We start from the raw sequence: 130,000 nt of genomic DNA, 5'->3' as shown, positions 1-130,000 counted from the left end.
ATAGTGAAGTGATGCAAGAAATTCTGCAAAATATGTCTATCATAAAGATGTTCAGGAAAATATATGCCATTAATCCTTGCAAAACAATTTCACAAAGACTTCATCCAAGGAACAGCTGAGATTGCAGAAGATATTACATGGTCTACAGAAATGTAATCTGAAAGTGTAGTACAGATTATACAAGGAACAACACATCACTGGTATGTCGAGTATTGTGTATGTACCAGGGAATTATTATGAACCAGTCAAATACCTAGGGATTCCTTGGGTATTTTCTTTGACTCCATGGTCATGACATAAGGAAAAAATGTAATAACTTCAGAGGTGTACAAGCACTAAATGCAGTCATTCAATAACATTACAAGGAAAGGATAACTTGAGCAAATATTAACAGAAAGGAAAGGGATTCAGTCTTATTATTATTTAATAGAAGAAACATGTTTTGTTCCAAGGCTTAATGCTCAGAGATAATACAATAACAGTTCCCAAATCAAATGAAAAAGCAGATGCCTGAGAAGATACATGAATCACATCTAGAAATAGTGGTGTTAAAGGAAAAACAAGAGATATAGTGCGTATAATATAATCATGTTTGTTGTGCACAGTTTGTCTTTCCCTTCCCAAAATACATTTTTTCACAAGTGATTTACTCTCTCTCTCTTTCTCTGCTCAAACCTCTTCTTTTCAAAAGTACACACGTGCCTAGTTCTTGTTACAGTCATCTGCTGGGTCTCAGCTTTGCTCCTCATCAAAACAAGTGCGCATAATAAAGTAAAAGCAGTTTGTTGAAGCCAAGCACGACTTAAATGACCAAACAAGCATTAAGTAAAGATAAACCCACACATCTATTGCTGGTATAAATTATTCAAAAAGCAAATATACCTGTCACACATTACCATTCTGGGAGGGGAATACACTCCAACCCTGACTCTCCACCACAGATATTTACACTCTCAGATCCATCCAGTGATTGCTAGAACATAACCAATTACAGATGTTTATGGTTAACGGTCTCGTAAAGAGTACAAGCCACTTTTTGGTTTGAGAGACAACAGTATAAAGTGGAAAGTGACATACGTGTACACGTATAGCGAGCACTGACGTAGCTGGGTAAGAGGGAATAGGGGAGGCCAGGTTAGGGTACTTCTTGGAGTGTCACAATTGATTATAAAAATTTTCCCACATGCACTTTCACATTCAGTCATGCTGTTTGATTTGGCACACTATAATTATGCTACCAACCAGAACAGATAAAATCTGCTGCAGTAAAAGCATACTTGGTGTATCCTTTACTTTACACTTATTAGTATCTGAGCAGATAAACAGCAACATACAAAAAAACACAAGTGGGCAAACAGGGATTTTAAAAACTTCAATTGAATAGTAGCATCCTAGCTACAAAGTGCAAAACTGCATACTCATCCAAGTCAACCTTCTGAGACTTATTTACATTCCAAATCGAGGAGAGAGGAAGGGAAAATGACTAGACTGTGCCGTACAGGCCTCCCACCCTCTATAACCGGCAATGCGCCCTCCCACAACCAGCCACCAAGAAGTACCCTCACCTGGCCTCCCCTACTCCCTCTTACCCAACTATGTGAGTGCTGCCACTGCTGCCCAACTTGCACCCAATAGCTTACCTGGGAAAAAAAAAAAGCTGTTCGCGGGCCAAGCTTGTAAGATCTGACAGATTGGTGTGGCTCACAGTGATCTGTGCCCAGATAAAATAGACGGATCCAGAAGTAGGTAAAAGTCAAATTATCAGCAAAAAGAAAGGAAATACCTGCTGCTGGACACTCTATTTATCTGGGGAAAACAAAAGAAAATTAGGTTGGGGGTGGATGTGTTATGGAAGGGGTGGCATGGATTGCAAGAATCCAATAGGCTGCCACCAGTTGTTTTATCAACAACTTAAAACCAGATTTTCTACTGTAAAAACATGCTGAATCGTAACTATATATGGTAAATTACAAGTTAAGTTACAATTTCAGCATGTTTTTGCATGTAGTTACAAGTCTGCACTAAAGTTTCTCTCGCCTGTTGAAGGCACTCAGGGATAAAAGCTTGCAATTCCAATCTTCTCATGGCACACTCAGAGTTAAGCACAGAGGTGCCATGAGAAGGTACTCAGGGTTAATGAGTTAAATGCAACCAGTGGGGACATGTAGCATATAGATGTCCACGGAGGCAAGGTGGGGAACAAAGATGGGAGAGTCAGTAAGTGGGAATGACAAAATGCCAACAGTAGGTTGTCTCGAGACAACAAGGGTACCAAACTACCACAAGAGGTTATATCCTATCTTAGTGAATGAGAAAGAGGCCATGGCTAAGAGAGACAAAGCCCCTGACCTAACCATTGTGAAGCCTGCAGTGGGTACAGAGAAGCACTACTTGCTTGGGCAGTCTACTCCAGTCAGAGCTTTAAGCGGAACCCCATTCTAAATACCTTTGGCTAGGGTTCACCTTGACTGGGAGGGTGGAAAATGAAGCCAGCATGTAGATGTGCTTGAGGATATCCCTGCATATGTCCTGATAGGGAATGATTTTGATAATGCAATATCGTGTGTGCATGCAGCTACACTCAGTCAGGCTTGGAGACAAGCATGTGGGTCTGGTAGCCTGGGTGAGACCCAGACAGACCACACACTTGCAGCCAGGACTGGTGAGGTGGTTACTTCAGAGAGGGGCTACCCTCTAGCAGTGAGACTGAAGGCAAGCCACAGCTGCTTGTGGGTGCTGATGTTCCCTTGGGCAGTCTGACTGCAAAGGCAGAGGTGAGTAGCAGTACCCAGGCTGACAGTGAGGCACTGCTATCACAGAATACCAGACTTCCTGTGGAAGGGGAGCTGGGAAGGGCTACTAAAAGAGAGTTGAGACAGGCTTAGACCTCAGACACTACATTACAAGGCCTGAGGAAGGTAGCTAGTGATTCTCAAGGGAAGGGGGGATCTGTATACTGGGACAAAGGGTTATGGTTAGAGAGTTGGACCCCTGAGGGAGGGCTAGAAGGTGAGAGAATACAGCAGTTGGTAGTGCCCAGAGCTTACCATCTGGCACTTCTAGCCATAGCCCATGATATTCCCTTTGCAGGTTATATGGGCATAAAATGTAAAAAGAGACATATTATGCAGAACTTCTATTGGCCTCGGAGTTCCAGATATGTAGCAGGGTACTGCAGGACATGTGAGCAGTGCCAAAAGGTAGGCAAGGCAGGAGACAAGAGGAAAGATTCTTTGATGCCTTTACCTGTGATTGAGGAGCCATTTCAGTGGGTAGCTATGGATATTGTGGGGCTTCTGAGTACCCCAAATTCCACAGGGAAAAAGTATATCCTAGTGGTAGTAGATTATGCTAGCAGATACCCTGAGGCAGTGGCTCTGTCCTCCATTGAGGTAGAAAAGGTGGAAAATGCTTGTTAGAATTTTTCAGCAGGGTAGGTTACCCAAAAGATATATTGACTGACAGAGGTGCCAATTTCATGTCAGACCTGCTGGCTTGTCTATGGGGTGAAGTACCTAAAGGCCACCCCCTACCATCCCCAGACTTATGGTCTTGTTGAGAGGTTAAACTCTACACTCAACACGATGCTATGGGCATTTGCAAACCAGTTTAATTGAGACTGGGACAAATATTTGCCCAGCTGTTGTTTGCTTACAGAGAGGTTGTCCAGGAATTCACAGGGTTTTCACCCTTTGAGTTGCTGTGTGAGCTTAGGGTGAGGGGACCTTTAGATTTGATTCAAGATGAGTAGGAGGGTGAGTGTGTATCCCACAAGGAGTCTGTTGTGGCATATGTCCTAAACCTCAGGACAAGGCTCATGGGGTTGGTCCAGGAGAACCTGGTAGAAGCCCAACAGCAGAAAAAGGTCTGGTATGACAGGAATGCTCTAGCTAGAGAGTATGCTCTATGGCAACAGGTAATGGTTCTCATTCCTGTCAGACACAACAAGCTGCAGGCAGCTTGGGTGGGACCCTACAAGGTAGTAAGGAAGGTCAGTGATGTTAACTACATGGTAGAACTGCTGGGCAGGAGGCAGGGGCACAAATTGTGCCATGTTAACATGATGAAATCCTTACCATGACAGGGAGGCCCTTGTGCTAAGTATTTGCAGTACAAGGCAGGAAGAGTCTTGAGAGGGATCTACAGCTACAGGGAGCCAGCCAGGAAAATCCCAAATTACTATGGTGGAGCCTAGGGTTGCAGGCATATTATGGGACAGTGCAGCATGGTACTGGGGTCATTAATGTCAAGGCAGCTGAAATCTCAAGACAGGGCATGAGGTAAGGTATTCCCAGATAGGCTCAACCCTCTCAAGCAATGTTTCTCAAGGGTCACTTGAAAATCTAGCTTGAGTTTTAGGGGAGGGGAGAAATGCGATACCAGGGAAATACTGCCAGTCCAGCTATCTGGAATTTTGTAAATAATTATATGTCACTTTAAAATATTAATATGATTTATATGGAAATGTGACACTGCCAGCCCAGCTATCAGAATTTTGTAAATAATCATATGTCATTTGTGAAAAGTAATATGGTTCATATGCATGTCTTACAAATGTAAGATAACTGTAGGTTATGTTCTGAGCTTCAAGAATGTAACCACGGTGCACCCTACTGGAAAAGAACAGAAATGTATATAAACTATATACCTGTGCAAATGTATGTTTTAATAGTAGAAGCTGGAACATACAGTTAACTTACAAAACTTCAAGAAAATAAGCTGGAATCAAAGTGTTTTACGATTGTGTTTCAGTGCCTCAAGCAGGCACAATGTCTGGAGCTAGAAGTTTTTCTATCGTCTTGAAAGTCATTTTAATTACTAGGTTTAAAATGTAAAGTGCTTTTTTTGCTTCCTAGCAGCTGCACATCTGAGTACTTATGTACTTCTCACACAGAGATGATAAAACTGTGTTGGTATCTGTCAGCCTGGGAACTGAAGGCAGGTGACAATGAGTGATGACATCCAGGCTAACCCAGCAGTAATATGTGATATTAATTTAAGAACTCTCTCAGAAAAAGACTGGGCACTTTGTGTTTTGTCTTGGAATTAGCAAGAACATCAACTCATCTGCATGTGCCTTGCTCTGTAAGTAAGCTATTTAGGGCATAGTATTTTTTAGATATAGATAGGACTATAGTAAAGATTAGTTTAGATGTTTTCTGTATTTATTTGAGACTGTCCTGCAATGTTTTTAAAATATTTATTGTGATTCTGAACTCTGTGTTGATTGAGTATTGTCTTGTTCTTTTATTATTTATTATTAAACATATTTAAACCTATCTTTGTGGCTGATATTTGTGAGGCATATTTAAGCTCTTAGTGTACTTGCATATATATTTGGTGACACTGTACAGGCCACTCCTAAATAGCCCTGAAAATCTTGGTCACACTTACCATTTGGCAGTGATGACTACCTTACAGTCTGGGCAGAAGGGGGCATAGCTAGTAAACTGGTGCCAGTCTTCCCCAGGAGTGTCTGTGTGTTTGCAAATGAATCAAATCTCAAAGTGTGTGTGTGTGCGTGTGTGTGTGTGTGTGTGTGTGTGTGTGTGTGTGTGTGTGAGCTACTGAGCTACTTGGGCATGGAAATGAAGCAGTGGTTGGACAAAGAGGGTGCTGGAGGTTTTGGCTTGACCATTCAGCTGAGATTTTAACCCTATAGCTCTGCTAGTGGGTAGTCTTATTGGGGATCTGGAGAAAGAGGGAGAAACCAGCCCCAGACTGACTGTGATCTCTGTGTGCTCTTAAGGGAAATTGTACTTTACTGTATGTGTACTTATCCTCCCAATGTGTAAGTCCCTCACTGGTGCTAGTGGTGAGGATTGAGGTTCCTTGATTACTGCACCATTGCAGGGTCGTCACATAGTCTTCCAGTTGAAAGCATTTAACATTCTCTATTCCTTTTATCTTTTCTTTGCCTATCCCATGCCATTTTGAATTCCACCATAGATATGTTTTCCATCATTGCTGGTAGTTCATTCAATGGATTCAGAACACTCTTCTTGAAATAAACTCAGCTGATCTTTCATTCATACAGAGTGAAGTACACCCATAAACTCTGCATAACCCCCTTTCTTTGTAGTGCATGAAAACATGTTTCTCTTTCATCTGCTCTAGTGACAAAAACTCCATCTAGTCTAGTCAGTGGTCATATCCTTTATCTTGCATCCCATGTAGCCTTGTGATAGCTTTTCACCAGACTCCATTCAGCAGTCTGATGCCCTTCTGTATTATATGCCCTGCAAACCTATACACAGTACTTTATGACTGATCTATGTAGATCCAAGTCAAGTGAAAACATCACTCCTGTTTCTGGGCTAGAACCCTCTCACCCTGCTGCCCTGTGAACAACCTTAGATACTTCTCCATCTCTATTCTTGTCAGTTCCACTCTCCCAACTAATGCTTTTCACCAGGGCAATCAGGGCCAAAATGGAGTTTTTCATTTTTTGTCTTTCGTTAACCTCAGCTGCCACCTTTTTGCTTGCATGGATATCATTATCAAGTCCCTCTTTATAGTATTCTATCCATTTCACCCTTCTCTGCTGCACCTGTGTATCAGTTAAGGGGTTAATCTGGTTCTCTTCCCTAAAACATATCTGAAGCACAGTGCAGGGTACTATAATCAGGATAAACTCCTGCAGTACTCCAGTAATAATTTTCCTTATTCACCAAGTCATGCCTCCTACCCTTGAGTCATGCAGCATTCCAGTTACTTCCACTTACAGCCTTGGCAGTACTCTAATAAATACATGTTAAGGACCAAGCCCAAAAGGCCTTCCAGGTCAACCACTCTGCTGGCACGTCCTTGTCAGTACATGCTATACCTCAATTAAAGCCAGAATTGGATTTGACTGTTAACTCTGGCTGTGGATCCATGCTGGATTGGCCTGGAGATTACTCTCCATTAGGATCGAACTTGCCTTTGCCCTCTCTTCTCTTAATGACTTTTCATACAACTCTTTGTTATGCTAATAGATCTGTGGTTTTCATAGATTCATAAATTGTTACTAGGCTAATGACCTGGGGGGCCTTTCTAAGCCTAGCCAAGTTTTTTGAAAAGAGTAATGATGTCCTGTTTCCGAAGAGGACATTGAGAGACAGGCATTTATAAGCTACCATTGTCCATAATGGACATAAGTGCTAGGCCCGGTATAAATTTCCTATTCCCCATCCACTGGTCTAGGTTGGACATAAAAGGGGTAGTAGATGAACTCAGCTTCACATGGATGGGAAGCCTGATGCATAGGAGGGGCAGTCTCTAGGACACACATGTTTCTCCAGCATGTTCTGTTTAAGTCACAGACGAAATTCAGGTCCCTAGACCTTGTATTTCTGGTACTTTACTTATGAATATGTATGAGATTCATAAATGAGTGGTTTTCAGATACCTTGTAAGCCAGGCACAGATCACCCCTCAGCAATCTATAGGAGACTGAGTAGAGAGAAGGGGCTTTAAGGAGATCTGCATAAGTCAGGTTTGTTATGCCTTGTATTCTTTTTGTAAGGAACCTCTGAGGTCACTCTAGTTGCTGCATATGCCTGGTCACCATAGGGGGAATTTTACTCTGTGGTCTGATAAGGGCAGAGTACAGTTGGATAATGACCTCTCTGTACTTAAATGCCATGCCCTTACTTATAAGTTGCGCAACATAAAAGGATTTCCTCACCACTGTGGCCACGTGGTGGTTGAAGATAAGGCTATGGTCTACATACGTACCCAGACCCCTGACCACTGGGACAACTCTTAGGGGTGCATTATCAACATGGTAATTATCTAGGATGGTTGACTTCCCAAAGGTACAATTATGCATTTCTTAGCATTTGGTTTTGGCACCATTTATTAGTCAGATAGACCTTCTTGAAAAATGCTAGTTGTCTGCAAGGGAGTCGATAATAATCCCCAGCTTGCAATCATCTGCAAACTTAGCCAGTCATAAACTTTCAGCATTTGCTTCTATTTTACAGAAACAGATGCCAAAAAGGAGTGGGCACAGTACAGAGCTCTGGGGACTCCTCTAGTAACTGACCTCTTGGTGGAGGTGGCCTCACCTATTTTGACTTCCTGGGTCCTATCAGTGAGCTAGTTGGCTATTCAGTGGGTGATAAAAGGGTTTATATCTAAATTAGTGAGCTTGTCTATAATGCCTGAGTGGGGTATTAGATCAAAAGCCTTGGCCAGGTTGAGGTAAGCTGTGTGCACAGTCTTACCTTCATCCAGTGCTTTGGTGACCCTCTCAAACGAGTCCACCAGATTTAATAGGCATGGCCTTCCCTTAAAGAAAAGCTCTGATGGTTCCATAGTTTGAAAATTACCTATGTCCTATTTCATCATGTACATGATGATTCTTTCCATGGCCTTACATATGAGGCTGGTAAGACCTATGGGTCTGTACTTACCCAGATCAATGTTTGGACCTCCTTTGTGCAGGGGAATGACTGTAGCCATCTTCTATTCCTTGGGCACAAAGCCTGACTGAAGGAGTCAGTTGAAAAGTGATTCAAGTGGCCCAGAGAGGTCATATTTCATGTTATTTATTAAACATCCTGGGATGTTATTGGAGCCCATTGATGCAGTGTTTTTGGCCTTAGAAAGTGCATTGATGACCTGTTCCCTAGCAAGGTTGGGAGATTTGTGATATGCAGTATTAACTTTGAACTATCAGGGGGAGTGGAGGGAGAAATTTGAGCTGAACCTGTTAACCAAAATGTTGGCAATGGCCTCCAGTTCAGTGTGTGATGCCATTTAGAGTAAGTTCTGTGTACTGTTCTGTATTGCCCCTAAGGTTACAGACATAGCTGTAGAAAGCTTTGTGGTTGCCCTTTGCTTGAGAAGCTATTTTTTCCCTTCAAATTTAGCCTTTTAAGTATTAATTAACCCCCTTAGCTGCCTGTTTAGATTGGTCAGGGAGCTTTTAGTATGTATGGCTTTGTTCCTCCTACACATGGCCAAAAATTTGTTTGTTGTTGTATAACCAATTGATATTGTGATTCCACCAGGGTGGCTTACCTTTTGAGTTTGTCTTATTCTTAATATGACTGGGCACAGCTTGCTCCATACAGCTATCAGTATGGCTGTACAGAGGTTTTGTAAATAGGTCAGCATGTGCTATGGTGTTTACTGGTTTTGGGGGTGCTTGGAATTTAGCCAAGGTGTTGCTTAGTAGGGGGAGGTTAGCCTTGGGTTTTTGGTTTTGCAGGATCCCCAGATTTAATTTTTATTTCAAGTAATACTGCCTTATGGTCAGATCTCATGACTGAAGACATTACATTAGTTGAGGAACATTAGCCCCCATGTTCATGAGTACAAGGTCAAGGATGTTTGTACCTCTGGTAGGAGGATGGATCAACTGTTCCATGATGTTGGTATTAAAATTTAGGAATTGCTGAGCTTGTGCATTAGAAATGGTGTAGGATTGCCAGTCTATAGAGGGAGAGTTGAAAATCCCCCATGAATATCATAGTGGGTTGAATAGTGAGAGACTTTAGTATATTTAGATAGGCAGTATGGGTTTCTTGGGACATGGAGGGGGACCTATACATTGTATGGATATGGTACAAGACCCTGTTTATGGTGAGTTGCACATATATGGGTTCCAGAAGGTTCATACACTTTAACTGGTCTGGATGGAAGGTTGCTTTTAATATCGACTGATACTCTTCCCCCTTTTCGTTCCCTCCTGTGCAGTAGCTGGTGTGAAAGGCATTATAACCTTGCATTGCTAGAGTACTGTCCATGAATTTAAGCAATGTCTGCATTGCTACACAGATGTCTACACTCCCCAGGGAGAGGAAGGATTACAGGGAGTGGAGTTTCTTCTTAAGACTTCTAGCATTGAGAAGTACCACCTTCATATATTCCTTCATAGGTTCAGTTAAGTCAGTAGATTTATCAGTTTGGCATTGCCTAAAAAAGGCACTATGGGATGGAAAAGGTATTTTTCAATATCCAAACGTTGAGAGGAGATCAGTGCAGACCATCCCTGGGAAAGCAGCATGGTCTGTCAATCATGTCCTCCCAGGCTGTCAAATATTGTACCCCCCCTTGGATTGACACCAGAAGCTAAGCTAATTGTTAAAATCCATAATTTTCTGTTGGCAATATGGCATTGTCCTTGGAAGCAGTAGTATGTGGCTCATTACCTACCTGAGACACAGACATATCACCAAACTTGATCATGTCACACTTCATATAGCCAGGGGAAGTACATCTCAAGTCATTAACAACCATATGGACTATGATAGAATCATACAGGTACCTGTGGTTCATTGATCTGAGTGCCTGTGTGACTTGGAGCCTAGCCCCAGAAAGGCAGCAAAACATGACTCTCTCCTTACTCAGTCTGGTGAAGGGTACATTGATGTGCCTCACTATAGAATCACCAATGACCAGGAAATTTGGCTGTGCACTGGTTTGCCTTAAGGGCTTAGCAGTTGAAGCATTGGATACAGTATTACTATGTGTAGCTGTGGTTGGCATTTTAACACAGTGTTTACGTGATGACTGGGGATACTTTTTTAAATTGTACTGTACAAGAGAAAGAGATCTTACTGTTTTAGGAAGGTTACCTGTGACTCAGCATAAGTAGGTTTATGTGTAAAGTCTTTACCCTGTACAGCGACAACCTCAGTAGGACTAGTTTTGGCAGTATGAGTGAGTTTTGCCTCCAGCATTAAAGTGTATTTACACCTCTTACATAATTTATCTGTTTAATTAAGAATAAGTGGGTTGTCAGTGTACATGAGGCAATGAGGCAATTACTACAGTGCCTTGGAATACCAATCTCAATCAGATTAGCCACAGAGTGAGTCAGGAAGTGCATATCTGTGGCTACTGATCTACTAGGGAGGAGTAAGGGAAATTTAAATATTGAATAGGTCATTAAGACAAGGAACCTAATGAGCAACGGTCAGCTATTTGCAAACTAGATGCTGTAGTAAAAAAAAATCTGTCTAGACAGTAATGCCATAAGAGTGTAGACCACAATCCTTCCTAATGTAATATAACTGGTCTGGAGTCCGAGTGCTTAAATCATGGTAAAGGCATTTAAAATAACAGGCACAATAAGCCTTCATCAGCAATTCCCAGCTCAGAAGGGTGAAGGCTATCCTTTTCTCTCACAAAAGTGTAGACCACAAACCTTCTTAATGTAAAATAACTGGCCTGGAGCCCAAGCACTTAAACTCGAACTAAGACAGTTTTATAGACACAATAAGCCTTCAACCAGTAATTCCTTACTCAGAAGGGTATAAGTTACCTCTCCTGCCACAAGTGTGTAGACCAAAATCCTTCCTTATGTAAGATAAATAGTTTGAAGCCCAAGTAGTTACATAAAAACTAAGAGGCTTACAATAACAGTTACAATGTAATTACACTACTAACAAACAGTAATAAATGCAGCAGATTAAATGCAACTTAACACTAAGAACATGCAGCAAAAAGATAAATAAAGTAGGAAGAATCACAAATACAGTAAAATCAGCTGGATAAAGTGTGATTTTTATTAAGTGGGAAGTGAAAAAACAGAAGACGATCCAAATTTGAGACTAAGGGGGAGGGCCTTCCCAGATGATTTCTCAGTGCTCAGTAGAATGAGCTGATGAGATAGGACTAGGAGTTGTTCCAAAATTAGATTTATAGTGAGGTGGGCAACTCAAAAGCTGCCAAGTTCAAATGTATAACAGAAGGCCAGGTGGGTAGGAAGAATCAAATGCGGTCAGAGATCAGCAATAGTCAGGCAGAGAACAGCAAGTCAAACAACTACTACAGCTAAAGATATCGCTATGTATTTGCAGTTAAAAAAGGGATGCTATTTCTCATCTCCTCCCACTAATTAGCTGGATGTTGCAGTCTAGAAAACAAATTATTTTCTAACCGACCCTAGCCAACAAAAACAAAATGCAATATAAGGAAAAAGATAAAAAATAGAATCAACCAAACCTTAAATGAATAACTTCAATCTAAAATCAAACGCAGAGATTAGCAATATTCAGGTAGAGAACATAAAGTCAAACAAGCACTACAGCGAATACAAGGGTACTGCTCTGTGCTCTGGCACATCTTAATTTGCATAATATATCCACTGGTATGGGGAGTGGTAGTTCCCATATGCATAGGTCAGATTTCTGAGGACTCTAGAGTGTAGAGCATCTGATCCCAGGCAAAAAGAATAGTAAACAAGTTATATATATATTATATATATAAGCAAAAAGTTATGGCAGAGAAATATATAACAAACAATAAGCAAAATGATAGCAGAAACTGCAATGTCATTTCATCTTTTTCTGACCTAAAAATAAACATTACTGCTCTTCTCAGTCATGGGTAAAATAGCACCCTGTACAAAAAATAGTATTATACACTCATTTACAAAATCCACTCCTACCAGTAGGTTTAAAATTACTCCCCAAAACTGCTACCTAACTCCCTTATGGAATCCTGATTTTGGACAGACCTCCCACCAACTTAGTCAACACCTTCTCTATGTTAGGCCCTAAATCACAGGAGCTGCCCTCCTTCCAAATGCACACAGATAAAAAAACTCTATTACCAACTAGGCAAGCTGCAGCTTCTCCTCCCACCCTATCTAAGACTCTTTCAAACGTCTCCCATCCCACCCTGTTTACCTGTGTTCCTTCCAGCTATTATATCTCTTGAAGGAAGAATACGGGAAGCCTCAATATTTTTCAAAGCATTATATTTAATGTACTACTTGTAAAACTCTGTATTCTAATGCATCTGTCTTCAGCTACCAAAACATATTTGTGTTTGAGTTCTAATAATCTCCACATACCTATATAGTCAGTGCATCTTTTATATTCAAATGAGTCACTGTTGTATTTACATACCTGTATTTCTTGCTCTTTATCACAAAAATTTAACTCTGCTGCAGCATTAACAAGCCAACACGAAACTGATGAATAGCTCAGGTAGCAAATGAATATTTATATGAATACTTTATAAGAAAAATGTTTAAATATCCTGTCAGTAATACAAGTCTATATTAATAAACATCCTAATACTACTGTCCAGCACAAATGTATTATTTATAGACTCGTATCTGTGTTGTATAGAGTTTGCTGTTTTCTACAGTAACTGTGCTAACTGTAATACATTTTAGTTTGTTAGCTACATATATGTTTTTGCATCATTACTAGAATTGGAATTTATATCGACATTGATTGATCTGCCTTTTACTTTTTGAAGTCTTTGTAGACAACTTCTCATCTATCCTGGCATCTATCCACTGTTTTCCTAAACTTTATCATGCCACCCTCCCTTCCAGCATGACACCTTGCCCTTGCTTTCATTCAAAAGGAATTTATATCTCTGCTTTTCTCAGTCTTCTGTGATTTCTCTCATATCTGTCTGAGCAGATAGGTCATTGATCCCTACATGCACCACGGCATTTATTTTCTTTGCTTCCTCCTTTCCACGGCATTTATTTTCTTTGCTTCCTCCTTTCCACTATAGTCCTTTGATTTCCCTCTTGACCCCTTCTAACAATTTCCTTTCAACTTGTTTTATTCATCTGTCTTGTACACAAATGCCTTTGACACAAATGCTGGCCTTAAAGTTTAGTGTTCAATCATTCTCCATTCCTCAGTCTCTTGTCAATAGTTTTAAGTACTCCTCAGCAACCCACTTTTGAAGCTGGTTTATCACTCCCTTAATTCACCTTTAGATCTCCAACTCCTCTTTCACTCGCTCTAGCAGGTGAACATACTCCACTAGAATCCCATTTCATTATCCATCTTCTTAATGTCACTCACATACAAAAACTCCCATAAACCACTACTGCTGGCTAACACTGCCTTTACCTTGACATTCCAGGTCACCTTCTTTGGTATGAGCACACATAAAATTCTTTCCTCCTTGGTACAGTCCTATAGCAGTTGGTAGACCTCTCCTGGTCCGAGATATCAGTCAGTCCCTCCTCCCTCTCTAATGTGGCTGTTATTTTCTACACCTCCTGCGCTATGGCACTGTCCCTCCTGTGCAACCTTCTTTAGCATCTGTACTGCTTGTCTTCTTCTTCTTTTCTGCACATGGTCCCTTTCCTAGCCCTCCTTTTCCACTTCTCACTCCATCTCCCCCTTATCACTTCTCACTCCATCTCCCCCTTATCACTTCTCATTGTTAACTCCACATGTCCCTTCCACCTTCACTTCCTTCACCTTGTCTTCTCATTCATGGCTGCTTCAGCCACATTAATCCTTTACTTTACACTGTGCCGCCAATACGCTTATTTGCATTCCTGATAAACTCTGTCCATGACCTCATGACCTCACCAGCATGTTTTCAATCCATCTGTGGCATTTCTTGCCCGGTGAACCATTCCATCACCACCTCTACCGCCTATGTTCTTCCCCTAAAGCTTTGGTGTCCTGTCATGCTCATATCTTCTGTCCTTGAATGCTGGCCAACCTAAATTACTGTCTCAAATCCTATGAGTAACTCACCCATTTCTTTTAACCCATTGAAGTCTAGCCAGTAGTGCTCCATTCATCCTTTTTCTATTTTATAAATTTGTTTAATTAGCACCTGACCATGTTTTGCTACCTCAGACATGATGTGGATAGCAGTGCATGTTAGAGGTCTAAATGTATACTTTATCTGAAAGCAAGAAATAAGCTCTTGGGAGTGATACAGCAAGCAGGAAAATGCGCAGTGGTGAAGATCCTATTCTACAATATCACAAATTAAAAAGTTTTTTAGGCATTTTATTGTCATGACTTTGGAAGCTTTCTATAGTGATTACTGGGGGAAAAAAATCACCTGTCCCTAGATACTTTGCCTTACATTTCAACGATACATACATGTGCTTGCAAATATGAGTTCAGTGTGGCAAACAGATGAATAACAGAACACAACCTTTTTGTGGCAGAATTGGTTCACAGAAACAGCTGTCATTGGAACTTTGATTTCAACACTGGCACAGGATAGTATTAACTCAGACATAACTTTAACATGAGGCTGAAGAATGGCAAGTTACAACATCAGCTGTAACATATGTGCCTTTCATTTAACATTACAGAAAGTGAGGATTTAAAATATATGTGAATGTTGGAGAAAACAAATATAAAAATAATTGTGTAATTTTGCAGACTACAACTGATGCCAGAAGGCAAACACAACTTGCACTTAAGATTTGCAGAGGAATTTAACCATTTGACACAAGATTTCCTAACATCCTGATTTCTTTATGGATTTTCATATTGAGTACTTGGGAAATCATGCATTTACACTGTTTGCTGGTACTTGCCTCTGCAGTCACTACCTGCCCCTTCCACCTTGGCTTCCTTCTCCTTATGTCATTCATCACATTGAAAGTGGAGTTTAATACTGCCATTTCTTCTTTCACACCAGTGAGAGATGACTTTCTTTGTCTAACAACATGCAAGCTTTCATTTCCAACTTACTGTTTCAATTAATGTTTTAATATTTAAAGGGAAAAAAACTAGACGTGAAGGGTACAGTATCTATGCTCTTTTAAGAAGCTGTTTTGTTTATACTGATCTGCTGTAAATATGTTATTAAAATGTTATAAAATTAAATATGTCCTTTCTGCATAGCTCTCTCTCCAATTTATATATATATATATATATATATATATATATATATATATATATATATATATATAATATTAATTTCTCCTATGTAAATTAATGTCCAGAACAAGTGTTCATTTTGTAATGGTTTAATCCTACTTGGAACTAAAGCTCAACAGCAGACGTTCTGAAACTGTTGCATTTCCAATCTGAACTGTTTTTTTTTTCAGTGCCTAACTTGTGTCCTCCCCAACATGCACAGATATCTGCAAAGGAAATAATATGCAAGCTAATTGCACAGATGCCTGTGCCTCTCAAAAGTTGCCTTCTGTAGGCTCTCCAGTCTGCACTTGGGAGGGAGGCTATCAGGCCACTTGGCCATCATCCATTTGAGTCCCCTTCCCACTGCCCAGCCATCTCTCCAGGAGTTTGGTTAGTAACTGAACCAGAAACACACATCACAGTATCTGACTTTCCTGTGTACCATTGCATCAGCAGTTTTTTTACACTTACTTTAGACTGCATAAGGTATTTTTTAAATATTCTGTACTCCATATCTTGAAATTAAATGAATTGCATATCAGGAAGAAAAACAAGACTTATTGAAACCAAGTGTGCAGCACACAGCAGAAGCATCCAAGAAACTCATCAGCATTCTGTGAACAAGTCTGTTACCATAGCAGCAAGCTAACTTTGCAAAAGAACTTATTTCATTGCAGTCCTGTCTGAAACTTATGTCCATTTTCTGCAGCTTCAATTACATGTTAAGAGTTGGGTCAGCAAATTAGAATAAATAATGTGAGGACCAACTTTTCCAGCTAAGCTGTCTCTTCAGCTTGTAACTTTGAACATTTACCATGTGAAGCAAAACCATAATGACATTTTGTTTCTATGACACTTCATGTCTATGCCAGGTGATACCTGTCAGTCACTGTCTAGTTACATAGCTTTAGCTCTGACAGTTGCAAGACTGTAAGCTGTTCTTCTGGAAACATATACCTGCTTCTTTCATGCTTCTAATGCATTAGTTGCCTTGCTTAGGGGTCACTTTGTCTTGGACAGGTCAAGAAATAAATTATAATCTGCAATTCCTTAATAGAAATCTTTGTGAAAAGTACCCAGGGTAGCAGGCTAGTCTGTCACCAGGATGAAAAATAAGGAGCTTAGTTCAGCCGACAGGCTAGAGAATTACATGCAAATGAAGCAAAGTGTGATGATACTGTAACCAGTTCACCAAAAGTGATCATATACTAATTCCACTGTTACACAGACACGAGAAAAGGAGAAATCTTAAAAAAAAAAAAAAAAAAAAAAAAAAAGCAGTGATTTCTTACTGAAAACAGTAATTAAGGCATGCAGCTTCTCTGGGTTATGCTCAACCAGTTGGTTCCTTATCCAGTTTGCACTTAATGAGCATTTGAGAACTTTGTATATTAGATTAAAACTACAGCACTGGGAATATAACAGTTGTTATCCACTTCTGGAAGACAAATAGGAACTCTTCACTGCACATAATTGTATGTGAAGGGAGACAGAAACAAAGAAATGAATCCCTTATTTACCATAAGTGTGGTTACCATGTGATAATTGAATGGTTCAAGGCATATTATGCATGCTATGATACCCTTAAGAGGGTCACATTATGTAAATTCCTGGAAGAACTTAGGTTATACCCATAGTAGAATGCTGTGGACCTTTTCCCCAAAGTAGAATGCTGTGGCATTACCAGCATCCTAGTGCAATCCAGCAAATGGAAGGATGACAGAATTTACCTGTAGCCTGCATTTTTGCAAGACTCTGTTATGTATCCAACATTGCAAACATCACTGTACACATTAAGTCATTTACTTTGTTCTCCTTTCATAAACATGAAATACCCTTTTCTGTGCGTGATGGTGGGCTACGACAAACATTGTCATTGTTGCTACCTCTTGTACACAAGCATGCAAGTAATATGATTAAAAACAATTCTTTGGTGGAATTTAAGCATGCAGTGTTGCAAACTACAAGATGAATTATCCTAATATTTTAAAGTTATGCATTTTATCTGGTAAGCATTTTGGTGTCCCTGTTAAATAAAAATAACTCCAGACACTATAGATCATGAAAACCATTTATGTTTTCAGCCAGTAATAAGCAGAAATGAACTTTTGGCATTTCAATAATGTAAGACGTGTTGCACAATTTGGGTTACGTTTACATTTTAGTGTTAGAAAAACTGAATACTGAAGTATAAAAATGTGAACAAACAATCTGTGTAGCTTGACTGGCATGGAATATATTAAAAAAAATAAGATGGCAACAGTGAAGATGTCTGGAAACTCATGAGTGAGATTACGGCTCTTCTTCACCTTCCTCCTCTTCAAACTCGCCCTGTTCATCAGCAGTGGCATCTTGGTACTGTTGGTACTCAGATACAAGATCATTCATGTTGCTCTCTGCTTCAGTAAATTCCATTTCATCCATGCCTTCACCAGTGTACCAGTGCAAGAAAGCTTTGCGTCGAAACATAGCAGTGAACTGCTCAGAGATTCTTTTGAATAGCTCTTGAATGGCTGTGCTGTTACCAATAAAGGTGGCAGACATTTTGAGGCCCCTTGGTGGAATGTCACAAACAGCTGTTTTCACATTGTTGGGGATCCATTCAACAAAGTAACTACTGTTCTTATTCTGAACATTGAGCATCTGCTCATCCACTTCTTTCATAGACATTCTACCACGGAATATGGCTGCTACTGTAAGGTAACGGCCATGGCGTGGATCACAGGCAGCCATCATGTTTTTGGCATCAAACATCTGTTGTGTTAACTCTGGCACAGTCAGAGCACGGTACTGCTGACTGCCACGACTGGTTAAGGGTGCAAAACCTGGCATAAAGAAATGCAGACGAGGGAAAGGCACCATGTTAACTGCCAACTTCCGAAGATCTGCATTCAGCTGGCCAGGGAAGCGAAGACAGGTTGTTACACCACTCATGGTAGCAGACACTAAGTGGTTGAGGTCCCCATAGGTTGGTGTTGTAAGTTTCAGTGTACGGAAGCAGATATCATACAGTGCTTCATTGTCAATGCAGTAAGTTTCATCTGTATTCTCTACCAGCTGATGAACAGAAAGGGTTGCATTGTATGGTTCTACTACTGTATCAGAGACCTTAGGAGATGGCATAACACTGAAGGTATTCATAATACGATCGGGATACTCCTCTCTGATTTTGCTGATGAGGAGCGTTCCCATTCCAGAGCCAGTGCCACCTCCAAGAGAATGGGTTAGCTGGAAGCCCTGCAGGCAATCACAGCTTTCAGATTCTTTCCTTACTACATCCAGCACCGAGTCCACTAATTCTGCTCCCTCAGTGTAGTGACCTTTTGCCCAGTTGTTTCCTGCACCACTTTGGCCTACAGAAAAATAAAAAAGAAACAGGAAACAATAAAACATTATTGTGCTTGGTTGTGTTCTGTGGTACTTTGTAAAATCCTTACCAAATGCTATATTACTTTGAGAATATAATGTAACCATGTTTGGATCATAACAACTACATTACAATCAATGTACAGAATGGAATTGGCAGCAATTAATGTCCACTTCCTAGACTGCTGGAAGTTCAGCCACTACAGGAGTCACAGGCAAAAACTCAGAATTAGTATCCAGTTGCCATTACTGGAGGGGATATTTCAGGGGAATCCCGTGTTAAAATCTGCTTCTATCTCTCGTGGCCCTGGGGTGCCTGTTTTATCAGTGTTCCGTCTTCTAAGCAGCATTTATCTGCCACTAAAGGAATTTCTACTTGAAGAGGAATTGAGTACTTGTCATCTTTATATCTGAACTTAAGGACCACTGAATTCCCTCCTACAGGTACCTCGATCTGACAGAATGCTGATAAAAGAGGCACCTTGGGACCATGAGAGATAGAACCAGATTTTAACAAAGGGGATTCCCCTGAAGCAACCCCTCCAATAATGGCAACTGGATACCATTTCTGAGATTGCTGGAAGTTGGCAATGATCATTATTGTGGCCTAACAGACAATATGAATCTATGAAATACAAGGACAGGGGTTGTTTCCATGCTACTGTGTAGAAAAATTAACTTCTTTCATTTTCTTGCTCCTGTCCACATACAGCACACCACTGCCATGATCATGATAACACCAGTCAGTACAGAACAATCCTGTTCATTTTTCTCTAACTAACCAAAGGGAAAATTAAATGGCTAAAGAGAGAGCTGCAGTAACCACGCTTTCACCTGGGAAAAATGGAGGCTTGTGTTGGGTGTGAAAGACAATGCATCTCACAATACCAATTACATCAGAAGAATGTACAGATGTCCTTCTAAATCACTGTTGTAGTATGCTACATAGAAGGGATCCCCTGCCCAGGGCAGCCTGATGCTTGGCCAGTATGCAAAAGCCTAAAACATCTTGTATGTGCTGTACATCGCATTTATGCTTCCCATGCAGAACGTGGGGTATAAAAGGGATGAAAGGATGCAACTACCCAGAAGTTCTTTGCCGCCAGTTTGAATGCCATTTTTGTCAGTTGGTCTGAACATCTTGTAGCTGTACTGAATATTTAGTACTAGATAAGTGCCTTATTTTCTTTTTTTCCCTTGGTCTTGTATTTTATTTTACTACCTAGAATTTATATCATCTAAGAAAGGAAAATGTCAATGTGGGAGGCAGATTCCCCACACGTATCATCACACACAGTGTCTTTTTTGTTTGGGTGCTTCTCACAATCACACATCTTGTGGTATCTGTAAGGCATTTGTGCCCAAGACACTCAGAAGTCATTTGTCTTCCCTGACCATTTATCTTGAAAACCAATGGCTTAACTCATTACATCTGACACCTCCAGGTGAATCTGCAGTTAACTCCTACTGGCACCTCTAGGCATCAAATATTGCTTGTACATATCTTCATCAATAATTCCAAAATCATGCTATGTACAAGGTTTTAAAAGATTTCATCTTCAAGCTTAAACAATAGCAAACTAAACTGCATTAATATTGGACCTCTGTCTTCTGCAGGTAAATAGATATTAACTGTTGTGTTTATGATAGATTCATATAGCTATAATTTTCACATTTTTCTAAATATCTCAACAACAAGGTAACACAGACAGATCTCCTTAGCCTTAAATGAAAGCTCTTAGGTACATGAATAAAATGCTGCTGACACTGTGTGTAACTTGAGTGGTTGCTGAGATACTGGAAGTTGTTTACAAAACATTACAAATGTAATAGTTCCTGTATTTACTGCGACTTATAAAATTTAAGACCTAGAACCTAAAGAATACTACCAGTATAAGAATAGTTTGTTCTGAAGAGTTTGACATTTACACTTCTTTCGTAATCCCTTTTGTTCCAGATATATGAACATCTGTTTAAAATGTGAGGACAAAATTTGATTCTGTCAAAAGGCTTAGGCTCTGCCCATTGGAAGATACAGTGCAAACATCCTGAGCACCACTGGAGTGAATGAGTTAAACAGTTAGCCCATAGTGCCATGACACAATCCTTTAACCCTGAGATACTCCCGCTAAGTAAGAAGAAGGCCAAGAAGTCTCTGCCAGATTCTTTAGCTGTCCACCCTCCACCAGGTGTTCCTCTAGAAGCAGGTAATAGCTCCGTATGTCATTTGGTCTCTACATCAGACTCCTCAGCTGGGACCCTGTCAAAGGCTGGCATGGATCTGTCTTTTTACATGTCCTCTGAGGCTTTGCAGGCATCTGCTCTGGATGTCAAGTTGGAACCTCAGTTAATTACCTTGTAGGGTCTAGAGGGATTCTGCAGATATTGGTCAGGGAAGACGTTCCGGGTTCTGTTATCAAATCTCACCAAGGGTTGGAACCGCCAGTATGTTCGGACCGATGTCCCTTCTAAGAAAAGACAAAAACTGAAGCATGTTTTGGTCCATCCTAAGGACTACTCTAGTCTCTGCATTATCAAATACATATGACCAGATATATTTTAGCTTCCCTTTCTCAGGCCATTCAGGCTATTTTAGATCTGGATTTTGAGGGGAAGGATTCTTTTCCTTCCTTGCTAGAGATGTTTTCCCAAGTTGCTTGCCATTCCATTAAATGCAGCTATGATGCAGCTGATACTTCATCTAGGGCTGCTGCTTTTGGTTCTGTTTTGAGGAGATATTCCTAGCTCAGGCTTCAACCGTAGGGATGCTCCTCTGAATAATCAGCATTTGTTTGGAGCTACTGCTGTAGAGTTGTTTAAGTTCCTACAGGAAAATGGTATGACCTTACAGAATTTAAAGCATATTTTTGTTTTGCCTGTTCACAAATTTCAAAGGAATTACCTCTACAAGCCTGCCCTTGTTTGTAGACAGTCTCACCCTCCCCCAAAGGTAAAAAAAGGTTGCAGAAGGGCTCCTCCTATGGCTACCAAAACACCTTCTACTTAGAAGCCTCATTTTTCTGACCAACTAGGTACTGTCTGACTATCCTTGCCCTGTTTTTCACAGTCATGTTCCTCTTTCTCTGTCTTTCCCTGTCCCTTACTATTTGGTTAAAGACTCCTGGGCTCTTTCATTAATTTGCCAGAGTTATTACAAGGTTTGGAAATCTATTCCCCCATTTTTGGGTATTCCACAGCCTCCTCAGGAACAATTGCCCTTTTTTCCAGTGCTTTAGGGCCTTTTGGCTCAAGAAAGAATTCAAGAAGTTCCAAATGCTCAGTGGTGAGAATGTTTTACTCCAGAATGTTCTTGGTCCCCAGGAAAGAAGGCACCTGGAGACCCATTCTGGATCTAAACACCTTACTGAAAGTCCATTCCTTTCAGATAACATCCCTTCAAACCTTGTTTCTTCTTCTACTTCCTCAGGCTTTTCTAGTGTCCCTTGCTTTCAAGGATGCTTATCTACGCATTCCATTCAATTTCTTTTCAGGAAGTTTTTATGTTTCTCTGTTGCTTCCTCGCATTTTCATTTCTCTGCTTTGCCCTTTGGCCTCTCTACTGCCCCAAGAGTCTTCACCAAATGCCTTGCTCCTATGATTGCTTTCTGCAGGTTGACAGGGATATAGTCTTTCCTTACCTCGATGACCCGCTTGTTCAGGCTTGTTCTCTGGAGATTCTACTTCAGCATCTAGACTTTGCTATTTCTCTCCTGTGCAAATCTTGAGGTTTACTGTAAATTTCCAAAAATCATTACTAACTCCTTCTCAGGATCATGTTTTTCTGGGGTGCAGGCACCAGACTGCTCCAATCATGGCATTCCTGCCTCCTCCCTGACTGCTTTCTTTCAATCCTTCTTCCTCTGGCTTCAATTATAGCCAGGGAACCTTGGAGGCTCAGGGTTACATTGCTTCCACCATTCCTATGCTTCCTCTGGCCAAGCTCCATGAGAAAGCTCCAGTGGTTTCTAAAATCAGTTTGGCTTCAAAAGTCTCATCATTTAGATTTTCTAGTCCTTCTTCCATGCCTGAAGCTGGAACTTCAGTGGTAGGGCCATCAATTGTTCCTCAACCCAGAGCTTCCTTTTCAACTTCCAATCCCATCGGGAACTCTTCTAAAAGTGTAGGGCCTTTGGTCTCTTTGACAAAATGTTAGAGAGATGAGAGCTCTTCTTTTGGCTCTTCAGACCTTTCATTCCCTTTTCCTTCCAGGGCTCCTCAAAATTCTCACAGACAATACTACAGTGATGTGGTATATCAACAAGCAAGGGGGGCCAAGGTCTTATCTCCTGTCCATATTATCTCTTTAGGTTTGGGATCTAGCTATCCAGTATCATGTGACCCTTCAGGCATTTATATTCCCTCGGATCAGAATATAGTGGCAGATTCTCCGAGCAGGTCCATAACACAATCCCAAGAGTGTATGCTTCACAGGAATGTGTTTTTGGACATTGTTCATCAGTGAGGTACTTATATCTATTTGCCTCCCCTCTGAACAACAACTTCCTCTCTATTGCACCAGAATCCCATGTCCGCTGGCCTGGAAGGTGGACAACCTCTTTTCCTTGGAAGGGGATGTTTCTTTATGCCGTCCCTCCCCTTCCAAAGGTCCTGTTTAAAATAAAACAGGATGTTCCCAAAATCTTGCTGGTGACTCCCTTTTGGCCCATACATCACTGGTTCTCTCTTCTGCAATTAGCCAAGGGCAATCATCACAACTTACCTCACAGGGTGGACCTTCTCACACAAGACAAGAAGTATCTCACCCATCCCCACCTGTCCACTCTTCAACTGACATTGTGGGTGATAGGGTTTTGATCCCTTTCAGACACCTTTCTTCTGAGGACTTGCTTTGGGTACTGCAGGAGGCCAGAAAACTCACTATTAGAAAATCTTATTTGTCCAAATGAAAGAGATTTTCTGTTTGGCGTCTTTCTTGTAACCTTTATCCACTTACTGTTGATGTTCCTTTGGTTCTCTCATCTGTGTGATTTGTTCACTGCTAGCTGGCATATTCTGTTAAGGCTTATCTGTCAGCTATTGCTGCTTGTCTGCCTTTGATTCCCCCTTTGGCCTCTAGCTTTGAGCAAAGGTTTCTTAAATGCATTCTTGACATTAGGCCTCCCAGGAAGCCTATTCCACCTTCCTAGGACCTCAATTTTTTTGCTTGAAAAATGGACTCATGAGTCTACAGCTTCAGCTTCCTTGCAACATTGTACTTAGAGGACTGTTCTTCTTCTGGCCCTTACATCTGCTAAAAAAAAGTCTCTGAACTCCATCCTCTTTTCTCAGATTTTCATAGGGACAAGCTATTTATTCATACTAATCCTTGTATACCCAAAGTGGTTAATGAGTTGTTTCTTAATCAGTCTATCAATTTGCTCTCCTTTTTTCCTTCTCCGCTGTGTGCTAGTAAGGAGGTTCTTCTCACTCTGGATTTGCATAGACAGCTCAGATATTATTTGGATAAGACTAGAGCCATTTACAAATCTGAATAACTTTGTTACCTTTCATCCCAGATCTCATGGTTTGGCTGTTTCTAATCAAACCATAACCTCTTGAACCACTAAGGCCATTTCTTTTTTGTTATTCCTTCCATGGTAAATGCCTTTCTACCTCTGTAAAGGCTTATTTCACTAGAGCTGTTGCTTGCTATTGTGCTTTTATTTCCAAAGGAATGGATACTGATTCCATCCTTAAGGCTGCTACATGGACTTCTTTCCATACCTTCACCTTCACTAAGCATTACAATTTGGATGTTGTTTCCAGAGCAACAGCTAGCTTTGCCAGAGCTATCCTGCATGGTGCCCTAGAGGGCTCCTGTGGGCCTTCTTCCTCCCAAGTTTCCTCTTGAGCTTTTGTACGCTCCCTTATGTAAAGGATACAGCAACAGTGATATGGAAGGACATAGTACACTTGTTTAAAATCTTATAACAGTAGTTGTCCTCTTCAGTGTTGCAGTATTCACGCCCTTCCTCCCTCCTCCCCCTTCTGCTCAGCCCTATTCCTTCTTTATTCCTGGCCTGAAAATTCCTTTACTTTTTCTCCTTCTGGATGCACATGTTCCTCGTAGTTCTTAGGAATATTTATTCCTCCTGGGGCTTTTCAGTTCTGAGGTATGTATGTCCATGTGTCATCTTTATGCCCTAAGCCTTGGGTGGGGAGCATGCATGTGACATACAAAACCTATATGTTCCTAAGGCTTTGTTATACTGGCTGGACATTGGGCTACCTTTGGAAGAGAACCCCTTATGTAAAGAATACAGCAACAGTGAAGAGAAGGGCATCTACTATTATGGCAAGATTTTACACAACTGTACTTTTTTTTTAAACACCTTTACTCAATTATCACTTGTAACAGAGGCAAACTTACATTTATTTTAAAGTAATCAAATCATATTAACAAGTTCACATTTACAAACATTATGCATCACATATATTGTTGTATATCATATATATTCGTAAAACAAAGTCAATAGAGCAAGTGACTAGGAAGTAAGTGCTCCGCTGCTAAAAAAACAAAGATAAACCCAAACAGAAAGATCAGAGACACTCCAAGGTTGTAGATGTAACTATAATACATACTATATACTTATTAAAAGTCTGAGGAAGCCCAACAGGGTGAAAGCGCTAACCTAACTCTGCACAATAAATCTATCTTTATTTCAAACTTCGTCCATTGGATTTGTCGGAGTTTACTACTTGGAATTGTTTTTATCTGAGAACTTTATTTACATTTACAGCCTTGGAGTGTCTCTGAGCTTTCTGTTTGGGTATATCATATATACTGATGTCATAAAATCAAAGTAACATTAAATTGATCAATTCCTAACTTCTCTTAAATGTTCCTACTCCAAAACATTTTTCTGCATGTATTACTCCCACAATTTCTATGTTTTTCTATGTAATTTACACCTACCCTTTTCTAAAGATCTCACTTCATGTTTTCTCTTACAATATTCACTACAAGTGTAGCTGGTTTAGATTTTGATTTCCATTTTCTAGTAATTGATTTTGGCAGCCACCAGAATTAAACCTAACAAGACCTTGCTATGTATAAGCAATTCCAATATTGTATCCCAACTCAAAAACATCATTTCCTTAGTTACACTCATTTGTTTGCCCAGTATTCCTAACACACTGTATCCTGTGGGGAGCTTTTAGTCTACCAACTAATTACACTCTTGAGAACATATGCTTCCAGGTACCTCTCTCTTTCCCATTACACCTCTATCGTTTTCCATCTGCCTGAAGAAAAATATCTATGTGAACACTTCCAGGCAAAAATCCATAATCTTCTAGATTTTGCTGTGTATTTGGGAGCCACACATGTTTTCCCACTGTTTCTTTGTGAACTGAAAATCTACTCTCTCTTCCCAATTTTGTCTGACCTCTTCTCATATAGTTATCATGCAGTATTTTATATGCCCTACTAATCATCCCTTTTTTAACAGTAGCTTCTGTTCTAAGTTCAACTTAAAACTCAACCAGTGCAGGTCTTTCGTTAGGATACCCCTATCCCTTTCTCTTTGTGTATACTTTGATATCAATCCCTGATAGGCAGTCACTAGCCTGCAGTCCAAATGTCTTCTTGGCCTCTTCCCATTATTTTCCTTCCCAATTTAATTATTTGTCCCAATACTTTGGTTCATTTGCCAGCTTCCTTCACTAAATTCCAGTCTCCTCTTGCTTGTTCTCTGTACCCCTAATTGCAGTCATCTCTGTTGGTAGAATCTCATTTCTCCATCCCTTTGTTAGAATAGTTTGTAGTAGACTTTCTGCTACTTTATGAATATAATATTCTGTAAGACTTATTTTCCTTAAGGATCTGCATCTAAAATCCAATTCTTTATTTTTTCAATCCCCACCCCACTTTATCTCTTTCCACTTTGAATTGCAGCTTTCTGCTAGTGTTATAGTTTTAACTGTGTAGCTCTAAAATAGTCCTTCAAATCAGGCAATCCTGAACCTCCTTTTTCTATTGGGAGGATCAACGTGACACTTTTCCTCTTTCCCTCCCAAATAAAATCATCCAGTTCTTTATTTATTATCCACAACCTCTTCTCTAGTTGGTAAAATATGCCTGACCTTTGTATAAAACTAAAGAGACTCAAAAACATGTTTATTGATTGTATCTTGCTATTCATATCTATATCCACCTGGTAGCAAGAGGTCCCACTTCCTCAGTTTTTGTATATTTTTGGTTAGTCTCTTCCCACATATTCTTAGCTGCATAACAGAAACCTTTTTAATCCTAATCCTAAATGCTTCGTTTTGTCATGTCCCCATTAATATGCATTATTGAACCAATTCATGTGTGGGTTTATAATTATAGCCTTTATCTTTGTTAATTTTATATCCAGATTTACAAAAAAAAAAAAAAAAAATAGAACTGACTCAATGTGCCACATCACCGAGATGTTCTTTTGTCTTTTTCTGGTTCCGTGGTAGAACCAGTGATTTAGACTTATTCACCCTGTATTTCATAGAAACCTGAAATCCAAAACCACTTATACCTTGGATTGCCTATAATGTAATTATGATCCAACCTAATGTGTTTTAGATTAAATGCTTTTTTCAGTTATTTTTTTTCAGTGACTTATGACTGGATGAAAAGGCAACCCACTGTTTGTATATCCAGACACTAAATAATTATAAATTTAAGGTGAAGGCAGATTGCTCGACCAAGAATTTAGTTTATCTTGCACAGTGTGAATGCTGTAGCAAATTTTATGTGGGAAAGACCAACCAAATGCTGAGAGAGTGAGTATGGGAACATATGTACAGTATAAGAATGAAAAGTACAACTAATGCATTAGCAAAATATACAGTGAGTAGTGATAGATCTCATATATTTAAGTTCAGAGTAATAGAAACGGTGGAAGAAAGTGTGAGAATGGGGGATATTGAAAATCTAACTGAAAGTGCAGAGCTGAGGTGGATCCTGAAACTTAGAGCAGATAAAAGCTCTGGACTCAATGGAGTTATTTCCATAAAACCAGCTTTAAGAAATACAAGTCTGCGTAGATAGCATGGTCTATTATATATATATATATATATATATATATATATATATATATATATATATTATATGTTTTTTAGACCTATTAGTTTTATTTAGTAGTTATTTTCATTGTTGAGTATGTATTTTGTTAGGTATGTAAATTTTACGATTTATAAATTCATATGTGCATGGTTTTTATGTACGTGGTGCTTTAAGAGTTCTTTTAGGGCTACGGATGACGTCAGTAGCATCATTACATGTGCTAATGGAGAAGTTGGAATTGAAAATGTGAGTAGAGCCTTTTATTGGTCTATAGTAATTTTAAATTGACAATTTAATAATGTTTTTGATTTTTGTGTCATTAATGGTCTGAGGAAGCCATTGTTAAGATGATGAAAGCACTTGCCAATTTTTATATGTATTAAAGTTTCATTATTTTATGACTGCTGTGCGTCATGTCTTCACTTACATTTGTTGGCTATTCATTGCTATATTTCTGTTCCAATCACCATTCTTCTCACTCCCTGTATTTCTCCCAATTTTCACACTCTCATGACTTGATAACTTTCAGTTTCTTCATCTTCGTTGTCCTAACTCTGCCTGGATATTTTCTTTTTATTCTAGTATTCCTGACAATCTCTTAAGATCCTCCACTAAATTCCATCTCTCAGACTTGCCTGCCATTTTCTGCTTGTGACTGTCATTCCTTGCTTATCTCTGCTTTGCATCATCCCTCCTCAGTGGTAAAAGGCACTGGATCAGAAAACTTTATTTCTTTCTTTCCCCAAGAATTCAACTGCTGTTCCACATTTGGTTTATAGATTATAAGTGTTTTTTAGGGGTAAAATATATGACCCACTAGCCTTCAAGAAACTTGACTGCCATAACCACATGATAGCAGTTTATTAGATGTGCATTGGTCACTAATGGCTGTTAGCAAGGAACTTTTTCAGGTGCCTGTCAGAAATTCTGAGGACTGCATTTATAACTGTTGGAACAGACAGAGAGAAAGTGTAAACACTGTAAATATTGCTGCACCTCAGAATATTCCGGTTTTACCAGGGATCAGTGATGTCAAGAGTTGGTGTATTTAAGCATTAGAATGCGGGGTGTTCTGCCATTGCATGTCAGATGGTGCAGGGGGAAAAGTTCCTCCTTCACGCAACACACATGGTATTATAGTGAGTGTGCTCACCACAGTTCTTAATCTAAATTTTATTTTATTTTACATTTGTTTACCAGGACAGTTAGTTGGCCAGTTGCAGGTACTGACTAATTTTATAGGTGGAGGGATGAATGATTATGAGGGGTCCCAGCACACAGTCTGAAGGATCTCCACTTGATATTTCACAGCTGGTTTGGAAGTGAACCTGCTGCATTTTTCATCAGTAACATTTCAATTAATGTCTTTTCATGGGACTGTGCTGAACACAGTAATACCAGTTACAGGTATACTAAATATGTGCTTGGTCCTTTATGAAGTGCATCAGTCCTTGAAGAATACCATTAGAAGATGGGATTTTCTGTACTGCTCTGAATCTACAAGTGTAAGGTGGTCATTGTCATAGGTTAAACTACTGTTCTCTCCACTAAATGCTTGAGGACCATCTGAGAATATTAGGATCTGATACAGTACCTGCATGTTAATATGTGCAGCTATAGCCTGGCACCCAACTTCCACAACATGGTCTATTGCAAGAAGCATGTTTAAAGACTGTAGGATACCTTACATTAATTAGGACACTGCCTGGATTATTATCTGCTCCCTTAAACTAGTGTTCTTTGCCTTTTTGCTGCTGTAGTTATATCTTATGAAGTGTATGGGAATCATCCATAATGAACAAAGGTATTGTATGCTTAGGTTCCATAAAAATGACAAAGAAATTATTTTCAGTTAAAAGAGGCTGCAATGCTAGGTTATTTATTGAAAGTCCAGAACACTCTACAACATTCACATTTTTATCTTACGGTACTTTGCTGACAAAAACAACTTCTTGCACCTTCGGCGTTTGGATCTACTTTAGTTTTGCAACTGGATTTGACTAATTTAATCAACTGGATAACATCGTATGTCAACTGCACAAGCATGCTAATCCTCTTTCCTGTGGGTTCTCTTTTTCCCAAAGATGAGAGAGCTGCGAATCAAACTTTGTATCTTGTGGCTGTGAGTAAACACTTTAACCATTATGCCAGCCTCCAAGTCAATAACTTAAGTTCAAGGAACACAGATTCATAGGTAAATACTAGGCTAACAGCAATGAAAGCCATTTTAACCCTAGACAATAACCTGTGGTCAGAATCAAACCCTTTGTTTACAAGGGGAAGACATTACCCATTATGGCAAACCCATCCTAGCAGAAGGAAGTTCTCAGTGGGACTGGAAGGAATGTCCCCCTCACTGCCCAGCAGATAAAACAGAATTTCTGCACCTGAATGTTCATAGTTAAGACTAGGTGGTGCCTTCTCCTCTCAGATGCAAGTCTTTACACAATCTTCTGGGATTCAACTGGGCAAGGATAACCCTGAAATCATTGAGGTTTGATTTTACTCCACTCATTCGGTGGAGAATTTGTGACCTGGGGGAGTTGCACCACTGTATCCCCCTTTTTTTTTGGGGGGGGGTGAATGCTCCAGTAGCGTTTGTGCTAACTTTTCCTCCAGCTGATTAGCTAAGCACTATGTCCATATAGCCTGTTAAGAAACAGTCATTCATTCAAAGTCACCCGATTGTGGATTGATGGGTAATCAGGTCTAAGGCTTTATTTTCTAGGAGTCCCACACCCCATCTTGGCCAGCTGTGCTAGTCATCCCTGGTTAAGGAGGAGGAGTCAGTACGAATCCTGTGCCATGGTCAAGGAATAAAGGATCAGGTAGCTCATTCATGGTGAGAACTAAATTCACAGGTGTGTGAATGCTGCTTTAAGGAAGTTGGCTTGTTGCCAGCTCAGCTTCTGTACCTCATTCATGTAGGCCAAGCAAAACCTTGACTGATCCCTTGCATCAGTCTTAAAATTTGAAAGGGTCAGTGGATGTGGGGCTTTCCTTATCAGCTCCCATGTGGTGATCCTCATGGAGGAGAATGAGACCCATGAGTCCCTGGGCTCTTTCAGATTTTGATGGCCCTTCTTGTCATGATGCCCTACTGCATACAAGATTTATGGGGTTCCGAGTCTGAGAATCTCCAGTTATTCCTCTGTTGGTTCCAACATTCTGAAGATATTACCTTGGGTGGCCCCCTGGCACCCTCTTCCTGCTGCTTTGGCCTCCAGTAGGGCAAATGCTTTGTATCAGCACCTAAAAATGTAAAGCAGGGTATTGTCAAAGCACACCAAGGCTTACTTTTGCATGATCTCGGTGAGCCAGTTGTGGTCCCACAGGCTCCCAACTAACTGATTTAGCCCAAAAGTTCCTGGAATTCATAAACTCAAATGCCATGGAACAACTAGTCACCATCCCCACAAGAGGAGAAAACATACTTGATCTCATCACGAACATGGGAGCACAATGTTCAACACCGGAAGTATACCCCTCACTGGTGAGATCAGATCACAAACTAATCTTGCTGGAGGTCCTCATCCCACCCCCACCTGAAATAAAAAAGACCACAGTAAAAAACTTCTCGAAAGCCGACTTCACACTTCTAAAGACTAGTGTGGTCTCCTTTAAGGCCCCCGAGCCAGCGGAAAACAGTACTCAAGCCACTGAATCACTTACAAATGTCTTCTACCAGCACCTGCAGGACTGCATGGATAAGGCAATCCCAAGCAAAACAAAGACTCTTTGTACCAAGGGCAAGCGTCCAGTCTGGTGGACCCCAGCCATAAACAAACTCTACAACAAAAGGAGGAAGCTACTACAAGATAGAGCAAAATCCTTAAAAGGTAAGACACCTTTGATCACTATAAGTAAAAGCTAAGAGCTCTCATAAAATCATCCAAAGCAAATTTTGAGAGAAAAATAGCTAAAGACTCAAAAGACAATCATAAGGCCTTCTTTAGCTATGTTAGAAACCTGGGAGGAAACTCCCAGATATGCTCAGAACTAGTTCAAAATGATGTGAAGATTACTGATCCTACAGACATTGCCAACATACTGGCTGACAGGTTCAGTGCAAACTTCTCTCCCTCCCCAAAGGAGAGATATCTATACCAAATGGTTGCAGCCCCCAAACATCTCAAATGCCCAAGTGAGAACTGCTCTCTCCAAAGCAAAAACACAGCATCCATGGGACCTGATGGTGTCCCAGGCTGTGTGCTCCACGAACTCAACGAGGAATTAAACCCACAGCTAGGACAGCTGTTTAATCATAGTCTCATCTCTGGATACGTGCCAGGAGTGGCGCACTGCGACTGTGGTCCCACTTCACAAAGGCGGTGCCTCCACAGACCCTGGAAATTACCGGCCCATTAGCTTGACAAGCCTTATCTGCAAAGCTATGGAGAGGATCATAATGGACCTCATAAATAAACACATAGGGAATTTGCAGACTTTGGATCCAACCCAGTTTGGCTTTGTCAAAGGCAGATCATGCCTTTTAAACTTGGTTGACTTCTTCGAAACAGTCACCAAAGCCATTGAGGAGGGAAAGGCAGTCCATACAGCCTACCTCGATCTGGCGAAGGCCTTCAACACAATACCCCACTCGGGTATCATTGAAAAACTCATCAGCTTAAATGTTAACCCATATATCACAAGATGGGTTGCAAACTGGCTGAGCGACAGAACCCACAGGGTCAGAGTTGCTGGCGCCATGTCAGACTCAAAGCCTGTCACAAGTGGTGTCCCACAGGGCTCAGTCCTGGGCCCACTCTTGTTTGGCATCTACTTTTCTGAAGTACAAGCAAACACAGGAGGGTTATGGCTGACAAAGTTTGCAGATGACTGCAAACTGGGCGCCGTAGTCGAAAACACATCTGACACAGATATCCTTCAGAAGGGTCTCACAGAAGCGGATGACTGGTGCCAGAGCCATGGCCTAAAGTTAAATGCCAAAAAATGCATAGTCATACCCTACGGGAAAAACAAGGTTACCCCTAGCTACCATATAGGTGGTAATCCTCTGAGCACAGAAGAAGTTATCAGGGACCTGGGGACCCAGGTTGACAGTAGCCTGTCATTCGACACCCATGTAGCTAAAGTAGTTAGGAAGACCTTCTACATTGCCCACCTTATCATGAAGGGATTCACATCTAGATCAAGGGAGGTCATAGTCTCCCTATACTCATCACTCAGACCAATGATAGAGTACAATGCCCCATTCGGAATGTATCTGACCCGACACTTGCAGCAGCTGGAGAGGCCACAAAAGTTCCTCACCAAAAGGATAAAGGGTCTCAAAAATCTGTCCTATGCTGCCCGACTGAAAGAACTCCAGCTCTATTCAGTCGCTTACCGCTTGCTCAGAGGTGACCTTTGCCTGACATACAAGGCCATGTCTAACCCAGATTTGATGAATATGCTTCACCTCAAAAAATCTAGATCCGTCAGAGCCACAAGGGCGGGAGACTTAAACCTCGACACGGCTATTAATAGGACATGCTGGAGGGATAGATTCATCACCCAAAGACTCCTTATGCTGTGGAACAAAATCCCAGTATATGTGAGGCAGAGCACCTCGCTGGCCTTGTTCAAGAGAAATCTTGACCAATGGATGGGAGATCACAGATATACTCCAGGGATTACCTCAGTGTCACTGCTAGACAGAGGCACAGCAAAATAATGGGTATAGTTCCCCATACTAAAGGGGTGGTGTAAGCCACAAAACTATGGGCTAGGCTTATAAATGCCCTCGGGCAGATAGCCTAGTATGAACCTATGAACCTATTTGAGCATGGAGCAGAATTGGTGAGAAGGTGGCATACTGCAGCTCAAGATCAACCGTGTTCCTCATCTGTCCAGATTCTACTGCCTCCTGCTGAAGTCTACATTAAGAGAGGTGGAAGTCATCCCAAAGTCAGTGATCAGGGAGGAACTCTCCTCTTCCTTGTCTGTCAGTGCTTTGTTGGATTCTCACATAGGCTGATGTACCTTAAACTCTGGATCCTATGATGATGGTAACAGGCTCTGATGTGTGCCTATGCAGAATAACATAGTTAAAGTCACAGTCACCCTCTTGGAGATGGGCTGAGCTGTTTTCAGCATCTCATTTTTTTGGATGAATACTCTTTAGGCAGGAATTGCTGTCTTTACTCTGTATTTTCATAGATTGGCACTAGGCTATCTGCCCTAAGGCCTATGCAAGGCTAGCCATAACAATTGCCTGGAAATTTTTTTCTCACAATATTTACTTCTCTGGGCCCCTGTCTAGCAGGGTGACTGACATGATCCCAGGGGTGAATTTCCTATCTCCCATCCAATCATCAAGGTTCCTTTTGAAGAGGTCCAATGAGGTGCTCTGCTTGACATGTATGGGCAGTCTATTCCAGAGTATGGGGAGTCTCTGGGTCAGGAACCTATCCCTCCAGCATGTTTTGTTCAATGTGATAAGGTTTAGATCCCTGGAGCGTGTGGCTCTGAGAGATTGGGATTTCTTTAAGTGGAGCATGTCCAACAACTCAGGGTTTGACATGGCCTTGTATGTTAAGCAGAGATCGCCTCTGAGTAGACGATATGCCACAGAGTATAGCTGGAGTTTTTTTAGACGGTCAGCATATGGCATCTGCTTTAGGCCTGTGATTCTTTTAGTGAGGTATTTCTGTGGCCTTTCCAGCTGTTGCAGATGTCTTGTAAGGTACATACCAAATGGGGCATTATACTTTATAATGGGTCTAATGAGGGAAGAATACAGTGGGACAATGACCTCCTTTTTTCTGGATGAAAAGCCCTTAGTGATGAGGTGTGCCACGTAGAAGGATTTCCTGACTGTTGTGGTGATGTGGTTATCGAAAGTGAGACCACTGTCCACTTGTGTCCCTAAGTCTCTCATCACACTTTCAATGTTTAGTGTCCTGCCACCTATGTCGTAGTTCATAGATACATGTTTTTTTTCCAAAGGGGATGACTATACATTTCTTGGCATTAAGCTTGAGCCCATGGCTCTGGCACCAGGCATCTGTTTTTGTAAGGCCCTTTTGTAGAATATCCATATCATTTGGGGATTCAATAATGGCTCCCAGTTTGCAGTCATCTGCAAACGTTGTTAGCCAGAGTCCCTTAATGTTGGCCTGTACTTCAGAGAAGTAGATGCCAAACAAGAGTGGTCCCAGGACTGAACCCTGAGGTACTCCACTTGTCTGGAGTTGGATTTGGAGTCGGCTACTTTTACAGTCTGGGTTCTGTCAGTAAGCCAGCTGGCAACCCATCGAGTGACGTAGGGATTTATGCCCAGCTTAGTATGTTTATCTAGGATTCCAGAGTGGCCTTTGTAATAGACAAGGCCCCTACATGTCAAGGGATCTTGTTGCTTACCATCTGCTATCCTATTATGCTGGCAAAGAAGAGTCTCCCAGGCAGTGCATATACAAGGACAGATTGTCTACTACTAAGGCCTTGCAGTGGCCAAGTACACTAAATTCTTTTCAGTTTGTCTTCCATTTTGGCCCATCTTCAGGTCTTTGTGACAAGGGTTCTCTTGGTGCATCTCATTGTGACAACTATCCATGGAGATCAACATAATTGGGAATGTTCCTGTTTACCTGTCACCTCACTGTCTGGCTGTTTTCTACCTCTCGTTTCCTGTGCAGGCTTTTTGCCACAACAAAACTGTTGAGACAAGCTTAAACTCAGTCAGCCTGAAATGAGAACAGCTGCACTTCCTGGGGAAATGAAGCTCCTCCCTCCTTGGAAAGAGGCAGCTGTTGTGCTCACTTCTTCCTTTAGCATCCTGTCTTAAGGGGCTTGGGTCCTGTTCATCCTTGTTTTGCAAGACAGGGAAGGGAAGGTAGGTTTTTCGAGGAAATATTGCACCCTTGACCATCAGAACCTTCACTGTAGATCATTTTAGGTGGATGGACATTGCCCTGGTGATCAGAGGTTACCTTTCAGGTCTCCATCTCCATAGTCTTTCCAGGAGTGGAAGTAGAAGCCTATAGCCTCGAAGGACTGAACCCTTCTGTGCTCCCTAGGGAACAGGTGTGCCCGACGTTTCCTAGAGGGGACACCATCTTTTTCCATATTTTCCATCTGGTTACAATCTGAATTGCCATGTTTGGTAGCAGTTGCCCATCAGGCTACTGTACAAGGGCAATCCTTTCTAGGCCAAGAGCTAGTGTTCCTCTTGGCTGTTGCGCCTCTCTCAGAAGAACAAAAGTAGGGATGGATGCTGAGATTTATCTTAAGGCTAACAGCTCCTTTTGGTATGAATGATACTTCCTTTCCTCAGAATGCCATGTGCAAATGTGTCTCTCAGTTGTTTTGGACCTTTGAAGTGGCTGGGGTGGTCCTTTTTCATTTTAGAGGTGGTCATGCCACTTATTTGAGAGCTTTGATTCATTGGCCTTCTCTCTCTCTCTGAAATGTGGGTGAGTCTTCCCTTCCCAATCCTGCAGTCCTTGGCAGATGGTATGAGATGGGATAGTTTCCTTGGGATATCCCTAAATTCCCTGAATCCAAGGGCTAGTCTCCTGGTCTTAAAGTTGTACAGACTGTTTTGCCTGCCCTGTCCTGGTTTAGTACTTGTCTGCTATGTGATTCCTTTCAGGGGTAAAGGGGCACATGGCCATTCTCTCTTTCTCTCTCTGCAGGGCATTTTGGCTTGTTTAGATTGCTGTTTACTGTCAGACTTTGCTTCATCAGCCCTTTTTACTCCTGTGGCTGGGAACATGTTAACAGACATTCGGGGTTATCCTTTTTCAGTCACATGGGGGAGGAGGACTATGAACAATATCAAGACTGAAGCTCCAGTGTTGGGGCATTTCAGAAAACAGTCTGTCTCTGAGGGACCATAGCCTCCCTTTCCTGTTGGGTCATCAAATTGCCAGGTTTGTGATAATGGTGGTGGGGGCATCCTCTCTCAGCCTGGGGGAGTCTTATCCTCTTTCTGCCTACAGTTTATTATTCCAAAATTCTGGGACCCAGTTTTTGCTCTTGGCTTTCCCTTATTGTTTGACTGCAGCATTAAGTCTCATACCATTGTGTGGCTCTAACATTTTTTTTTTAAGTGTAGCCCTCCAGCACCTTATCAGCTGGCTTACTGTTGTTTTTAAGATGCATCTAAGCCACAGGACTTGTGAAACAACATCCTTAATGTTGGATACAATAGATGCATTCGTACTGCATCAACTGATCTACCCTACCAAGGTGGGTTCTCTTCATAGGGGTACTTGCTCACTGCCCTCCTGAAGGTGAGCAGTCCTTCAAGCCAGCCTTTGCTTTCTGGAGTTCCCTGTAAGCTGGGCAAGTAAATACTTGTTTACACTGTATCATCATTAGGAATGTCAAATCTTTCTTGCTTCTTGATTTGCAGGGGCATACTTGCTAGTAGCTGGTGACAGACTGGTGAGTTTGAGGCATAAGCATGCTTGTGCAGTGAATGTACAATACCACAGTGTAACCCATTAGGGGCATTCATTCACCTTAGTCATGGGAATTTCAGGAAATATAGTTAATTGCAACAGAGAACAAATTCCAGTATAAGACAGAAATGTAGTTTGTTCTTCTATCAAGGACCATAGCCACTCTCCACTGGTGCGCAAGCATGTGTGCATCAGATGGACCAGTCATCTTCAAAATAATTTGTTAACATGACTTTATCATGTTATATGTGATGACATTCTGACTGCAGACTGTTCTACTGTAACTGGCATGCTGCCATCTATCAATAGGTTCCATGGGGATGAGTTTTTAGCATGTTTTGAAGAAACAATAAATGTTACCAGCCAGCCCTCAACTCTCTGTGTAGAGCTGTTGACAAGCCATCTCCTCTGATGTCTCTTCAGTCACCACCAATTAGTTCTTTTAAAATGTTATCCCCATTTAAAACTTTTGCTCCACTAAAGCAGAATATGTTGTGAGCCAGCTGACTGGCTCAATAAGGCCCACTTATCTAGGCTAAATCAGAGGGACTTTGTTAAAAAGTAACCATAAGTCATTAGTATCTCTGACTTAATCATTTTTTGATAATACAGATAATAACACTGGGGTTTTTGAGAAAAGAAAGCCAGAACAATTAATGAAAGTGCAACTTCAAATGCCAGCCTCTAGTCCTGCCAATAAGCAATAATCCATTTCAACCTAGCAACTTTATTACTGAATCTACCTTTACTGATACTTCTCCTCTTGCCTTTCCCATGCCTGCTTGTCCCAGTTGCCATGGCTGCAGGTGTGGTTCCTCTCCTTTTTCTTTGATGGTGCATTACCATGTAAAGTACTGAAAGTGTTTGGCTCACTACTCATTTAATTGGAATTACATTACTTCCCTCTCTGTCAGAGCTGGATCCAGTACTAGATGACCCAGGGAGCTGCCTAGGGCCCCTGCTGGCTGGGGGATTCCAGCTTCACTATAAGTAAAATCCCATGGGGATCCTTCCTTTCCATAAACATAGGGTTCCACAGGAGAACTTCCTTACCTCGTGACATTGTTCTAATGTCATCTAACCCACATGGGGGAGGTTAGATGAAAGATATTGCCAGCTATCATGCAAAGCTGTGGATGCATACATCATGTTCTATTGAGTGCTCAGCTGCTCTTTCCTTGAGAGGTGTGTGCGAGTGAAATGCTCCAATTAGAGACACTGCCTATTTAAGTGACACTGCTCAGAGTAAAACCCTGAACCTTGTTAATTATGAACAGGCAAGTGCCTTAGACCTCCACACCAACTGCCAAGTCTCCATTGATTTTATTTATTTATTTTGTTAATCACTGAGGATTACAGTCTGTCAGTTTCATGCATAGTGTTTCAAAGCTGAGATGTTCAGTGTCAGTAGTACAACAGGTAGCACACTTGCTTTTGGTGCAGAAGGCTGTGGGTTCTCTATCCACAACTGATTGCTGACACTACTATGCAGCATTTTGAGTGATAGGGGTGCTGCACTCCTCAGTGTTTCCTCCTTTGAATGAGATGTCTAGTAGCTATTAGCCTGTTAGTTTGCCAGACACTCCCTATAGCAATATTACCAGTGCATCATTTCTTCGTTTTAATGTAGGGAATTTAGTCTTCAAGGGCAGCAGGCACTGAATTCGTAGATGAAAGACTAAATGCATTTTTTTGCCAACAGCAACCCCTTCAATAGTTACAATTATCCTTAAAATGGAACTATTCAGATGACTTTTACTTCTGCAAAGACCGTGCATATTGACTGATACTGGTGGACTGTAATGACAGAAGTTTGAGTGGCCTTTTCTGGTTGAAATGCTCTGAAATTGGTAGCTTTGTCATTATTGTTTCACGTTTTGTTTCATGACTTCCTGGAAAAAATATTTAAAACTACAAATTTAAAACACTCTAACAAGTGGAGCTGTATTACACAAAGAATATAATTTAATACAATCAGGTAGGTGAATCAAAGAACACATGCATGTATGTGGGCGTGGTTCTAAAATATGTAAAAGGGGCCCATGCTTTGAAAAAGTAAACCTTTTCTATGAATGTGGGTTTCAATGCAGTTTTGATGAATATGAGTTTCAAGGACAGAGAATTTTATTGTTCATGCTAAGTTTGTTTATAATGAGACTGTATTGTTTTGATTAGCAAATGACTATCGATGTTTATACTATAAAAATTGAAATAAAAGTTATGTTAAATCCAAATATCTGTAATCACAATATTATCCAATTATTGTCAGTACATGAGTAGAAAGGATTACTTCTACTGCCCAAATAGCAAAAAAATGCTACCATCTAAAAAATTACAGTAACTGCAGCACATAAGTGGTGGTCTATCATGCACAATGCCTAAAGTGCCAATCATTTTATACAGGAAAAAACATCAACAAACTGAAAACATGGATAACCAGACATTACATGGATATACATCAACACTCAACCTCCAGCACACTCAGAAAAAACAATAAGGAGAAGCTTGGGCAAAACAAGTTCAACTTTTCCATCACTGAACACCGGATTACTGGTCCATTGGAGGGCAACACCAATGAGAGACTCAAAAGAACATGAATGGCAAATCAGACTTTATGCCAACAAATAGCAAGGTCTTAACATCTCTCTCCATTAAATGCATTCTGAAGTTAAGAAAACAGGACCACCAACTATACTATAAGGCAATACAATATGGACCGTAAACCCTTTTTTCTGTTCACATTGGACTCTTGGAACTTAAGTAATTTACCCATTTAATTTTTTCAGTTGCTTTTTTCCCCATCCACTAAGTGAGCGATAAACTATTTTAACTTAACCTTTTTTTTCCACTGTTATGCATGCTTATAATAATTTTCTGACACTAGACAGATATACATCCTTCCCTCCCCCTTTTTTTATTTTTGTGTTTGTATCATTTTAAAAGCTTTGGTATAACTCATAACCTCATGCTGGCCCTCGCCTCTCATGATGGATTTTCATATGCTATTTTATCCATTTAGACTTATTACTCATTATACTTCATTAAAAACGCTAGATTTTTTCTTTTTGGGGGGGGGGGTCATTGCAATTAATGGCATCCAGTTGGTTTATGGCTTAAATAATGCTCTAACAGATCTGGGCTATTCCAACCCTTCAATTTGATCGTCTTAACACAGTCTCCCAATCCTATAACTGCTTAGTGAACAAAAACAGAGTTACACACAACAAATAATTTCCCTGACAACTCCATAGAAGCCATTAGATCAATGCCATTGATATGAATAGAGAATGCGGACTTTAAAGATGCATCCACTCCTACTTCCAAAAACTGCTATGTAATAATTGCTTTACCATGTCAATAATTATTAAAGTCTGACACAGAAAACTACAACTAAGGACATTTGTTCTACGATTTTAGACAACTAAGGCCACAATCTTCTTAGATCAGATTACACATCTGGCACTGCTCATACCACTTAACATTTGTTATCTAACTTATAAAGGTACCCCCACCCTTCAATAACCAAGGATGAGCCCATAAAATGCCGAAAGCAATTATAATGCAGTCCTCTATCTGGGTTTAGGCATCTTAATTTTAAAAGTTTTTAAGGTCATGATTGACCAAAGGGACAATGTTTAAATCATTGAACATTGTAGATTATAACTCTCTCTACCATACTAAGTGTGATTCCCAATGCTGGATAGCTATTTTGGTTTAAATTAATGTTTTAAATAGTGCGGTGGAGCAAAGGGATAAGTCGGCATATTAACGACCATGTAAAAATACTTACATGTTAAACATCCATCCACCTTTGTAAATGCAAGCCTAAAAAATGTGATGTACCCTTACAAGGATAACAAAAACAAGTACTATTAAATAATAACTAAATAACTATTTTCTTCCCTGGTTAGTGAAACCACAGGTTCCAGGACCTGTATACATTTACAAGTTTCTTTTCTCTTTTCCTAGCTCTCTGCTGCACAATACACCAGTTCTATACCTTTAACGAACATAAGCACACACACAATACTTTTATAGACTTAGTATTTTTTCTATTAAAAGTGACTTAGAACACAACCTACGGTAAATAAACTCAGCTATTCTTAATACATTTGATACGATGCCCAGGACCCTCAGACATCATACATACCTGCCACCTCTAAACAAGATGACCAATATGCATTTCAGGATGCTGCTTTTACATTTATTTGCAGGCTTAAATTAATACAAGAGAAAAACCCATTTTCAATTTGGTGGTACAGGGGACTATTACAGCAAGCCCACATAGATGTTAGGGCGCCTACCTTAAACTTGCAACATGCTATTTTTTTTCTTCCAACCTTAACTTTAGGCTGTAGATAATAAATACACACTCTACATAACAAGTCCTTTTTTTCTCCTTACCACATCCTCAAATACTTGGTTTCTCTATATACTCAGTTCCTCTGAAGCAGACAGGCAGTAATTTAAATGGAAAACAAAACTCTACCAGTTTCATTGCTTGTCAAGTGCCTTATTTTTTTCCAAGGGAAAACTGTTTTTTTGTTTTAACAAATGATCCTCATCATTTCTGCTACATAATCTAATATAAAAAAATTAAATTTAAATACAAATAATTGTACCATTAACAATTTCACTCTGTCGCTGTGTATTGTACTTCAGTGTGTTGCTTTGATGTTCATCCTACTGACCACTGCTGCAGTAGCCTTTGCTATATGGATTATATATTGCCAAGGATATACCTGCCAGCTTCCGAAGCTTCAGGGCGCCTTTCACGCTCCCAAACTGTCAGGCAGCTCAAGCTGAGCTGACTAAAAGGCAAATCTGGGAGCAAAGCCCTTCAGAGCTTTACTGCTGCTGAAGAGTACCACCTCTGAGGCTTTTGAGAATTGATGGTTGCCTTTTGCTTTTCTTTGGTGGGCAGGTAAGTTCCCTTTGGGGAAAAACTTCCATTTTCTTAATTTTATTATTTTCCTCTTTACTAAACTGATTTTAAAGACAGGAGTATTGTGTTTTAATGGACTGTCTTGAGCCGTAATGTACTTTTAATTGGAGCTTTTGCTTTCTTCTGTCAGTTTGAAAGTGATATAAAGTAACTGAAAACATTTTTTCTGTAGAAAAGTTGTGTTTATTTTACTTTTGTGAGGCTCGCATAGAATTTTAAAGGGTGTTTTGCTGTCTTTGTCCAAAAAGTAACTTTTGTAGACTGGCAGTGTTTACTGGCAATGACTGTTTGCCTTCCATAGGAAAGAGGCACCATTTTCAGCTTGACTATGGAACAGGCCATCACTCCTATGGTTGGTCCTTTTTTCAATCACAAAAAGAAAAAAAAATTAAGCAAACATCCTTTATCACCCCATCAGTTCAGCAATTTGCCTCAGCTGCAGGTGGGTGACAGGCCATGGCCATTTGTTGTACCTTAGACCACTCTGGTGTAGCATCTACAGCCACTATGGACTGGGGGGTTAGCCATGTCCTCTGTGGCTGTTGGGGTCCCTTCAGTGGGCACTTTTCCCAAACTTGACCCAGCAGCTATAGCTTTAATTGAACTGCTTAGTTACTGATACTGTAGTTAATTCCAATCCTACTCTTTCTGATAAGGATGGGAAACTATTGATCAGTACAGGAAAAGTGTGTACTTCTGTAACTTTAATTTTCAGAATTTGGAATTGTTCTGACAAACATTGAGAATGTGAGGAATGTTCTCTACAGTTTCTTCTTGTGGGGAAAAAATCTGATTTAAATAATGGTTTATTTTACTGTACTGGTCATACTCACTGATTGCAATCTGTGTAGGACTCTAATACTTCTTCCAGGACTATAGCCACTGCCACTGTTTGAAAAGGTTTGCATGGCTGCATTCTCAGAACCTTCCATTTGATGAGAAAAAATTAGATTTTAAAATTCTCTTGGCTAGAGAATGAGGTTGGTCCCTCTGCTGTGGAAGTGATCAAAATGTATGATGAAAAGGACAAGCTAATGAGGGACTATTTTCTGCTCTTCTTTTCCAAATTTTCCAGGGAATTTTCTATCTCCACATCCAGTTTAGCAAAAAAACCCCCCAAAAAAACCAAAAAAACCCCAAAACAAAACAAACAAAAAAACCCCAGTATAAACGGTTTACCAGGAAAGTCCAACTGGGCCAGAAGCCCGTTTTCAGCGGTGGCCCTGGGAGAAAAGCGAGAAATATAAGCAAAAATACAATAATTAGACAGATACATTAGTATACATATAGAAAGATGCAGAATACACATCATCTAGTCTATACGAAGTATTCAATACTGTTTTCTAGTAGATGCAAATTCAAAAAAGAAAATCATACTAGCATTTCAGTAAAGATCACTGCTAGAATAATAAAATTAGTACTGTGTGCATATTAAATAATAATTATGAACAAATTAAATTTCCTATATATATATATTTTTTTTCAATTAGCAGTAGTAACATTGGAGGACACAGAGAAAATGAGGTAAGGAGTAGACTGTATGGTGACAGAATTATGGATATCTTGTCAGTCAAGTTTGGCGCAGGAGCAATGCCAGTTCTGGATAGATGTTCAAATAGAAGTTGCTTGAATTTAATAGATTCAGGTGTGTTTTGGAGGGTGTGGGGTAGAGAGTTCCATAATTTGGCTGTTTGATTTGAGAATAGGGCTTTACTGTGACTGTTGTCAGCTTTGTTTACTGCGAGAAAGTTTATGCCTCCAGATCTTAGACTTCGTGGGCATGAGTGGGGAACAACAAGTTCCTTCAGGGATGGGCAGTTGTCAGGATGGAAGATATTGTGTGTGAGTTTATGTTGGTAGAGATGGAGAAGGTTAGGTAGCTCAAGCCAATTTAATTTATGTAGAGCAATACAATGGTGGGATTGGTGGGGAAGGTTGGCTGTGAAACGGGCTATTTTGTTGTATCAAGTTTCTAGTTTGGTTAAATCTGATTTTTTTTTTAAGTTGGTAAAGAGTCGAAAAGCATAAAGGAGTATAGAGAGGATGAAGGTTCTGGATATGGCTAGTCTGGTATTGTCAGTGAGGAATGGCTTGGTTCTATACAGTGAGCCAACTTTGACGTGAACTTAACAGTGATGATTGTGTGTTGGTCAAATCTGAGTTTGTTGTCGATAGTCACAGCAAGGAGTTTTGTATGCTCAACTGATTGGATGACTGCATTGTTTGCTGAGAGAACGGTGAAAGGAGGGGTGGTAGGTGATTGTTTGCTACTGGTAAATAGCATTAACTTTAACTGTGTCTTTTTGGGGTTGAGGATTAGTTGTGATTTACTTAGATATGTTTCAATATCATTATAAGCTTGTTAACCTTATGAGGTCTGGTAAGGTATCTGCTGAGCAGACTAAAGTTGAATTGTCTACATACTTAACTACTTTAGCATGTGCTGTGGATGTGGCTAGATTAGAGAAGATGGTGAAAAGAAGGGGTCCTAGTATGGATCCTTGGGGGGGCTCAGACTGAGTAGAAGTGGTGAGAGTTTGGATTTCCATGTACTGCTTGTTGTCATTCAGAAAGACAGCTTAGGAACCAGGAGAGGGAAGTCTGATAGGTTTAGTGAGGCAAGAGCATTAGGAGTTTCTGATGGGAGATAGTGTCAAATGCAACTTGCAACTTGCTAGTTTGAATTTCTGAGTTGATTGATGGTGTTACAGAAATTAATTAGGGTTATGGTGGTGCTGTGTTTCGATCTGAAACCATGTTAGGAAGGAGAGAGAAGGTTGTGAGACAGCAGGTATTGTAGTCACTGAGCACGTATACATTTTTTTCACAGTTTTGACACAGGGGGAAAGGATGGCTGTGTCTGTAATTGTTGAATTCTGTTGATGTTTCTCCTTTATGCAGAGGGGTGATACACAAAATTTTCCATAAGTTTGGGACATTGTTCTGCTACATACCTATTTACCAGAATGGAGATAGGAAGAGCTATAGCATCAGCAGAAAGTTTAAGGTACTTATTGGAGTGTTGCTCAGCTGCCAAGGACGAAAGTTTTATTTTTTTCAGCATTGTTCTTATGGTGTTAATTGGGACAAGTCTGAGGTCAAAAGAGTTTTTAGTTTACACATTAGGGGGAAGAGACGGTGAGGTGGAATTGTTTCCTGTAACTAAGGAGAGGATGGTGTTTATAAAGTAGGTATTGATTTGTCAGGCAATACTCTCTTTGGTCATTGGTTGTTGGGGTTGTGGCTTTACCTGGGTGGAGGAGCGAGTTAATTGCCTGCCAGAACTTTTTGGGATTTTCATATTTGTTTTGCATAGATGTATAATATGTTTGTCTAGTTTGGGGGGGGGGGTTGTTTGTGGAGCTGCTGGTATGCTAACAGTTTTATTGTCTTTTGTTTTCTGGTAGTGAAACCAGGTTTTGTCCCTGGGGGGACAAAAATACGGGCAAGCAGATGTTTAAGAAGAAATGGCAAGGGGGTTCCAAAAAGAAATCTCAAACCTCCCATAACCAAGGACAGTCCAACAAGTTGTCTGAATAAAGAAGAGTCCTCATAATGATCTTGAGGGATTCCTTCTGAATCTTCAGAAGTACCCTGGATCTTAGTGGAAAGGATGGAAGGCATACAGGAACATTCCAATGTCCAAGGGAAAGAAAAGGTATCTGTCTTCTAGGACTTCTTTCATGGAGTCCTGGAACAGAATATTGCCAACTGATTGCTGAGAGGAGGCAAGGAACTCTTCACAGATCAAATCTTGGAATCCCCCAGACCTAATTTCTATTTGTGAAGGTCTGCCCTGGTCCTGCTCGGCTTGTCTGCCACAGTTTTGCTCTGATGGAATGTAGGATGCCTGTAGAGCTTTTGCTGTGAAGCTGTATCCCAAGCTAATATGGATAATCTGCAAAGGGGTACAACCTGGATTCTTCTTGCTCGATGTACAAACATGACTGTGATTTTGTCTATAACCACTTGAAGAGGTACTAGGGGATGAGGTACTGGGGATCAAAGTCGGTTCAGAGTGTTGAGTGACTTGATCAAGGCAAAAATGTCCTTAATATTTATATGCTTGCATCTGTTGGTGTCCCATGCCCTCTGCACTTTTATCCCTCATGAAGCGGCTCCCCAAGCAAAGTCTGAAGCATTTATGGTGACTGCTTTGGAGTAGGTATGGAGAAATGGACACCTATGTTTAAGGATATCTGTCTCCACCAAAAGATTTCTCTACTGACAAAACCCCAAGACTGGGATTTAAAAAAAATAAAGGGTGTTGATACTGGAACCAAAGAGATTTCAGATATCACTGTGTCTTGCTCATGTGGAATCTTGTAAGAATAAAACCACACAAGGCAGCTGAATAGAACCACCACGGTAAAAAAAAAAGAATAAAATGAAAAAAAAACAGAGGTCCAATTGTCTCAACCTTAAAAAAACATGCTTTAATGTAAAATCAATATAAAAACAAAGCTTTTAAGCTGCACAGCCTCTTTCTCAATATATTTAATTAATATAATAGTTAGTATCTAATTATATCATAGGTCAGCTTATCAAAAGTAGCTACTTCATCACGTTATCATAGTTGATTAATCCAATCATGAAATTTCAAGTGCTAGATACCAGTATAGAGATGTATTCTATTCATGTAACATCCCACAATGCATAGATTTATTAAAAACCTATATTGAAAAATGTAATTTTACGTAATGCTACATTATAATATATAACAGGCAAAAAGGCATAAAATCATAAACGTATTATAAAATTATAACATGCAGAGTCTTGCAGGGGTGTTATAAGAACCATGGATGTCATGAGACCCAAAATCCTGAGGTATTCCCTCAGTGATTGAAATCTGAGTAGAAAAACCTTAGAAACAGATCCAGATAAAGATATTTTTTCTTTTTTTTTTTTTTTCCCTGTGGAAGAAAAGCTTTTTGAACTGACGTGTCTAGATGACATCCCAGGGACACAATCCTATGTGAAGGAGTCAATAAAGACTTTAATTTTTTCTTGGAATCCTAGCTTATGTAAAAGATCTCACCCATTAGAGAGATTCCTAACACTTTGAAAAAGACTCTGCAAAGACAAGCAAGTCATCTCAATATGGAAAAATGTTGCTACCCTGTCACCTGCAATAAGCTATAACTGGAGCGAGACACTTTGTGAACACTCTTGGTGTAGTGGACAGTCCACAGGGTAAGGCAGAGAACTGATAATGTGATCCAGACACACACACAACATTTTAAGAAATATCTGAAGTCTGGATGAATAGGGATGTGATGATAAGTATCCTTTAAGTCTAGTGTTGCCAGGGAACTTGAAAGAGGAAGAAGAAGTAACAAAAGTTGTGATGTGACATAATTTTGAATTTGAGTACTATCACAGACAGGTTTAGGTAAGAAAGATCCGGAACTGGTCACCGAGAATACAGCCCTTCCTCTCTTGGGAAAGAGGAACTGGTTCTTTCATTCCTTGCAACATCACGTGATGATGTACTGGTGGAAATAAGGGTGTGAGCTGGAGGATGAAGAATGACCCCCTGGAAAGGAGTAATACTGATGATTTTCAAAACCTATTTGTCTCCCTTCTTTCGAAAATGGCCAGAGGCAATTACTACAAGCTTTCTCAAAGACTGGATTTACTTAAACAACCATAGGGATGTTTGATGCACTCCAACATCAACATCAATCAACTTTAGTTGACTGCCTGGATGAAAGGGTCACAATTCCTTTTAAGCACCTGTTTACTGAGGACACACAGCGGGTACTAATAGAGGTGAGAAAGCCTGCTACTAGACAATTTTATATTAGCAAATTTAAAGGTTTTCTAGTTGGTGCCACCAACATAGCCTGCAACCATTCAGGGCTAGTTGTCTTCTGGTTCTGCAATATTTGTGTGAGTTACTATCCTATGACCTTTGTTATTCTTCTGTCAAGGTTCATTTATTGGCCATTTCAGTATGTCTGTCCATGGACCCTTCTCTTTCAACATAGTTTCATGTCAAAATGTTCTTGAATGGGGGTTTTGCATAACAGGCCTCCAAGAAAACTGTGGTCCCTCCTTGGGATCTTAATTTTGTACATACCAATAAATCCACATACGATAGCAGCATAAAGGAGTCATTAAAGAAAATCCACTCATATAACAGCAAATGCAGCCAGAAGGGAAATCCGCTCAATTTATTGAAAATATAAAAACAAAACAAATAACATAAGCACTTTCATCCCAGTATCCCCAGAACTTCATTAGATACAGTACTAGTTAAATCATTTTTAAATCCCCCACTTCACATCACAGGACCCCTCCTAAATTTCATTATCTAGTTAAAGAAACAGCATGCACCAACTGCTATTATACAAATTACAAACACCCAATAAACATTAATTCACTGCCAAATATATAATCATAAAATTTCATTAAGCCCCTATCTAAAATATAAATAATTGGGATATTTTTGAAGGTGAATGGGAGGTTTGGAATAGGTTAGATGAAAAACAGATTATGGTTTATAAAAAAGGAACTAGCCTGAAGTATATGCTGGAAGGACGCACTAAAAAGGTAAAGGGACTAACTGGAATGAAGTGTAGTTATTACCAATATTGTAAGTATATTCACGTAGGGAAGAGCTAGATGAATGTTGCTGCTATCTTGCTATTGCCAATATATGTTTTATGATAACGACATTTTCCTGGCTGGTAAATCCCTTGAAATTAGAGAGTCTAGTTTTTTACAGCATCTGTAACTGGCTAAGCTTTAGTAACCTCATATAAACTTTATGTGGCATCATACATCCAGCAAAACCAATGCTATTGTCTGTAAAGAACCACAGGCATATCATTCTTAGTAAGAAATTGCATCTATGTTAGTGGATTTTAGTAGTTACAGACCATAGTCTGAAGCCTTATCCCACATTTAACTGTATGACCAGACTCTGCCTGGGTGTCTGTTGATATTTCAAGGACAATGGCTCCCAAGTTCCAGAATTATGACAAATAACAGTGAAAACTAAGGAACAGAGAATGTCAAGGCTTGCTGCTCTCCTTTAAAGGTTAGTTTGTTTATTTTTTGCAGAGGTGGTAAGCTCCATTGTACCCCCACTTCATGTATATACATATATGTACACACACACACTAAAAGATGGCGCTGTACTCGAGAACCTGGACTTGCACTTTCCATTTTCACATGTTCAGTCTCATCCTATTCCTAGGGCTTCTCTCCATTTACTAGGGTCAAAATGTAATAAAGTTACAATGACCAGAATTACAATCCTCACAGAAACAAGACTACACAAGCAAATAGGAGAAATATATACCAACTCCACAGCTTAGTATATTTGTGGATTCCTGTACATCTTGAAATTTGTTTTAGCTGGTGCACGTAGGCAAAGCCCCCCCCCCCCAGAAAAAATATTTAAAATATTCTACAGTGAGCTGGTATTTTCTGTATTTCACTCAAGTTGTACTTTCTCAGTTTTGTGGTGCTCACATTTACGTGATTCACAATTTTGTCAGGCAGCCAGCCTGCCTATATGTCTATGAGTGCCACTCAGTCAGCAAGTATTCTATTGTTGCTGAAGTTCTCACAAAGGCTTTCACTAATAACACATCTAACAAATCTAAAATATACTGTGTGGCATACCGCTTTCTTAAAGTTTTTTTTCTTTAATATGCAAGGCTACTTCCCTACCAACCCAGTATGCCCATTTAGATTCACAGGTGTGCCTACAACATTCTTACCACAGCACTGCCACATTACTTAAAATGTGTCAGCTCATCCCTTGCAGAAGATTACTATGGTTTAAGTTATTTTCTCTCCAGAAGTGTTGGTTTCCTTTTATGAATATACATGCAAGAAAGAGTGTGCTTTACTTTGTCTAATCCCTCCCTTGCTGCCTTTCACAATTGTATTGTGGCAAAATTCTGAAAGCATTTGGTATTGTAGCTGTGTTTGTATTTGGCACTACACAGGCACAACTGCTGCAACATTCCAAACCCACCTCTCCTGTTACTCCTTAAATGCCATTTGTCTTCATTGTTTAGAATATGCACACCACACCCACTCAGGCCAGAAACCAGTTACATTTTTTAAATGCTAACATGACTAAATGTATTTTGTAGCCTTATACAAAAAAACCCTGTCATATTAATGGAAATGACTATAAACAGAATAACTAATGGTGGCAAACTTAATTTAAAAGGCTTTAAATAAATGTGACATGCTAAATGTTAAACTGAATAAATAGTGTGTTCTGGAGCAAAGCAGCATGACAGAAACACTACATTATGGGGAGTCATATACAGCAGACAAGGCATTCTGGGGGAAAATAGTTGCTTGTCCTCTTTGGCTGCATAAGTTTTAAACCAAGAAATGGCCCTTTGATTGATATACTAGTCTAACTGTCCTTGTGACGAAAGTTATGGCTGAAAAGTCTTTACAGGGCCAAGTTTGCTCAGCCAGTTAAACAAAATGCACAAGAGCGCCATAAACAGATAGTATCAAAATATAAAAATTTACACTGAAACAATTTACACTGAAACAACTGAAATTTTGGACTTGCAACCCAGTGTCTTCAAGAGTGCATCGAAATTTAATCTCACAGCAGAAGTGCAACTGATTAAACAAAATGAGCTAGGATGAGTCAATGACATCAAAGTAACTTACTGCTCATCTATTTTATATGCAGCACAGCATTATATGGATTCCTTTTTAAAAAGCTATGGAGAACAGACAGTTTTGGCTTTATGCTTGATTTGACATTATGAAAGCCCTGTTTGCTTGCACGACATGAACTTGTTTTCCTTCCCGCAATGAAATTCTGATCTGCATGCATGTATAAAAAAATAAGGGATCTCAAGCAGGTGTAATACTAAATAGTTTATCAGCAGAATGGGAAATTAATCTTTGTGCATTACAGTTTAAGACGTATATTTTTTCTACAAAAAGTTTATACAAGTAATCAAATGGTAAGTCGGCTTATCCTGCAGACCCTTTTGAGCCACAACACAAGCAGGTCTTAGGGAGTTAGGAAGAGAGAACATGAAAACCTCAAGGAATTTAATGAAGAGTACAACATCCCAAGTCCCTGCAGTGCATTCATGGCAGTAACACAAGGCTCTTTTAGGAACTCAGTGAGCCTGGGAAACATTTGTCATAGGTTTTTCAGAAACAGATTTAAATTAAAAAATGTCATGAATTCTGAAGTGTGATAAGTAATTTGTGATTTTATAACTCCGACTTTATGTAATATTTTGCATAAAGAGCATTGCATCATTACTTGCTACAGTCACATGTGATATCAGGAAAACCAGTCTTTTATTCTCTCCTCTTTAATTATTTCAGTGGTTCAGAAAATTTTGACGGAGATCCATGACTGGCAATAATCACTCCAAAAATCAATTTATTGTGAGGATACTAGAGATTTAAAGATGCAGATGTTAATCTGAGAGACAAAATTAGAATGAAAGTGCAAATGAAAAATAATAAAAGAAATAAAAGCTCTTATGTTACAGAATAGTAAGAGATGTAAAAGGAAGAGGCAAAAGTCCAAAATGGAATAAAGAAGAAGTGATCTGTCAAGCCAACTAAAGGCAAGAACAAATGTTATTACAGATAGTGATCTGTCAAGCCAACTAAAGGCAAGAACAAATGTTATTACAGATTGCAGTCATGTGCTTGTATGCCTGATAACACAATTTTCCAGGTACTCAAGGCGTTGGGGAGTTGGAGTCCTTCCATACACAGGTAGAAGGAAGAGAAGCTAGTCTTGGACAGGGCCCCAGCCCATCTCAAGATGCATATACACATACAATATAAGCACACTGGATATGGCAATCTATGGGCCCACCAATTCATCTACTGCACATTTTTGGGATGTGAAAGGAAACCAGAAATCCCGGTGGAAAGGCACGGATGTGAATACAGACTGCGCACAGAAGGCACCCCAGTCATGCAGAGAACCTGCAAAGGCTGTGGACAGCAACATTAACAGGTTTGTCAATATAGCCTCCCATGCTCCAGTTTTACTTATAGTCTAATCATGATAGACTGTACACTGTTATCATAGCAAGGTGAAGGAGGCTGTTTTCACAATGGACAGGTACAGATATGCAGAATACATCCTCTAGACTAGATATGATAGATCCATCCCATTTGGGCATGTATGCCTCCTAACTATGCACCCAGAAATCTTATCTAGGCACTGTATAACCAACTGATTCCCCCTTGCAACTCCCATAATTTCTCCTGCATCTGTCTCCTACCTGTTTTCCACAGTACAAATGTGCTGCATGTCACCATGTCAAGGGTTCTATGAACACCAATAATGTATTTGATCATGTGCGGTTGTCAGATTTTCAAATATTTACATTTAAATGTAGTTATGTCTTACTGTGACTATGTTGGAGCTTACTTTGTCACAGGTACTGTGCTTTTACTGCATGGTCAAACTCTGAGAAGAGGAAAAAAGCTTCATGTTTTTCCAGTGCCCCTTTCACCTGAATTTGTCCAAACCTGGAATGGTGGCAGAGCACCCACATCAAGGGGTGCAGGGGACACATTCCCCTGCAAACCACTACAACTGTTAGCTACCTGCTATAGCAGGACATACCCCCCCCCCGTGATCCTAGAGAAGGACACCTTGCAATTCTGTTAAGTGACCTTTCAACACACAGGCATAATGTACCACCATACATATTTGCGCAGTAATGACATGCACAGTGCATGACATTGCTGTCAAATCACTAGAGCTGCAGTTGTAACATCACAGGTGCACAATGTTCTATCATGCATGCATGGGCTGTAATGACATTAGTGAAGCTTAATATATGCCCTTACTGTAGCAACAGCCCTAACTGCACTTATGAGTACAAAGCTCAGGTAGTTTACATGAATGTTTACAGAGCACATTACATTCCAGTACGCTAACCTAGCAGCAGTGGCCACATGTTGATGCCAGGTTTATACAAAGCAGTCCACATGCACTCACTCCCCCACCCATCCCAAGCACAGCCTTCATCTAACAGCATATTGTGCACTGAGGAAATCAGTGGCACACAGTGCACCATTCTCTCATATTAGGCAATAGCACCTGTTACACGAATATAAATATAACAGTACAAATTAATTTCTGCACAATGTTTAAACGGTGCATGTGTAGTTTGCATCTTAACGTAATTTAAATTGCAATTATAATGCTAATTCAATTATCTCAACTTAAAAATTTGAACATTTGCATTTAACAACAAATACTATACTACGTGTATTATGGTCAGCATAAAAACCTCTCAGTCTCTTAGTTCAATAATTCTGGACAAAGTCAATAATAATAGGGGGCAAAGGCACACAATCCAGGATAAATTATAAATATTGCTCATATAACTTAAGTTGATAGAATAGTAGGTTTTGCAATTGCATGCGTTTTCTGAAGGGCATGAAATATGAAACTCAAATGACTGTCATTGTTTAGCATATTGAATCCTCAAAATGATTAACCAGAAAACAATACATTTTTTGTGGAACAAACCAAAAACATAAGGCAAGACTCTTGACCTTCTCTGAAATTATGGACAGCTGAAAAGTATGTGGATATTTTAATTTTTAATATAATCTTGATATATATATATATATATATATATATACATATATATATATACATATATATATATATATACATATATATATATATATACATATATATATATACATATATATATATATACATATATATATATATATATACATATATATATATATATATACATATATATATATATATATATACATACATACACATACACACACACACACATATACACATATACACATATACACACACACACACACACACACACACACACACACACACACCATTTGCACCTAAAAGTACTGTCATGTATCTCTTTGTATTTACCTACACCTGAGCAATTATTTAACATTAAACATTTTGTAAGTAAAACTTGGGTCTATCAGACAGAAAACTGCTTGCTCGTTTGGTAGTATTTAAAATTCTCCCATATATTTTAATAACTTTACATTTTTCTAGCATTTTTTTTTTTTTTTACAACCTAGAAGCATAAAAGCTTGGGTCATTCAGTTGTGTTTAAGTTTCAGGTGTTGCAGATGGTACTGCCTACTATGAAAACAGTGTGAGATGAGGGGTTCATCCCTGCTTTTGACAAAAGAAAAAATGGGTGATAAGGACTTAAAAGCAACACTGGGTTATGTTTAAATTCATTTCTTTGAAACCACATTTAAAAAAGTAGAAGTGTTGTAAAGTGCAACAACAAACACCATATGTGTGCTCCATTGTGGCATTTAATTAGCTTTGGCCACAGTCAGTGGTTATTTCCTAATTTGTGTGTACAATTATAGCTTTTATGTAGTACAAACACTGCTGCTTTATAGCAATTCTTATAAGCCCAATGAAGTGGGATCCTTATAGCCACTTGAGCTCCAGGTGCTCAAATTCTACTAACTTGTAGCTAGGGGCTTCATCAGCTGTAAGCCTGACCATGCAGCTCCTGAACAGATGCTCAAACTCAAACCTGAGTTCAGAGACACAGTTGCTGCTGCAACGGATAGATGCAATCGAATGCTCACTGTGGAACAGGTAAGTGGGGAAGGGAAACAGGGACAGGAATTTGAGGTTTAGGGAGTGATCAGAAGGAAGTTGAAGGTTGAAGTTGGGAGCAGAGGGGGATTTTAGATTTATGGAGTGATAGGAGATTTGGGTTAGGGAGGGGAGGAAGGTTTTAGGTTTATGGAGTGACTGGTACATTGGGGTTAGGGGCAGAAGGAGGATTTTAGGCTTATGGAGTGATTGGGACATTGGGATTACGTACGGGTGAGAGCTTTTAGGTTAGGGTCAGGGTGCTGGGAGGGATAGTTAGCCTTTGCTAACTTTAGAGGAATTGAGTCAGTGGAAGTTAGGGTACTTGCCAATGAGCGAGTTGCAGCAGGGAAGTGTGTCACAGGCTAGTGGTACGTGAGCACTTGTAGTAGGCCTAATGAAGCCATGACTTGGACTTGTTTTAGTTTGAAAGCTAGCTGCTGTTTATATATTTTGGTTGTGTGCCATTCTATCAGTTCAAGCACATAACTGAAATATTTACTCAATTATTTATTACAATAGATAGGTATTTGTCACACATGTTGCTGTGCAGTTTTCTAGGTCTTCCAGAAGTAATTTGTTCCTGTTTTGGGTTGTGATATCACTGGACTCTACTGCAGCTCACAAGTTACATTTTGATTTCCTTTGTCCCTTTAGGCTTTGATGACTTTCTTTTAGCTCTCCTGTTAATTTGTTTCCTATCTCTGAATTCTTACACATTACTTGCTATTCTTTTGTGTTGTCTTGCAGTTTCTGAATTCTGCTTACTGGTAGCCATTTGAAGATGGGGTGAATCGCTTATTTTTCTAACTAATAGTAAAGTGTGTGCTGATGTTACAATCTTGAGGTTAAAAAGTCTTTATTTTCATTAAAAAACACATCCTATCATGGCTGCTAAACTAACCTTTCAGCATCACATTTCCTACTCTACCCTATGCCCCACTGATAAGTACTTAGAAGCACCTCTGGATAGTACACTCACTTGCTGCTTAAAGCCCATTGTAATGAAGTTATTCATGTGATCTTTCTGAAGCTCCTGTTGAGATGGCCAAGTTTACCATTCTGTGACAACTTCAGACATTTTCTAGTTGCTGTTTTTAGACTTCCTGACCCTAAGTCAGCAGTCGTTAAATTCACAGTGCTATTATCTCAACATTGTTAGTACTTTATTAAACAAAACCGATATTTGGGAGTCTTAATTTCAAAAAGAAAATAAAAAAGTGGCGATAACCCTACAGTAGGATGGCATTACAACTAATCTTGGGAACTGAATACCAGACACGTGGGTATTCCTTGTAAAGTAATTATGAAACCTCAAATATTGGCACCCTACAATTTCTCAATTTGAACCAATATGGCTATGTGAAAGAAAGAGCCAGCCTGCTAAATCTGATGGAATTTTTTTGTAAAGGTAACTGGGGCACTAGATGATGGTCAGTCAGTGCATACTGCCTGCTTGGATCTCATTAAGGCCATTGATAATGTTACTCACGCTGGCATTACTGATAGGATATTTTAAGTGGGTGAGTCTATGTAACCCACTGGGCTCAGACAATAATACGCCTAGTCAGCGTTAGGGGCATACTTAAGTTCTGTCCTACAGGATTCTGTATTGGGCCCACTCATCCTCAGCATATACTTTGTTGATGCTCAAGTGGACACCAAGAATAGCTGGTTGATGGAGTTTGCCAATAACTGCAAACTTGGTGCTGTCATTAACTCCCCATTTGATAACCATATCCTTCAAGTGAAAAAATGTCACGAGAAACCCACAGTACAACACTGAGATTACTCAGCTTTATCTCTCTAATCTGTTGGTTATAAACGTAAAAGGCTACCAAAATGGTATTTTAGTTGCATTTAAAAAAGTACAACATCAGAAGTAAAGTTATACAAATAAAAATGAAAGCACGGTGATGTAGTTCTTCTTGTCCAAATAATTTTTTTATTTGAAGTAATGGCAATTTTGCCCTATAAGAGGGCATGTTTTTCTTTTATCTTATACTTTTTAAATATTATTAAAATACCATTTTAGAAGGCTTTTACCCTTACTAACAAAAAGGTTGGGGGAAAGTTGAGGATTCTGACTTCAGGTTTCGGCTGGAACTTTTTCACTGGTTAATCTCTGATCTAATAGTTCTTAACTTTGGATCAGAGCTGGAAATCCAGTATACCTGGGCAATCAGATCTTGACTTGGCATATGCTACAAGATCTAATGCATAATAGTTCCTGGTGTTATGACCATGGACTCAAGAGCAACACAAAATATGTAGTATTGTACCACGCTGGAAGTTACTACCATCATTAGACACCTAGGCATGTGGGTAATGTAATGAGCTCTGCCTTGACCATTGTATATCAACTGTTAGGAAATCTTTATACCTAACCAGGCTGATTATTAAAGACATACCCTCCAGATCCTAGACGTTATTGTCTTCCTCTACTGCTCCCTTATCCGGTCCATAGTAGAATATAATGCTTCCTTTGGCATATAACTGCCCAAATATGTTGCCAATCCTGAAAAACTACAACAATTCCTAAACCGGGAACATCTCATTCCTCACATTTCACACAGTGTTTACAGACCCCCCATCATTTTACTCCATCTTAAACTTTTACATGGTAGTCTCTCCTTGGCTTACAAGGTTATGAAGGATCCAGTCCTGCTTGGCCTCTTACAGGTTTCAAAACTCAATAATACCACCAATACCTGCTCTAAGGACCAGGATCATAGGACGTTACTAGGCTAATGGCCCTGGGTCCCTAACATGCTTATCCAAGAGTTTGCAGCACCTGTCATCCCTCATTGAGGGACACAGGTGGAATTCCTCATACAAATCTGTGGTTTCCCATCCACTCATTAAGGCTGCAAATTAAGAGGGTCAGCGAGGTACTCTGACATGCATGGGAAGTCTATTCCAGAGATGGGGCAGCCTCTGGGAGACAAACCTGTCTCTCCAGCAGATTTTGTTCATGTTGCATATTAATTTTAGGCCTTTCAAGCGGGTAATGCGTGAGGAGTTAAACTTATAGATATGGAGCATCTCTAGTAGGGCAGGGTTCAATATTGCCTTGTAGATGAGACACAGATCACCTCTGAGCAATCTATATGATACTGAGTAGAGTGATAGTGATTTGAGCCTGTCTGTATTGGACAGGTTTTGGAGGCCATGTATTCTCTTTGAGAGACATCTGTGGCCTTTCTAGTTGGTGCAGGTGTTTGGAGAGGTACCTACCAAAAGGGGCATTATACTCAATTACTGGCTTAATGAGGGAGGAGTTGAGAGAAAATAACTTTTCCTCTCCCAAAAGTCTCTTTGCCTGTGGAATAAGCTCACAGTCCATATCAAAGTACCTACCTAAAATATTTTAAAGACAATTTTTAATAGCTGATCAGTATCCGTAAATTCACTTCCGGGCTGTCTTCTCTACACATAGAGAGGGCAAGTAACAGGAGTTTTAAGTGGTAAAGCTCCAAATTGTTCACTGGACTAATTGCCCAAGTACAAATTCACAAACCATTCAATTCAAAATAGAGTATAAAGGATTAGTCCAGAAAAAATCACTTTAGCTAGAAGATCTTGCTCTCTTTCTCGGACACCCACCCTTTGGGAAGAATAAAGACATCTTATTGAGGTTTCAAGTAGTTTATTCAGTTAAGTGTGTAAAATAGATGAGTGTTCTTGTTCTAATACATTACATTCAATAGATCAGTTATTTAAAGCTGGTTACAGATAATGGTGGGAGAGTCCAGGGCAGATAAGAAGAAAATCTGGGAAATGGAAAAACAAGGAGCAAATCCCAAAGCTTAGAGTTTAGTCCCTTATTTGAATATTCCTGAAAGACCCATGAGGGTTTAACAGCTCAGCAGCCTGTGGAACGTCATTCTTAGTTGAGGGTTTTAGTTTTAGTTTCAAAGAAAACATGAAAACACACCATCAACTATTACTACAGAACTTTAAGAAAATACTCACTTGAGCTTCATCAGGTCCCTCTAAAAGGGTGGTTTACACGGATTCACTAGACAATCTCGAAATACTGAAATGTCAAATTTCAGTATTTGAGACTGAATAGTCGAAATCTCACATACCCGAAAACCCACAACCTCAAAAACCACAATCGCGACCATACACACACAAGCACACAAACACATACACCTACCTAACTACACTACAAACAAAACACACACAAACACACCTACCCTGCCTATAAGCAGGGTGACAAGCCCCCCTGCACCCCCCTACTTACATATACTAACTCTGAGGTTGCACTAAACACACAAAAACCACCAGTACACACACAATAAAATCCCTACCCAATACCCTTACATAACCACTTACCTGAATCCCCAGCTAAATCCACAAACTGCACTGTACATCACGACACCACAACAGCAGATTTTAAATTTCCGCATTCGACAAAGTGCAGTTTCGCATAACTGCACTTTCTACTATTCAGTCTCGAAATACTGAAATTCGACATTTCAGTTTGAGATTGTCTAGTGTACCAGGTTTATACTATGATCATTGAAAATGCCTGCTTTTACTAGGCTATCGCCAGACTTTACCCTGTTTTTTTTTTGTATGGATTTGTTTTGTGAACTATATTACCTTTCAAAAACATAAGTTTTAAAACAAATAGAGAACAGGAGAGAGAGGGATGAAAACAGTAAGATATTGGTGGTTAATACAACAGATGTGCTTCCAGCAGCAGCTTAAGGCACTGGGATGAAATTAAGGAAAGAGAAAAGTTGTACCTTTGGGCCAAAAAGATAATACAGGAAGATCAGAATTAGGTACCATATTCTAGCAAAATACTGCATTTCTTGGGCAGTTAGAAAAGAATACAGGGCCACAGCAGCAGAATAAACTGGTTTTGTCAGTAAAGATGAGGCAATTTCTACATTGTCTCAGGATGCCCATATCCAAATGCCTCAGGATGCCCATATCCATGGCAGCACACCCTTTTTATTGATTAGACAGTTGAAGTGAGAATATAAAGTAATGCCAAAGTATCCAGTTTGCAACTCTGGGGCAGTGCCTGTCACTGCAAACTAGCTGTCTTGTGCGCATCTAGGTATTGGTGAAATTTCAACTCAAGGTATTCGTGGCTATGCAGGGCATCGTTAAACACTTGAGGGGAACTAATAAGTAGAGTCTGATGATTTATGAAGCAAGTATTTAGGAACACATCCTGGAATTGGAAACAAATTAAGCAATACTTACTGAAAATAAAGAATTAGCTTGTCAAGAATGATGAAAAGAGGGGAGTCACCTGAATAGCTACTGCCTGACTACTACTAATATTGGTCTCACCACAGCTTCACTCTGCTGGGTTACAATGCTCCTTTGCATCTTCTCTCACCAGTAGCATCAATCCCAAGATCAGAAGCAGGCCACAGCCTGATTGAGGATCCAATGTCTTGTTCCAGATGATGTAAGGATCTGTTGGCTGGTAGTAGCATTTTCCAGTAGGCGCCTTGAATAGCAACTAGACAAATCAGGAAGGTCAAGCACAGATACCCTCATACCAGCTAGAAAAAAAGTCAGGAATCTATGTACTCTGCTCCTTCTCTCACCAGACTGGAACCTATGAAGCAGTTATTACACTTTCCGGTAATCAGCAGTACCCAGGAAATGTTATGCTCTTCTCTCACCAGCAGCAAATCAGAAGCACTAATCCCACGTTAATGACTGTGGGCACACCAGTAACTGGTGGTCTTTGTTTAGGTGTTGCAGATTTTAAAGGTAAGATGGAAAAATGGCTTAATATCCCAAGAGCTACAGTGTGCTCTAAGCAGTTAGATATGAAACAGGGGGTTACTTAAGTTTTAGCTATCTAAATATGGAGCCACTGATTTTAAAAGAACAAGATAGATTGGAAGGGGCAGGCACTTTGTATTCTAGTTCTATGGAACAGGGAGATGGCCAATAAGTTTAAATAGTTGGAGAGTGATTTCACAAAATGATAATTGTGTTTATTCACAATAGCCAATGAAAGAGGGCAGGGAAGGAGATATGTGGTCAAATTAATATAACATAAGAGGCATGTAACTAGAAAGACAGTTGAGTTTAAAAACACTATTGTACCAGGGTGAGAGAGTGGCGAAAAACTTTGTGTGACTCACAAGAGAGCTGTATCCTGTTTTAAATATGCAGTTAAAAGTAGAATACAAGTAAAAGACAGTGTAAAGAAAATAAATTACAATATACAAATAGAAGACAATAAAGTAACACAAAATGCAAAAAAGCAAAAACAAACTATCCTTTAACTCACAGCAAGTTGTGGCAGAGAAAGTATCTGGGTAAATAAACTATCACAGGATTAAGATTTAGAGAGGAGATGAAGAAAGGTCTTGAAGTGTGGCTGATGGTTACACAGCTTCAGTGGAGTTAAAGGAATGGAGGAAGACAAGATCAAGCAGAAAGGAGGACCTTTATACAGCTTCAGCACGGGTATAGAGTTTAGAGGTTTTACAAAGACCACTGGTTTAGACAGCAGTAGTTGTAAAAGGAGGAGTGTGATGAACGGGGTAATGGGCATAACTTTCCTCCATAGCAGTGGGACTGAACTTGGGAGTGAACAGATGTGGGCAAAACAGTGAAGCTCCTGTCAAATAACATTGGCTCAAACATAGTAAATAGTCAAGTTTAGGTAGCAGGGAGTTATGGATAAATGCATGCAGCTTTTTACTTTGTAGTGCTTACAGTTGAACATAACCATAGCATGTGACACAGAGGGTCTGAATGAGTTAACTCTCTCTCATTTACAGCGGGCCATTCTCAGAAGGTTGGCAACACAGGCAGCATGCTACCCTAAACTAAGCAGTTGTAGGATATAATGACAACCAAGAAGAAACCGTTAGGCAGTTCACAGGCATACAAAATGAAGACTTTATACAAAGCATGATTATGACATTTTAGCATTAAGCATGAGCAGTGATGGGATGCTTGGGACTTAGGACATATGTTATATTCAAAATGGGGGTAAGTCAAGGGAGGGTAGCCACTAACCTGGCTGCCATTAGTTATTTCACTACAAAATCATTCCAGGTGAACAGAATGCTGAAGTGAAGGGGTGGACAAAGCAGTGCCACAGGTGGTTAATGAATGGTGCCCATATGATCCAACAGCTTTTAAATGATTATAGGACATATTGCCACAGGCATGAAAAACATCAACATGACACTGTTTTTAGGGCATGTTTCCTCATGGGTTTTTGTGGGGCATTTACAGTTTTGGAGCTGGTGCAACTAGGCCAAGAAGGGAATTCAGTGGTGCTACCATACTCTGATGTTAAAGTCTCCAGATTTGGGGTAGAGTTACACATTGTGAGAGGAGAAACAAACCCTCTACAGGGAGCCATTGTTGTATGACTGAATTAATTAATGAGCACAGGGGAATGATAAAGGGTATTTTTCCACCACAGACAAGATAATACAGTGATCTGATATAATTTCAGGGTACTGTTGCAGAAAGCGGTCAAACTCTTGGAGTAAAGCACTATGTATCACATTCATTTAAAGTAGGTGCTGCACTGCATGTCCAAGGGAAAGGTGCTTTAATATAAATTAAAACATGAGGGCATCGGAAATCAGCTGCATGTAAAACATATTTGCATGGCCAACTAATTTGATGATATTTTCATTACAGCTTTCTCACTGCATATAGCAAGTATATAATTGTCCGGATATTCATACATTAAGAAAATATTAAGATGCTTTGTACAAGGAGCATGGATGCCTCGCTGGGTAAGTAAGGATTTAGTAGATAGGGTTCATCAGAAAAATATGGCAACAGTTGATGATGGAAATAGAACATGAGAAGCTCTGGGGACCTCCTAGATGGCTGCACACTGAGTAACAGCTTAATTGTAGCTCTCCTAGTGTGAAAACAGAAACTCAGAAAAGAGAGCCAGTGAATTTGCCTTTTTGGGTAAATTTTCATTACTGGCTATTAAGTGCACTGCCTGGATGCCAGCAAAGAAGAAATTTAGAGAACTTGAAAGAAAATCAGTCACAAAAGGTGAGAAAACACTGCTGGGAAGAATCCTTTTAGCAATTCAGCAAAAAGCAGTGTATGCCCCAGCTTTGGTGTAAGACATGACTTCTAGTAATTTAGAGGACCAAATAAATGTGCTCAGAGCTGATTAAAATAAATGAAACACTGACGAAGTGTATCAACTCAAATAAGAAAAGGCTGGGAAAAAAATAGAAGCTTTAAACTGATCTTCAGATGAGCTGATTTATTAGATCAAAATGAAGAAAAACTTGAGATGTTTCAAAAAATGGAAGAATTACAGGACAGGGCACATAGGGAAAACCTGAGATTTTCTGCTGTACAAGAGAAATTAAAGGAAGCAAACTATATTATTTTTATGAAAGCACAAATAAGCAACTGGACTGGTATTCCACAGCAAGAGTTGAAAATTGATAAAAGGCACATTGTTTGTATGTTCCAAACCTGGCCATGCAAAAGCAGCCAAAACATCTAATAGTAAAGATACAATACTACCAGTAAAAAGAGTTGTCTGTGGCAGAAGGACAAAGTACTAATAGTCTGTGACAGTAGAGCGTTTGTGGAAAAGGACTACTCACTGCAGACCAGACAGAGGAGTAAATTTATTCCAGCAATCATGGAATGTTGAGAAACAGGTGTGACATTCAAGCTGCTGTATCCAGCTATCTTTGGAATACTTTTTTCTCGGAGGATTAAAGTCATTTTTGGTGAAGAACATGCTAAGGAGGAAATACAAAAGTTTGTCAATAAAAAGTGAGCTATCAAACATAAGGGAACCCTGCTTCTTATTCTTCTGATAATAAAACTTAGAGAGACTATGCCAGTGAAACCTTTCCCAGTGTTCCAAAGGAAAATGTTTGAGAGACAGGAAAAAAAGCACATGGGTTAACTGGAAGAACCAGGAGTACATGGCAAATGAACTAGAGACTGCAATTGTGAGATGCAGAGCAATGGAAAGAAAAACAGCAACCCAGACATTAATGAATAAATGTGGAATTGCACAGCATCAAATCACAGTTGTGAACTAGGGTGGAAGAAGGAAATCTGGAAATACTGGACTTTGAGGATGTGCTCTACCTCATATCATCAGTGTCTGAAAGAAGATTAAGAAGGGGGAGGGGGAAGAGGAAGGAAAGAAGTAACTGAGTAAAACAGTATTTGTTCTTAACACTATTTTTTTCTAAAATATTACATATTGTATACACAGGATGCACTATGCGTCTTAGCATAGATAACCTTCACTATAGGTCAATTTAAGCCTGTGAGTGTAGTTGTCAGTCTGGAACAATTGTGCTATTAGGAGGGTTAAACTTTATTTGAAGAGGACAAAAGCTTTTAGCAGCAAATGAAAAATAAAATAAAATATTGTAATGTATATTTACATTTTATAAAGTAAAGTTTTTTCAGTTATCTTTGTATGCAATGGGGGATACTAAAGTACACAGGTGCCTTTTATTTCCTCTTCTTTCCTCATATTTTAGGTTTAAGAAATGTAGGCACTGCAATGTAAAAAGATAAGAAAGCCTAGACAAAAGAGCCTGATATAAGTAAAATGTATCTGCTTTTTCGTACTTTTGCATACAGGAATGACTGAATTAGCGACTCTGGCTTGAAATAACAGGTTTTAAGGAGAAGCAAGTAAATAAAAGAACACTGAATATAATGAAAAGTTCATTAAAAAAATAAATGTTCACAGTTCATCATGAGAAGCCTGTAGCTGAAAGGAACTGTGTGTCTGATTCTCATGTTTCTATGGACACAATCTGAGAAGGGCATTAAAAACAGAATATTCTTTTCTGTAATGGCTAAAATATAATGTTTTCTGAAATCATTCAAGCTGTTTTCTACATCTGGGAGAGGAATAAAGATAAGATAAAAACAGGCAGCACATAGTGGCAGCAGAAGCACAGGATGCACTATGCGTCTTAGCATGGATAACCTTCACTATAGGTCACTTTAAGCCTGTGAGTGTAGTTGTCAAGTCTGGGACAATTGTGCTATTAGGAGGGTTAAACTTCTTTATTTGAAGAGGACAAAAGCTTTTAGCACAATGGCTCAGGCAACAGAAAGAAGAAAGGGTTGCTGCCAAGCTTAAAGAACCTATAACAAGGAAAACAACCAAAGATCCTGTAGAGATATTAGAATATTTTGGAAGTTTTATGAAAATCTATATAAAGGCAGGGAAATGTGTAAATCAAGAAAAAGTACAAATGGAAATGTTGATGGAAGAATTAAATATGCCAATGTTAGAGGTAGATGAGGCTCGATTACTAACAGTTAGGATAGGAGGAGATAGGATAAAACTGTGATGTATAAACAATCTACAGGAAAGTCTCCATGAATAGATGGTATTCCTGTGGACGTTTGGGAGATGCAGAGGGAAGAAACTGATTAAGGTCTGGAAGGTTTTGCTTAACAGTATTTAAAGGGAGGAGAAGCACTAACATCCTGGAAGAAAGCTGTGCTGGTTGTAATACCTAAAGACGGTAAAGACTAATCAGTTCCAGCTTTATAAAGGCTCATTCTGATCTCTAAACCATAATTATAAAGTGTTTAGGTCTATAATGCCTAAAATAATGGCAAAGATTATGCTTATATTGATAGATATGGATCAGTGTGGTCTTGTGAAGGAGAGGTAAACATTTGACAAGATTAATAGAACAATGATGATCCAAAGGGATGCAGAATGTAAGAAAATACCACTGCTATTGGTAGGTCTTGATGCAGGGAAAGCATTCAGCAGAGTAAGCTGGGATTTTATGAGTAGGGCAATGGAAGCATTTGCATTCCCTGATAAAATAATAATGTTTACTACAAGATAAGAGATCAGAGGCAAAAAGTGTGTGTGTGTATGGGGGGGGGGGTCATTTATGTTTTGTTTGAGCAGAGGAACCAGGCAAGGGTGTCCTCTTTCCCCTTTGTTATTTGCTTTATACTTAGAAGTACTGGCAAAAAAAATAAGGGACTCATAAATTCATGGATAAATTTAAGGATATAGTCAGTATGGTAATCAAGAAATGTTGGCTTTATTTGTACCTGATAAAACTAGAAAAGGTGTTGTGGAACATAACGAGACAGGTTTAATGAAGAAACAATAAAGGCAATAGCTATGAACAATGTACCCCCACACAAATTGGTCCAGCAATACCTCTATTTATGTGGACATGATAAAATGAAGTACTTAAGAATATGGATTAAAAATGATTCTGTTTTGGCAGCTAAGGATATGTGGGAAGTGACTAAACAAAAGAGAATACAAAAAACGAGAAACTAGAAACTGTTTTATGGACATGAAGAGCAAGATACAAACAGTGAAAATGTTTTAGTCCCTTTAGTTTTACACACAGGTCAGGTATATTTTTTATCAACCAGAGAAAAAGTGTGCATAGCAATTAATACAGAGTTGAAGGATTTTATCTGAGAGAGGAACAGGGCAAGATTCAAGAAGGATAAGCTGATCCTTCTAACTGAACAAGGTGGTTTAGGATTACTTGATTTAAAGGGGGATTTTAGAGCTACATAGTTAAGGCTCCTTTACATGGCACAAGCAGAAAGCTATAATTCAAAGTGGAAAGGGATGATGAGGATGATGAAATGGGAAGCTCAAGAAATAAGGAGAGAATGGATTTTGGATGCAGTAACTATGCAAAACATTATATTCATAAAGAAGCAGAAAGTATTCTAAAAACTAAGCCAACACGAAAATGGAGATTCTGCTGATAAGGATGCAATTGGGGGTACAGAGAATAGGTAAGGGGGCTGGAATTTACTGGAGCAAACTGGCAAAGGAGCCAAGGTATTGGGAACAAATAATTAGAGAGGGAAAGGTAATGGAATGGGAAGAGGCCAATAATTTATTTGGACTGCAAACTTGAGATTGTCTTCCTATCACCTAATGACATCAGTGTAGGCAAACAGAAAGAAATAGGGGAATCCTAAGTGAAAGACCAGCACTGGTAGAGGTTTTAGTAAAATCTAGACCAGAAGCTATTAACAAAAAAAAAAAGGATAATCAGAGGAGGTTAGAAAAGATTGGGAAGAGAAACTGGATAAGCAATTGACAAAGAAACAATGGGAGGATATATGTAGGACTCCAAAATATGCAACAAAGTCTGGAAGATTTAGGATCTTTCATTGGAAGTGGTTTGCATACATAGTTTTATACCCCATGCCACCTTCAAACAATTTTTCCTCAGGTAGATTGCAAATGTTGGATGTATGTTGGGGAAGAAAGCGGTAACTGGGAACATATTTTTGGGAGGGTAATGAGTAGGCAAACGTTATAAATTCCCTGTAGCCTACTCTTGTCACACATGCTGGGTGAGCAAAATTGGTGTAACTAAGGATTGTTTTTGAGCTGTGAGACAGAATCAGAATTTTCTGGGCATAGCCTTGCTGAGTTTAATTCTGGTGGCTGCCAAAAATGCAATTTCTAGAAAATGGAAATCAAAGTCTAAACCAACCATCCTAAAAGCAGTGAACATAGCAACAAAGATAAAAAAATCTGTGAACATAGCAACAAAGAAAATAATTTGAAGCAGGATTTTTAGAAAAGGGTAGGAGCAAATTACCTAGACAAATAGAAATTGTGGGAACAATACATGCAGAATGTTTTGGAGGAGGAATGAGGTTTAAGGGATGGCAGGAATTGAATCTGCTATGTAATGTTTTACTGTGAATGACTGTATAGAAGATACGTGATTTTATAATATCTGCAACTCAAAATATGTCAATATGTGAAAATAGATGTATTGATTCAAGTGCAGGAGGGAAAAAGTTAGTGATAGGTAAGAAGAAGTTTGTGCTTTCATTACAGGTCTCAATCTGATGATTAATAGGAGCATAATTAGGATTTATGCATGATCGCCTGTGTAATAAGTGATAATTTAATAAAGATGTTTACAGTTTAAAAAAAAGAGATGGCAGTTATACCGCTCTATGTTAAGTGCCATTAAATGATTTGGAGGCATGAGCAGAGATTAAAAAGCCATTTAAACAGTGGCTAGGGATGAAACTAATAGAGGCAGTGCAAAGGATGAGAGGTTATACATGCCACCTCAGTTAGGGCAGTGGAGAAGATAAGATGAAGGTTCAATAACTTTATGGATAAAGCAATGACTGAATATACAGACATACATGACGAACGCAAAAATAAAGATAAAAACTGAAAAAAACTGTATGATGGACTTTGTCTGTGCAGCTGAGATGGGAGAGTGTATACAGAGGTCTTAAGGACTGCATTATGCTAAGCTCACCTATATATGCTTGGTGAAAGGGTTGATCACCTCTTTGGTGACATTGGACGGGGGATGCAAAAGGACAGTTAATTTGGAGGAGCATACAGAAGGTTCCTGTCCAAAGTGGGCGCTTGCCTTGGGAAAGGTCATTGGACTTCTTAACCAGCCTCCATTAGAAACTGTAAAACAGTTTACAATGCTTTGTTTGTGCTAAAGAGTTAAAGGAATAGCAGTGTCACCTCACCAATGTAATTTACCTTAGATAGACATAATTTAGGTAATCCTCTTTGGCAACTAACCTTACTTACATATTTATTTATCGACCTACCTTTGTTGACCAGGAAAGTTTGACTGCACAGAGTAAAAGCTCCATCACAGTATATCTATACTGAGTGAGTTTCAGTCAATTCTCATAACAGTTACACTTCTAACCAGCTCTAAATTCCTGCAGGAAGTAAATGGATTTACACTGTAGAAGGGAAAATGTTGTAAAGAAGTTTAGCTTTCTTACATTTCAGTTCAGAAAGTTTTTTTTACAGGAGTTCAAAAGATATAATTAAGCATATAGCTGACAGCTTTTAAGAAATTATGTAGAAGGGGAGATACTAGTAATGTAAAGGAGGGTAGTAATAACAGTTTATATGAGTGAGAGAGCAGTGTATAAAATTAGTTCTGACTAGGCTGTCTATTCCGAACTGTTCTATCTAGAAGGTTTATAAGTTAGATATACAGGGAATGCAAAACATGAGTAGAGAGGTGGCTGGGGGGCAGTTAGAGAATACAGAGTGCTTACAAAGGGTGTGAAAATGGATGTAATCGAATCAAGTGCAGGAGGGAAAAAGTGATAAGCAATAAGAAGTTTGTGTTGTCATTACAGGTCTCAATCTGGTGATTAATATGAGCATGACTAGGATTGGATAAGGTGTTGGAGCAAGATTTTACAGCTTGGGACTTTGTCATTTTTACTTGTGTGGGAATGGCTTCTCAGAGGTTAGAGAAGCAACAGGAGTATTGAGTTCCTGATGAATTACTAGCCTTACTGCTGCGAAGTAGAAATTACCAGAAGAGCGGTCTCGTGAAGTGAAGGGCAATAGTGTATTTTAAACGCAGGACATTTTTCAGGATAAAATATCAGTTTGTATGCTGCAACAGAGTATTTTGGGTAGCTGAGAAGCTAGCCAATTCAGCTGTTTCAAACCTTGACAGCGATAGGTCTGGTGTGCAGTGTTGGCAGCAAGTTTAGCTAATTTGTTGTAACAGGAGGCTAGTTTCAATTTTAATGCACAGTTTAGGTTTGCAAAGATAGATGAGGCATATAAGAAGGTTGGAACCAAACATGAGACTTTTTTTTTTCCTTGCCAGGTCTGTAATGTACTGTTTGGCCCTGTACTGGGAACCAAGTTTCTGGTGTCTCTTAATTGTTTGAAAAACACGTAAATCAAATTTAAGACGGTCATCTGTTATGATGCCCAGCAATTTAGTATGTGGTACTAATGCAATTTTAATATTATTTGCAAATGTAACAAAAAGGGTTGTTTTTGATTTAAATAATGTTATATGGTGAAGAATATTAGTTTCATTTTATTGGGATTGAGGGTCAGGTTTAAAATTTTCAGCCAGGTTTCAAATGAAAAGAAAGAAATTTGGATATTGTGGGGGGCTGCACATATTAAATCGGAGTCATCTGTGTATTGTACTGTTTTTACTTGGTCTGTGCCAGTGTAAAGCCTGTTTATAAATATATTAACTAGAAGGGTCTTAGTATAGAGCCCCGAGGGACACCTACTGCTTGTTGCCTTCCATCCAGATAGATAACTAAGGAACCATGCAAGGGAGGATGGAGAAAGACCTCTAGAATAGAGTTCAGTGAGTAAATGTTGATGTGATACAGTGACACAAGTTTTGGATAAGTCTAGGAACACAGTTGACACTAGTGTATTATTGTTCCTATGCTGGTTTATAGTTTTGGTGAAGTGAAGGAGGGTGGGGGTTGTACTATGGTGGAATCGAAAATTATGTGTTTCGGAGAGAAGATGAATTCAATTTAGATGTAGAAGCTGAGCATCAATACATTTTTGCTAGTATGTTGATAGGGGAGAGGACTGTGATGGACCTGTAGTTAAACTCTGCAGATGTGCTGCCTTTGCATAAAAGCATAAATGATTTTTCCAGATGGAAGGAACATTATTTTATTTTTTTACATTTGTTGACTGGGAGTGTCCGACTGGACGTAGGTCCATTTTCAGCAGAGGCCCAGGGAGAAAAGCTCCACAGTTAAAATAAACAGACAGTAGTTACATTGGATTACATAGCGATTAACAATTTAACATAGCAATTTCTTACAACATATTTACAGACGAAGAACATAGTACATCAGTAGACAACTAGAATCTTTATCTGTGAAGTACATAACAGACATTAACAAATGTTACAATAAGAAGTTCCTGCTGTATAATAAGTACTAGGCTTAACAGCATCTGAGCTTGCTATAATCAAGGTAGTTAGTGGAGTGGAAAGGTAGTGGCTGGATGGGGTGGGTGATATTAAAGTGGGGGTTGCAAGGGCATAGCCAGCATGTTTTTAGGTGTGCTTTTAGTAAAGTTTTGAAGTGGGTGCATGATGGTACGGAGGTAATTGTGGGTGGATGGGAGTTCCATAATTTGGCTATGGTGCAAGAGAATAGTGCTTCACCAGCAGAGTTATTGGCTTTAGTGATGTGCAAGTGATTTTTGTTGATGGATCTTAGTGGTCTGGTGGTGTGATAGGGTTGGAGTAGATTCTGGAGGGATGGGACATTTAGAGGATGGTTTACTAGTTTGTGTGTGAGTGAGAGTTGATACCACTGAAGGAGGTGAGGGAGTTCAAGCCAGTCTAGTTCAGCAAGTGAGAGACAGTGGTGACTACGGTAGGATGCCCCTGTGGCGAATTTGGCGATTTTGTTGTAGCAGGTCTCTAGCTTGTTTAGATCGCATTGCCTTAAGGTTGGTATATATTGGAGAGGCATAAAGCAGGGTGGAGATAAGGTGGGAATTTGCTATTGAAATCTTTGCTGCTTTGGTGAGAAGTTGCTTATTTCTGTATAACACTCCTAGTTTTTTGTGGACTTTATGGTCATGGATACGTGAATGTCAAATTTTAGTTTGCTTATTTCCACTCCTAGTAATTTGGTGTGTTCAGTTGGGTATATAGTGGTGGTGTCTTTTGCTGTGATGTTAAAGTGAAAGTTGTTTTGAGTATGCTTGTTGGGTTGGAAGAGGAGTAGTTTAGTTTTGTTTGGGTTGAGTATTAATTGGGCATCGGATAACCAAGTTTCAACAGAGGAAAAGGCTTCCTGTGTGACTCTGCAGTTTGGGTAGGGACTGGGCTGAGCAGATGATGGTTGAGTCATCTGCGTATTGTACGAGTGTGCCATGTTTGGTGGCAAAGGCTAGATTATTGGTGTAAACAGAAGAGTAGGGGTCCAAGGATGGATCCTTGGGGAACCCCTATGGAGACAGGTAGTTGGGGAGATATGTCATTCTGCCATACAACAGATTGTTGGCGGTCAGACAGGTAACTCTGAAACCAGTTGGTGACTGATTGAGAGAAGGATAGGTTATTGAGGACAGTTTGTGTGGGACCATGTCAAATGCTTTAGATAGGTCTAGGAAAGTAGCAGAGGAGAGATAGCCATTGTTTTTATGCTGAAGGATACTGTTAGTAAAGGAGTGTGAGGCAGTGGTGGTGCTATGGTTTGGTCGGAAACCATGCTGAGTACTGGAAAGGAGGTAGTCTGAGACCTGAGAGTGTATGCATCTCTCTAGTATTTTGGAGTGGAGAATAGCTATGGGGCGGTAATTGGTTAGTTCTGTGGAGGGTCCGCCTTTGTGGAGGGGAATTATATGTGATACTTTCCACAGTGTGGGAACATAATTTTCCGACATATCAGTTAATCAAGATGGATACTGGGTAGGCCAGAGCATCAGCTGCAATTTGTAGGTATTCACTTGGGAGCTTGTCTGCTGCTAATTTGGTGGGTTAAAGTTTAGTTAAGAGTTTATGTTGGAGGTAGGTACAGGAGAAAAAGAGAAGGCAGTTGGGAGATTACTAGTTGAAGGTGTGGGTTGGAGGGGAGGGGGGTTGTGTTGTTTAGCTAGTGATAGTATGGTCTGGGTGAAGTGTCTGTTGAATGAGGTAGCAATATTTTCTGAGGAGTGAGGGATGTTAGAGGAGGGGTACTGACTTTACCTGGGTGTAGGATGGAGTTTATGGAGGACCAGAATTGTTTGGGACTGTGTTGTGAGGAGTCTAGGGCGGACTGGTAGTATTGGAATTTGTCCTGTTTTATTAGCTTTTTGACTCTATTGCGTAGTTCTAGGAATTTGTCTAGTTGAGGGGGTTTTAGTTTTGTGCCAGTGCTCCCAGACTTTATCCCTGTTTTTCATTTCTGACTTAGTGGTTTTCTGTAGCCATGGGGAGGGTTGTGCTTTGGTTCTGGAAAGTCTTATGGGGGCATGGTAATTAAGGATGCTCAGGAAGGTAGTATTAAAACACTCAACTGCGTCATCAAGACAGAGGTACTTTAGAGGATGCCAAGTTACATTCTTTGACAGATGAGATAAATGTGAGTGGGTTAAAGTTTAGTTTATGTATTTGACGGTAGATGACAGGTTTAGCTTGGTATAGGTATTTTTTGAGTAGGAATGTTGGAGAGTGAGTAGGAATGTTGGGGAGTGATCACTGAGGCTATCTGATAAGCAGCCTGTTATATATGACTGGGGGCTCTTACTGACTAGTATCCAATGCAGGGTAGTGTGCTTGCTGGAGTTTTTATTTATCCTGGCTGGCGACTGGACTAATTGGGTGAAGCCATGAAGGTTTACATGATGGGTTGGATGGTTGCCAGAACAGGATTGCCAGTCAATATTGAAATCACCTAAAATGATAGTTTCTTGGGGAGATGGTGGGTAGACCAGCTGAGGAGGCTTTCTAGTGGAGGGATGTTTTGGCCAGGTGGGAAGTAGCATCCAATTATGTTGATGGTTTTGTTTTATTTTGAGGTCGGTATATATTATTTCTTCATTGCCTATTTGTGGAGCTGAAGATTTTAAGATCTGGATGTTTAGATGCTGTTTAAACATTATAGCTACACCGCCTCCTTTGTTTAGCCGGTTTACTCTTAGTATGCCGTAACCTGTAGGGAGTATTTGCTCACTGGTAATGTGAGGTTTTAGCCATGTTTCTGTCAGGATGACTATATCTGGGGAGTACAAGTCTACGGTGGCATGGAGTTCATGGACTTTGCTGGATACACTTCTATATTTAGGCTTAGTAGAAGGAAGTCACTTGGCTTTCTATTGGCTGTAATATGGGAGAAGTTGTGGTTTCTAGTCTGATTATGATGACTGGGGTTGGAGATGGTAGGGCCAGGGTTGGGGTGGATGTCTCCACTTAGGGCTAGTTTTGATATGCATGAGGTTATTAGTTCTCAGTTTTTAATGTGTTTGTTTATAAACATTTTGGATGTCCATCTATATCAGATATCATTATGTCATTTAATATTACTACTGTGATTAGCTGATATGAAAAAGCAACTAATTCAAAATTTGTTCAACTGAGCTTGCAGCCATTTAAACTGCACCCTTGGAGTGTTGTGCTAGTTGATTCTGAGTCATGTATGGCAGTCCTTAAATGTTGCATGCCTATTTTAGTGAAGCAGTCTAGATTTCTGCACTGGCATACAAAATGAAGCAGATCTATGGCAGACCATATGGTCTGATAAGCTAGCTACAGTAACACAATATTGGTCTGTGGAAGACTGCTGAGCTAGCTGATATTGGAGGACAGTGGTAAGACAAGGGACAGACAGATAACACAGGAAACGGGCATCCTATCTTGGCAATGTTGCATGGAGCATAACTATTTTATTGGCGAGCATGCACCAAGTTATTGACCCTGGCCCACCTCCTCATTAAAGCACGAGTTAAAAGGTAACGGGTAGCAAGCTGAAAGAATGCGACAGGTTCAGTACAGATCAAGGATAGGTGAGGTTTGCATGAGGAGTTGCAAAACAATTTCTTGCTTTTTCACAGTGTTTTTTTTCCCCAAGTTTCCACCTTCTTCAATGGGAGTTAAACCTAAAGGAGGGAGGAGAAGGGGGGGCTAGGTTTATGTGGTCACAGTCATGTGGACATGATGTGGGAATGCAACAGGCGGCCAGTTAATGGGGGGGGGGGCTGTAGAATGATCCAGTCCTCACCAAAGTGAAGGACTACCCTGAGGTGTTATAATCAGAGCCATAGCTGGTTCATCAAGCATCTGGTGCCTCTTCCCAGTAGAGCACCCCCACACCAACAACTCTTCCAAATGAAGAGTAAAACTAAATACATAAAATATGCTACAGAAAAATGAAGGAACTGCATTTCTGTACTTGTCAGTCACACTCCCTAACACTGTACCTGGGCAGTTGTCCCCTTCATTCCACCCTTGCTATATTACTGGTCATATGAGGCCTTAGCCAGCCTCCTTTGAATACTGAGAGTCTAGGATATGCCATTTGTAAAAGACAAGTGTTTAAATTAGAAGTATAGGGATAGATATAACCATGTTTTGGATACAGGTTTGTCTGAATTTGCTTACTGGAAAAGTCCAATTGGGAATTTAACCCCATTTCAGTGGAGGCCCAGAGAGAAAAGTTCTATTGATATTACAAATTAACTACATTTATAAGCAACATAAAATACAACATTAGAAATAGTTCAAGTAACCCTCCTTAAAATCCTGCCTTTTATGCATTTCATGTAACCATTAACATTCAGATTTAAATATTGAATAAGAATAAACAGACACAGAATCTGGTTACTTCTAAACTCATGACTGTGGCTATTTAAACTCCTTGGTTTGTTTTGTGAGATCATTCTTTGTCATGTGTTGTGCGTCAACAAATATGTCTACTTCAGGCGGAGGGAATCTAAGCGCCCATACACAGTGAAGCATGTAGCAGAGCTATGCTCTCTCCCTTATAAAAATAAGATCATCCTTGCTGGCCAGACAGACCGAGCAGTGCAGTTATCACTATGCCATGCAGGTTCAGATGTACACTATATTTCACATATTTAACTGAAAATTCTGTTATGAAGGCTAACAGGTCCTTCCTTCGCTATCATCCTTGGACAGTACTTTCAAAAAGGTAGTCAGTTCTACGATTCTGGATCTTCACTTTAATTTATTGTGATTTGATCAGGTCATCAATAACCTGCTCAGGACAAAAGCACACTTCTTAGGACAGACTGAGGATGATCCATTACTGCAAAGATCAGCTTACTCCCAGAAATATTCTATTACCTTGCGACCGCTGCATCAAAGTGAAGCCTACAGCAAGGCTATTCAACATTTTAAGACCGCCAATGTTTCTTTGAACTTCTTTTGTAAGGCATCTTTGCTCTGCAACTAATTTAATTTCCCATTATATTCCTCATTTTATAGTTGTGAGTTTGCAAAATGAGAATTATAGGTAAGCAGAAGCAATTTATCTATTTAGAAGAGTGGATACTTAATTACATTATGCTTTGATTACATAATCATGTGCTAATTTTCAATCCGAGGTGTTCCACCTGAAAGAACTAGTTGACATCTTGTCTTTGTAATAGGCAATAATTGCACTACTGATATATTTAGCTTCTAAATACAATAACCAACCATAGGTAGGAGAGTGGCCTAATGGTTAAGGTGTTTGCCTTACAAACATAAGGTGCAGGGTTTGAGCCTCACAAGGGGTAACTGGCTAGGCTTAAAATGGCTTGCAAGGGCAGTTAGCTTAGTACTAACCTATACATTATCGTATGAAGTGAGGCATTGTGGGTTTGGTCCTTCATGATGTCTTGGCAAATGTTTTCATCTGAGTAAAAAAAAAAAAAAAAAAAAAAAACAAGTCGCCATACTTATTAGCAAAATAAAATGCAAAAACACACTTTCTGCACCAAAAACTGTATAACTTTGTATCTTCTACGGCAAGAAGTTACAGCCATCTCCAGGTGTTTGTTACTTACATTTGCTTCTGACCATGATCAATACATTTTAAACAGGATATAATGAAGACATTTATACATTTAATCCATTTTATTTAAAATGTAAAACTCCGCCCCTACAACGGTGTAACAAAGTATCTTAGATGCTTGAATGCAGGCTGGCATGCCTAAACATAACCAGTGTATATATGTCAGCCACTTCCATATGGGGCTATATTAAAACATCAAACGCTTAAAACAGCAAACAATATTTCATCGACCCTATTTCAGCGAAAGCTGAAAATGTCAACACCTCAGAACAGCGATTTCTTTCCATGGGAAAGAAATCGCTGTTCCAACAAGAAAAAAACAGTAAAAATTCCAAACACATACACGTACCTTAACCCTAATTCTACTCCCCGAAAAAGTACACAGCTGAAAACACATACGCACATAACTCAACCATACATCTAACGCAAAAAAAGTAAACATTTTAAATCATATGCACTTACCTTAACCCGCACCCCAACCCTAAAGTCAGTAACTGTTGCACATTTAAGTAAACAGTTCCAAACACATACACACTTACCTTAACCCTAATTCTGTCCCCCCAAAACAAAAGTAAACAGCTTAAAACACATATGCACTTAACTCAACCGTACATCTAATGCAAAAAAAAAAAAAAAAGTGAACAGTTTCATATATATGTACTTATAACCTACACCCTAACCCTAAGGTCAGTAACATTTACGCTCGGGAGCTATACTGGATAAGGGAATCTGAGACCACACTACAGTGCAGAACACGGCAAAGCAACAAAGCGGTCAAGCGACTTCTTTCCCAGGGAAAGAATTCACTGAACAGCTGCTTCGCTGTTTTGCCTGTTCGCTCTTTAGGTGTCGATGAAAACGCATTCGGCAAAATGCATTTTCGTTGTTCTAATAGGAACCCCTTCCATACACACCCCAAGTTATAGGACATACTCCAACAAATGGTGACAAACCCATTTTTCAAGTTGGTCTCTTTTGGTGGCCCACTGATCTCCAAGTATGGTAAAATTTAACCATGCATAACAATCCTTAACATAGATTTTCTTTGTCTCTTTTGTTATAGTCATAATTCAATATCAAAATATCCATACATTCTCCAACATGCACCACTGTAATCTCACATTACTAAAATTTGATTTAAAAATAAGTTAAATTGCATTTCAAATACACAAAATTGCTATCAAAAGATAGTGAAGGAGTAAGTCTGAAAAATAGTATTTCCATAATCCCACTCTTATCACCCGATAGGTCACGGTTACATACAGAAGAGGTCACTATTAGAGAAGTGGAGCTTTGACCATAGTAGCATCTGACTTTCTCCTTCTCTGAATATGACATGAGACAAAATCACTGCATTCAAGACACAATGGTCACATTAACAATATATGAGCATTTGTGTTTTTAGAAGAGGGAATATACCCACTTTCATCTCAATAATTAAAAGTATAGCTCCTTCTACTTTAATTCTTTCTGAAGTGCCTATAAACCTACTCAGCCTTGCCTGGTTTATCACTTTGTCTCAGGTTTATATGCATCTCCTAGTCTTCTTACTAAAGTGTCCTTTTCCCTCACTTCACTTTTATTGCTGTTTTGTGCTATTAACATAACTGTTCTGGTAGGAAAAGCATATGCAAGTCCATGTTTGATGATCCCCTTGTCATAGATTGTCATTTCTGTGCCTGCATTCATACTACTGTATATTTTAGTATCTTTCAGTATCGTTTGATGTTTTATTACAAAATATGGTTTATAATGATATCCCTTGTTTGATGTTTTATTACAAAATATGGTTTATAATGCTATCCCATGTTGCTGTTATCTTCCTAGATCAATGTTACAAATTATAAGACTCCCTAGCTGAAATGTAAATGAATGTAGCACACTGGAGACCACAATTTTCAATATGCCTGCAACAGTTAACTATGTATCCTAAATCTGGTATTCAACGTGAAATTCAATCTGTCATTTCAGGCCAAAGCACGTGTTCAAAATATGCATTCCTTTCCTATATACTACATATTACACTGACAGATTGCATATTGAATGAAGTTTACTTAGAACCCATGCTGATTTTTCTATGTAAAGATAACTGAATCATGGTAATTAATGAAAATCTCACTTAAGTGCATCATTTTTCCCCAGTTTCTTCTCATGAAAACTGGGTTTTATTTTTTCAAAATTCACCTCTTGAAAAATGAAACTTTATTTTTTATAAAGAACCATAAATTAAATTTCAGTCTATACCACTTGCAGATTATTTGAAGTGTGTGCATTGTACTGCTACTTCTGTGATAGGCAAAGGCAAAATATTTGTCATTAAGCCACCAAATTATAATTTGCAATGTCGATTTCATATACATTAATAGAAAAGAAATCAAGCCATAAGAGTTTCCATTATTGTCAAGCAGTTGTTGCGTCTTTTGGCTTTTCCCGGTTAGGGGTCTCCACAGCGGAACTCCGGTCCGCTAATGATTGGCAGTAGATTTTTATGTGCCGAGTTGCCAGCCCTGATGCACAACCTTCAACGAAGGTATGCCCATTCACGCATGTCACCACGCAGAATACGGTCTAGCTGAGAATCGAACAGGACGTCTTACTGTGAGGCAACAATGCTACCGCAGCACCACCACCGCAGTTATCCCCATTATTGTCAAGCAGTATACATCTTAAATTTTATTCACTCCAATATGCATCGTTCTCAATTCCTGCCTTCCATTAAACCTTATTACTTCTCTTGAACATTATTATGTGAGTATTGTTCCCACAAATTCTACTTCTATGAAATTTTCTCCTTCAGTTTTCTAAAGTTCTCATTCCCAGTTATTTTACCTTTTACAATATTCAAAACTTCCATTAATGTCAGTTTAGATTTTGACTTCCATTTTCTAATAACTGCTTCTTGGCAACCAACAGCTTTAAACCCTTTGCTGCCTTACCATTCTAGACGATTCAGAAGCTTTAACCTAGCTCAAAAGATATATTCCTTACAACCATTCGTTCCCTCAACATTTCTGTAAAAGTACTCTAGAAGGAACATTTAAGATCTGTTAAATCATTAAATTTCTAAAATTCATATTCTCATTTTCTTCTCTTCCCAGGTACAGTTTCCACTTTTGCTGTGTACCTGAGGAAAAATCCTTTGAAGTCAGTTTGGGTATAAGATACCTCTACAAACAATTTTATATAGAAATCGCAAACCTTCTGGATTCTGTCACATACTTGTGAGCCAAACAGATTTTTTTACCATTGTTCTTTTATAATATGTCTTTCTATTTTCCCAGTCTTTTCTAACCTCCTCTGACCAATTCATATAGTTATATGCGTTATTTTATACTCCCTACTAATTATCCTTTAAGTGCATGTTCTGTTCTAGACTTTGAAAGCTCAACCACACTTGTTTTTTTCCCCTTACCACCTTGTTTTTGCCTATGCAGTGATATCAATCTCCGATAAAAAAGACCACCTCTAACCTGCAGTCCAAACTCTTGCTTTTCCACGGTTACTCTATGGAAAAATTATCTGAATACCTTGGCTTTACTAATTTCCTGTAATAAATTCCAGCCTTGCCTACTTCCTATAACCCCACTTGCAGACCACCTTATTGTTAAACTCTCCTTTCTCCATTCCTGTATTGGCTTAGTTATGGCAATCTTATCTGCTACTTTGAATATTCTGTACAATTGTTACTATTCTTTTTAAAGACTTGCATTCAAAATCCTAGCCCTCTTTACCTCTCGACAACCCCCACCATTTCATCCTCACCCTTTTCTACTTTCCTCCTCTGTTTGATAAAAATATGCCTAAAACATCTTGACTGCTTTTACCTTACATTTCATATGTATAATCAAGAGCTTCCATGGTAAAGACAAATATTGCAGGGACAGTGGAGAACATCAAAGGTGCCACTTATCACTAAATGCCAGCTTTGTCTTTTATAGTACAGCAGCAAACAATCTTTTCATTGCAAAGTTTCTAAAACTAGATTTGACATTAGGTGATATGCCAATTAGCTTACCACGTCACTGTTTGAAAAAAAAGTAATGTGATGTGATGCTAAACAATATTACAATCTACTTACAGAAAATACAAATCAAGTGGCATTTAAAATTATTCATCATTTTTTTTTTTTATTTTAGAAAAAAACAAGAGTAAAAAAACATACCAAATACATAATTGTCTGGTCTGAAAATCTGCCCAAATGGACCTGATCTAACAGAATCCATGGTTCCAGGCTCCAAGTCAACAAGGATGGCTCTGGGTACATATTTACCACCTGTGACAGAGGAAATAAGCAAACATATTAGTTAGGAAGTGCAGAAAGTGGTTACAAATTCACACTACTGGGATCAATTTGTTTCCTCTTCATTTAACTTGAATTTCTTTACCTATTGGACTTTTTGGCAAATGGATGAGGTGTGCAGCACACCTACTTCTCTATAAAAAATTAACCCAGGTTTAGCTCTAGGTTTCACCTGTGCACAAAAATCGGTATGTGATTATAAAGAGATACAAAAGGAGTTCGAATTTTTTAACTCTAGATTGTGTCAAAGGAAATGGATTCCGGAAAATTTTCTTGAGACGTGCCCCACTATAGCTCTCAATTTCTTTGCTCAATAACCAGGGAGATATCAAAAAATAATGAGAGAGAACGGTCTAAAATCAGGGACAGTCTTTAAATGTTACTTAGGTTAATGGAACATAAATTACCAGAGGCTTCGTTGTAGTACACATTTATTCTTTCCAGCTGTAAATCGCTGTCGCCATGATAACTGCCTGTTGGATCGATGCCGTGTTCGTCACTAATCACTTCCCAAAACTGAAATGCAGAAGAAAGGGGGTGGAATGAAATTAGCATTCAGGAGAATGCAGACTTTTAGGAATATTCAACAACATTTGACAAAAATCAGCTAGCAGCAAGGGCTGGATGTCGTTTAAACTAACCTTCAAGTCCCCATTGTCTGAGTTCAGCACTTGAAATGCCTGTCGTGGTTGGTGGCTAACTAACTGAGCAAGAGACACACCCTTAGCACCACTTCATTACATTGCACTGCAGAACGACTCAGCTGCTGAAGATGACACATACCCACACACCACTGAGAAGCAGAAATGACCCTACTATATGATGGCTCCCTCTAAGTTCCGTATTGATGCCTATCAAACTAGTGTGCACAAGTAACATCCATCATGGATGATCCATGTAACAACATGCTCTCTAGTACATGCTAGCTTCATCCAATATTACCTTGCTGCTGGAGAAGCGTTTGCAGTAGCATCTTTCAAACAGTGCATTTCTTTATTAGCTAAGCCTAAGAAAATTACCCTTCAATTTGAGAATTATATCAGTCTACTTTCTAACAGTCGGGATTCTTGTTAAAATATAGCAGAAGAGAATAAAGTCCTTATTAAATGCAGAGCGAAGTGAGACTCGTTTATACATCTCGCATTCTTCCGCAGTCCACTCCCATTCAGCTGTTGAGAATGTGCCCTTCTCGACATCTTCAAGAAGAGGAATGCATCGGCAGTGCCCTAGTTTCACATTATCTGCACCTGTCACCCATAGCACACTGCACAAGAAACATGCTCATTTACATTACACGTTCTCTCAGGCTTGTATAATATGGACAGCACCCAGCTGCACAATTTAAACATAAGAGCATGGCATTTTTACATTAGTTAAATACGAAGCTAAAAGCAGCCAAATTCGCTGTTTACACCGTCATGATGAACTGTAACCTAAGGATACTGTGGGCCACAGTATATAAAGCAATGTATTAACAACCATTGTCACTGGTATTCTTTAGACTATGGTTACCTTGGCTCCAATCTGATTGCCACATTGACCTGCTTGGATGTGCACGATCTCTCGCATGATGCTTAGGACGCGTCTAGCTGGCTCCGGGTGCCTGGCTACGTCTATGGAAAGTTATAACTACCCCGATTCTTGTCAGCTCTCCAGCTAGCAGCTTACGAGCGCATTTCTTATATGAAGCTGCGCGGTCCGCGCCCCATCAGCCGCCGAGGAGCTGCACCCGATTGGATGATGTCACGCTCACTCCCTCCCCCTTACTTAATCTTCGCCGACACCTTGCAGACTCTAAATGAGGGACTTAATGACCACACCTTGATCTACTGTATTTTAATAAGGACACTGTAATGATTTATACAGAGATGAAGAGAGAACGTTTTTATTCAGAGAGAGAGAGAGCACCCTTTCAGTTTCGCCATTTATTTACATAAAGTTAAGAAAGGGAAGGCGAATTAGGATACCTTAGCCTACATCGTTTTACTCATCCTATCAATAGGTTGCATTTATAATCTAGTGTGTGTCAAATAAGTGCTATTTTTCTCCGATAGCTTTGTTTGACCCACGCCACACTATCTTCGTAGACGTTATGAGATTTCGTTTTTCCTAATATGTAATTATTACGGGAGGAATCAAAAATGAGCGTATCCCATCCCCCATGAAACATATTACAACAAGTAATGCATTTATAGTTACTCAGACTGAGATCACCATTTACCAGGTTACCAAATGTGCATAGAATACAGGGTCCAGAAGAATGTAAGGACAACACATCTTTTGCACCAGGAATTGCAAGTCCTCCCCAGTTTAAGCAATCCAGTCAACACAATGACTAGACCAGTCAACAAGAATTACTTGGGATATATCATGCTTGTTTTGCCTCCCTGTGAGCTCAAGCACCTCTATTTGTCTACCTTCTCTATGTTCAGGGGTCCACCTGTTTGTCCTGAAGCCTCACTGCATAAACAAGAGATGGCAGAAGCCAGCCTAAAACAAATGGGTCTGTCTGCCAGCCTTTCTGAGCCTATTCCTTCTTCCACTGAACTCTGTTAAAATCTAGCCTTCGTAGACTAAAATTCTGCTACAAGGTGTGACCTTTCAACTTATCTTTCCAAGCACATTGTCATAATGTTTCTTCTACATTTTTATTCATTTAACTAGATAACCCCACTGGAGACAAATGTTCCTTTTTAGAGGTGACCCAGGAACACTCTCTGGTTAGAGTTTACATGGTAGACAAATGGAGGTGGAAGGAATCAAACCCTATATCCTGGCCTATAGTAAATAGCCCAGTAACAGCTCAGAGCAACTCTGTGTGCTAACTGCAAGACTAGAACTTCAACCTTGTGTTCAATAAAAACAATGATAAGTTCTGTTCTTTTAGGCATATCCCATGCTCTCTGCCATAAGCCTTTCTATGCCTAGCTCAGTGAACAGTAGCCCCATGTTCTCTATATCATTTAGTAACAAATAACTTTATTAAGGGGCTGTCATTAACTCGTTCATTAGTTGGGAGTGACAGTAAAGATTCTAGACAGTGGACACTATTCCACTGTAATGTCTGTTTTTTTATATGGTGTCAGAAATAACAATTCTGTGATGTGCTAAATGTATTGTTTCACCAGAGAGGTGCATAGAAGTGCTGTTTTCTTCTGTTGTGAGATTTTACAGGATCAGTGACATACAATTTAGGAAGATTCAGTTATAGCTATCAAAGTCTGCATTACTTACCCATTCTTAAAAATGTATTATACATTTTACTAATCAGTTTTTGCAACACTGCTGTACAACTAATTACTTTATTTTTTCAATCTATTGCGTTTAATTTTTAGATGGAGCAATCACAAATGCTTATTTCCGTCAAGCTATACTGTAACTTGCCAGAAAATTGGAAGCTTTGGATCCAGAAGTTTGAGCTATTTCTTACAGTAAATGGACATGCAAACAAGCCAGAAAAAAAGTTCAATGCGCAACATTCTTACATGTTGCAGGTGGTAAAGTTTGATGTGCAGCATTGCTACATGGCACAGGAGAGGAAACCAACAAGCCATTTAGTACATTTAACCTCAGAGAAGTGAATGAGAATAATTACCAAGTGAAAGTGAGAAATCGAAAACATACTGTAAGGCGAAGAAGCTCTGCCATTTGCTATTTTTATTCTTTATAAGGACCCAAGGAGTTGATGTGTTGATGGCTGCATGACTCCTCTAAAATAGAATTAAGAACTGAATTTGATGAGTTGCCTGATTTACTGATCAGAGATAGAACTGTCTGTGGCATTAGAAATGGTCAAGTAAGGGGAAGACTGCTTAAAAGTTTTAAAAATTAGACAAAACACTGAATGTATACAGAGTGAATAAAATTTAAGAGTATGCAGATGAAAGGACATAAACAATAAATGGAAAGAATATTAAAGCTATGGCTGTAAATTGTGTAAAAATTGGAATAAAGGCAAAACGTATGTTTATAACAGAAACAGCAACATGGAAAAATTATCTAAGGTGTCTGGAAAGTGCTGCTTAATTAAAATTAAAACCCTGTATACTGGGTGTGGTCACAAGTAGGAGAAGAGAAAATGCAAAGTGTTTAAAATCATAATTGCAGGCTATCTACAAAGAAAGAAGAGTTTTGCAAGAATAAGAGAAAATATGAGAAAAATAAAGCAAGCCTGTTACACCAAATGTAAATATTACTGGAGCCAAGTATGAAGACAAAATGCTTCAGCGCATTGAGGCAATGCAGAAAATGGTGAGTCAAGAACATTGCATAGAGAGCATTGAGAGTAATAGCTGAACTGAAACAATGGCAAAACTGTGAACTCAGTTGTTGTTAGGGGAGTAGACTATAATACTTATGTCAGTGTCTACATTTAAGGCACTCAGGTTTTTGAGGTATTGTGTCTAAATCAGTATGCACTCTACTGACATATTCAGGCAAAAACAAATCTACTGGGTTAGTTGCTATTAACATGTGGTTACAAAAATGAGAAGTGCTTTTTCAAGTTGATGGAAAATTAAATAAAAAGACTAACCCTGGGATTCAGGAAGCCAATTTTTCCATGCAGGAACAGTGTAGCCATTCCTGAACAGAATATGGCCACGGAGCGATCCAGCAAACAGCTGACCTGACGTGCATGAGCGTGCCTATACTGTTCCTGCATGGATATGGTTGCAGAATGCTAATTACCTCATTTGCTGGTGAAAACCATGCAAATGAGGTGAATTAGCGATATACCAAGTAGCCAGGTGTCCGTGCAGGAACAGTGCTATTTGCAGAAATGTATTCGGTTAATAACTGAATACATTTCTGCAAATAACAAAATGGAGACGTGGCAGCTGTCATAAAAGCATGTATTACAGTGGTTATACATGGAAAACTGTTTATTTTTTATAAAAATCAAACTTTTTTTGGCCGATCTCAGCTGTTTAAGCATAGGGCAGTGGCGCGCAAACGGGATCAGGTGGAAAAAAAAATGGTGAAAACTCAATTTTAAGGGAAATCTGCATTTTGCCTTTATAGTCTGTGGCTGGCATGCAGAATGGAAACAATACCAGGGAACAGTGGTTGTCAAAGGGAAAGGCTTTGTGTAAGTGCAGTAACTGTGGACTAAGACAGTGGGGTATATACAAATGAGGGGACATTTACTGAATCACAAAAATCTTCTAAGTTCCAAACTGTAGCAAACTGTGTAGGTGTTCTAGCATGATGGTGTAACTAGGAGGAGCAACAGACATGAAAAGGGGGTGTGTAAGGCAGGTTGTAAGCACATTGGAGCCCTAAGGTGCAGAGATAAGCTTAGCTAAGCACAGCTAAGCAAGAAGGTGTGCCTGAGGCTGTATTGTCTTATTCCATGAACTGAGGAGTGTGTTCGCACCCAGGGGAGGGCCATTTCTTACTGTTTACATAAGCTAAATAGGTTTGCATGGCATGTGCCTGGTCTAAAACAAACAAACAAAAAAATGAAAATAGCGGGGCTATTTATATTTGGGCACTGGGTTTGCGCTGCGCTTAAAAGGGCAGGAAATGGGAAGGGGAAAAATTAAGGAAAAATAGCAGAATTAAAGCAATCAAGTACAAATAACATAGCTGGCAGGCGGAATGCATCATAGTCAGGCAATCATACAGGCAGCATCTGCAGCACAAAGTATGTATACAGCAGTATAAAGTATGGAAACACCTTACAGTCTGGTTTCTCCCACAGACTCCCATCGGTGTATACATGCAGTGGAATTTTAACTGGAAAAATGTTAGGGACTGCCATTGCTTTGATCCATCAGTATGTGCTAGAGGCTGATGGTGGAGAGGAGGATAATGCTGACAACCACCACAGACCAAGGAGAAGGAGAAGAGTGTTCAGACCCAGGGTAACTTACCAGGGGCTACATGATCTGGAGATAGTAGAGCGCTACAGGGTGGACAGAGACATACTTCAGCAAATCACTGAGCTGTGCTGGAACCAACATAGAGGAACCCATCCCAGTGGATACCAAGGTATGTGTAGCCTTAAGAATTCTAGCTACAGGTACTTTCCTTAGACTTACTGGGGACATTATGGGGTCCCACAGGCATCTGCATCCAGGGTACTCCACCAGTTCCTGGATGCCATGCTACCACATGCCGGTGAGCACATTTACTTCCCCAACACCCGTGAGGAGAGGACCAGCAATATGCATCTCTTCCACCATGTAGAAGAACACCCGGAGGTACTGAGTGCCATAGACTGCATGCACATCCACATCAAAGCACCACCTGTTGAACAGGGTAGGGTCTACATAAGCTGCAAGGGTTCCCCTCCATCAACTGCCAGGTCATGAGCAATGCCCAGGGCATTATCATGAATGTGTGTGCTGGCAGTCCTAGAAGCTATCACGACTCCCACATCTGGCATTCGTCACAACTGTACCAGGCATTTGCCAGTGGGGGCATCCTGTATGGCCATCTGGTGGGGGATGCTGGCTATGCACTGGAGCCGTGGATGATGACACCCATCAGAAATGCACACACCCACACAGAAATGCCATAACGAGGCACATGCACAAACCATGCTCATTATAGAGTGTGTGTTTGGGATGCTCAAGTCATGGTTCCACTGCCTTGACATATCTGGTGGAGTCTTTCAGTACTCTCCAGCCACATGTGCACATATGTGCATAATATGTGCCATGGTGCACAATATGATCCTGCAGAAACAGCTGCAGCAGGAACAGCACGGGGAAGGGCCACATACCCCACCACCATTGCCAAGATCCCCACAGACACAGAGGGACTCACAGGAAGAGGCCCCTGAGCCTGGTCCTGTAGGCAGACAGAGGCATGCCCAGTATGCTCAGGCCTTGGCAAAGAAGCAATGCATAGTGCGCACACTGACACTGTAGGGGCCCCAGGGACTGACACCTCTCTCTCTGACTCACACACAGTAAAATGGATGACACACACATCACATTACCTGTAACTTACCATGTACAGGCAGTGTACTGTGTGCATCCAACATAGGTGGCCCTCAAGCACTGTCCTCACAACTGCTGCAAGCACAAGGTAAGTCAGTCTTCTTAACAATAAATTAATCGATTAGTATGTTCTGCTAGCATATCTATGGTAATGCTGCATGCATGCAAGGGAATGGGTTGGCCTACTGGGATAGTAGCACACAACTGCCAGCTATGTGGAACACCAGGAAATGTCTGGTCAAAACTGGCTTCCACACACTACCCAAGGTGGCAAATCCCACTGCAGTATATGTGTGGGGACAACTAACTGGGGTGGGGGTCATAGGTCACAAGCATGGATGTCAGGGTGGGGGTCCCATAACCACCCTCACACCCACACAGCAAGTCAGCTGTAGAAAACCACAGAGAAATGTCTGGTAAAGGCATACAAATGGCAGCAATGTTGAATTAACCCCATATAGACTCACACAGTGATGGCACAGCAGGACCCGCAGTTGCAGTAAGGCTATAAAGCTAAGTCTGAAACCAAATGTATGCCAGTACAATCAGACCTGGGCTCTTTACTGATATGCCTCTAGTCCCCAAGACAGGGCCCAATAGAATGGTAAATGGAACCAAAATGTAAAGCAAGTATCAGCACAGTCTGTGCAAATGTGTACAGTTGACAGGTGTGCCCCCCATATACTCACACAAATGCAGTAACATGTATGCTTGCAGGGAAATAGCAGCATAGAACACATTGGCAGGGCTGTACCAATACATATGAAAACATGTTGCCTGTCCACAATATGCAGGGGTCAATGAGATATGCGTATGTGTGGTTAATACTGTCTGGTTCTGGCCAGCACGTTCTCCTGGCAGTCATATTGTAGTGCCCTAGTTACAGTGCTGCCTTTGACAGGGCCATGTGCAGATAACTGCAGTGCCAGCTGTTATGCATATCAGTGACACACACCTGGAAGTCACAGTGCTATGTGGAATATACTACACATATTACTGACATCTTGAAGGATGTGTAGCAGAGGTGCCAAGGCTTTTGTGAATATAAATGCTTTGTGGTACTGTTGCCAGTGGTCATTCTCAATAATCCTTTTTTTCTTATGTTTGCTTTTACATATAATGGATATGCCTGCACAGCTGAATGCACTTTGTACCACACCCATAACTCCCAACCTCTGACAGCAAGATGTCTGGATAAGGGCAGAAATAAAAATGGAACAAAGGCACAATGATAGGCATGTTTTGTAAATGTCGCCCTTACATACTGAGAAAGTTGGTAGGGTGAGGGGTTTGCAGTAGTGGGAATTGTCTGAAGGTTATGTATTTTGAAAGAGTAATGTCTGTATTATTTTGTAACATCACACTTCAATTATATGTAACTAACTTGCCATAAAAACACAAGTTTACATAGAAAGGATGAAACCTGTAGCCAAACACCTGGACAACCTGCCAAAAAATGTACAGATGAGAGGTATGCCCACACAAGGATATGGCGTCTCAGGTTAGAAAGATACCACACAAGCAGGAGATCCCTAGCCGGTATATCACCAGGTTGCTGGACTGTTTACACAGACGTGTGTCATTACTAAACTGGCTGTAGCCACACCTCACAAATGGCCTTGTTAGGCAAGAATTTACATAGCTGCCCTCATAATATCGGTCTATGCATCATACAACTAGTATTCCTCTGGTAAAGCACTGTGATGATCTGAGGATGTCTGACACTAGGTAATGACAAAATGCATTGCAGTTTCAGACTACAGATGTGTCAGAAAATGTCTGCTAAACAAAAAAAAAGTACCCTGAGGAAAGTCCTGTGTACTCCTGATAGGTATGGCTGTAGCACTCAAAACCCTGGACTGGAGTACACCTGTCTCTGGAATGGAGTCCCACTCTAACTATAGAAGGTCACACTGGGCATGCTCCTACACTTAGAGAATCACAGGACATGTTGGAACCTACATCGGAATATATGACTGTATTGTTTATAGATGTCCGTGCATACAGACAGCTATGTACATCTCAACTGTCCCCACACACACATCAGACGGGATTACTCTCAGCTAGCTATAGGTGACCCATATGTGATATATCTGCATCTGTTGCGTGAGATACACACACACACACACACACACACACACACACACACACACACACACACACACACATATATGGGCAACAGATAACATATGTCAAGCATGCACACACATAGATCTGGGGAACTAAGAGACAGACAGTGATACAGAGAGAGACACAGGGGGACACAGTGAGTCTCACACACACGTATACCCTGAATGGCATGCAGTGATGTCCTGCTGTGGACAGTAGCATACCAGCTGTAAACCGTTGCACATGCCAGCAAAAAAGGTGAGCCCCATTGTGTATCAGTACTGAGGTTGTGGTTATAATATTACATCACCTGCCTGTGTGTATGTGTCCATAGGTCTAAGTATTAGGAGACTCTTCCCACTCAGTACACTTCACATTGCCCTACTTCACAATATCTGCTGCTTTCATTCACCTTAGAAGTATCATTGGACACCAATCACCCCTATAAGCTCTGTAGCATGTGTGATAACTGGGTAACACTATAGTACAAATAACTAAATAGGTAGGCGTTCTAATCTCAATATGGGCCACTGTGTGTGTGTGTGTGTGTGACAGTTGTGTATGTGGGAGTGAGAGAGTCTGTGTTTGTTTGTTTATAGGTGAAACAGTTTTAGGCCCTTCCCACCCACAACACTTCCCAGTGCCCCACTTTATCAGTCCTGGTGATGTCATTCCCCTTATCGGCACCTTTGGCCAATTGTCTGCCCAGTAAACTCCATAGCATGTTGCATAACACTATAGTACAAATCCCTAGCTAGACAGGGATTCTAATCTCAGATCTGGCAAATGAGTGTCTATGTATGTTTGTAAGAAGAAGTATTTTGATAAGTCTCTCACCCACTGCCCTACATTACACACACATATACATTTTTTTTTGTCAAGATGTTTTAGGTGGACACTTTCTCTTCACCTTTTCTTTGACACACACAGTCTTTTAGGCAGTTACAGTTGTTTGGTAATTTTTGCCTTGTTTTGCACAGGAACACAATGTTCATTTTAAAGTGTTTACTTATTTATTTATTCATTATTGTTATATACAGTAGTATATATGAGTACTTTTAATAAGATTGCTGCTTTAATAAGATTGCTGCTTTAGTAAGAAAAATACAATTTTGGTTTAAAATTTTCTATTCAGAATTTTTGTTGAGTGTCAAGTCTGCAACAGGATTTTTATGTTTTCTAATTGATTGATTCTTTGAGTAATTAGGGTAATGAGTTGATTGTTAATGTTGTCGCCCTTTTAGTTTTAAAAGGAGTGCTTTGTTTTACCTTGTTGTCTGAAGAAGTTTTCCATTAGTGTTGATGAAAAGCACTTTACAATAAACTGCAATGAGTGGTTCAAGTTATATCGGAGCCTGTGTTTTGTTTCATTTTCTCAAGTTTCTTTGTCGTTTTTCTGGGTTTACAGGTTTTTGGCATCATGGCTACCGATAACAGCTTGGACACTTCCATGGAGTTTCCGGTCCAGTCATCAACAAATTCAGTTGCTGGTACAAATGACATTGGTAACCTGACCCAACTACTGCACCTTATGAATGAAAGGCTTGACACTCTATCTTTGTGCATGGACAATTTATCTCAACCAGGCACTGTAGTAAGACCGAAAGTCCCTGCAGCTTTGAACACTACAAGAGGGCTTTCAAATGGTTCGAATTCTCAAAACAACGTACGTTGTGGAGTGGGATTAAACAGATCTAACACATCGTCTAGCAACATTCCTGCTGGGATTAATAGCACTGGTGAACTTGTTGGATGTTTTAAAACTACAACCGAGTCCTCCTTGGGGCTTATTGGGCTTCCTAATATTTCTGAGTGGTTAAAAGCACAGCTGGTTTTTGGAGGTAACAGTACTGATGTGCTTGGTGAACGCCCGGCTGAAGGAGGTGAGTCATTGGCAGTTAAATTATAAGAAATTGATCAAAAAATGTTTAAGCTAAAGAAATTACAACTGGAAATCAAGTATTTTGATGAATGTAAAAACTAAGGTGCAGTTCTGAAGGATTTACAGTCTTGGCAATACCCTTCAGGTTTGGAAGCGGGGACTCACTTTTACAATGAGTTGATAGACCTTTTTGACAAACACGGTACTGAGCTAATGGATACTATGTGCAAGCACTATTCTATTACCATAGACTGCTTATGTAAAGATATTACAGAGTTGAACCAGGCCATAAAAACACACCCTGATTTTATAAGGTACTACGACGACTATAAGAGGGTGTTTCCTCAATTGAACAACAGTTGAGTAAAAATGCTGAAGTGAAATTAAAAAAGTTAAGGAGAGACATACATGACTATAAGAATGGGGTGGCTTACCCGAAACACCACCTTCTCAGGGTAAAAATATTTTTGGTCACCCAATTACCCAGAATGTTAACCATAACAGCATGGACACCGATTCTGTTGTTAAGCTGCCCGTAGGGGTAGGTCCAGGGGTTAACGATCTTGATTTCTTTGAAGGTAATTGGAGTGACAATATCACGGAAAGCCACCCAGTCTATAATAGAGCCAGTAACAGCCAATTTAATGGTAATGAACTGAATAATTCTTTTTCCAACCGAGGCCAAAACCACCAATGGAGGTACAACATGAGGGGCAGAAAAGAGAACCACAAATTCAACAGGTAACCATGATCCAGTTGTGTTGTTGAACCGAAGTGATGACTTTAAAGTGTACAATTTTTCTAGTTTTACCTTCCACCTTGAACTTGACTTCCACCTTGACTTTTGTACCCGCTGACCATTTTCATTTGGCAGGGGTTCTGATAGACTTAAAACTTTACATTCAGAAGCTGAACATGGCTCTAACATTTGGTGACAAAGTTGTCGATGTTGGTCCTTTAAGGGTGGCTAGTACTTACAACTCACCTATTTGTCCTTTCTTATCTTTGTTTGAATATATGTGCAAGTTTGATTTAAGAAACTTACACAAGGGTGTTAAGAAACATGACACGGTGAACATTACCAAAAATTAGGCTGAATCCCTCAGCTCCATTAAATCTTTACCAGTCCGAATTTTGAAACCAGACAAAGGCGGTGGACTGGTGATTATGAACAATGATGACTATGAGACTAGAATGTTGGGATTGTTTGACAATGAGATTTATGTAAAATTTAGTTTCAATGAAATGAACACTGCACACAACAGAGTTTTTTTTCCTTTTTTAGAGACTTACTGATTGAAGGTTTGATCAGTGTTGAGGTGTACAATTATTTAGTGATTTTGAAACCAAGAATACCAAATCTGTTTGGATTATCTAAGCTCCATAAAAATGTCAATGATCCCTCAATGAGAGCTTTAGTGAATGCAAGATCGTCCATCACTTATGCATGTTCTAAATATGTAGACCACTTGTTAAAAAGTATGTAGTCAGAGAAAAACAAATTTGCAAAGACTCCTGGGCCTTTTTGAAAAGTTTAGAGAATTTTGTTTATCATAAGAAAATTTTTTTCTTAACAATAGATGTTGTTGATCTTTACTTTTCTATCCCTCATGAGGTAGAAATTGAATACATTACCAAGAAATTGTTATTTTATGAGGCTGAGAGTAATGAGATAAGGTTAATCCAGGAGTTACTAGATATTATCTTAAACAACAACTTTGTTAGTTTTAATGACAACATATACAAACAAGTGGTAGGTGTAGCTATGGGTTCACCATGTGGGGAGAGCTACGCCAACCTGCTCCTAGCTCAATGAGAAAGTGAGTTTATTTTCAAGAAGAACATTTACGAGAAGGTAAAACTTTTCAACAGGTTTCTGGATGATATTTTTATCATGTTTGAGGGGAGTGTAGATGACGCATGACTATTTGTGGAAACTTTGAACAATAGTACACCTTTTTTGAAATTCACCTTCACCTATGGAGAGAAAATCATTAACTATTTAAATGTAGAATTAAAACGGGATCCTGTAGGTGACGGGTACTTGGCTAAAATATACAGAAAGCCTACGTACTCAAACACATTGTTGCACTATTCCAGTTTTCACCTGTTCCATCAGAAAAGGTCTGTCCTCAAAGGACAGCTGGTAAGAGCTGCCAGGATGACAACTGAGGATACTTCCTTTGAAGATGAATGTACCTTGTTGAAACATATGTTCATAATTCGAGGTTACCCAGGGAAGATGATTGATGAGCTAGTAAGTAAAGTCCACTTCAAAAGGTTGGCAGGTTCTTTCAGTCCAATTCTCCCTAAGAGGGAACGTATTACTGAGGTAACAGATTTGAGCATGGGAGAAAGGTCAGATGGTTTGGCCCAAACTAAGACTAGCGTTACTCCACCAGAGAAATGTTCCACGGTTAAGTGAGTTTTAAGAGGAGTTTCATTACAACCTTTTGTTTGGAGGCAAACTTAATTAAGAGCATTTTCAAAAGGAATTGGTTTTTATTGACCTTTGAGAGAGATAGACAATACAGAAATTAGGTGACTACCCGGTCATTATTTTTAAGAAGGGTAGAAACCTGAAAAACATTATATAAAACAATAGTCCGAAGCCTCTTAGGACCAAAGGAACCTATAAATGTGAAGTGTGTAACTATTGTAGGTACATTGTTACAGGGTTTAGTTTCAAAGTAAACCGGCATGAATATAAAGCCAGAGGTAGGTACAATTGCAGTTTCAAATCTATGGTGTACTTAGCTCTATGGTGTACTTAGCTTCCTGTCAGATGTGTTCAGCATTTTACGTAGGAAAAATGGACAGGAAGCTAAAGGATAGGATTTACAAACATGTTTACCACATTTAGAAAAAAAGCACCACTAACGCTCTGGCTAGACACTGTAGTGAGCACCCCTCTCCTTCATTTCTATTCAAAGTTATAGACCATGTAGTTTTAGATGGAAAGGGTGGACATTACCAATTGATATTGGAGAAACATGAATTGATTTGGCAACTTAGGTTAAATTCATATACTTTACCTGGCTTAAATGAAGTCACCTCTTTAGCATGCATCCTTAAGTTAAGAAGTTTACTTAGGTGACTTGTTTTTTATAAGAAAATCAATTTTAACAACACTGTTTTAATTGTTCTTAACAATACTGTTTATCTTATTAGTCATCTACATTAGTTGAAATGTGTATCGTAATGTATTATACTTACTAACAGTTTCTTGTACATTTAACATACACATACACACATATACATTTTTTTGTCAAGATGTTTTAGGTGGACACTTTCTCTTCACCTTTTCTTTGACACAATTAGTCTTTTAGGCAGTTACAGTTGTTTGGTAATTTTTGCCTTGTTTTGTCTAGGAACATAATGTCCATTTTAAAGTGTTTACTTATTTACTTATTTATTTATTTATTCATTATTGTTATATACAGCAGTATATATGAGTAGTTTTAATAAGATTGCTGCTTTAATAAGATTGCTGCTTTAGTAAGAAAAGTACAATTTTGGTTTAAAATTTTCTATTCAAAATTTTTGTTGAGTGTCAAGTCTGCAACAGGATTTTTATGTTTTCTAATTGATTGATTCTTTGAGTAATTAGGGTAATGAGTTGTTTGATAATGTTGCCGCCCTTTTAGTTTTAAAAGGAGTGCTTTTTTACCTTATTGTCTGAAGAAGTTTTCCATTAGTGTTGACGAAAAGCGCTTTACAATAAACTGCAGTGAGTGGTTCAGGTTAGATCGGAGCCTGTGTTTTGTTTCATTTTCTCAAGTTTCTTTGTCATTTTTCTGGGTGTGTTATGTGTTGGATTCTGGCACCTGATAGACAGCTGACTGCTACCTTCTCCATGTTCAACCTAGTGAGTGAGACAACTGTGTGCCTCACTATTGAGTCACCTATGATTACTGTATTATTCAAGGTGGTTAGCCTTAGGGACTTAGGTTGAGGGGCACACTTTGTAGGTGAGATATGTGTCCTGTGGTTTGTGCTGTGTTGTGGTGGTCGAGAGGGTGTCTGTCTTGGTGGTCTTTGCTGTTTGGGTAAATGTCTGAGTGCCTCTCGTTTTTATTTGTATGTCAGAGCTGTGATAGTGGATTTTCTGGAGTGGTATGTGTTCCATGTAGTGTGGTGCAGGTGTTGACTCTTCTCCTCTTGACCAGCTAGTCCACTCTTCGCTGGAGAGTGCATATCTTCCAAGTCAGTGATATAGGGGTATCTCTCACAAGTCTGAGTGTTGTGAGTTTAGTGGAGAGGGTTATCTGTGTAGATGAGGCAGTTACAACAGTGCCTCAGAATGCTCAAATGCACCAGGTTAATGGGAAAAAGCACAGAGAACTGCACTTTAATCATGCCAGGAGGGGTGGTCATAACGACTACGTACTGGAGTTAATTCTGTGAGGAATGACTACTGCTGATGGCTCTCAGGTGTGCTAGAATAATGTATACAAAAAACTGTTGAAGTGCAAAGTTATTAGGCTATTTGAAGTGCAGGAGAGAAAGAACTAGCAAGATCTAAGGAAAAAAACTGAAGGTATACTTTCTGGCACCTGTAATAGTTTATCTCAGCTGTGCAGTTATCAGCACCTTTGGCCAATTGTCAGCCCAGTAAGCTCTGTAGCACATGTGATAACTGCATAACACTATAGTACAAATAACTAGGTAGCCAGGGGTTGTAGTGTGTGTGTGTGTGTGTGTGTGTGTGTGTGTGTGTGTGTGTGTGTGTGTGTGTGTGTGTGTGTCTGTGTAAGAATCATATAGTGTGTGGGTTATACCATTTTGAGTTGTGTACCACCATGTAATCTTCCCATCACCCTACTTTACTAAGCCTGCTGATGTCATTCACCTTAGAAGTACGTTGGGACTAGGTGAAATCATATAAGCTCCATGGCATGTTTGATAACTGTGTAACACTATAGTAGAAATAACTAGATAGATAGGGGTTCTAATCTCAATTCTGGCAAATGTGCGAGAATCATATACTGTGTGGGTTATACCATTTTGAGTTGTGTCCCACCCTGTAAACTTTTCATCACCCTACTTTACTAGGCCTGCTGATGTCATTCACCTTAGAAGTATGTTAGGACTAGGTAAAACCATGCAAGTTCCGTGGCCCACCTGATAACTGTGTAACACTGTTGTTTTAATAACTAGATAGGTAGAGGTTCTAATCTCAGTGCTGGCAAGTGTGTGTGTGGGCGAAGATCATATCCTGTTTGGCTGATACCATTTTGATGTGTGTACCATCCATGCCTGTTTATCACCTCTAAATAGCATTACTTTATATAGCGTGGTAAAGGCATCTGCCTCACATCCAGCATGTTAAACCATTGTTGAGGCCATACCAGTCCTCTGTACAGATGTATATGGAATATCTAGATGTTTGCAATGTATATGTGATCTGTGTCCCTTAACAATGCCCATGTATGTGATATTGTTGCCAAATCAGCCACAGTGAGTGTAGTGACACACATTCCAGCATCAGGTATCATACCTGACTGAATCATCATGCTGATACAACATCTGCTCCACTATAACTTGTCCAGGCTTGTAGGAGCAATACATGACTCCACATGCTGTTTCTGGTGGGTTATCTCACCATCCATGAAGGCATTCAGAACATTACATGTTGTAAGAGGTAGTGTGTTATGTCCCATGCATATAATCTATGTGGGGCATGTCATGTGTATGTAGTACATCAAAGTGGAAATGTAGATTTATTAATCTGTCTATTGCCAGCTGTGTTTGGGTTACTGTGTGCACATCCCCTGTGTCAGTCCTTACTGAGTGTATGCAAAGAATATACCATTTTGTCTCCTTGTTCCACCCAGTTAACTCAGGAATGCATACAACAAACTTGTCATACACAGTATCATGCATGCCCTCATCAACTGCATCAGGGTTGAGTGTATGGGAAAGAAATGGCAGAGCTAACAGGTGTTGACAGGTGATTCTGTTGTAGTTAATGTAATGGCTACGCTTGTGAAGGACCTGCTAACAGTACTGCAGTAACCTGTTCTGTATGTATGAGTCTGTGGTACTACACAACACTGAGCTGACATGTCTGAAGGCTACCTGTCTGTGACAAGGGCTATGTATGCAAGGTCACACTATCTGACAACAGTGTCCCTCACATACTGTTGCATGCATACACACCTGGTACATGTACATATAAGGCTGTACCTTGCCTATGACATGGTTGGTGTGTTCCCACTCTGCCATACTCCCTCTTGGGAATGTCTGCAGGGCCACAGCCTACAGACACACAGACACCTGGAACACAAACAGAGTACAGCATGTCAGACTACATTCAGTCAGTGGTACTTACAGCAATAATGCATCCTGGCTAATAAGGTACATACACCTGTATGTGTACCCATAACAAATGCAAGTAGACAGCAACTTACATAGTATTACATAGCTACACTGTACTATATTCACCCTGTGCATCAGACCCATATTAGCATGTTCCTGCATCGATGTTATGGATGACAGGGATGTGGCACAGATATTATCATATGCACAGGGTGTGGTGTGGGTTATCCAGAGGCCTAGGCTGGGCCATACAGTTGACATCATGTGTGTGTTTGGAGGGGTATCCAATAGTTGGGCTGTGCAGAGGTGCTGTGTGTGTCTGGAGGTGACCTGCCTGTGATACAAAGGTGTGTGTGCAGTCACGCCATGTGGCTGCTGTGCACAGGGATATGTTGGTCAGCTGTGGACAGCACATGGCAGGGTGTCTGGTTCACCATCTCCGGCCACAGAACAGGAACTGGTCTTGCCAGGGGTATCACTGGCACCACCAGGCCCAAGGCCAGATGCAGTACTGCTTCCTGATGGTGACTGCTGTCTGCTGGATCAATGCCCTTGATGGGACCGGCCAGGACCATGTGCTCATGGCCTGCTCTGGTGTGATGTGGACAGCAACTCCCCTTCTGTAGTGCTGGTGTCACTGCCACAATGGGAGTGTGATGGTGCATGACATGTAGACTCTCAGCTGTTGTTGGTGCTGACCTACATCCATGTGGCTGACGCCCATCTCCCACCACATGCTCTAGCTCAGACATGCTACGGTCGAGGATTGCCAAGGTGTCAACCCACCATCTATTCATGACCTCAGTATTTTGATGTGTGGCCTCAGCAAGGTCATATATGTCGCCACGTAAATCAGGAAGAGTTGCATCCACCACCCTGATTATTTGTCTGGTGTGGCATTCACTATGAGCCTGTGCATCCATGATAGCCAAAAACATGTGGCTGGTGACAACTGCTGTGGCACTTGTGACAGCGGCTTGACAAGCAGCAGTCCTTCTGCGAGCATCCCTGTCCATCCATCTGTGTGGCATCTTGCCTCTAGTCTGGCTATGGCCAGTGTCTACACTCACACCTGCCATAGTCAAGACACCAGCCTGTTCCATGCCACCACCTGCCAACTATCCATCATCTGTGGCCACTGGTGATGGGGTATGTGTATGGGGATGGTGTGGACAAGAGTGGGATGCCAACCAATGGCACATATTCAGCCCCTCACAACACCACCTGTACCTCACTATTCCTATTATCATTGTCAGAGTCTGCAAAGACAAACAGGTTGCAAGTAGGAGGGACCCCAAACCACATAGCCACCTGTGAGGGGAAGACAACATATGTACATTAATACCTGCACTTTGAGGTTGGTTAGTATACACACACACACACGCACATGCACACACACGTGCACACACACTCACACACTCACACACACACACACACACACACACACACACACACACACACACACACACACACACACACACACACACACACACACACACACACACACACACACACACACACACACACACACACACACACACACATGGCACAAATCTGTTACACAGACCTCACATTAACCAAATGGTGACATGCGTGACACACGACCCTCAATATCATGCATTGTGGCCAGTTTTACTACATGTAACTAACAATACAGAGCACTGGGATACCTGAGTAGTGTTATTAGGTGATGGCCCTTCCCCGGCACAGACTGCACCCATGTATACATCATTGCTGTTCACCTGTATAACACAGTGGCGAGTACTACAGAACATACCTCACAACTGTACAGATCCTCGCAGGATGTGTAGATGTCTGGCTCATATGTTTGCTCTGTTTCTCATAACCCCTGTGTTTGTCTGATACATAACTGGGATGATCTGAGGAGTGACATCACTGATTAATGACATACATTTGAGTTTCAGACCTCCAAACCAGCAGTGACTGTATGGTCACACAATTCCTGTAAAACCACAAACCTTCTAAGCTTACAGTGGATATGATAAGTGTACACAACCCTGTTAACATGCAATGTTCTTGTAATATATAAGATGAGACTATAATAATGCTTTCAAATATATTACTCACCTTTCATGTGACATATGACCTGTGCAATCCAATCAATGAACAAACAAATGTGTTACGTGTAAAATATAATGACTGAAATATATACAATATGGTGGTTGCATAAGTGTGCACACCCTTAAAATGATACTTTGTTGAAGCACCTTGTAAGTGACTTACAGCATTCACTCTTCTTGGGAAGGTGTCTATCAACATGGCACAACTTGACTTGGCATTATTTGGCCACTCTTCATTGCAAAGGTCCCTCAAGTCTGTCAGATTACAAGGGCAGCTCACATACACAGCTCTTGTCATGTCACACTGGGGTTTTGCTATTGGGTTTAGGTCTAGGCTGTGGCTGGGCCAATCGATAACCATGAGAGTGTTCAGGTGGAGCCATTCTTAGGTAGCTTTGGATGTATGCCTTGGGTCTTTGTCATGTTGAAGGTTGACACCCCTACCCATCCTCAGTGTACATGCAGATGCCTGATGGATGTGGGCCAGATGCGAGTGTTATTTTGAACTGTTCAGAATTCCCACCACCATGATTACAGGCCCAGTTCTGGCTTTAGAACAGCATCCCCACAGCAGGCCAATACTACCAGCGTGATTCACCATGGGGATGGTGGTCTTCAGGTGAAGAGAGGTGTTGCTTGTGCATCACATGTACCTTTTAGTATTGTGGCTGTGAGGTCGATCAATAGTCTCATTACACCATAACACATTTTCAAACATGCCTTTGGGAGACTTGATGTGCTGCATTGCAAGTTGTATCCACCCCTGGATTTTTTTTGGTGTGGGGAAATGCTTCCATCTTCTGACCCTACCCCATAGGCCTGACTAATGCAGAATATGGGAGATTGTTCTCACATGTAGTATACAACACCAGTACTTGCAAGAGATTTCTGCAACACCCTCAGTGTTGCTATATGTCTCCTGGTAAACTCCCTGACCAGGTTTGGACATGTCTTTTCATCAGTTTTGGAGGAACGTCAGGTTCTTTTCAACAGCACTGTTGTCCCATATTCAATCCACCTTTTGATGACTGTCTCCGCTGTGTTCTGGGTCTATATTAAATTCTTAAAAGCCGACAATGCCGAATCTGACATTGTTGGCACAAGAATAGCGAAACTGCAGAACATCAGGTAAACAGAAATCTCCGTAAGGGGAGATTTCCATTTACTTCAATGTAGTGCGGTCTCTGAGTTGGTATATTTAAGTAGCAGGGGGGTGTGGGGGTGCAGGAGGGCTTGCCCCCCTGCCTACACTGTTTAGTTTTTTATTTTGTTGTTTTATTTTTTTTAAGAACATTCAATGTTTTAACATTTTGATCACTAAAGGTCAACCTTTAGTGATTTGAACTGTTAAATATTCGATGTTCTAATATAGACCCTGTGTTCCATGGTGTATGCAGTGCTGTGGTAATGTTGTTGAACCCTACTCCTGAGTGATACCTTTCAAATATCAGATCCCTTTGCTGCTTTGTAAGCTGCCTGCAAGCCATGGCTGTTGCAGTCAGCTGAGCAAATGTCATGAATATCCTACTTGGACAGCAGACTGTTATTTGGTGTTACTCAGAGTGCCTTTACTTGATGGCAGGTGTGTACCCAAGCAGACTGGATGCTGTCAGTAAATCACAAGCTGCTGCAATACAATATTATCTGTAGACACCGCACACACATGCATCCAGCTCATTGTAAGGTTTGTATACTCCATATTTGATGCCCAACAGATTGGTTGGTTTTACAAGTGAATTGTTCATGTTATGAGTCACATTAAAGGTTGGAAAAGGTGTGGACTGCCATATTGTGGTCTCAATTTGTATATATCACAAACACCTGACATCTTAACAGGGGTGTGTACACATTTTATATCCACTGTATAAGAGTAATATTTCACACATGTTCCTACCTTAGGCAGTTTGTCCCCCCATTTTGCTGGTCTCTGTCCAGAAGTCTTGCACTGACAGGTTGTGAGGTATGCTACAGGAATGTTACATTCTCTTCAGATAGGCCCCTGTGGTGACCACTGTGATGCAATGCAGTTAACCCCACCACAAGTGAACATGCACATAAAGCAATATGGCTATGAGTGACAGTTGTGTGCATAGTAAATTGCATGCCCTTCACATGCCTAGGGTATTGGCAAACCACAACAGAACAATTCCATACTCACCAGCTTCAGGCTGCTGTCCCATATGCAGACCAGAGGGACCTAGGTAGTTGTGGGACAGAGGTATTGTCAGCAGACTCACATGTGGTATTGGTACAGGATGGATGCAGCATGTTTGCACATTTACAGTACAACCCCCAGTACTACACAATTTGCTGTCCATCACCATAGATATGCACTTCTGTGCATTAGAAAACCCCATCCACAACTGCAATCTGATCTGACACATACATGTAGATATTTAACAGATACAAGTATGTCTGCTACACTAGTCTACTAATCTCCAGTGGGGACTTATCTGCACGATCCTCATCCATTGTCTGGGTGCCACCCACCTCCAGCACGTGGGGGTCTGTACCCTGATGCTGTACTGGGATGGGTGCCATAAGGTTGGCAAGGAGCTCCTCAGTGGGTGTCAGTGGGGGCTACATGGCTGGGCCCCCACCTGTAGCTGTACAGTCCTTGGCTATGGCAGCAGCCCTTTGCCAGGCATGGCGTATGAAGTCGGTTGCACGATGCTGAACCTGCTTGTATGTATGTGCGTGCAGGTCGACATTGGTTACACTGTGGATAAGGTTGTCCCACAGGGTGGTACTCTCCCACAGATGTTGCTGGCTTCGGCCAAATAGTATTGCATGGTGTTGTAGTTTGGCTTTGATGATAATGGTTGTTTCAACCGCTGAAAATGTTGCCCTTCTCTGATGTGACATTGCACTTGGAAGACATAAACAGGGAAACACATCACAGGACCTCATACATTTGGCAACAGTATGTACAGAACCTGCACATGTACATGGAATACCAGTAGCCACCACTCACAACCACACCATACCCCTGTAATCTATCAGCACAGTATCAGCTTGCATTGCACTCCTGGTCCTGATATGTCATATTTCCCCCAATGAGGGCCAGTTAATTGCATAATCCTCTATTCCTCATTCAGATCTGTGTAGATGGATGACATTGGCCATCTTCCATGCGGATGGTGCCGAGGCTTAGTGTGACTACAGTGTGTAATGCAACTGGGAGCACATGCCTGAGTTCATGTAGGATGTGGACAGGGATGTTATCATGTCCCATGGATACTTACATTTGTTGCCTTTCACTAGGCAATATGTACCTTCTCACTGGTCATGAGGGGAGGGGTGCAGGTTCTGTGTATATCCACCTATAGTAATGCTGAGCCAGAAGGGTGATGTTTTCCCTAACCCTATCTTCAGCAGGTTGACTATAGCTATGTTGTGTGTTTATGTGGTCTGATTGACCACCATTACAGGTTGGGTTGGTTTGTTGCCTCTGAGACTGCAGACATATGGGAAGATGGCCTTGTGATTGGCCTTGGTGGATGTGTCCAATTTGTACTCATAGTTAGCCTTACAGTAATCCACCTGTGACCTTATATGCTTGTTCAGACAATGGCTGACTTGATGCCAGGTTGGTGCCTGCTCCTACTTTGCCCTGTACAGCTGATATAGGGACCAAGTCTGTGGTTTGTGTATTGCTGCTGTCCAGCAAAGGGGATTTCTCTACTTTGTTGGAGGCAGATTTTACAAGTAAGGTATTGCTGAGTCCATGCAGCTATGCAGATGTTCATATAGCTGTTTGTAGTAGCCATGGACACAAAGTCATAACACAGTTGAACACCTCTCCATTTTCAAACTGATAATCATGCTTACTGTAGTACCAATGGCTGTATCAGGGCAATGCAACAAACAGTAGCTGTAGAAATGTCACTCTGTTGGATGCACAGTAACTAAGATTACACACGAGTACAACATGTACAGCTTAATTAACTGACATTTTGCATCTAATGTCTGTTGTTACGAGGAGGACAGATATACCTAATCATACTGACATATGCACAGGGAATACCTGATATACATTTCTGTTCTATGTCAGTATGGCACACTGGATTCACACTCTTTCTGCCCAGTCATCCCTCTCAACCCGTTAGAGCAGGACATCTGTAGAACGCCACGCATACATGGAGGGCAATGGGAAAAAATTAGTGATACTGTCTTAATATTGCTGTAACACACTTGAGTCATTCGATAGCACAGTAGCCTTTACATTGACAGGCATATCCTGGAAGATGTACAACACTCATATGGCAGGAAGAGAGGAGAAAGGCTAGCAGTGTGGTATTGAGGGTAAGAACTTTCAATGTTGGCAGTATGACTGATATAGGGACAAAGCTTGCTGATATGATGGCCAGGGGAAGGTTGATATATTGTGTGTGCAAGAGACCAGATGGAAGGGGAGTATGGTTAGGTGCATGGGAGGCAGGTCACAATTGTGCTATCATGGTGTGGATGGGATAAGAAAGGGGGTAGGGGTTATCCTGAAGGAACAGTATGTCAAGTGTGTATTTGGAGGATGGAATGAGTGCCTGTTAGAGTGATGTTTATGACGCTGGAAACTGATGGTGTAATGATGACTGTTGTAAGTGCACATGCTACACAAGTTGTTTGAGCGATGGATGAGAAAGAGAAATGTGAAGTCAGTTGGATGACATGGTGGTTACTGTACCCAATGGTGACAGAGTGGTGATTGCAGCAGATTTCAATGGGCATGTTGGTGAAGGGAACAGAGGAGATAAGGAAGTGATGAGTATGTATGGTGTCAAACAAAGGAATGCAGATGGTGAGATGGTAGTGGATTTTGCAAAAATGATGGACATGGCTGTGGTGAATACGTACTATAACATGAGGGAGGAGCATAGGGTGACATACAAAAGTGGAGGAAGATGTGCACAGATGGAATATGTTCAATTTAGGAGGGCCAGTTTGAAGGAGATTGGAGACTGTAAAGTGTTGGCAGGGGAAAGTGTATTTAGGCAGCATAGAATTTTGGTCTGTAAAATGACATTGGTGATCAAGAAGAGGAGGAGTGTGAGGGCAGCACCAAGGATCAAATGGTGGGACCTGGAAAAGGGTGATTGTGAGATGGAGTTCAGGGAAGAGTTAAGACAGGCATTGGGTGGCACTGACGATTTACCAAATATCTGGGTAAGTACAGCAGAGCTAGCAAGGAAGACAGCTAGAAAGGTGCTTGGTGTGACATGTGGATGGAGGAAAGAGTACAAGGAGACCTGGTGGTGGACTGAGGAAGTACAGGACAGTATACAGAGAAAGAGGTTGGGGAAGAAGGAGTGGGATTGTCAGAGAGATGAGGACAGTAGAAAGAAGTATAAGGAGATGAGGTGCATGGCAAAGAGAGAGATGGCAAAGATGAAGGATGAGGCATATGAAGAGTTGTATGACAGGTTGGACACTAAGGAGGGATGAAGGACTTGTACCGATTGGCTAGACAGAGGGACTGAGCTAGGAAAGATATGCAGCAGATAAGGATGATAAAGGATAATGAGGGAAATGTACTCACAAGTGAGGGGAGTGTGTTGAGCAGATGGACAGAGTGCTTTGAGAGGCTGATGACTGAAGAGCATGAGACAGAGAAGGTTGGATGATGTGGGTATGGTGAATCAGAAAGTGCAGCTGCTTACCAAGGATGAAGTAAGGATAGCCATGAAAAGAATGAATACTGGAAAGCCTGTTGGTCCACATGACATACCTGTGGAAGCCTGAAGGTGTTTAGGGGAAATGGCAGTGGTGTTTTTAACCAGATTGTTTAATAATATCTTGGAAAGTGAGAGGTTGCATGAGAAGTTGAGAGAAAGTGTTTGGGTACCGTTTTAAGTATAGGGTTAATGTGCAGAGGTGTAGGAAATACAGAGGGATAACATTGATCAATCACAACATAAAGTTATGGGAAAGAGTAGTGGCAGCTAGGTTAAGCAGGGAGGTGATGAGTAGTGGTCAGCAGTATGGTGTTATGCCAGGAAAGAGCACTACAGATGTGATATATGCTCTGAGAGTGTTGATGGAGAAGTACAGAGAAGGTCAGGAGTTGATTTGTGTCTTTCTGGACTTAGAGAAAGCATATGATAGGGTCCCTAGAGAGGAGTTGTGGTACTGTATGAAGAATTCATGAGTGGCAGAGATATATGTAAGAGTGGTACAGGATATGTACAAGGGTGGTGTTACAGCAGTGAAGTCTGCAGTGGGAGTGATGGATGCATTTAAGATGGAGGTGGGATGACATCAGGGGTCATCTGTGGACCCTTTCTTATTTGCAATGGTGATGGACAGGTTGACAGACAAGATCATACAGGAGTCCCTGTTGAGTATGATGATTGCAGATGACATTGTGAACTGTATTGAGAGTAGGGAACAGATTTAGGAGAACCTGGAGAGGTGGGATATGCTCTACAGAGGAGAGGGATGAAGGTCAGCAGGACTATGACAGAATATCTGTGTGTGAATGAGAGGGAGGGTAGTGGAATGTTGAGGATGCAGGGAGTACAGCTGGCAAAGGTGGATGTGTTGAAATGATTGGGATCAACATTTCAGAGTAATGACGACTGTGGAGGACGGGTAAAGAAGATAGTACAGGCAGGATGGAGAGGATGGGGAAGAGTGCCAGGAGTGATTTGTGACAGATGAGAACCAGTAAAAGTGAAAGGGAAGGTCTACAAGAGGGTAATGAGACCAGCTATGTTATATGGGTTGGAGACAGTGGCATTGACAAAAATGCAGGAGTCAAAGCTGGATGTGGCAGAGTTACAGATGTTAGGATTTGCACTGGTTGTGATGAGGGTGCACAGGATTAGCAATGTGTATTTGACAGGGTCAGCCCATGTTGAATGGTTTTGAGACAAAGCCGGAGAGGCAAGATAGCATCAGTTTGGTCATGTGCTGAGGAAGGATGCTGAGTATATTGGGAAAAGGATGGTAAGGATGTAGCTGCCAGGTAAGAGGAAAAGAGGAAGGCCTCAGATAAGGTTCTGGAAGTAGTGAGAGAGGACATGCAGGTGGTTGGTGTGACAGAGCAAGATGCAGAGGACTGGCAGAAATGGCAAGATGATCCACTGTGGTGACCCCTAATGGGAACAGCCAGAGGAAAAAGAATGAGATGTTGTAATGTCACTCTTCACAGATTTGCCAAGGCTTTGCCAGACATAACACAACTCTATGAGTAAATGACTACAAATATGAGGCACACATATGGTCAGTGTGCATAACACTGGGCAGTTAAATGGTATGAGTTCAATACATCACATGCAGTTCAACGCACACATCTGCAACAGTACTTTACTATGCAAATATCATGTATAGGTCTCTCACATGTTTGTGACAAACAAGTATGTCATAGTTGTATTCACAAGTAAGATATGGATATGTATGACATCCCAGTAGCTGGCCTAGGATTGTCACAGTCAGTATTGTTCAACACACACTCCAGTAGTAGTTAGTAGTCATATATGAGCCATCTTTTCCTGGGGTGACTCAGGGGTCTGACCTATGATCTATGTCTCTGCAGACAGACCCAGATGCTATGGCCATCAGTTCTGATCAACAATATATCAGTACAGCAAGTCTTGTTGAGACATATAAGTTAAACTTCCTATTTGTCATTCTTACATGCTCCCTACTGCAGTCCATTACATGCTTACTTGTTTGACATACCTTTTTTTCCCAAGTGTAGGTGGTTATATCCTGCTGTTTTTTTTCTCAATGTTTTTCTCTCTCTATCTCTCTCTCTCTCTGTCTCTCTCTCTCTCTCATGGATGTAGGGAGTACATCTGTTTTACATAGGTAGCAGCTTGCCTTTTGTAGGTAATGCTAATGAGCAGCTGATGGCCTGTGCATCATTTGGTGTCCCCCACTTGCTAATTGCATGTAGAACAGCTGTGTTGTTATTCATATAGCCAATGGCATGGAAACACACTCCTATAATTGAGTACTTCATGTGGGTGTTGTTCCTTTTCCTTGCCTGTAAGGGGAACTTCATGGAGGTGTGTGAACAACAGCATTACAGAGGGCATTTGGAAATACCTCTTACAACCAAAAGTGTGGAGACAGGCCAACAAAATAGGCAAGAATGTTCCAGACATAGGGACAGAATGTAAGTATTGCTGTTATACATTTGGATTAATGCTAGTCTAACAGGGTTTGTGTGGACATGGAATTTCTGCATGATTTTAACTCTGACAGTGTTATGTATTTGACATAACTCGCAACTGTAGGGCTTTCCACAGAATGGCCAGAGATTGGACTCCTATGTTTGGTGTGTTCCTCAGACAGTTTTTGTCTTTGGAAAATCAATAGCATACTCTGGGGATTGCAGTCAGTAACTGCTAACATCCAATTGTGTTTCTGCCCTCATATCCCTCAGAAAAGAAATGTTACAACTAACCCTGTTACACCAGCAACTTTCTCAATTTATAACAGGAATATTTCAAATATGCCCCTGTTTTTGGGCCTCTGTCCCACAATTGTCAGGCTTTATCCAGATGTCATGCAGTAAGAGATTGATAGCTATGGTGTATGATTATTTAGTGCCTACATTCCTGATATCATCCCAGTGATGTAGCAGACTGCCAGACATGTTATGTGGAAGAGGCCTCATATATGAGGGGAAAGCCTGTACATTCTGTGGGACTCTGTACAGTTGATAGGGCTGTGTATTTCTCGCAATTGTTGACAGACTGTCAGGATTGTATAGCAGTGTAGTGTGTGAATATTATTTGGCCTGTGTAGGGAGGGGGTGGATGTACGTGTTGTGGCTCCTTTTCTATCTGCCTCTGCATGCTGCTCCTGTTTCTGGTGGTCTATTGGCTGTATATGTTTGTAGGAGCAGACTGAGACATGTTCCATACCACAGTCAGGCATCATACTACACTGTGAATTGAGCCAGTGTATGTAGGGGGAGAGTGTGAGTGGCAAACATGTTGAGATGTTTTTGTTCACACAGTCCTTATACTGTACTATTCCTTTGGCTTACCAGCATGTCACTGTGACTGTGGTGGAATTGGTTGTGGGTATGCACTTTCACACTGGTGTCTGTTTTTCAGTGCTTTTACATCCCTGTAGTACCTGATATATTTGCCATTACATGTGTAATTCCCCCTAACAGATTTGAGTTATTGTTGTGTAAGTCTGACTGTAGTTTGGACAGTGCTTGGTTACATGCTTAGCAGCTGAGTGTGGTTTCCCTAATGTGGTGCTATGGCCAGATATTTGTAGGATGTGCTGTTGCCTGACCCCCATAAGTGTTGTGTATTTCTGACACATCAGTGGGATGATGTGAGGATTTCATTCACTAACTAATGAGAAGTAATTGAGTATTGGACTTGTGCTATTTCAGTCATATGTTAGGACAGACATGAGGGTGTTACTGCAGCAACTGTGTCAGCTTATCTACTCCAGTATTTTAGCTATGTCCCTTTTTCATACCTTTCTCCCCTCACTTTGTCAGGCTTGGTCCTGATTTGTTGCACTAAGGGGTTCTGAGCCTCCCTCTCAACTGTCTGGATTGTTGCAGTATGTCCAGGTTTATTGTTCTCATATTTCTGGTCTGTTCCACACATTCATTATTATTATATCCCTGGTAAATTACTGTGATTATCTGTGGATTTCTGACAGTAAATGATGACATACATTTCAGTTTCAGAACTCACATCCTTCCAAAAATGTATGCTGAAACAAACCCTGTCACTCTGGCAAAATTTTACATTTATAACAGCAATATTTAAAATATGCCCCTAATTTGGGCCCTCTGGACAGCCTTTGACCAGATTTCTTGCACTAAGAGGTTGAGAGGTATAGTTGTGATGTATGACTCCACTACATGTTATGAGCACACACACACACACACACACACACACACATATCTATCTATCTATCTATCTATATATATATATATATATATATATATATATATATATCTATATATATATATATATATATATATATATATATATATATATATATATATATATGGGTCCACTTTGTAATTTCAAAATACTGAAATCCTGAATTTCAGTATTTCAAAATCATAGCAGAAAACTCAAAGTTCGGAAACTGGCAGAACCGTGAAATTCAAAATCCCGAAGCACGGAGATATTGAATTTCCACTACTGCTGATGTGGTATGTGGCTGTATCTGTTGAATTTAGGTAAGTTTGTGTGTGTAAGTGTGTTGGTTAGGGGCTTTAGTGTGTGTAAGTGTGTGTTGTGACTGTGATGTGTGTGTGTGAGGGTGTGAGTTTCATTTGTGTTTCTGTTTGTGCAATCTCGGAGTTCAAATATATAAGTAGGGAGATGTGGGGGCACAGTATAGTGTAGATGCATTTATTTGATTGTGGGGGGAGTTTTGTGTTTCTTTATGTGTGTACTGTATGTGTAGTGTAGTTTTGGGATTTTGAATTTCGCAGTTATGTGTTTTCAGATTTGTGAGTTGTTTGGTTTTTGCGATATGGATTTGAAAAATGATGAAAGATTTTTTCATTTCAAAATTACATAGTGGACCCATATATATATATATATATATATATATATATATATGTATATGTATATATATATATATATATATATATATATATATATATTTAACATATATTTAGTTTTATATATGTATATGTATATATTTTATCGTTATATCTCTATTTATATTATGTATATATTTTTCCATATATATGCATCTCCATACATATATACATGTGTATATGTATAAATACAAAACCTGACTGATTTTACAGAATCTTTTCCCTACTGTTGAATGACTCTACTGCATGATATGTTTGAAAAAGTATCAGCAATCCTTACAACTTAAATGGTGTAGTGGTACATTGCTCTGACTATAGTGTACAGGGCCCTTGCTTCGAGCCTTGGCAGGGCTGATTAGGCTGATTATGTTGTTGCTAGGGAGAACAGTGGCTGATGGAAACAGAGTGATTAAAGCAGTTTTAAGCAGTTGTCAGTGGGTTTGCGTGGGTTTGCATAATGCTAAGCGATGCCAACACATGGTTGAATGTATAGATGCTTAATTTGTGTTGGCTTCACTTAGCGACGTTTACCAGTGAGCAGATCCACTTAGCTGAACTACCTGCTGCTTAACATTCACATTTGAGCAATGCTTAAGCCTGCCAAGCATGGCTGAGCATTGCTAACCATTGCTCATAGCTCATTCTTATAAAATATCTTTAATATATATATATATATATATATATATATATATAATATATATATATATATATATATATATATATATATATATATATATATATATATATATATATATATATATATATATATATATATATATAATATCATATTATATCCTTATACGATTATTATAATATCATATTATATTATATTATATTTTGATATATATTTTTTATATATCTATGTTATAAAATGTGTTTCCATTGCAGTAGCAAGGGGTGTAACTATACTGTATGGGACACATGTATACATGAGTGGTTTCACATGTTATATGCACTCACACTTCCATTTTACACCAGCTACACTATCCTGGGTGACAATAATAACTTACCGCATATTTTAATACGAATATATTACTTTTAACACTGCTTTCCCTTATAAAATTGGATTGCCTGTTGTAGTACTCAAACCGTGTATGCCTGCATGCCCAGCTGGGACTCTGACCACTACACTACCTTGGTTTGAGGATTTGAGCTGTATATTTTTATTTATCTCCTATTGCATATTAATATTATGTTATTATATTAAATGGAGAGTATTGAGGTTTTTGGCCATGTCATTGAGGACTGCTGTCATGATATAATGGCATACATTTCAGTTTCAGACTTGTATACTTCAGAACATTCATGTTAATGCATAACCTGTTTTCTATCAACTTTCTGTCTGTCCTCTGTGCAGATGGGATGACACTGGTGGCCGGGCTTTGATTACACTGTAGAATGGGTCTGAGAGTCCATGCCTGTGTTTATGTAGGATTCAGCCAGGAATGGTATCAGGCCTATGGAGACCTCTGTGTGTTGCCTTTGAGTGGGCATTACAGACCTGCTTCCTGATCATGAGGGAGGGTGAAGTTTACACTTCACCTCTCTGCAGCCGGTTGCCTATATCTATAGCATATGTGCATGTGGTGTTATTGACCACCACTACAGAGAAGATATGTGTTGCCTCTGGAATTATGGACACATGTCTGGAAGGCCTACTGATTGGCCTTGGTGGATGTATCCAGTTTGCCCTCAAAGACAGCCTTAGTGTACATCACCTGTGACCTTATTTGCTTGTGGAGAACAAGGTGACATGGCTGTCAATATGAGGCACCTATTCCTTCTTGGCCCATTCTGCGATTATTTCCACCTATGATGGTAGTTGTGTATTGCTGCTGTCCGCCACAGGTTTTTAGCCTACCTTGAGGGGATTGATGTCATCCTGTCAGCTATTGCTGTGGCCATACAGCTATGTTGGTGCCCACATAGTATTGTGGTGTGGGTCTGGACACTGCTGCTAGTTCCAACATATGGGACATCCTTCATGTGGGCCTTGCACCTTTTTCTTGCCTGTGCAGGGGACATTACAGAGGTGTGGGGGCTAGAGCTTCACAGGCAGTAGGTGGGAATACCTCACAGGACAAGACATGTGGAGACAGCCCAATAACATGTGGGACAAAGGTCCAGCTTTCGGTACAGATTGTATGTCATTAGTACTGTTATACTCATGAAGGGTTGCTAGATTGACAGGGTTCATCTGGACATGCATTTACTGAGTGACCTGACATCTGACAGTGATATTCCTCTGACATACCTCTCAACTGTCATGTTGTCCACAGAGTGGCCGGAGGTTTGCCTGTTATGTTTGGTCAGTTCCTCAAACAATGTCTTTTTTTCTGGTGTCAGTAGGATAATGTGAGGATTGTAGTCACTAACTGTTGACATCCATTGGTGTACAAGACATCATATCCTTCAGAGATGTTATGTTACAACAACACATGTAACACCAGCTACTGTTTAAGTTTGTAACACCATTATATGTGATATGTCCCTCTTTCCAACCCCCTGTTCCCCAAGTACATCATGCGTTGTCCAGATGTCCCGCACTACAAGGTGCAGAGGTATGGTATATCACTAATTACTGACTACACTCCAGTTATCATCCCAGTGACCTAGCAGACTCCTGGCCATGGTATGCGGCAGTGGCCAGGATTATGGTTCCGCGACCTGGAAATTCTGTGGAAATCTGTACATATGACAGTTATGTATGTCTGGCCATTGTGAACAGACTGCCAGGATTGTATAGCAGTGTTGTGTGTAGATGTTTGTTGGACTGGGTAGGGAGAGTAGCAGATGTGAGTGTCATACATTCTTTATCTATCTGACTGTGCATGCTGCTATGGCTGCTGGGGGTCTATCAGGTCTGTATGCTTGTAGGGGCAGACTGTGAAATGTCCTGTAACACCTCAGGATTCCCAGTACACTGTGATTATAGCCAGTATATGCCAGTGCAGTGTATGACTGGCAATCAGGATATGTTTGTTCAGACAGTCGTTGTACTTTGGAGTTCATTTTGGGTACTGGTATGTTGCTGTGACTGTGCTGCAAATGGTTTTGGGTGGACATTTTTGCACCACTATCTGCTTTTCACTACAGTTACATCTCTGTAGTGGATGCTATATTTGAATATACATGTGTATTTGCCCAGAGCTGATGTGGGGGAGTGTGGTGTTGGTCTTACTGTGCTTCCCAATCTGTTACATGACTGCGGTCATACCTCTACACTGTCCAGAGCCCTAGTGTCTGGATGCGTGACTCATATGTTTGGTCTGTTCCCCACAAAGTCATTGTCCATGGCTAATCAGTAGGATACTCTGGGGAATGCAGTCAGCACATGCTAACATTATTTGGTGTTACTGACTTAATATCCCTCAGAAACGATATGTGACAACAAACCCAGTAACACCAGCAACTGTCTAAATTTATAATAGCAATATGTCCAATATACCCCTATATTTGAGCCTCTGTCCCCCAATTATGTCAGGCTTTGTCTAGATGTCATGCACTAAGAGGTTCAGAGGTATGTATTATCATTATTTATTGCCTTCATTCCTGCTACCATCCCGGGGATGTCATAGACTCACATACATGTAACAAGGAAGTGGCCATAGATATGAGTCCTGTGCCTATACATTCTGTGGGAAACTGTACATTTGAGAAGTCTGTGTATGTCTGGCCATTGTTAACAGACTGTCAGGATTGTGTAGCAGTGTAGTGTGTCAATGTTATTTGGGCTGTGTAGGGAGGGGGGTACATGTGAGTGTCATAGGCCCTTTCTATCTGACTGTGCATGCTGCTCCAGTTTCTGGTTCTCTATCACCTTTATATTTTTGTATGGGCAGACCATGACATGTCCCATAACACCTCAAGATTCCCACTACACTGGGGCTTGGGGCAGTATATGTAGGGGTAATGTGTTTGTGGCAAATGGGATATTGTTGCTCACGCAGTCATTATACTGTAGTGTTCAGTTTGCTTACTGGTATGTCACTGTGACTGTGGTGCAATTGGTTGTGGGTATGCTTTCACACCAGTGTCTGTTTTCCACTAGTGTTACATCCCTGTAGTGCCTGTTATATTTGCAAATGCATGTATACCACCCCAGAGCTGGATTTGGGTAGTGTTATGTCAGTCTGATTGTAGTTTGGATGTAACTTGCTAGCTGAGTGTAGTTTCCCTAATGTTGTGTTATGTCACATATTCGTAGGATGTCCTGTTGTTTGGCTGATATCATTAGTCTGGTCCCCATAACTGTTATGTATTTCTGACACATCAGTGGGATGATAGCAATTGAGTCTCAGACGTGATATTTCAGTGAATATATGTTAGGACATGTATTACTACATCAACTTTGTCAGCTTATCTATTCACATATTTTGGATATTGCCCTAATTTCATGCCTTTGTCCCCCCACTTTGTCAGGCTTTGTCCAGATTCATTGCACTAAGAGGTTCTGAGCATACCTCTTCACTGCCAGGATTTTCATAGAATGTCCAGATATTTGGCCCATATTTTTGTTCTGTTCCACAATTTATTTGTATTTGTCTGGTAAAACATTGTGACGATCCAAGGATTTATGTCAGTAAATAATGACATAACATTTCAGTTTCCATCCTCATATCCTTCAGAAATTGTATGCTGAAATGCACCCTGTTGCTGTAGCAAATGGCTTCATTCTTAACTGCAATAGTTGAAATATGTCCCTATACCTGCCCCCCACTTTTACAGCCTTTGTGCAGGTCTCTTGTACTAAGAAGTTGAGCAGGATGGTTCTGAGGACTGACTGCACTGCATGTTATGTACGTACATTTATGTATGCGTGTGTGTGTGTGTGTGTGTGTGTGTGTGTGTGTGTGTGTGTGTGTGTGTGTGTATATATATATATATATATATATATATATATATATATATATATATATATGAATACATGCATTTGGTCACACGGCCAACTGCAGAACGTCGTTTTTCCTGAACCAAAATGTCCACTTTCTATGTGTCGAACGGTCAGAATGTCATAAAAAATTCTGAATTTGACATTCACGACCACTCTACCACCTAAACAAGTGCTACCATGGGTCAAAAAGGGGGGGATGTTTTGCGGGTCGACATAATTGCATTTGCAATTATGCAAAGTCATTGCACTGCTTTCGGACATTTTCCGGTCGGCCATCCACTGGCCGACCAAATGCGTGCATACCATATATATATATATATATATATATATATATATATATATATATATATATATATATCCCTTCCTTTATATATTTATCAACAGACATATATATATGGGTCTACCTGAAAACACCCAACGCTGACAACGCAGACAACAAGATGACCGACACTGGAAGATCAACAACAGAGATGACTGATGATTGAAAATCCTGATGCTGAGAACACCGACATGTTAAGGTAAGTGTGTGATAGTGATGGATGTTAGGGTCAGGGTGCAGGTAAGGTAAGTGTGCGATAGTGACAGACTTTAAGGTTAGGGGTGGGTTAAGTGAGTTAGGTTTAGGGTGTGAGTTAGGTGAGTGTACGATAGTGACCGACCTTAGGGTTAGGGTTTGGGTTAAGGTTAGTGCATAGATAGTTGTGTATGTAAGGTTTAGAGTAGGTTTGTAAGTTTTTTGGTGTGCTTGTGTTGTGTGTGTGTTTTACGGAAAAGGTATTTGTTTTGTTTTGTTGATTGTCGGGATTATGGTTTGTTGGGCATGTGAAGTTTCGTATTTTTGATCTTTTGGTTTTGTGGTGTCGATTATCTCATTGTCAGTGTTTTTGCGTGTTGATGTTTTCAGGTAGACCCATATATACATATATATATATATATATATATATATATATATATATATATGTATATGTCTATATGTCTATATACAACACATGAATGATTCCACATAGCTTGCTCCCTAATGTTGTATGCATCTATTGCATGATATGTTTGAAAAAACATCAATTCTTACAGCTCAGATGGTGTAGTGGTACAACTCTCTGACTATAGTGTTCAGGGTCATGGGTTTCAGAGACTGATGTTTTTTTTCATTACTGTTAAATGACCAGAATGCATAATATGTTTGTTAAAGCAGATCACAGCTCAGACGTTATAGTGGTATGTTCCTGTGATTGTAGAGCACTGCATCCCACATTTGAGACTTGGCAGGGCTGACTATTTTGTTTCTGGGTAAAACAAGGTCTGATGGATACAGAGTGATTAAGGCACTTTTAAGCAGTTGTAAACAGGTTTGAAATATTATAATTTTATGTTTCCCTTCCATGACATCCACCTATGTGCTTTCATTAAATTATATTCTTGTGTGACTATACTGCATGCAGCACTTGTGTTTATATGAGGGTTTCGTATCTTTTCTAGACTGACATCTCACTTTTGGACCTGCTACACTACCCTGGTTCACAAAAAACAGTTGCCACATAATTTAAGTTTGCAAAAATAATTTTAGCACTACTTTTCCACAGGAAAATAAGTTGCTAGTTTTGGTATTTGAACCATGAACACCTGCACGTAAAACTAGGGCTCTAACTACTGCACTATCTCATCTTAGAAATTTTGTCTGTATATTTGCATTTATCTCCTCGGGGATGTTTAAGCTATGCTAATCGAAGGGCCATAATGAGCACAGCGGCTTAGCTATGCTTAAACATTTCTTACGCTTGAAAAAAAAAGTTTATATTATTTTTATATTATTCCTGCAGAGTCCTACAGCAGCAGAGAGAGAAAAGGGAGACTTTGAGTGGATTAAGTACCTCTGTTTTGCTCTTTATTGCTTATTTTTGCTAGCCGCATTATTCCATCCATTTTTTTAACTTTGCCACTTATTTGAACTGTTTTTTTGAATTCTTATACTGTTGCACTTTGATAATTTTTAAGTGTTTTTTCATCTGTTTAGTTGTAAAGGGCTACAAACTCAAGTGCAATAGACTTTTTTCTGCTTTAAAATTGTTTTTATTATTGTATCTGCTTTAACTTTTGAAAAAAAACAAACAAAAAAATTCTATCTCTATACTCGTTTACCGCCTTTCTAGAGCTAGTAGAGTCTGGTTTTCAAATTTTGCTGAATTCTGGGCTGTTTGTAGTTTCTGTGTTGTCCAGACCTTTCTAAGGTAGAGGGAAACTTCTGTGTTCATCAGTGAGAGTGGTGAGCTTTGAAACAGCATATCTGTCACCTGGAGGAGTGGTTTCAGCTCAAAATCTGTAGTTTTATTGGCCGTTTTGAGCTATTTCTATCACTTTCATCTTTCTGTTTAAAAATCCATGTTTGTTTGTTTTTACTACTTGTGTTTAAACTAACTGTGTTGCAGAAATTCTTCTGCAGAAAGTCTGCTCTTCAGATTTTCCGGTCTCTTAGTTTTAGGCACTCACAATTGTTTCAATTCCCTTTTCTGTTCCAGTCTCTAGTTTTAGTCTAGTTTTTCAAAACTCAAAACTGTTTGTTCAGCTGTTCTAGTTCTGGTCTTCTAGTTTTAACAAAAAAACTGTCTCATGTGCTCATCACTTGTCACAAACTGCACTAAATAAATAGTCTACAAATTACTGCAGCACTCAACTTTTCTCACTTATCAAGAGGAAATCAGCTCACAGTACTTAAATTAATAAGCAGTAACCAGGCATGTCCAAAGGTCAGCTCCCAGTGTTTTCTCCTGTCCACCTGATTAATTTGGGCATCTTGGGGCAATGTAGCTATTGCCTCATGTACACTGACAACCCTCTCCTCCTACCATCCAACACTACAACCTGTGAGAGATGCACTTATATAGCCAAACTGGAAGCCAAGCTCTCTCCAGCCAAGACTGGACTAGACAGTTAAGAGGAGAAGGTTAACACCACACTGCACTCAACACATAGTCCATCAAAACGTGCACCACCCAAACCCACACATAGTAGCACAAAACACACACCTACATTCACGGAGGCTCTCAATAAAAATCTGCCCAAACAACAGAGACATCAAAAGCTGAAACACAAGCAACCACCACCCTCACCACTACCCGAATGACACATAGCCCACAAAATCAGTGTGCCACTCAACCTCAGCCCATAAGGCAAAACAATGTATCCAACACACTAGCCATTGGTGACTCTATAGTCAGGCACACTGACATCCCTCTCACCAGGCTAAACAAGGAGAAAGTTACTGTCGGATGCCTGTTGGATGCCAGGATCCACCATATAATGTACACACTCAGGTCACTCCACAAGTATAAGTATGACTTTGTCATTGTCCATGTTGGAGTGAATGACCTGAGATGTACCTCCCTGGACTACATGAAAAGAGACATGGAGGAGCTCTCTGACCATGTGGCCCAGGCAGGTATGACACTAGCCCTAAGTAGCATCCTGCCATTGCCCAGAATGATACCACAATACAAGGACAAAATGACTGACTTCAACAATTGGCTAAGCTTCTGGTGTCATTCCAAGGGGATCCAGTATCTGTCTGCCTGGGAGGACATGATCGACAGGCCACGATGCTTTGCCAGAGATGGCATGCACCTGTCGCTGCTGAGATTCCGGATACTGGCTAAGGCTCTTGCCACCCCTATAGTGCCTTTTATAGGCAAGGCTCAAACACCAAACATACCACCATAGTAGACCTAAACAAGCAAAATCTAAGGGTAATGCTACTCATTGCTAGAAGTCTAAACCTCAAAATCACTCACTCGAGGCTCTCCTTAAGATGGAGAACATCGACATCTGTGCAGTGACAGAGACCTGGTTTAAGGCTCCACCCTTGCAATACCAGGCTGCAATTCTTACCACACCTTACGGCCACGTAACCTGGACCAAAATACTAAAGGAGGAGGCGAGTCCATATTCATAAAGGATATCCACACCTCCAGGCTAGTCACTCAACATAATGTATCCAAATTTATCCAAGTACAATTAACACTGAGCAAGACTGCAGTTCAGGTTGTAGCATGTTACAGATCCCCCCCGCCATGCACCAGGATGCCATTCCATGTTTCTCGATATACTGGATAATATTAAGGTACAGTCCAATGCCCTAATTTTGGGAGATTTCAACTACCGCTCCGTCAACTGGAAAACTACTCATGTACTAACTCATTTGCCCAACATTTCCTGGAATTCATCAGTTCCAAATCCCTGGACCAGCTTGTCCTTACCCCTACCAGAGGTAGCAACATCCTGGACCTGGTCATTTCCAATACGGGTAACAGATGCTCCATGCCAGAAGTCAGCTTTTTGCTAGTCAGGTCCAACCACAAGCTAATCATCCTAGACATCCATACCCCCCCCCGCCTCCCCAATAGGGAAACCACCATAAAAAAACTACATCTCCAAAGCCAACTTCATGCTTCTTAAGTCAGAGTGGCAAACTTCATTACACCCACACAGATGGAAAATAGTGGCATGACTGCTGAATCATATACAAATGCACTGTATAAGCACATACACGAGTGCATGGAGCATGCCATTCCTAACAGAGCCAAGATGCTATTCTTTAGCAAAAGGAAGCCAATCTGGTGGTCCCCTGTCATAAACAAGCTCTACAACAGAAGGAAGAAACTGTTTCAAAAAAGAGTAAAATCCCAGGATTGCAGAAAATCCCTGGTCAGCCTCAGCAAGAAGCTGAGATCCCTCATAAAATCCTCCAAAGCTAGTTACGAAAATAAAATTGTCATGGATTCTAAAGAAAACCACAAAGCCTTCTACAGCTATGTCAAGAATCTCAATGGCAACACTCAGATCTGCTCTGAACTACAATATTTACTGAACCAACTGATATTGCCAACATCCTGGCAGACAGGTTCAGTGCTAACTTCACCCCCACCCCCCAAAAGGCCCATCCCCATACCGGATGATTGCAAAGTCTCTGAAATCACAGCTGCACAGGTAAAGACCGCACTCTCTAAAACCAAGAACACAGCATCCATGGGACCAGGCAACATCCCAGGCTGCATTCTGCATGAACTACAGAACAAACTGGCATCCCATCTAAGTACCATGTTCAACCATAGCCTCACTTCAGGATTTGTGCCTATGGAATGGTGCACAGTGACAATTATCCCACTCTACAAAGGGGGTGCCACCACAGACCCCAGGAACTACTGCCCCATTAGCCTGACGAGCCTGGTCTACAAGGCCATGGAATGCATCATCCTAGAACTTATAAACAAAGACATAGATAACCTCAAACTCTGGACCCCACCCAGTTTGGGTTTGTAAAATGTAGATCATGCCTCCTAAATCTGATTTACTTCTTCAAAGCAGTCACCAGAGCCGTAGACCAGGGTAAGGTGGTGCACACAGCCTATCTTGACCTTACCAAGGCTTTCGACACCATCCCCCACTCTGGTATTATAGATAAACTCACTGGACTAGGCATATATCCCTATGTCACAAGATGGGTGGCCAAATGGCCCACCAGTGAATGTAGCTGACTCCAAATCTGACTTAAAACCAGTGACAAGTGGAGTACCACAGTGTTCGGTCCTGGGTCCTCTCCTGTTTGGTATCTACTTCTCTGAAGTCCAGGCAAATACAGCTGGTCTCTGGCTAACAAAATTCACAGATGACTGCAAACTAGGAGCTATAATTGATTCACCTAAGGATATGGACATTCTACAAAGAGGCCTCACTAAGACTGATGCTTGGTGTCAAAGTCATGGCCTAAAGCTCAGTGTCAAGAAGTGCATTGTCATCCCCTTTGGTAACAATACCATACCCGTGAACTACCACATAGGTGGTAGCCTACTAAACACCAAAAGTGTGATAAGAGACCTTGGGACACAGGTGGACAGTAGTCTCTCCTTTGATAATCACGTTGCCACAGTAGTCAGGAAATCCTTCTATGTGGCACACCTCATCATAAAGGGGTTCTCCTCCAAATAAAGAGAGGTCATCGTTCCTCTGCACTCATCCCTTATCAGACCCATTATAGAGTACAATGCCCCATTTGGCATGCACCTCACAAGACATCTGCAACAGCTGGAAAGGCCAGAGAAATACCTCACTAAGAGAATTACTGGCCACAAACAGTTGCCATACGCCGACCATCTCAAAAAACTCCAGCTCTGCTCTGTCGCATATTGCCTACTCCGAGGTGAGTTCTACCTAATGTAAAAGCCATGTCTAACCCAGATCTGAGGGACATGCCGCACTTAAAGAAATCCCAATCTCTCCGAGCCACACGCTCCAGGGACCTAAACCTTGTCACCACAATAAACAGAACATGCTGGAAGGATAGATTCCTGTCCCAGAGACTTCCCTTGCTCTGGAACAGGCTGCCCATTCATGCCAAGCAAAGCTCCTCATTAGCCCTCTTTAAGAGAAATCTTGACAATTGGATGGGAAATAGGAAATTCACCCCGGGGACCACTGCTGTGACTCTGCTCAACAGGGGCAGAGGAAATTAATTTCTTGGGTGGCAACAGCCATGGAACCTCTTTGGCTAAACTTGTATAGGCCCTAGGGCCAATAGCCTAAGTACTTACCTATGTACCTATAAGTGAGTCTTGTGGTGTTCTAACAACTCATTAAAGACTGCAGTCATGAAATAATGGCATTCATTTGGTTTTCAGGCTTCTATCCTTCAGCGACTCCTGCTAATACATATCCTGTTATCTATCAACTTTCTAAGTGTGTGAGGGCAATTTTTCAGGTGTGTCCCTAATTTATTATTTATTCCCATCATTTGTGCCTTTGTCAACATGCACTGCTGTAAGGGAATATTGGCATACATTTGCTTTCAGACTATGTGTGTTTTGTTACTTTAAGGAGATTTATCACCCGTTATGTGTGCATTTGCACACATTTCCTGCTTTAGTAGGTTGCAGAAGTGTTGTATGGCACTTTAGCAATGCAGGGGGTATGTCACAGAACCTGTCACACACCTCCTGCATTGTTTTCTTGTTGCCAATGTTTATTTCAGTGTCCGCGGACACTGAAATGATCATTATTTCATTTCAGTGTCCACAGACACTGAAACACTGGCATAATATTAGAGTAAAGCTCTAATATTATGACAGTTTGGCTTAGAAAGTGCCATACGGTACTTTCTGAGTGCAGGGAGTGTGTTCAGTGTCTGTGCAGTACTTGAACACGCCCCCTGCACTCGTTCATGGTTCATGTCCATATAGGAAGTACAGCAGCGTGCCTTCATGAATATTCAAGACGTGCTGCTGTTTTAAACGGACACAAACCTCTCCGTGCAAGAATAAGCTTATTCTTGCACAGAGTTTGTTGAATCCAGGGGTAAATATATTAAGTAATTTGTTATGTCTAAAACATGTTATAGTTAAATGCATTTATAAAGTATAAGTACAAAGGCTTTTGCATATTCATGCAGGCAGCATCACAAATGTTTCCAGGCCTTTAGTTTCTAGTAATGTCTGGGTAGTTCCTGTTTGTGTTAAATACAATGTTATTATTTTGGTTTCTTTAAGAAATAAGTAAGCAAATGATAAGCAATGACACATGCATATTAATTGTAAAACTGAAAAAGTAGATGTGAGTGATGATACTTTGCAACAACTCGCGGATTGCAAATGTATGTAGATTTATTTATTGCTCTGGGTTGTTTGTAGGGCGAATATTGCAAAAAAAAATAGCCCTGATGTAGTACCAGTTATTCATTCACTGAAGATGGTACCCCATAGCTATCAGGAAGAGAATACAGCAAAAGCTTAAAAGAATGGAACATCTTGGTATTATTGTTTAACAAACAAAGCACAATGGATGAGTTAACAGTATGGTTAAAGTTGTAAAGCAAGATACACTTAGAATCTGTATATATCCAAAGATCTGAGCAAAATGTTTCAGAGAGAGTGTGTATGTGAGAGAAAGAGTGCTTTCTGTTGCTGATTGTTAAAGAGATTGTGTTAAAAATGTTCTCAGCTAAATATTTTTAATACTAGATGAGCTACAAACAAAACAGGTTGGATGAAGCCATTTCAAAGATATGTAACCCTTATTCTCTTGTGATGGTACAGATCTAAGTGTGCCCTTTGGTGTTTTATTTACGCCAGATGCACTTAAAAGAGCTGTGGCATGAATTGCAGAAGGTCTGGATGAATACTTCATATAAGTGATGATCTACTGGTATGGGATGGGACCAGATAGAAGCAGGACTTGAAGTTGGTCCAATTCTTAAACAAACTTGGTAGTACAGTTTGAAACTGAACAGGAATACATGCCAAGTGTATCTGGTTTCTTTAAACTGTTTTGGTCATTTTCACAAAGCTAGAGTGTCTGAAATCAGATATTGTGAAAATGTAGGTTATTATGGTTATGCAAAAGCTGGAGACTGACAGGTTTACGTTCATACCAATCATGACAGAGGTTACTGTCCCACTAAGGAACTTTTAGATCATAATGTGACATGGGATTGGTCAATAAAACAGGAAGAAAAAACTTTTTTGATATTGATGCATCTAAAGCAGCAGTTGTATTTTAAGTAGATATGAGTCAGCATTGGCTAGGAGCTGTACTGATGCAATGAGAGAGAACAGTTGCAAATGATTCAAGAACATCTCCACAGGAACTTATTAAACGTGCTCAGAAAAATACATTGATGTGAAACAGTCACAGATATATTTATGGTGAACCAGTATAGATTGAGATTAGAGAGCATATTCAGAAAATCACTGCAAGGAATATCACCTAGGTCTCAAAAGAATGTTCTTGAATGTATAGAAGCATGGCTTAAACATTCAGTACAAACCAAACAAATGCACATTGCTAACCTATTACACAGAGTCTATCTTCCAAAATAAAGACAAGTTTATTGTGCAAAGTCTTGTGTGTTCTTCCCATTTACCAATGTCACGTGAAAAGGTAATAGAACTTAAAATGTATATTCTAGACAACAAAGAAATGCAATTTAAGGCATGTTAACTGGGTAAGTGGGCTGTTCTGTGTACCCTTTCAGCCATAACCCAGGTCAAGTAGACAGAAAATGACCAATACAGTCATACAGAGAATACATATTACATATTATATGAATTTAGATGAGCAAATACACAAGATGCATCATATAAATGCAAGTCAGCCGGCAATGAATACATCAGACAATGTAAAAACAGTATAGTATGAGACTTTATGAATTCATTACAGTGTATTCAGGATAACAGTAAGAACTTGAAGAATAAAAAAAGAAATATCAATTATATTTTGAAGAAGGAATCAGCAAAATACTGTATAACAGTAGGAACTCTCCCTTTTATTTAAGTAATATACCAAGGAGAAATATCAGGAGCAGAGGCTAGCAGGGATTAATGTAGAAAGGGAGGATAGCAGAGATAGCAATCTGTATCTCTGAAGTAATTGCAAAAGCATGTCATCTATGATAAAAAAAAAAAAAACTATTTCTCCTCAAAACTTTCGACCCAACAAAACAATCCCAAAATGTTCTGGAAATCAGTTTCCTCCCTTCTTAACCCTGGAACTCAATATAACCCTATACCATCTCCCGATAAAGACCCATACGAAATTGCCCAAGCTTTTAACACTCATTTTATTGACACAATCCAAAAGCTTGTCAACGGTTGCTCTTTACAAACTTGTAAGAGTAAAAACTCTAATGAAAGTAATACGTTTCCCTTCACACTGTCATATCTTGACTCCACCTCTAATAACTGCATCTCCATCAATACCCCATCTACTCTGTCTTTTACCATTGAACCTGTACCCACCTCACTAGTGCGCAAACTGCTCTCTAAATTAAAACCATGCTCACCTTCTTCTGACAGGCTTCCATCTGAATATCTAAAAATTGCTGCAGACTCAATAGCTCTCCCTGTCAGCATTCTCATAAATCAATCTATCGCAGAATCAGATGTTCCACAACTCTGGGAAAACTCAATTATTACTCCCCTACATAAAGGTGGAAATACCAGTGACCTTTCTAACTACCAGCCCATCTCCATACTTTCACCTCTGTCTAAAATCCTAGAAAAGTGTATTCACTTACAACTGCTCAAACATCTCATTGACAGTAACAACTACAGCCTTACTTTCATTTACTAACACTGTATACAAAGCTCTTGCTGCTGGTCTACTAACTTCAGTTATATTAATAGATCTGTCAAAAAATGTTCATACAGTGTCCCACCCTAAACTATTATCTCAGCTTGAGGCAGTAAACTGCTCCCCACACACTTTAACCTGGTTTCACAGCTATCTTCACAACAGAAAACAATCTGTTAAATGGCAAAACAAACATTGTGAATACCTTATCAACAATACAGGAGTCCACCAAGGGTCAATTCTTGGACCCCTGCTCTTTAATGTATTCATCAACAATCTCCATAAAGCTTCCCAGCAAAGTATACTCATTCAATACGCCGATGATTCGACTATTATCACCTCCTCTAACAACTTCCCAGATCTCCTAACATCAACACAAAAAGCATTTACATCAATAGAATCCTGGCTTAATGAGGCTCAACTGCTACTTAATCCCAAAAAATCAAAACTTCTATTTTTCCCACCTAAACCTCCAACTCTAAACTTTAAAATCTTCTTACAAAATAATACTGAAATTGAAATTGTACAAACATTTAAACTACTTGGAGTTATAATTGACGATAAACTCTCATTCGAGAGCCATATTCTTAGCACATTCAAAAAGGCAAAAACTCTATCTGGACAAGTCTACCAAACTAAAATTGGCAAGCAGTCTTCTTCTTCCTTCTCTCCTTTATACTAGCCCCATTTTCACTAACCTCCACTCACATCTGTTAAATAAACTTCAATTATGCTACTACAAAATAGCAAAGTTTGTCTCCATTATGCCAACATGCACTCATCACTGCCTGGCCATTAAATCTCTAAACTGGTTTGAATTCCCCCACTACCTATATTACACCTAACTAGCTCTTACCCATAAATTACTCGATAACCCAAATTATTGCCCTTCTCTTCAAACCATGATACAAACACAGACTCAAGCTAGAACTCTTAGATCTTCTAGCAAACAACTCCTAACCATAACCAAAGCCATTAAAAGAGCTGGCCAATGCCTTTATTTCCATGCTGTCACCAAATTATGGAATGGTCTCCCCCCATCTATTACCCAATTAGACTCTTTAAAAACTTTCAAAACAGCACTAAAAGACCACTTTCTTAACAACCATCTCTACTACTGTAATCACATGATTAAACCACCTTGAGGTTTTGATCCTCAGTCTGCAACTCCTACTAGCCCCCTAACTGTACACATTTCTCTCTCTCTCTCCCTATATATATAAATATATATCAAACCTTCTTACCCTTTTAATACTATGCTATTTAATTTTCTGTAAGTGTCTTTGGAGGTTTTCTCCTTAGGCCTCCACTGAAAATGGGCCCTTGGCCTAGTGGACTTTCCCGGTCAACAAATGTCAAATAAATACATAAATAAATAAATAAAAATTGTTTTCTGTGGAGAGATGAGAGCAAATGTATTTCTTGAATATTTTGAGACAGTTAATCTGCCAGATAATTTCAGACAAGGAGTCCCAATATGCAGGGACCATTTCAGATTTTTTTTTCTCACTGGTAGCAAGAATTAAGGATGACCTAAATAGATGCATCACAACTGAGCTGTGGAGGGAATAGGATGAGCATTTGATAAACAGTGGTTTAAAAAAACTATGAGAAACTAGATACATTACACAGAATACAAACCTCTCTTTCTGACGTAGCCAGAAGATGTACAGCCTCTACTTTCTTAGTGCCATTTTTCCTCTATGCTGCTGAATCTTCACTAACATTCAAGTCTTACAACTGTCCACACTTGAGAAATATTGTAATAAAAAAGCCAAATTTGCCTAGTCATCAACTACCACATCACCTACCTCTTTATCAGCTAACTATAATACACAGACTTCTTTATAAGCCAGAAAATTACATAACACTTAACAACTTAATACAGCACTACTCCCCCAGTAGAATTTATACTACAAAGAAAAATCATTATTAATCACTATAACCAAATGATCTACTACCACTGAAATCCATTTGCTCGGTGTGGTGTAATGGTATTCATTATAGTTCAACAGGTAAATCAGTTTAAGTATGTTGTTTTCTGTAGACTGTAGCCGAGAGGTATTGTATGATTTGGGAAAGTACACTTCACGTGTTTATAGAAAGCCCACCTATTCAAATATGTTATTACACTTTACAAGTTCCCATCCATACTGGCAGAAGAGGGTGGTAGTTAAGGGACAGCTGGTGAGAGCCACCCGTATGACTACCCATGAAGATTTTCAGGGGACAGCCAGACTTTGTTGGATATGTTTTATAAAAGGGGACACCCAACATTGTAGGTAAAGGAGCTCATTAATGAGGTTTCAATAAAGAGGGAAATAGGGCATTTTACCCCTTTTAATTAATAATTTGGATGAAACTGTAAGAGAGAATATGGTGGGAAACAATGAAAGGCGTAAGGAAAGTAACTTTTCCCATGCCCTCATTACCTAATTTCGAAAGTGCTAGGATTAGATGTATTTTGAATAAAAACTGGGGGATATTACATGAGGTATTTGAAAGTTTGGGGGATAAACCCATTATAGTATATAGAAAAGGTTATAATTTCAAACAATTATTGGAAAGTAGGAATAGATTGGTTGAGAGTAACCCCATTATACAAAAATGTGGAAGATGTAACATGTAAATTTATTCTGGTTTGTAATAGGGTAACTGTCAATGGTATAGTTATAGCTATTTGAGGCAAATATAATTGTGAGACTGTGGGGATTGTTTACGTTGCCTTATGTCAAACATGCAATTGTCTTTATATAGGGAAAACAGAGCAAAAGCTCTGTAATCGAAAATATGAACATACGTATGATATAAAGAAAGAGAAGACTGCTAATGCATTATTTAGGCACTTTAGTGAACATAGGGCACCACTGCTTCATATTTGTAATTTTGGAAAATGTTGAAAAGAACCCACGGGGTGGTCCTTGTTCCACATTATTAGAAAAACAGGAGTTGGTCTGGCAGCTTACATTGAATTCAAACAAATGTCCGGGCTTGAATGATACTGTTACCATAGCTCCTTTCTTAAAATTAAAGTCTCTGGGTAGATAAAATAAGTATTATTTAATGCTTCTATTTTAAGGATAGATTTTAGATGGGTACTTTATGCATATGTTGCAGGATGAGAGCATAGGTTTTATTTGTCATATGTTAGATTTTATAAGTTCTATCTGTGTTTTAGTGAAAGAGTATAATACAATAAATTGTATGGTTTTAGCATGTATTATACAAGGAAATAGTGGTTAAGGGTAGGGTTTTCTTACGTCTTTGAGTATTTTGTGAATAGGATCACATGACATGTTTTATGAATGGGGTCACATGAATTGATTTATGTTTTGTGGCATATGATGTTTTACTATGAGTATTTAAACTGAATATATTTATTTAAGCATGTGTCTGATGAAGGTTTCATTACATACAAAACGAAAGCGCTAATACAAAATTGTAACCTGTAGTGTTGTTATTTAGAATTTTTGAGTGGCTGTTACAGGAGTTCTAGTGCTGGGTGCCTGGCATATTTGTTAATTTTTTTGGTTTGTCTTTATTTTGGTTGTTCTTTTTAGGTATTCTGTGACAAGCAAAGTGAAATGATTGGCCACCCATATTCAAGCCTGAGTAATAGAACATTAATGATAATAGATTATCTGGTGTCACTTGTTAGCAAACTAGAAATTTTGTATGATAGTCTCAATTTAGAGAGTACTTTTCAGGTTTTGGTCTCAATGAGCTTGTGAAGACAACCACGGTGGTGCAGTGGTAGCATTGTCGCCTCACAGCAAGAGGTTCTCCTGTTCGATTCTTGGCTGGAGCACCTTCTGTGTGGAGTCTACATGTCCTCCCCATGATCAAGTGGCGTTTGAAAGACATGCGTGAATGGGCGTACTTTCGTTGAAGGTTGGGCACCGAGCTGGCACTTCGGCACCATAAAAATCTTCTGCCAATCATTAGCAGACCAGAGTTCAGCTGTGGCGACCCCTAACCGGAAAAAGCCAGAAAAAGGGGGTCTCAATGAGCTTGTGAAAGGCTAGATGCTTGTCAAGATACTTATATTCCATGACAGAGTGTAGAGGAGAAACTGAACAATCAGCAGCACAGAACTCTTGCATATATAGTAGTTTCTGATGAGTGATAAAGAGCATAAGAGGGATTCCTTTTTGAGTATTCACAATATATTTATTAATATTAAACTAATTCCAAATAGTTTATAAGCCATTTTGAAGTTCATTCTACAAGGTAACTGAGTGTTTATGCTCTCTTGTTAGTACTGTGTCATCTCCATATCAGATACGTTTTGCATGTGGGAGCTGCCAGGGAAGATCATTTATGAACAGAGAAAAGAGGAGTAGACAAAGTACTGACCCTTGGGGATCACCTTATTGATTGTCCTACAGATATAGGTGTTATTACACCCTAAGAGGAAGAAGGTGCAATGAAGGAGATGGCTATTAAACCACTGTACTCCCTCAGTGGAGAAACCTGTCTCTGAAAGTTTGCAAAGCAGTAGAGTGTGATTGATCATGTTAAATATTTTCTTAAGGCCAAAGAAAATAGCTCCTGTCATTTT

At 40.0% G+C, this 130,000-nt stretch overlaps 1 protein-coding gene across 1 annotated transcript; it reads right to left on the bottom strand.

Annotated features, from left to right (window-relative positions):
• Positions 1-17,650: 17,650 nt before the first annotated feature.
• Positions 17,651-82,230, bottom strand: LOC122810095 (tubulin beta-2B chain). Its single transcript, XM_044081574.1, has 4 exons — positions 82,065-82,230; positions 80,960-81,068; positions 80,415-80,525; positions 17,651-18,946 (listed from the first exon to the last, which is right to left on the bottom strand). Exons 1-4 carry the CDS (start codon positions 82,119-82,121, stop codon positions 17,886-17,888), a joined length of 1,338 nt encoding a protein of 445 aa, XP_043937509.1. The 5' UTR covers positions 82,122-82,230; the 3' UTR covers positions 17,651-17,885.
• Between the last annotated feature and the right edge of the window lie 47,770 nt (positions 82,231-130,000).

Source organism: Protopterus annectens, chromosome 1.part1 (assembly GCF_019279795.1).
Source record: "Protopterus annectens isolate FY-2018-M chromosome 1.part1, PAN1.0, whole genome shotgun sequence".
Lineage (NCBI taxonomy): Eukaryota > Metazoa > Chordata > Ceratodontiformes > Protopteridae > Protopterus > Protopterus annectens.
Note: the sequence above shows the minus strand (reverse complement) of the source record. Positions and strands in the feature narration are given on the sequence as shown.

Bases quoted from the DNA above. Each gene is read 5' to 3' on its own strand.
- LOC122810095 (XM_044081574.1), bottom strand. From the start codon at position 82,121: ATGCGAGAGATCGTGCACATCCAAGCAGGTCAATGTGGCAATCAGATT. The intron at 80,526-80,959 runs GTAATTTATGTT...CCTCTGTCACAG, and splicing joins GTACTACAACGAAGCCTCTG to GTGGTAAATATGTACCCAGA. The intron at 18,947-80,414 runs GTATGTTTTTTT...ATTTTTCTGTAG, and splicing joins ACCAGACAATTATGTATTTG to GCCAAAGTGGTGCAGGAAAC.